Raw genomic sequence first — 143,404 nt, 5'->3', positions numbered from 1 at the left:
TCAGGCTCAATCCCAGTGAGCCATGTCCCAAATAACGTAGTGACAGAATTCGGTGGAGTAATATTAAAAGCAATGTGAACCGTCCGCCAAAGTACTCTGGCAAATGGGCAATCAAAAAAGAGATGTTTGATCGTCTCGTCCCGATCACAGAAGCTACACCTCGCAGGTCCTGTCCAATTACGCTTAATCAAATTATCCTTGGTTAAAATAACCTGTTTATGGACAAACCACATAAACACTTTTATTTTCAAAGGAACTTTGACAGCCCAAACATGCTTGGAGGTAGGAATGGAGCTCGAATTAATTACATCAATATACATTGATTTAACCGTGAATACTCCAAACCTAGTCAGTTTCCAGCGTAATTCATCGGGGTGTTGAGAAAGCTGGACATCCATTAGTCTCCGAACTAAACGAAGCCAATCTTCCCAACGATTGCCCATTAACGACCGTCTGAACTGAATATTAAGGGGGATGGATTGAAACACCGTAGCAACGCACACTTCACGTCGTTGAACAATGCAATATAAAGACGGATATTGAATGGCTAAGGGTGTCTCGCCGAGCCAAGTATCCTCCCAGAAGCGCGTAGTAGCGCCGTTGCCAATAACAACCTTTGTCCTATTAAACAGAGATTGTTTGACTTTCATCAGGCCTTTCCAGAAAGGCGAGTCAGTTGGCCTGACTGTGACCTGGGACAAGGACTTTGTTTGTAGGTACTTGCTGCGAAGGATCTGGGCCCACATGGCATCAGTCTCAAAAGAAAGCTTCCACAGCCACTTGCTAAGAAGGCATCTGTTCTTAACTTCAAGATTCTCAATACCAAGACCCCCTTGGTCTTTCGGTCGATAGATGATATCCCATTTTGCAAGTCGGTATTTTCTTTTGAGATCATCACCTTGCCAAAAGAAACGCGATCGATAAAAGTCCAGTCTTTTCCTAACACCAACTGGGACTTGAAAGAACGATAAGAGAAACATAGGCATACTCGTGAGCACCGAATTAATCACAATTAACCGGCCTCCATATGACATGAGCTTGCCCTTCCAGCAACTCAGTTTCTTCTCAAACCGGTCTTCGATGCATTTCCATTCTCTATTGGTCAGCTTTCTATGGTGGATTGGAATACCTAGATACGAGAAAGGTAAATCCCCCAAGTCGCACCCAAACAATTGCCGATAAGCCTCCTGTTCGTCTTTGGCTCTACCAAAGCAGAACAGCTCGCTCTTATGAAAGTTAATCTTTAACCCGGTCAATTGTTCGAAAAGGCATAACACCAGCTTCATATTTCTCGCCTTGGCTAGGTCATGCTCCATAAAGATGATTGTATCATCAGCGTACTGAAGGATGGATACACCTCCATCAACCAGATGAGGTACCAAGCCACCCACTTGACCATTCTCCTTAGCCCTTCCTATCAAGATTGCTAACATATCAACCACAACGTTAAACAAGATAGGGGACATCGGATCTCCTTGTCTTAGGCCTTTATGTGTCTGGAAGTAATGACCGATATCGTCATTCACTTTAATTCCCACACACCCTTTTTGCGTAAATGATTCAACCTGGCGTCGCCAGACTTCATCAAAACCTTTCATTCGCAATGCCTGTTGGAGAAATGGCCATTTAACCTTATCATACGCTTTCTCGAAATCCACCTTAAAAATGACACCATCTAACTTCTTGGAATGGATTTCATGGAGCGTTTCATGAAGGACGACCACCCCTTCAAGGATGTTTCGGTCCGGCATGAAAGCAGTTTGGGAGTGCTGCACCACAGAATGCGCAATCTGTGTGAGCCTATTAGTCCCGACCTTGGTGAATATTTTAAAACTAACATTGAGAAGGCAGATCGGCCTGAACTGCTCAATTCTCACAGCGTCCGTCTTCTTAGGAAGCAGTGTGATAGTTCCAAAATTCAAGTGAAATAATTGAAGCTGTCCAGAGAACAGATCATGAAACATAGGTAACAAATCCCCCTTAATAATATGCCAGCAATTCTTGTAGAACTCCGCCGGAAATCCATCCGGTCCGGGAGCCTTATTATTTTTCAACTGTGCTATAGCATCAAACACCTCCTTCTCCGAAAACGGGGCAACCAGAATATCATTTTCAGCAGCCGAAAGTTGAGGCACATCCTCAGTTCTGGACTCATCGAGAGATACACAATTATCCTCCGGAGGTCCAAATAACTGCCTATAATACTCGGTTATATATGTTTTTAGGTTATCGTGTCCTACAATAGTGCCCTCATCTTGTTCAAGTTGGAATATTCTCTTCTTTCTGTGCTTACCATTAGCAATCAGATGAAAGAATTGAGTATTCGCGTCCCCTTGGACCACTTTGCGAACCTTGGCCCGCAAAGCCCACTTCAATTCTTCTTCGCGGAGAAGTTCTTTCAACCTCTTCTCTGCTTCAGTTTTAACCTGGAGCTCAGCAGGCATCAAAATCGTGGATTCGGCCTTAACGTCCAGATTCTGTATAAGAGAGAGGAGCCTGTCCTTTTCAATCTTATATACCCCACTAAGGTGCTTAGCCCAACCCCGTAAGAAGCTTCGCAAACTCCTAATCTTATTTTGCCAACGCTCAACCGCGGTCCTACCGCCTACACCCTTCGCCCATTCACTAGCGATCAGGTCTAGGAACCCTTCGCGTTCGAACCAGGCCATCTCAAAAGAAAAGGTGTTTTTGTTTCCCACGTGGTTCGGCTCCCCTGAGTCAACGGACAGGGGTGTGTGATCGGAAAAACCCCGTGAAAGAGCTTGAACCGTCACAAGCGGGAACTTCTGTTCCCACTCCACACTCGCAAGAACGCGATCAAGCTTCTCGTAAGTCGGGTTGGGCAAAGAGTTAGCCCAGGTAAACTTTCTACCAGAAAGCTCTATCTCCCTCAGATCCAAGCTTTCAATAATAGTATTGAACATGAACGACCACCTGCCGTCAAAGCTATCATTATTCTTCTCCTCTCTCCTCCTAATGATGTTGAAATCACCCCCAACTAAGATTGGAAACTGTTCGGACCCACAAATCCGAACAAGATCCGCCAAAAATTCCGGTTTAAGCTCGGGCTGTGCGGCACCATAAACCGCCACCAATGCCCAGTTGAAACCATCAACCTTAGACCTGACTCGAAACTTAACCGCGAAGTCACCCATCACTACACTCCGGACTTCAAGCGAATCGCATCTCACACCCAGCAAGATACCACCCGATCTTCCTCGCGGAGGGAGGCAATGCCAATCAAAATCAACACCACCCGCAAGAGAGGAAAGGAACTGGGGCGCAAAGTTGTCTCTACCAGTTTCCGATAGAGCAATAAAATCTAAACGATGCTCCAGAGAAGCCTCAGCAAGAAACCTTCTTTTAGCCAAGTCTTTCAGACCTCTGCTATTCCAAAAGATTCCTTTCTTCACTCATCATGAAATTTTTTAGTCGTCCGAATCCTAGCACTCCTACGAACTGCAGAAGCGGGGTAAATTTTACGCTTCCACTTACGCTTGGGTTTACTAAGTCCTGACTCCCGATCCTCATAACCGGGCTCAGCGGAACAAACAACTGCATTCTCTAAGGGCATATCATCGTCCTCCGACTCATGATTGGATGGTGCTAGATCCACACACATATTATCAAGCACTCTAACCCCTAATGCATTAATCTCATTGTCATTCATGGGTTTAACCGCTGCAATATTACGAATAATTTCTAAGGCACGCTCCGCCTCCAAATCTAACAAATCATTCACCGAAATGGAAATCTCACTATCTGTAGCCCCAAGTGAAACTCCTAATTGGTTTGCATTATTTATAATTTCCTTAGGAGAAAAATGCAATAAAGAATTAGATATGTTGACGGACATACCAGTAGAGATCGCAGCATCATGAAGCTTGGCCGCCCTCATAGCGTACCTCTGCTGCATGTCATCAACCTCCGGAAGCTCCTGAATGCGGGCACTCATCCGCCTCCCCGTCGAGGCTGGGTCCGGGATCCCGCCAAAAGCAACGACCTCTTCCCTAGTAACCCCTCGCGCTGAAACCCGCGAAGGGTCAACCAAGGAAACCGGAGGAGGCGATTGCGGGCTCCCATGCCCCTCGGACAAGTGCCCCAAGCCGAGACCCATAACAACAGGTACGCTGGGAGGAGGCTCGGACCTCCTGACCGCCGACGAGGAAGGAGGAGTCAGGGCCGCCTGCCCCACACCCCCCTCCCCCAACACCACCAAAGGCGCGGGCGCCGCCACAGGCGAAGGAGATGCGGTCCTCCTGACCGCCGGCGAGGAAGGAGTCAGGGCCGCCTGCCCCATACCCCCCCAACGCCACCAAAGGCTCGGGCGCCGCCACAGGCGAAGGAGATGCGGTCCTCCTGACCGCCGCCTGCCCCAGATCCCCCTCCCCCGACGCCACAGAAGGCGCGGGCGCCGCCGCCACGCCCGAAGGAGAGAGAGCCGAGGCCGCCTGCCTCGGACCTCCACTCCCAGCACCTGCCGGTCCCGTCATGACCAGCGATGCCGATGTCAGAGAAGTGAAGGGGGAAGTGGGAGTCAGAGCCGCCTGCCCCAAGCCCCCCCTCCCCCAACGCCACAGAAGGCGCGGCCGCCGCCGCCACGCCCGAAGGAGAGAGAGCCTCCGGTGGAGCAACCACCGACTCCCCGTCCCCAGAACCAACCAAAATCCTCACCGACGATGTCCGCACGGAGCATCCAGCCAGTGCCCCACCGGCATCCTCAAACTCCAACAAAGGTAGTGACTGCTCAAACGCCTCATCAAAATCTACCCGGTCACTCCAAAGTCTGGGAGGGGCAGAGGCTGGCTCAAAGGACCCGAACCGCAACGAGGTCATAGGCACCGATGGTGAAGGTGCCGGCTCAACCCCGGTCCCATCCCCGGTCTGAGCCACAGGACGGGAGCCGTTAGTCCCCTCACGGGTCGACTCGTCAGTCGGTGCCCCTTCCGCTCCCGCACTGTCGTCCCCCTCGTGCATGTCAACATCATTCCCAATCATTGCCTCAGCAAACAAGGCAGCGTCCTCAAACTCGATCTCAAGAGGAAACACCTCTCCTCTATAGGTCCAGTTAACCACGTCAGGCACGAACTCAATATCCAAAACGCTCACTAAGATGCGTGCCACTCCATGTGCACGAGTAAAGGCCATATCCACTTTCTCCGTCTTGCCAACCATAATGCCCATACTGGCCACGACTCGAACATCCTGCAAAGGCTTAGATGGAGCCCCCGAAAACCTCAACCAGACCTGCGTAAGCGGCTTTCCTTTAGGTTCCACCTGCTGCCACTCATGGAACTCCAGAATGCACCTAGTGCCAGGAACTCTGCATAAAACAAAACTCAACAGTCGCTGCAGATCGTCCACTGAAGGAAACTCCACCTTAAAAACCTTGGCCTCGAGAGGAACGAGCTCCCAATGGAAGTCTCCCGGTGCCAGTTCCTGAAGCCTCTGCACAATCTGAGCCTCCGAAACCTCACCCTGAGTAGCTTTGACAACCCCGGTGGTCAAGCTCAAAGTCTTCTCCGGAATCTCTCTCGCAGCCGGGGACTCAAAGAACATAAGTTCAGCACAATAAACTCCATACATAGTCAAAGATGGAGCCTGGTCACGCAACAATGGGCAGTCCCCCGAGGCATGTGCTGGCTTACCACAGGACTCACACAGCTCTGCCACGCAATCAGCAATGAAGTGGCCCTTCTCACCACAACGGTAGAAAAGCATCCTTTCCTTCTTACGCGCCCACTTGGACGCCCTCTCAGCCTCAGACCTGTCTGTAGCCTCAGTCACACTCCCAGTCGCCGGAGCCTCAACATTGGCTAAAGCCGCTACCACCTCCATTGCCTGGGGAGGGAGCTCCGCGGTAGCGCTATCGGTCTTCCGTACTGACTCCGCTTGGTCAACAACTGCTGAAGGCGGAGGCGGTCTGCGATGATACCTCCCGCGTCCACCGCCCCGACCACCGCGATGTCCACGGTGACCCCCCTCTCTGGCGGTGATCCGGACCGGAAGCACCCTCAACAAAACCTCCTGGAGGCCCGAGAAACGGTCTCTCAGCGGACCCGTCACTCTGCCAGGCATAACCACGACCTCCACCCGTGGATGAGGAACCACGATGTTGTCCATCTCCAAACGCATCATAACCATCGTCCCCCCACTGGCCTCGTGGCGGATCATAGGAGTCTCTAGTGTTCGAATTCTGCCTCGTCTGCGACTGTCCCGAACGTTTGTGAGCAGGCCTCGCGACGAAGTGAGGCGGAGGCGCGGCACGAGGCTGACCGGCTGTCGGCGTTGGCACAACCCCAAGGGCCGCACCACCCCGGCCTGCAGTAGCCACAGCAGCCACGCCCGGCGCCTGAGGGCGAGGCCCATCCCGACCCGCGGCCGGCTGCGCCACGGAAGCCAGACCCGGCGCCGGCGGCCTCAGCCCGCCCCTTCCGGCCATAGCTTGCAAAGGAACTTGCCCCGGCGGCCGAGCGCCCAAGCGGCCATTACCATGACCCTGGGTGGCCTGAGTCCCACCACTGCCCGCCGGCGGTCTCTGGCCGGGCGGCACCAGGACACCACGCTCAGCACCCGCCACCGGCGGCGGAGTAGCCCCGCCCCGACCTGCTGGAGCAGAGGCGGCTTGCGTCTTGGCTGGCGGCGCCGCAGCCCCGCGGCCGGCCATGGCCAGCAAAGGTCGAATCCTCCTAGCCCGACCCGAACCACACGTCGGGAAGCCGCGAGTCCCGCACCTAGGAACCCTAGCACCAACAGAGTACGGCGCACGTGGGGGAGAAGGATCGATCGCGATCGTGCATGGGAGACTGCTACGAGTAGGATTCAGGTCCGGTACAGACTGGGCCACATACCCATCTGACCCTGGCCCATCCACTCGCGAACTCGGCTCCCTCCGATCCGGCCCAACGCAGCCCAGCAAGTGATTCAAACGCTGCGATCGCATCTGGGAGATCCCGATCGCCGGAACGGCCATCACGGGCGCCGCCGACACCGGACGAACGTCCCTCCGTTTCGCATTCTTCCTTTTCTTGACAGAAATCCACGACTCCGGCCTAATCATATCGAAAAGCGTAAGATTTGGAAGACTCACCTTAGGTAGGGGACCCTTCCAAGGTCTGAGCGCCGTCGCCGCCGTTCTCCGATGAACTACGCGTCGGATCATCTCTTTCTTCTCACTTGCGTGAAGTCCGATTCGTGCCGGATCGTCCGAAGGCAGAACACGTTCGATCGTCGTTGCCACTTCGTCTTCGTTGTAACCTGAAGTAAAAAACTCACAAATGATATCTGAAGGCGTCGGTGACGGCAGAGAATCCGCCGGGGCCGCATCCCCATCGTCGTCCGCGTCGTCCTCGTCGGAGTCGGCAAGAGCCCAAAACCGGCCGCCGACGCGCCGGCGATCTCCGGCGGCAATGGACGGCGTCGGCGCGGTCGCGTGCGCCTTCGCCCGCCCTGTCGCCCGCATCCTGTATGCGCTGCGATGACAGAATAAAAATGGTCGATGGCTGGGATGCCGCTGACAGAATCACATTTGGTTGGGTACACCTCATTCCCAATTGTAATTCCGGCAAACATTCCAGCTGATCAATAAAAGCCTAGCAAGCTTTGCTCCAAAAATAAATAAATCAACACAGACCTTCCCACGCAAAGTCGCATGAATTAATATATAGGAAAACAAAAGAAGACTGAAGATCGACCACGTGACCGGGGGTACACGTCCTCTGTCAGGGTAAAAGCACATCCCCAAGTTCCTCTCCGTGTATGTCTGAACCTCCAAGTGCCCAAGTTGCTGAACACTTGCACCTTCCGTCAGTTATCGCCTGAGACCATGGCAATGGCGTCGAAGAGGCACCTGTAAAAGTTGCCCTTAACAGCGTCCCTCACCGTGTTGCCCGGCCAGAATGTCGCATTACGCAAAGTAGGGGTACAAGTCGGTCAGGAACGGCGCCCCAGGAAATGATGATGACCAGAGAACAATTAGACCTTGAGTTCAGTCAGCATCACTACATGGTGAGTTGTTATGAAATAACACACCATGTCAACAGGAAATACCTACCGACTCTGAGCATATAGCAGTTCAACATGCATCCCATGCTCATCAGTTCGAATTCAAAACCGAACTTGGAGCTGAAACATCAAGAAATAACTGATTTCTTTTGCACATTACTACATTTTGAGGCGTCAGAGTCGTGCCTAACTATAGTGCAGGAAGCAACGATTGCATATCGGAAGTCAACACAACATCGTAAAACATGGCGGTAGAACTCAACACTAGTAGAAAAAGGGTCATCTGTCCCGGTTGGTAAGGGCCTTTTGTCCCGGTTGTTGAACCGGGACTAAAGGGTCGTTACTAATGCCCTAGCCTTTTAGTCCCGGTTCTTACACGAACCGGGACAGATGGGCCTCCACGTGGCCGGTGCGGCGAGCCCAGGCAGGAGGGCCTTTGGTCCCGGTTGGTGGCACTAACCGGGACCAATAGGCATCCATGCGTCAGCATTTCAGGAGCTGGGGTTTTTCTTTTTTTTAAGGGGGGTTGGGGGTTTTGGGGGGTTAATTTAGGTGTTTCATATATTGTGGTAGCTAGCTAATTAATAGAGAGAAGTGTCCTCTCTTATCTCCGTGCTTGGTCGACGCTACGTACTATATACGTATAGAGAGGACTAGACACGCTAGCTAGTAAGCAAATGAAGGAAACAAAAGATCGTCATGAACATATGCATACAGAGAGAAGTAATATCGACCACCTCTCCTTCTCCGAGAGATTGGTCGAACAACAAGTTCTCTATATCTATCCGACACTACCGGCTACATATATACAATAATTATCTCTTACAATATAATCTCCTAATTATATATGAACACAGGGTCCACATAGTATTCTCCGTTTTCAGCGATCACGTGGTTAAGGAAGAATGCCGCCAATTCCTCTTGAATTGCTCGCATACGACCTGGTGGTAGGAGTTCATCCCGCATCCGAAAGATCTAATTTGAAGAAGGGGGTCAATACATATATATATATATATATATATATATATATATATATATATATATATATATATATATATATATATATATATATACACACACATATATATATATGAATAAATGAAACTCAACACAAATGATGGTAATAAAATAAAATTGTGAATATTATTGCTTACGCACTTCATATTGTTCGTCAGAGTAGCCCCGCTCACAGGTCGTGTGGCGGATGGACTCGCAAACGTAGTATCCACAGAAATCATTCCCTTGTTCCTGCCACAACCACTTTACAAGAAATAGAGGTCAATCAAACTGATAAGCAAGCATGCTAAATGGTATTGATGCTTGAATCACTAGGAGATGCGCGGAACATGCTACTATAGTACTTACTTTCGGGTGTCTAAATTGCAGCTTCTTCGGCAGTCCCGGAGCTTTTTTGGTGAATTTTCTCCAAACCCTGCCAGACAAAGAAAACAATTACTTGATATCAGGAAATGAACAAAGTTGCTGATATGGTGGATAATGATCGATTTAACTTACTTCTCGAGCATTTGAGTCATGTCCGCATAGTCCTGGGGATCTTTTCGTCTCGAGTCTAAGACGGTTACTAGTCTCTGCTCAAGCTTAATCTCTAGGAGAATATAGTGGAAGCTGCGCACGCATGCATAAGTCATCAATTACATTACTATAACCTGGACTAATCAGGGAAACCGAATATGCATAAGACAGTAACACTCACTTGAAGTTGTAAGGAAAGAGTATTATATCTTAGTTTTCATTTATTACCAACGATCGTAGCAAGTTGGCCTCGGTATTTTTGGCATGATATTTAACCTCAGTTGCATCTATGAGATTTGTGTTAATGAACCCAATATCACCGATTTGTCTTTTCTTCAATTCGGCGATCTTCAATCTGCATAATATAGTGAGGATACTTATAAATACATGCAATGAAAGAGCTGACCTATATAGAGAGACTTAATGATAGAAGTAGTACTACTTACAGACAATAGCAAGTGACCGTTGATTTATCGAGGGCCTTTTGATTGAAAAACTGGAAGAACTCCTCAAAATGGAACATTCAACAATTCAATTCCAACGAGGTCATGCTCCTCTTTAACTCTCAGCGTCAAAGTATTCCTCCCCCCCAGACTCTCTGCAGGTTTTCATGTACCAATCATGGAATCTTCGCATCATCGTTGTTAGAGTTCTTTCATCTTTGACGAGAGACTTCCCGTACTCGTATCTGTGTTCCTCCACCTCCAAGAAATCATAATGTACATCGTCGGACAAGTAATCTCCAAGATTGCTATAACCGGGCACTATCCTCGGATCATTAGCGACGATGTCGCTAGACACCTTGAGCGGGGGGCACGATTGGTTCGCTTGTTCGCCGAGCTGGGCTATTTTTTCCCAGCTCGTCGTTCTTTTAACCTTTGATCACTGACAGTACTTCCCGACCGCTCCGCTTCGACAAATGTCTTTGCAATAATGCGCTCATAGTTGCCTTTCGGCGGAGACTTTGGTGGTTTTGTCAGGGCAGCCAGAGTGCGCTTCGCTTTCACCGGATCTACCTTCTCCTCCGGAGGTGGATGTTTCTTTGCTTTCACACCTTGAAAGAAGTTCGTCACTTCGGCTCGCACGATCTTCGGGTTCTCCTCCGGGGTCCTCTCGTATGGTAACTTCTCTGGAGTCTTCAGAGAAGGACCGAATCTGTATTGCCTCCCGCCTCTGGCTATACTGCTAGACGCCGGCAGAGCAGACGGAGCGGCTGCGGCTGTCTTCTTTCCTTGCTTACGAGGCGGAGGAGAAGGACTACAACGTGCCGGAGCGGCGGCGGGTCTCTTCCGCCCTTGCTGACGACGCGGAGAAGGAGGAGGCTGGCTGCTCGGGCGCGCCGGCGCAGGCGGAGAAGGAGGCGGAGTGCCGCCACGCGCCGAAGAAGGAGGCTGAGTGCCCTGATCACTCGCCGGAGGAGGAGGCGGAGGAGGAGGCGGAGTGCCCTTACTCGCCGGAGAAGGAGGAGGAGGCGGAGGCGTCCACTTTGGAAGGTTGATGAGCTCCTTCCGCCATAGGCATGGAGTCTTCATAGCAGAACCCAGCCGAGTCTCCCCTTCACCGGTAGGGTGGTCAAGCTGGAGGTCCTCAAATCCCTCCGTTATTTCCTCCACCGTCACCCTAGCATATCCTTCTGGAATCGGACGATAGTGAAAAGTTGCGCCAGGTTCAGGAGGTCGAACAGAGCCGACAGCCGCCTTGACTTTGAAGTTCTGCCATTGCGTCATAAGGTGGCAATGTTGTGACTCCGTGATAGCATCCATGGGGTAGCTAGAAGGAGCCGTCAAGACATGCTTCGGCTGAAGCAGCTCGGTGGAAGCCACACTGCTTCTCCGCTGAGATGGCGGGGTAGCTTCGGGGGTAGTTTCGGCAGATCGCTTGCTGCGAGCTACGTCTCGTTCCTCTAGCTCTTGAACCCTTTCGTGCAGCTTCTGAATTTGGGTCTACTCCACTTTTTTCCACCTCTCCTGGCATTTGTAACCGCCTGGGTCCGGAAAACCAGCCTTCCACGGAATGGAGCCTGGCGTGCCTCGTGTCCGTCCAGGGTGCTCAGAATTCCCGAGGGCCATTGTGAGCTCGTCGTTCTCTCTGTCTGGAACGAACGTCCCTTGCTGCGCTGCATCGATATAGTGCTGAAGCCTCTTGACTAGTATTCTCATTTGCTCGCCCGTCCAAACGCACTTCCCTGATACAAGGTCCAAGGTCCCGCCAGCCCCGAAGAACCAAGTCCGGCAACGGTCTGACCAGTTCATTGTCTCTGGTTCGATCCCTTTATCAAGCAGATCATTCTCAGCCTTGGCCCACTTAGGCCGGGCTTTGAGGTAGCCACCTGACCCCGTGCGATGGTGAAGCTTCTTCTTCGCAGCATTTTTCTTGTTTGTCGCTGACATCTTCTTACTCTTTTTCGATGTCTTGTGGGCCACAAATACGAGCCAGTGATCTCTGATCTTCTCATATTTGCCGATGAATTCTGGTGTCTCTTCTTTGTCGACAAACGTTTTCAGCTCATTCTTCCACCTCCTGAATAGGTCTGCCATCTTCTTAAGAGCATGAGACTTGATTAATTGCTCTTTAACTGGCTTCTCCGGATCCTCCTTTGGCGGTAGGGTGAAATTTGCCTTCAGCTCAGTCCAAAGATCATCTTTCTGCATATCATTGACATAAGACACCTCAGGGTCTTCCTTCTTAGGCTTATACCATTGGTGGATGCTGATCGGGATCTTGTCCCTAACAAGAACCCCGCACTGAGCAGCAAATGCTTCCTTTGTCCGGATGGGTTCAATCGGTTGGCCGTCGCGCGCGATTGCTGTGATCTCAAACCTTTCATCGGAGCGCAACTTTTTCTTCGGGCCTCGTCTCTTTACCGAAGTTGTGCTCGATCCGGAGGGCTAGAAAAAAGAAGAAAGACGAGAGTTAATTAATATGTGTACATACCAAAACAATGAATGCATCAATTATCTAGTCAGCACAGGCTTAACTAATATATTTACCTGGCCGGACTCTGTTCGGTCACCGGAGCCGTCACCACGGGCTCCTTCTTGCACCAGCATTGGGTCACCGGAGCCATCATAATCATGTCTTTCCTCCTCCACTCTTCGATCACCGTAGCCTACTTCTTCACCCTGTTCTTCCAGACCATCATTGTCGTTAAGATACGACAAGACATCACCTCCGGCTAAGATTATGTCCCCCAACACCTCTTCTGCTTCCTCGTCTCGTCCGTCCTCCATTGTTTCTGCAAATATTACAACATGGCAATTATTACACAAACATGACAGCAGGTGGATATATTAGTGCAAACGTAGACCTAGCTTATTCCGGGTTTGGGCTGGCCTCGGCAACGCTTCAAGGGTAGGGGCGCGGCGGGAAGGGGTAGGAGACCGACATCATTTTTTCTAGGGTTTGGGTGTCCTCGAGAGTTTTGGTCGAGCGAGAGGGCCGGGGGGTGGGGGGTGCTCCCGTGGTATAAGTTATCATGGCCGAAGTTATCCGGGAGGGGGTTATATCGACAACGACGACATACATACATGGGAAAATAATGTTATCGGGGAGGGGGTAGGTCGAACCCCGCCCCGCCCCTCGTGTTGAAGTTATCGGGACACGGGGTATATCGACAATGACATATCCGATAAAAAATAAGAAGACGAAGAAGAAATAAAAAGAGGAGAAGAAGATATTAAGAAGATTGAAGAAAAAAAAGAAGAAGAAAAAAGAGGAGAAGAAGAAAGGATTCTATTTTCTCTTCTTCTCCTCTATTCCTTTCTTCTTCTCCTCTTCTTTTTCTTCTTTTTTCTTCTTCTTATTTATTTCTCCTCTTCTTCCTCTCCTCTTCTTCTCCTTTCTTCCTCTTCTTATTTTCCTTTTTCCTCTCATTCTTTTTCTTCTTCTTCCTTTCCTAGCTAGATATATAAAACTTTTCTAAAAATGTACCTTTTGCATATATACATGGAGAAAATGTTATCGGGGAGGGGGTATATCGACCACCCTCGACCCTCTTTTCCTTCTTCTTCCTTCTTCCTTCTTCCTCTTTTCTTCTCCAACACAAAACACATCTCATCTCATCTCATTTCATCCAAAAATAATTCTTTGCATATGAACATACATACATTTACTTTTTTTCTTAAATGTTACATATGAACATTTTCTTAAATGAGCATATGAACATTTTCTTAAATATTAATGAGCATATGAACATACATATCACCAAAAAATAGACCTTTTTCTTGGTAACAAAAAAATGCAAAAACGAGCATTATACAGCATATACAGAGCATTATACAGTGAACATACATACATACATACATCGTAACAAAAAATGAAAAATAGGCCGGTGGTTGGCGACGGCGACGATGGTTGGCAGTGGCGCGCGCTTACGGATGGCGTGCGGGGACGACAATGAGAAGGAAAGGGGAGGAGGGAGGGGCTCACAGCGCGGGGAGGGGTCGAGGTCGCCGGCCGGAATCAGTGCGGCGGCGGACGAACGGCCTCGGGGATGAACGGGTCGCGGGAGCCGGCATGGTGCTTCCCCGCAGCGACGGCGACGACGGGCGCGGGTGACGGCGACGGCGTCGGCGGGGGCGGGCGACGACGACGGCGCCGGCGGGGGCGGCTGGCGGCGTCGGGGCAGCCTGGCGGCGATGGGGCAGGGGCGACGACGGGGCGCGCGGACGGCGTCGGGGCGGCACGCGGACGGCGTCAGGGCAGCGGACGGCGTCGATCTGGGCAGCCTGGCGGCGTCAATGAGCTCGGCGTCGTCGGGCGGGCCGGGGGGCAACTGGCGATGAGTTCGTCAAATTTTCCTAAGTGCTACTTATATACCCAGGCCTTTGGTCCTGGTTCATAGCAGCAAGCGGGACCAAAGACACCCTTTAGGCCCAGTTGGTGCCACCTACTGGGACCAAAGGCCTTTTTTCAGCAGCCCAAAGGGCGGGAAGCGGCGGCCTTTGGTCCCGGTTGGTAGCACCAACCGGGACTAAAGGGGGGGCATTGGTCCCGGTTGTTGCCACGAACCGGGACCAAAGGGTGGCATTGGTCCCGGTTCGTGCCACCAACCGGGACCAATGGCCTTGCACAGCGGCGTGGTGATGGGCGTTTAGTCCCACCTCGCTAGTTGAGAGCGTCGACTACCTGTTTATAAGCACTGCTGCCTCCTCTCTCTCGAACTCCTCTGAACTGCAGGCCTATGGGCCTAATTTGACACTGCTTTGCCTGTGGGCCTGCTGGGCCTTCTGCGGGCCTGAATCCTGGCCCAACTAGCTAGGTTTCTAGTCGTATTCACGCCGTGGTGGCCCAGGAGGTGGCATTTTTTTATTTTTTTTCCAGTTTTTTTGTTTTCTTTGTTGCTTTATTTTTTTATTTTGTTTCCACTTACAACAAAATACTTACTGTTGCTATATAATTTATTTTATTAAGGTTTATTTATTTTGTTTTATTTTATTTATTTTATTTTGTTTCTACTTATTTATTTTATAAAAGTTTATTTTATTTTGTTTCTACTTATTTATTTTATTTTATTTTATTTTGTTTCTACTTATTTATTAAAGTTTATTTTGTTTATACTAGTTTATTTTATTTTATTTTTTGCTTTTTGTATTTATTTTATGAAAATTCTTTTTTGCTTTTAATGTTTTGAACAGAAAATACTTCGATAATTTTAGTTGCATAAATTCTATATAATTTTAGTTTCAATAATACTAGAGGTTTATAAAAGCTTTTTAGTTGATTCCTTTAGTACCGGTTCTTTCAGCCCTTTCTGACTTCATTTGTTATTTTTCATGTATTTATTGATTATTTTGAGCTATAAGACCCTGAAATTGAAAAGCATTTCAAATGAACTCTGAAAAGGTTGAAAGTTGGCAAGGTATCATCATTTCATTCACATAGCATGTGCAAGAAAGTTGAGAGGGTTACGGCAAAAACTGGATGCACTTCGTGTACAAAACGGACAATGGTATCATACTCGTCTGTTACAAAGTTGGCATGGTATCATCATAATAGTTGCGGGAGAAAGTCTTCACTTTTTCTTCGCTTGTGTCATTTGCTTATTGCACCGTAATCATGGATAATCTTCATCGTTTATTAGGATGCTTGGGTCAGCCTTGACTTTGAAGGGAGGAATTTCATGAAACTTTTCATAATCTTCAGACATGACTGTCTTGCCCTCCATTCCCATGATGTCCCTTTTTCCTGAAAGAACTATGTGGCGCTTTGGCTCATCGTATGATGTATTCGCTTCCTTATCTTTTCTTTTTCTCGGTTTGGTAGACATGTCCTTCACATAGATAACATGTGCCACATCATTGATTAGGACGAACGGTTCGTCAGTGTACCCAAGATTTTTTAGATCCACTGTTGTCATTCCGTACTGTGGGTCTACCTGTACCCCGCCTCCTGACAGATTGACCCATTTGCACTTAAACAAAGGGACCTTAAAATCATGTCCGTAGTCAAGTTCCCATATGTCCACTATGTAACCATAATATGTGTCCTTTCCCCTCTCGGTTGCTGCATCAAAGCGGACACCGCTGTTTTGGTTGGTGCTCTTTTGATCTTGGGCGATCATGTAAAATGTATTCTCATTTATCTCGTATCCTTTGTAAGTCAATACAGTCAAAGATGGTCCCCTGGATAACGAGTACATCTCATAACAAACAGTGTTGTCACCTCTAAGACGTGTTTCCAACCAACTGCTGAAAGTCCTGATGTGTTCACATGTAATCCAGTCGTCGCACTGCTCCGGGTGTTTGGAGCGCAGACTGTTCTTGTGTTCATCGACATACGGGGTCACCAAGGTAGAGTTCTGTAGAACTGTGTAGTGTGCTTGAGACCAAGAATATCCGTTCCTGCATATTATTGAGTCCCCTCCAAGCGTGCCTTTTCTAGTCAATCTCCCCTCATACCGCGATTTAGGGAGACCTATCTTCTTAAGGCCAGGAATGAAGTCAACACAAAATCCAATGACATCCTCTGTTTGATGGCCCATGGAGATGCTTCCTTCTGTCCTAGCGCGGTTACGGACATATTTCTTTAGGACTCCCATGAACCTCTCAAAGGGAAACATATTGTGTAGAAATACGGGCCCCAGAATGACAATCTCGTCGACTAGATGAACTAGGACGTGCGTCATGATATTGAAGAAGGATGGTGGGAACACCAGCTCGAAACTGACAAGACATTGCGCCACATCACTCCTTAGCCTTGGTATGATTTCTGGATCGATCACCTTCTGAGAGATTGCATTGAGGAATGCACATAGCTTCACAATGGCTAATCGGACGTTTTCCGGTAGAAGCCCCCTTAATGCAACCGGAAGCAGTTGCGTCATAATCACGTGGCAGTCATGAGACTTTAGGTTCTGGAACTTTTTCTCTGGCATATTTATTATTCCCTTTATATTCAACGAGAAGCCAGTCGGGACCTTCATACTGAGCAGGCATTCAAAGAAGATTTCTTTCTCTTCTTTCGTAAGAGCGTAGCTGGCAGGACCTTCATACTGCTTCGGAGGCATGCCGTCTTTTTCGTGCAAACGTTGCAGGTCCTCCCGTGCCTCAGGTGTATCTTTTGTCTTCCCATACACGCCCAAGAAGCCTAGCAGGTTCACGCAAAGGTTCTTCGTCACGTGCATCACGTCGATTGAAGAGCGGACCTCTAGGTCTTTCCAGTAGGGTAGGTCCCAAAATATAGATTTCTTCTTCCACATGGGTGCGTGTCCCTCAGCGTCATTCGGAACAGCTAGTCCGCCGGGACCCTTTCCAAAGATTACGTGTAAATCATTGACCATAGCAAGTACGTGATCACCGGTACGCATGGCGGGCTTCTTCCGGTGATCTGCCTCGCCTTTGAAATGCTTGCCTTTCTTTCGACATTGATGGTTGGTCGGAAGAAATCGACGATGGCCCAGGTACACATTCTTCCTGTATTTGTCCAGGTATATACTTTCAGTGTCATCTAAACAGTGCGTGCATGCGTGGTATCCCTTGTTTGTCTGTCCTGAAAGGTTACTGAGAGCGGGCCAATCGTTGATGGTTACAAACAGCAACGCGTGCAGGTTAAATTCCTCCTGTTTGTGCTCATCCCACGTACGTACATCGTTTCCATTCCACAGCTGTAAAAGTTCTTCAACAAATGGCCTTAGGTACACATCAATGTCGTTGCCGGGTTGCTTAGGGCCTTGGATGAGAACTGGCATCATAATGAACTTCCGCTTCATGCACATCCAAGGAGGAAGGTTATACATACATAGAGTCACGGGCCAGGTGTTGTGATTGCTGCTCTGATCCCCGAAAGGATTAATACCATCCGCGCTTAAACCAAACCATACGTTCCTTGGGTCACCTGCAAACTCAGCCCAGTACTTTCTCTCGATTTTTCTCCACTGCGACCCGTCAGCGGGTGCTCTCAACTTCCCGTCTTTCTTACGGTCCTCACTGTGCCATCGCATCAACTTGGCATGCTCTTCGTTTCTGAACAGACATTTCAACCGTGGTATTATAGGAGCATACCACATCACCTTCGCAGGAACCCTCTTCCTGGGGGGCTCGCCGTCAACATCACCAGGGTCATCTCGTCTGATCTTATACCGCAATGCACCGCATACCGGGCATGCGTTCAGATCCTTGTACGCACCGCGGTAGAGGATGCAGTCATTAGGGCATGCATGTATCTTCTGCACCTCCAATCCTAGAGGGCATACGACCTACTTTGCTGCGTATGTACTGTTAGGCACAACATTCTCTGCCTTCCACTGCAGCAATTCCAGTATGGTACCGAGCTTTGTGTTGCCATCTTCGCAATTGGGGTACAACCCTTTTTTGTGATCCTCTAACATGCGATCGAACTTCAGCTTCTCCTTTTGACTTTCGCATTGCGTCCTTGCGTCGACAATGACCCGGCGGAGATCATCATCATCGGGCACATCGTCTGGTTCCTCTTGATCTTCAGCAGCTTCCCCCGTTGCAGCATCATTGGGCACATCGTCTGGTTCCTCTTGATCTTCAGCAGCTTCCCCCGTTGCAGCATCACCGTATTTAGGGGGCACATAGTTGTCATCGTCCGCTTCTTCTTCGTCGTCTTCCATCATAACCCCTATTTCTCCGTGCCTCGTCCAAACATTATAGTGTGGCATGAAACCCTTGTAAAGTAGGTGGGTGTGAAGGATTTTCCGGTCAGAGTAAGACTTTGTATTCCCACATTTAGGGCATGGACAACACATAAAACCATTCTGCTTGTTTGCCTCAGCCACTTCGAGAAAATCATGCACGCCCTTAATGTACTCGGAGGTGTGTCTGTCACCGTACATCCATTGCCGGTTCATCTGCGTGCATTATATATAATTAAGTGTGTCAAAAACCATTACAGAACATCATGAATAGATAATTAAGTGACCAAATTAATAGAAGTTCATCATCACATTAAAACCAAAGTACATACATAGTTCTCATCTAACAACATATAGCTCTCCAGAGCATCTAATTAATTAAACCATACATCTAAAGTAAGAACTTTTTTCTTTCAGAAAGAAGATAAGAACAAGAGCCTCACCACGGTGGTGCCGGCGACGAGATCGGTGCGGGCGATCGACGGCGGTGAAGACGGGAATGGGACGTGACGGGCCACTAAACCTAGACAAATCTCGAGGAAAATGGAGCTTTGAGGTCGAGCTTCGAGAGGAGAAAGCTTAACTAGCGTGGCTCGAGCATTTCATCGAACACCTCATGTGCATAGGAGGTGAGCTAGAGCACCCCCCGGCCCTCTCGCTCGACCAAAACTCTCGAGGACACCCAAACCCTAGAAAAAAATGATGTCGGTCTCCTACCCCCTCCCGCCGCGCCCCTACCCTTGAAGCGTTGCCGAGGCCACCCCAAACCCGGAATAAGCTAGGTCTACGTTTGCACTAATATATCCACCTGTTGTCATGTTTGTGTAATAATTGCCATGTTGTAATATTTGCAGAAACAATGGAGCACGGACGAGACGAGCAAGCAGAAGAGTTGTTGGGGGACATAATCTTAGCCGGAGGTGATAACTTGTCGTATCTTAACGACAATGATGGTCTGGAAGAACAGGGTGAAGAAGCAGGCTACGGTGATCGAAGAGTGGAGGAGGAAAGACATGATTATGATGCCTCCGGTGACCCAATGCTGGTGCAAGAAGGAGCCCGTGGTGACAGCTCCGGTGACCCAACAGAGTCCGGCCAGGTAAATATATTAGTTAAGCCTGTGTTGACTAGCTAATTGATGCATTCATTGTTTCGGTATGTACACATATTAATTAACTCTCGTCTTACTTCTTTTTTCTAGCCCTCCGGATCGAGCACAACTTCGGTAAAGAGACGAGGCCCGAAGAAAAAGTTGCGCTCCGATGAAAGGTTTGAGATCACAGCAATCGCGCACGACAGCCAACCGATTGAACCCATCCGGACAAAGGAAGCATTTGCTGCTCAGAGCGGGGTTCTTGTTAGGGACAAGATCCCGATCAGCATCCACCAATGGTATAAGCCTAAGAAGGAAGACCCTGAAGTGTCTTATGTCAATGATATACAGAAAGATGATCTTTGGACTGAGCTGAAGGCAAATTTCACCCTACCGCCAGAGGAGGATCCGGAGAAGCCAGTTAAGGAGCAATTAATCAAGTCTCATGCTCTTAAGAAGATGGCAGACCTATTCAGGAGGTGGAAGAATGAGCTGAAAACGTTTGTCGACAAAGAAGAGACACCAGAATTCATCGGCCGGTATGAGAAGATCAGAGATCACTGGCCCGCATTTGTGGGCCACAAGACATCAGAAAAGAGTAAGAAGACGTTAGCGACAAACAAGAAGAATGCTGCGAAGAAGAAGCTTCACCATCGCACGGGGTCAGGTGGCTACCTCAAAGCCCGGCCTAAGTGGGCCATGAAGGAAATATGCCCTAGAGGCAATAATAAAGTATTATTTATTTCCTTATATGATGATAAATGTTTATTATTCATGCTAGAATTGTATTAACCGGAAACATAATACATGTGTGAATACATAGACAAACAGAGTGTCACTAGTATGCCTCTACTTGACTAGCTCGTTGATCAAAGATGGTTATGTTTCCTAGCCATATACATGAGTTGTCATTTGATTAATGGGATCACTTCATTGGGAGAATGACGTGATTGACTTGACCCATTCCGTTAGCTTAGCACTCGATCGTTTAGTATGTTGCTATTGCTTTCTTCATGACTTATACATGTTCCTATGACTATGAGATTATGCAACTCCCGTTTACCGGAGGAACACTTTGTGTGCTACCAAACGTCACAACGTAACTGGGTGATTATAAAGGTGCTCTACAGGTGTCTCCAAAGGTACTTGTTGGGTTGGCGTATTTCGAGATTAGGATTTGTCACTCCGATTGTCGGAGAGGTATCTCTGGGCCCACTCGGTAATGCACATCACTATAAGCCTTGCAAGCATTGTAACTAATGAGTTAGTTGCGGGATGATGTATTACGGAACGAGTAAAGAGACTTGCTGGTAACGAGATTGAACTAGGTATCGAGATACCGACGATCGAATCTCGGGCAAGTAACATACCGATGACAAAGGGAACAACGTATGTTGTTATGCGGTCTGACCGATAAAGATCTTCGTAGAATATGTAGGAACCAATATGAGCATCCAGGTTCCGCTATTGGTTATTGACCGGAGAGGTGTCTCGGTCATGTCTACATAGTTCTCGAACCCGTAGGGTCCGCACGCTTAACGTTACGATGACAGTTATATTATGAGTTTATATGTTTTGATGTACCGAAGGTTGTTCGGAGTCCCGGATGTGATCACGGACATGACAAGGAGTCTCGAAATGGTCGAGACATAAAGATTGATATATTGGAAGCCTATGTTTGGACATCGGAAGTGTTCCGGTCGGATCGTGAAGACGTACGACTACATCAACCGCGTTGTGTTAACGCTTCCGCTTTCGGTCTACGAGGGTACGTGGACAACACTCTCCCCTCTCGTTGCTATGCATCACCATTATCTTGCGTGTGCGTAGAATTTTTTTGAAATTACTACGTTCCCCAACAGTGGCATCCGAGCCTGGTTTTATGCGTTGATGTTATGCACGAGTAGAACACAAGTGAGTTGTGGGCGATATAAGTCATACTGCTTACCAGCATGTCATACTTTGGTTCAGCGGTATTGTGAGATGAAGCGGCCCGGACCGACATTACGCATACGCTTACGCGAGACTGGTTTCACCGTTGCGAGCACTCGTTGCTTAAAGGTGACTGGCGGGTGTCTGTCTCTCTCACTTTAGTTGAACCGAGTGTGGCTACGCCTGGTCCTTGCGAAATTTAAAACAGCACCAACTTGACAAACTATCGTTGTGGTTTTGATGCGTATGTAAGAACGGTTCTTGCTAAGCCCGTAGCAGCCACGTAAAACTTGCAACAACAAAGTAGAGGACGTCTAACTTGTTTTTGCAGGGCATGTTGTGATGTGATATGGTCAAGACATGATGCTATATTTTATTGTATGAGATGATCATGTTTTGTAACCGAGTTATCGGCAACTGGCAGGAGCCATATGGTTGTCGCTTTATTGTATGCAATGCAATCGCCATGTAATTGTTTTACTTTATCACTAAGCGGTAGCGATAGTCGTAAAAGCAATAGTTGGCGAGACGACAACGATACTACGATGGAGATCAAGGTGTTGCGCCGGTGACGATGGTGATCATGACGGTGCTTCGGAGATGGAGATCACAAGCACAAGATGATGATGGCCATATCATATCACTTATATTGATTGCATGTGATGTTAATCTTTTATGCATCTTATCTTGCTTTGATTGACGGTAGCATTATAAGATGATCTCTCACTAAAATTTCAAGATAAAAGTGTTCTCCCTGAGTATGCACCGTTGCAAAAGTTCTTCGTGCTGAGACACCACGTGATGATCGGGTGTGATAGGCTCTACGTTCAAATACAACGGGTGCAAAACAGTTGCACACGCGGAATGCTCAGGTTAAACTTGACGAGCCTAGCATATGCAGATATGGCCTCGGAACACGGAGACCGAAAGTTCGAGCGTGAATCATATAGTAGATATGATCAACATAGTGATGTCCACCATTGAAACTACTCCATCTCACGTGATGATCGGACATGGTTTAGTTGATTTGGATCACGTAATCACTTAGATGATTAGAGGGATGTCTATCTAAGTGGGAGTTCTTAAGTAATATGATTAATTGAACTTGAATTTATCATGAACTTAGTACCTGATAGTATCTTGCTTGTCTATGTTAATTGTAGATAAATGGCCCGTGTTGTTGTTCCGTTGAATTTTAATGCGTTCCTTGAGAAAGCAAAGTTGAAAGATGATGGTAGCAATTACACGGACTGGGTCCGTAACTTGAGTATTATCCTCATTGCTGCACAGAAGAATTACGTCCTGGAAGCACCGCTAGGTGCTAGGCCTCCTGCAAGAGCAACACCAGAAGTTATGAACGTCTGGCAGAGCAAAGCTGATGACTACTCGATAGTTCAGTGTGCCATGCTTTACGGCTTAGAACCGGGTCTTCAACGACGTTTTTAACGTCATGGAGCATATGAGATGTTCTAGGAGTTGAAGTTAATATTTCAAGCAAATGCCCGGATTGAGAGATATGAAGTCTCCAATAAGTTCTACAGCTGCAAGATGGAAGAGAATAGTTCTGTCAGTGAGCATATACTCAAAATGTCTGGGTATAATAATCACTTGATTCAACTGGGAGTTAATCTTCCAGATGATAGCGTCATTGATAGAATTCTTCAATCACTGCCACCAAGCTACAAGAGCTTCGTGATGAACTATAACATGCAAGGGATGAATAAGACAATTCCCGAGCTCTTCGCAATGCTAAAGGCAGCGGAGGTAGAAATCAAAAAGGAGCATCAAGTGTTGATGGTCAGTAAGACCACTAGTTTCAAGAAAAAGGGCAAAGGGAAGAAGAAGGGGAACTTCAAGATGAACAGCAAGCAAGTTGCTGTTCAGGAGAAGAAACCCAAGTCTGGACCTAAGCCTGAAACTGAGTGCTTCTACTGCAAGCAGACTGGTCACTGGAAGCGAAACTGCCCCAAGTATTTGGCGGATAAGAAGGATGGCAAGGTTAACAAAGGTATATGTGATATACATGTTATTGATGTGTACCTTACTAATGCTCACAGTAGCACCTGGGTATTTGATACTGGTTCTGTTGCTAATATTTGCAACTCGAAACAGGGGCTACGGATTAAGCGAAGATTGGCTAAGGACGAGGTGACGATGCGCGTGGGAAATGGTTCCAAAGTCGATGTGATCGCGGTCGGCACGCTACCTCTACATCTACCTTCGGGATTAGTTTTAGACCTAAATAATTGTTATTTGGTGCCAGCGTTGAGCGTGAACATTATATCTGGATCTTGTTTAATGCGAGACGGTTATTCATTTAAATCAGAGAATAATGGTTGTTCTATTTATATGAATAATATCTCATGCACCCTTGAAGAGTGGTCTATTTTTAATGAATCTCGATAGTAGTGATACACATATTCATAATGTCGAAGCCAAAAGATGCAGAGTTGATAATGACAGTGCAACTTATTTGTGGCACTGCCGTTTAGGTCATATCGGTATAAAGCGCATGAAGAAACTCCATACTGATGGACTTTTGGAATCACTTGATTATGAATCACTTGGTACTTGCAAACCGTGCCTCATGGGCAAGATGACTAAAACACTGTTCTCCGGAACTATGGAGAGAGCAACAGATTTATTGGAAATCATACATACAGATGTATGTGGTCCGATGAATACTGAGGCTCGTGGCGGATATCGTTATTTTCTCACCTTCACAGACGATTTGAGCAGATATGGGTATATCTACTTAATGAAACATAAGTCTGAAACATTTGAAAAATTCAAAGAATTTTAGAGTGAAGTTGAAAATCATCGTAACAAGAAAATAAAATTTCTACGATCTGATCGTGGAGGAGAATATTTGAGTTATGAGTTTGGTCTTCATTTCAAACAATGCGGAATAGTTTCGCAACTCACGCCACTCGGAACACCACAGCGTAATGGTGTGTCCGAACGTCGTAATCGTACTTTACTAGATATGGTGCGATCTATGATGTCTCTTACTGATTTACCGCTGTCGTTTTGGGGTTATGCTTTAGAGACGGCTGCATTCACTCTAAATAGGGCACCATCAAAATCCGTTGAAACGACACCTTATGAACTATGGTTTGGCAAGAAACCAAAGTTGTCGTATCTTAAAGTTTGGGGTTGCGATGCTTATGTGAAGAAACTTCAACCTGATAAGCTCGAACCTAAATCGGAGAAATGTGTCTTCATAGGATACCCAAAGGAGACTGTTGGGTACACCTTCTATAACAGATCCGAAGGCAAGACATTCGTTGCTAAGAATGGATCCTTTCTAGAGAAGGAGTTTCTCTCGAAAGGAGTGGGAGGAAAGTAGAACTTGATGAGGTAACTGTACCTGCTCCCTTATTGGAAAGTAGATCATCACAGAAACCAGTTTCTGCGACACCTACGCCAATTAGTGGGGAAGTTAATGATAATGATCATGAAACTTCAGATCAAGTTATTACCGAACCTCGTAGGTCAACCAGATTAAGATCCGCACCACAGTGGTACGGTAATCCTGTTCTAGAGGTTATGTTACTAGACCATGACGAACCTACGAACTATGAAGAAGCGATGGTGAGCCCAGATTCCGCAAAATGGCTTGAAGCCATGAAATCCGAGATGGGATCCATGTATGAGAACAAAGTATGGACTTTGGTTGACTTGCCCGATGATCGGCAAGCCATTGAAAATAGATGGATCTTCAAGAAGAAGACTGACGCTGACGGTAATGTTACTGTCTATAAAGCTCGACTTGTTGCGAAAGGTTTTCGACAAGTTCAAGGGATTGACTACGATGAGACCTTCTCACCCGTAGTGATGCTTAAGTCTGTCCGAATCATGTTAGGAATTGCCGCATTTTATGATTATGAAATTTGGCAAATGGATGTCAAAACTGCATTCCTGAATGGATTTCTGGAAGAAGAGTTGTATATGATGCAACCGGAAGGTTTTGTCGATCCAAAGGGAGCTAACAAAGTGTGCAAGCTCCAGCGATCCATTTATGGACTGGTGCAAGCCTCTCGGAGTTGGAATAAACGCTTTGATAGTGTGATCAAAGCATTTGGTTTTATACAGACTTTTGGAGAAGTCTGTATTTACAAGAAAGTGAGTGGGAGCTCAGTAGCATTTCTGATATTATATGTGGATGACATATTGCTGATTGGAAATGATATAGAATTTCTGGATAGCATAAAGGGATACTTGAATAAGAGTTTTTCAATGAAAGACCTCGGTGAAGCTGCATATATATTAGGCATCCAGATCTATAGAGATAGATCAAAACGCTTAATTGGACTTTCACAAAGCACATACCTTGACAAAGTTTTGAAGAAGTTCAAAATGGATCAAGCAAAGAAAGGGTTCTTGCCTATACTACAAGGTGTGAGATTGAGTAAGACTCAATGTCCGACCACTGCAGAAGATAGAGAGAAGATGAAAGATGTTCCCTATGCTTCAGCCATAGGCTCTATCATGTATGCAATGCTGGGTACCAGACCTGATGTGTGCCTTGCTATAAGTTTAGCAGGGAGGTACCAAAGTAATCCAGGAGTGGATCACTGGACAGCGGTCAAGAACATCCTCAAATACCTGAAAAGGACTAAGGATATGTTTCTCGTTTATGGAGGTGACAAAGAGCTCATCGTAAATGGTTACGTTGATGCAAGCTTTGACACTGATCCGGACGATTCTAAATCGCAAACCGGATACGTATTTACATTGAACGGTGGAGCTGTCAGTTGGTGCAGTTCTAAGCAAAGTGTCGTGGCGGGATCTACGTGTGAAGCGGAGTACATAGTTGCTTCGGAAGCAGCAAATGAAGGAGCCTGGATGAAGGAGTTCATATCCGATCTAGGTGTCATACCTAGTGCATCGGGACCAATGAAAATCTTTTGTGACAATACTGGTGCAATTGCCTTGGCAAAGGAATCCAGATTTCACAAGAGAACCAAGCACATCAAAAGACGCTTCAATTCCATCCGGGATTTAGTCCAGGTGGGAGACATAGAAATTTGCAAGATACATACGGATCTAAATGTTGCAGACCCGTTGACTAAGCCTCTTCCACGAGCAAAACATGATCAACAACAAGACTCCATGGGTGTAAGAATCATTACTGTGTAATCTAGATTATTGACTCTAGTGCAAGTGGGAGACTGAAGGAAATATGCCCTAGAGGCAATAATAAAGTATTATTTATTTCCTTATATCATGATAAATGTTTATTATTCATGCTAGAATTGTATTAACCGGAAACATAATACATGTGTGAATACATAGACAAACAGAGTGTCACTAGTATGCCTCTACTTGACTAGCTTGTTGATCAAACATGGTTATGTTTCCTAGCCATAGACATGAGTTGTCATTTGATTAACGGGATCACTTCATTGGGAGAATGACGTGATTGACTTGACCCATTCCGTTAGCTTAGCACTCGATCGTTTAGTATGTTGCTATTGCTTTCTTCATGACTTATACATGTTCCTATGACTATGAGATTATGCAACTCCCGTTTACCGGAGGAACACTTTGTGTGCTACCAAATGTCACAACGTAACTGGGTGATTATAAAGGTGCTCTACAGGTGTCTCCAAAGGTACTTGTTGGGTTGGCGTATTTCGAGATTAGGATTTGTCACTCCGATTGTCGGAGAGGTATCTCTGGGCCCACTCGGTAATGCACATCACTATAAGCCTTGCAAGCATTGTAACTAATGAGTTAGTTGCGGGATGATGTATTATGGAACGAGTAAAGAGACTTGCCGGTAACGAGATTGAACTAGGTATCGAGATACCGACGATCGAATCTCGGGCAAGTAACATACCGATGACAAAGGGAACAACGTATGTTGTTATGCGGTCTGACCTATAAAGATCTTCGTAGAATATGTGGGAACCAATATGAGCATCCAGGTTCCGCTATTGGTTATTGACCGGAGAGGTGTCTCGGTCATGTCTACATAGTTCTCGAACCTGTAGGGTCCGCACGCTTAACGTTACGATGACAGTTATATTATGAGTTTATATGTTTTGATGTACCGAAGGTTGTTCGGAGTCTCGGATGTGATCACGAACATGACGAGGAGTCTCGAAATGGTCGAGACATAAGGATTGATATATTGGAAGCCTATGTTTGGACATCGGAAGTGTTCCGGGTGAAATCGGGATTTTTCCGGAGTACCGGGAGGTTACCGGAACCCCCCGGTAACTTAATGGGCCTTATTGGGCCTAGGTGGAAGAGAGGAGAGGAGGCTAGGGCAGGGCCGCGCCCCCCTTCCCCCCCGGTCCGAATAGGACAAGGAGAAGGGGGCGGCGCCCCCTTCCTTCCTCCCCTCCACCTCTTCCCCCCTTCCTCTCCTAGTCCAACATGGAAAGGGGGGGAGTCCTACTCCCGGTAGGAGTAGGACTCCTCCTGGCGCGCCACACCTCTTAGGCCGGCGGCCTCCCCCTTGCACCTTTATATACGGGGGCAGGGGGCACCTCTAGACACACAATTGATCAACGATCTTTTAGCCGTGTGCGGTGCCCCCCTCCACCATATTACACCTCGATAATATCGTAGCGGAGCTTAGGCGAAGCCCTGCGTCGGTAGAACATCATCATCGTCACCACGCCGTCGTGCTGACGAAACTCTCCCTCAACACTCGGCTGGATCGGAGTTCGAGGGACGTCATCGAGCTGAACGTGTGCTGAACTCGGAGGTGCCGTGCGTTCGGTACTTGATCGGTCGGATCGTGAAGACGTACGACTACATCAACCGCGTTGTGTTAACGCTTCCGCTTTCGGTCTACGAGGGTACGTGGACAACACTCTCCCCTCTCGTTGCTATGCATCACCATGATCTTGCGTGTGCGTAGAATTTTTTTGAAATTACTACGTTCCCCAACAGGCCAAGGCTGAGAATGATCTGCTTGATAAAGGGATCGAACCACAGACAATGAACTGGCCAGACCGTTGCCAGACTTGGTTCTTCGGGGCTGGCGGAAAATTGGACCCTGTATCAGGGAGGTGCGTTTGGACGGACGAGCTTTTGAGAATACCAATCAAGAGGCTTCAGCACTATATCGATGCAGCGCAGGAAGGGACGTTCGTTCCAGACAGAGAGAACGACGAGCTCACAATGGCCCTCGGGAATCCTGAGCACCCTGGACTGACACGAGGCACGCCAGGCTCCGTTCCGTGGAAGGCTGGTTTTCCGGACGCGGGCGGTTACAAAAGCCAGGAGAGGAGGAAAAAAGTGGAGCAGATCCAAATTCAGAAGCTGCACGAAAGGGTTCAAGCGCTAGAGGAACGAGACGGCAATAGACATGCCGAAACTACCCCCGAAGCTACACCGCCATCTCAGCGGAGAAGCAGTGTGACTTCCACCGAGCTGCTTCAGCCAGAGCATGTCTTGACGGCTCCTGCTAGCTACCCCGTGGATGCTATCACGGAGTCTCAACATTGCCACCTTATGGCGCAATGGCAGAACTTCAAAGTCAAGGCGGCTGTTGGCTCTGTTTTACCTCCTGAACCCGGCGCAACCTACCACTGCCGGTCGATTCCATAAGGATATGCTAGGGTGATGGTGGATGAAATAACGGAGGGATTTGAGGACCTCCAGCTTGACCACCCTACCGGTGAAGGGGAGACTCGGCTGGGTTCTGCTCTGAAGTCTCCATACCTATGGCGGAAGGAGCTCATCAACCTTCCGAACTGGACGGCTCCGGCGAGTAAGGGCACTCCGCCTCCTCCTCCGCCTCCTCCTCCAGCGAGTGATCAGGGCACTCAGCCTCCTTCTCCGGCGCGTGGCGGCACTCCGCCTCCTCCTCCGCCTCCTCCTCCGGCGAGTGATCAGGGCACTCAGCCTCCTTCTCCGGCGCGTGGCGGCACTCCGCCTCCTTCTCCGCCTGCGCCGGCGCGCCAGAGCAGCCAGCCTCCTCCTTCTCCGCCTCGTCAGCAAGGGCAGAAGAGACCCGCCGCCGCTCCGGCTGCTCCGGCGCGTCGTAGTCCTTCTCCTCCGCCTCGTAAGCAAGGAAAGAAGACAGCCGCAGCCGCTCCGTCTGCTCTGTCGGCGTCTAGCAGTACAGCTGCCAGAGGCGGGAGGCAATACAGATTCAGTCCTTCTCTGAAGACTCCAGAGAAGTTACCATACGAGAGGACCGAGGAGGAAACCAGGAAGATCGTGCGAGCCGAAGTGACAAACTTCTTTGAAGGGGTGAAAGCAAAGAAACATCCACCTCCAGAGGAGAAGGTAGATCCGGTGAAAGCAAAGCGCACTCTGGCTGCCCTGACAAAACCACCAAAGTCTCCGCCGAGAGGCAACTATGAGCGCATTCTTGCAAAGACATATGCCGAAGCGGAGCGGTCGGGAAGTACTGTCAGTGATCAAAGGTTAAAAGAACGACGAGCTGGAAAAAAATTGCCCAGCTCGGCGAACAAGCGAACCAATCGTGCCCCCCGCTCAAGGTGTCAAAAGACATCGTCGCTAATGATCCGAGTATGGTGGCCGGTTATAGCAATCTTGGAGATTACCTGCCTGACGATGTACATTATGAAATCATGGAGGTGGACGAACACAAATACCATTACGGGAAGCCTCTCGTCAAAGATGAAAGATCTCTAACAACGATGATGTGAAGATTACATGATTGGTACATGAAAACCTGCAGAGAATCTGATGGGATGAATACTTTGACGCTGAGAGTTAAACCGGAGCATGACCTCGTTGGAATTGAATGCTGAATGTTCCATTTGAGGAGTTCTTCCAGTTTTTCAATCAAAAGGCCCTCGATAAATCAATGATCACTTGCTACTGTCTGTAAGTAGTACTACTTCTGTCATTAAGTCTCTCTATATAGGTCAGCTCTTTCATTGCATGTATTTATAATTATCCTCACTATATTATGCAGATTGAAGATCGCCGAATTGAAGAAAAGACAAATCGGTGATATTGGGTTCATTAACACAAATCTCATAGATGCATATACGGTTGAAAAACATGCCAAAGAAGCCGAGGCCAACTTGCTACGATCGTTGGTATTAAATCAAAACAAAGATATAATACTCTTTCCTTACAACTTCAAGTGAGTGTTACTGTCTTGTGCATATTCGGTTTCCCTTATTAGTCCAGGTTATGGTAATGTAATTAATGACTTATGCATGCATGCGCAGCTTCCACTATATTCTCCTAGAGATTAAGCTTGAGCAGGGAGTAGTAACTGTCTTAGACTCGAGACGAAAAGATCCCCAGGACTATGCGGACATGACTCAAATGCTCGAGAAGTAAGTTAAATCGATCATTATCCACCATATCAGCAACTTTGTTCATTTCCTGATATCAAGTAATTGTTTTCTTTGTCTGGCAGGGTTTGGAGAAAATTCACCACAAAAGCTCCGGGACTGCCGAAGAAGCTGCAATTTAGACACCCGAAAGTAAGTACTATAGTAGCATGTTCCGCACATCTCCTAGTGATTCAAGCGCTAGTTTCATCAATACCATTTAGCATGCTTGCTTATCAGTTAGATTGACCTCTATTTCTTGTAAAGTGGTTGTGGCAGGAACAAGGGAATGATTTCTGTGGATACTACGTTTGCGAGTCTATCCGCCACACGACTGTGAGCGGGGCTACTCTGACGAACAATATGAAGTGCGTAAGCAATAATATTCACAATTTTATTTTATTACCATCATTTGTGTCGAGTTTCATTTATTCATATATATATATATATATATATGTATTGACCCCCTTCTTCAAATTAGATCTTTCGGATGCGTGATGAACTCCTAGCACCAGATCGTATGCGAGTAATTCAAGAGGAATTGGCGGCATTCTTCCTTGACCACGTGATCGCTGAAAACGGAGAATACTATGTGGACCCTGTGTTCTTACAATTTAATTAGGAGATTATATTGTAAGAGATAATTATTGTATATATGTAGCCGGTAGTGTCAGATAGATATACGAGAACTTGTTGTTCGACCAATCTCTCGGAGAAGGAGAGGTGGTCGATATCACTTCTCTCTGTATGCATATGTTCATGACGATCTTCTGTTTCCTTCATTTGCTTACTAGCTAGCATGTCTAGTCCTCTCCATACGTATATAGTACGTAGCGTCGACCAAGCACGGAGATAAGAGAGGACACTTCTCTCTATTAATTAGCTAGCTAACACAATATATGAAACACCTAAATTAACCCCCCAAAACCCCCCAACCTCCCCCCTTTAAAACAAACAAAAACCCCAGCCCCTGAAATGCTGACGCGTGGATGCCTATTGGTCCCGGTTGGTGTCACCAACCGGGACAAAAGGCCCTGCCTATTGGTCCCGGTTGGTGTCACCAACCGGGACCAAAGGCCCCCTGCCTGGGTTGGCAGCAGCGGCCACGTGGAGGACCTTCTGTCCCGGTTCGTGTAAGAACCGGGACTAAAGGGTTAGGGCTTTAGTAACGACCCTTTAGTCCCGGTTCGTAAACCGGGACAAAAGGCCCTTTCCAACCGGGGTAAAAGTCCCACTGGTAGAAAAAAGCCCTTTAGTCCCGGTTCGCAACAGCCTTTAGTCCCGGCTGTGCAACCGGGACTAAATATGCGCGACTAAAGACCCCCCCCCCCTTTAGTCGCGCCTCTTACGGACCGTGACTAAAGGCTTTAGTCCCGGTTCTTGTGGCTGACCGGGACTAAAGGCCCGTCCACGTGGGCGCCCGTGGTCCGTCGGGGCGGAGGACCTTTAGTCCCGGTTCTCGTGGCCAACCGGGACTAAAGGGCTCCTCCGCAGGTTTAGGGTTTTAGCCCCCCTAAACCTGGTTTCTTTTTAGTTTGGAGTGTTTTATTTCTTTTATATTATATTTTGTGTTTTATTTTAATTTTGATAAAGTTTCAGTACACATATTTTACGCTACTATATACATGCATATGAAATTTCAAACAAGAAGAATTCAAGAGGAATATATAATATATATTCAATCTTGGGTGACCATATACAACTTCGAACAAGTTTCCATACACAATTAGGATGGATGACCATATACAACTTCGTACAAGTTTCAATCTCGGGTATGCATATAAATTTCTTCGTCCTCGGTATAGTGTTCTCCTTTAGGATTGATGACTTCCCTCATGAAAAATCCTGCTAATTCTTCTTGAATTGGTCGGAAGCGAGCTTCTGGACTAAGCCTCCTCCGCAAGTTACCCGTCGCGTTCCGCACGCTATCCGATGCCTTCCGCTCCGTGGTGTGTCTCCGGATGTTCTCACAAACATATTATCCACATAGATTGGTCCCCGGTGGCTGCTTATCCACATTAACTAACCTTCTGAAATCTAGCTCATGTTTGAATTCACCGACAATTTCTTCTGAGAACCGTCTCCAAACCCTACAGGGCAAAGAAAATTAAATGAATAAGGAAGTTATTAGTTACTTGATATTAGGAAATGAACGAAAGAGACCGATCGATATAGAGCTCAAATGATTGAAAATAATTACTTTTGCAGCATTTTTCTCATGTCGGCCCAACGCTTTGGATCCGAATCCATAGAGTCCATGATTAGAACTCTGGAGGTGTGAAGTTCAATATTTAGCAGAATCCAGTGGAACCTGCGGACACGTTACATGCACAGTCATGCATAACTCATCGATTAGACATACCATGCATGGAGTAAACAAAAGAGAATGGGCACAAGAGAGAAACACTCGCCCAAAATGGTAAGGAAATAGAATATGACTTTTGAGTTGATGCTTTCTAAGAAACTTGTACAGGTCTTTCTCCACGTCTTCGGGGTGATGTTGTAACACATGTCCATTAACGATATGTGGGTCAATGAACCCAACATCATGGATGTTTCTTATTTTGCATTCCCAAATCTTCAATCTGCATAATAGCGTACGCAACAATATAGTTAGGACAATATATATATATATATATATATATATATATATATAGTGCAGGCAATGAAGAACGAGATGAGGTAGAAATAAATCACTTACAGAACGTAGCAACTCAGCATAGATTTGTCGAGGTCACGCAGATTGAACAGCTGGAACAATTCACTCATATGAATTTCTACAGAGTACCGTTTGGTGTGATGCTCATCTGTAACATCCGCATAAACATATTCTTTGTCGGCCCATGTTATGAATTGCTTGTACCAACGTAGCAGATTTCGCATTTGTGGTGGTAGACTCTTTTCCCGCGCAGGCTCGACGAGAGGCCCATTCCGCACATATTGTAATGCTATCTCACATACTGGCGCATCCTCAAGGCCTAAGAAGGCACGAAGAGTCAAACCAATCTCGGACGCTTGTTTCATGGCACCCGGTACAGTCAATCCAAGTGCTGCCGCAGCTGCTATGATCTCGGGGTCCTCTTCCGGACCGGCTTTCACTATGAGCAGGGGGATCGATTGTTTCTTCTGCATCCCGAGCTGGTCAACTTGTTTCCCGCTTTTTTACTTTCTTCTTTCTCCTCCTTCAATATTTTTGCTTGCCTACGAAGTTCATGTCCATAGTCGTCAGGCATATTCAGCTCGGCTTGGGATGGTGTCGTCAAAAAATCCTTAGCCCACTTCTTTTGCTTCTCAGTGAATACTTGCTTGGGCTCAGGCTCTTTTTTCGCCTTCATATCCGCCTTCCATTTCTCATAATCAGCAGACGCGGCCAATTTGGTTTCAGCTTCACTAAGTTCCCCAGGCCTTGGGAGGAGAGGCTTCAGTGATGGCTCCGGTACCCTTGTGGTCTTAGGTACATAAGGGTCCGGGTTAATAGTCCAGGAGCGGGTTTCCTTGCTGTCCGCCTGCTTCCGCTTCTTCGCTGGAGGTGGATTGGGGGGCGTCGTACCCGCCGGAGGAGGATTGGGGGGCGTCGTACCCGCCGGAGGTTGTGGATCGGGGGACGGCGTCGAATGGCGTGAAGGAGGTGTAGGTGAACCACCACGACCACCACCACTGCCACCACCGCCACCACCACCACCACCACCATCGGAGGGGGGGTGGACTTGCTAGCCTTGGCGCCTCGCCTGGAAACACTATGTACTTCTTTTTCCATAGAATGAACTGGCGCTTGACATCTCCAAGTCTTCTCTCCCCTTCGGGTGTAGGTTTTTCAATCTCCAGGTCCTCAAACCCTTGGACTATGTCTTCCACCGTGACACGAGCATAGCCATATGCAATTGGGTTGTTGTGGTGGAGTGCTCCAGGTGTACAGGGTAAAGCACTGCCGCTAGCTACCTTCGTGGAAACGTTCCCCACGGGATAATGCAGATCACATTCTTTCATCTCCTTTACATCATCCACGGGGTAGTGAGGCTCCGGTGCACGAATCTCGATCATCGGTGCACTAGCACCAGGCGGGGCATCCGTGGAAGCCACGCTGCTTCTCCGCTGCTGGCTTCCGCGATCCGCTTCATGATCTTCATGCGGCCCTGCAGCCGATTTTTCTTTCACTAGTTCATGCACGGTCTGCTTCAACTCATGGAGTTCCGATGCAAACTTCGTCATAAGATCTGCATCCCGGTCCGCCTTTCTCTTACGGCTTCTGTAACAGTACGGGTCATTGTCCTGGGAAAACCCTACTTTCCACGGAACTTTGCCTTTGCCTCGTACACGTCCTCCGTGTTCATCATTCCCGAGGGCTGTTGTCAGTGCGTCTTTCTCTCTGTTGAACTTGATCAAGCCCTCTTGAGCTTGGGTCATTGCGTCAATAAGGGCTTGGGTGGGAGCAAACTATCTCTGCCGGTGAACACACACCCCTGTCTCCGGGTCTAGCGATCCCCCATGCCCGTACCACCAGCTTTTGGCCCTTGGGTCCCATCCCTCTGTACCTAGAGGGATTCCTCGCACCCTCAGGTCCTCCTCCATCTTCTGCCACCTAGGCTCCGAAAGGCGGTATCCTCCTGGCCCCATAATATGATGGAACTTTTTCTTACTCGCATTATCCTTATTTTTTTTTTGATATTTCCTTGAAATGCTCCGATTGCTTTTGCCTCACAAATTCTGGCCAATCATCTTTCAGTTTCTCATGTTGTCCATTGAAATCCGGAGTCTTGCCCTTGTTGACATAGTCACGGGTTAAATTTTTCTTGAAGTTCCGAAATGCTTCGCCCATCTTCTGAAGAGCGAACTCTTTAACTAGCCTCCTCCTCTAACGTCCACCCGGAACCTCGTTACCGAATTCATCGACTTTGTTGTATTCCGGAGGTAGAATGAAATGTTCCATAAGCTTTCTCCAGCAATCCTTTTTCGTTCTCTTGTCGACAAAACTGAAACCAAGACGTGCCTTCTTTGGCTCCTTCCATTCCTGGACGGTGATCGGGACGTTGTCTCTAACAACGACTCCGCATTGGTTGATAAACTTTCAGGTGTGCTGTAGGGGCTTGCCGAGTTCACTGACAAACTCAATGGCATATGTTTCTCCTGTTTTCATCGCCTTGGATTTGCCACGCTTTGTCGTACTCGATCCGGAGGGCTAAAAAAAGAAAGAGAGTCGCGCGCGTTAATACATATGTATTCACATTTCAGTAAGTTTGTATCACGAGAGGCTCAATGTATATATATACCTCGCCGGAGGTGGTTGCTACTTGCAATTCGAGATCGTCGGTTGTTGACGGTTGACCTCCGTCGACAATGTCCGTTCCTTCACCTTCTTGATCATCGACAATCTCTGTTCCACCATCAAGGTTCAGATAAGAAGAGACTACATCCTCTTGTTGCTCATATTCTGAGCCCGGCACATAAGGAATCTCGTTGTTGATGATGCCCATTAAATAACGTTCAGCCTCCTGATCCCTAAGCGGCTCGGTTCTATCTTCCGCCATATGTCACTCCTGCATGTAGTAAAAATTCTTTAAGTATAAAGGAATTAAAAAATAAGATTAAGGGGACATAGAGGAGGAGGAATTAAAAAATAAGATTCTTTAAGTAAAAATTCTTTTTTTCTTCTTCTTCCTTTCTTCTTCCTCTTTCTTCTTTGTTTCTTCTTCTTCCTTTCTTCTTCCTCTTTCTTCTTCTTCCTTTCTTCTTCTTCCTTTTTCCTTTCTTCTTCTTTCTTTCTTCTTCTTCCTTTCTTCTTCTTCCTTTCTTCTTTCTTTCTTCTTCTTCCTTTTTCTTTTTTCTTTCTTTCTTCTTCTTCCTTTCTTCTTCCTTTCTTCTTCTTTTTTTCTTCTTCCTTTTTCTTTCTTCTTTCTTTTGGTTTTCATTTGGTTTTCATTTTTTTCTTCTTCCTTTTTCTTCTTCCTTTTTTTCTTCTTCCTTCTTCTTCTTTCTTTCTTCTTTCATTTTTTCTTCTTCCTTTTTTTTTCTTCTTTCTTTTTTTCTTCTTCCTTTGTTTTTCTTCTTCCTTTGTTTTTCTTCTTCCTTTTTTTTCTTCCTCCTTTGTTTTTCTTCTTTCTTTTTTTCTTCTTTCTTTTTTTCTTCCTTTTTCCTTTTTTCTTCCTTTTTCTTGTTTTTCTTCTGTTTTTCTTTTGTTTTCTTCTTCCTTCTTTCTTCTTCTTCCTTTTTCCTTTTTCTTTCTGCTTCTTCTTCTTCCTTTTTCTTCTTCCTTCTTCTTCTTCTGCCGACGCGCGGAGGACGGCAGGCAGGGCCAGCGGGCGGCGGGCGGCAAGGCGTCGGGCGGCGGGCGGCAGGGCGGCGGGCGGCGGGCAGCGGGCGGCAGGCAAGGGCACAGGGCACGGGCGGCGGGCAAGGGCAGGGCACGGGCGGAGGCGGCGCTCACTAGGGACGGTGGCGGCGGCGCGCAGGGCGTCGGCGTCGGCGTCGGGGCAGGGCTTCGGCGTCGATCGGCGTCGGGGCAGCGCTTCGGCGTCGAGAGAGAGGAGAATGGGAAGTGGCGAAACTGCTAAGTGCAGTATTTATAGACGCACCTTTAGTCGCGGTTGGGGAGGCGGACCGCGACTAAAGGTACCCTTTAGTCGCGGCTGGCCACACCAACCGCGACTAAAGGGTACCCTTTAGTCGCGGTCCGCCTCCCCAACCGGGACTAAAGGGTTTTGGCGCCGCTTTAGTTCCCGCGCAGAAAGACCCTTTAGTCGCGGTTGGGGACAACAACCGCGACTAAAGGGTACCCTTTAGTCGCGGTCCTCCTCCCCAACCGGGACTAAAGGGTCTGTGCTGGAACTGGCGCGGTGCGGTGGGATGTTTAGTCCCACCTCGCTAGCCGAGAGGCTTCGACAGTGGTTTATAAGCGCGGCTGCGCTCACCACTTCGAGCTCCTCTCAAATGCAGGCTTACGGGCCTATTCTGTCACTATGTGCCTGTGGGCCTACTGGGCCTTCTGCGGGCCTGAATCCTGGCCCATTAATGGGTTTCTAGTCGTATTCAGGCCGTGGTGGCCCAGTAGGTGGCATATTTTTTATTTTTTGCCTTTTTTTGTTTTCTTTTTTGCTTTATTTATTTTGTTTTGTTTTTCTTCTTTTTTTTCTTCCATTTTTCTTCTGTTTTTTCTTCTGTTTGTTTTTTTCTTCTGTTTTTTTCTTATGTTTTTCTTCTGTTTTTCCTTTTTTCTTCTGTTTTTTTCTTCCTTTTTTCCTTTTTCCTTTTTTCTTCTGTTTTTTTCTTCTGTTTGTTTTTTTCTTCTGTTTTTTTCTTATGTTTTTCTTCTGTTTGTTTTTTTCTTCTGTTTTTCCTTTTTTCTTCTGTTTTTTCTTCCTTTTTCCTTCTTTCTTCTTCTTCCTTTTTCCTTTTAAAATCAGAAAAATAAAACTAATTCATTTTAAAATCTTAAAAATACAATTATATATCAAAAAAATCAGAAAAATAAAACTAATTCATTTTAAAATCCCTTGAAGGTTTGATAAAAGGTTTGATACATCATTCAGTTCATCGACCAAATACAAAGTTTGGTACAATAAATTATTACACATCAATTCTTCCCTTGTGTCCCTGCTTGCTTACGATTGTGCCGTATCCATGGAGCATCCTCATCATTTAACTTAATGCTTGGGTCAGCGTTCACTTTGAAGGGCGGAATTTCACCAAACATATTATAATCTTCTGACATGTCTGTCTTGTCCTCCACTCCCACCATGTTTCTTTTCCCTGAAAGAACAATGTGGCGCTTTGGATCATCGCATGATGTACTGATCGTTTTCTTATCTTTCCGTTTCCTCGGTTTGCTACTCATGTCCTTCAAATAAAAAACCTGAGCGACATCTTTGGCAAGGACGAATGGTTCGTCAAGGTAACCAAGATTGTTGAAATCCACCATTGTCATTCCGTATTGCTCGTCCACCTTTACCCCACCTCCTGTTAGCTTGAACCATTTGCACCGGAACAAAGGGACCTTAAAGGAGGGTCCATAGTCAAGTTCCCATATCTCCTCTATGTAACCATAATATGTGACCTTTTGCCCATTCTCGGTTGCTGCATCAAAGCGGACACCACTGTTTTGGTTGGTGCTCTTTTTATCTTGGGCGATGGTGTAAAATGTATTCCCATTTATCTCGTACCCTTGGAAAGTCGTTATAGTCGAAGATGGTTTCTTGGCCAACATGTACAGCTGATCTCCAACATCATTGTCATTCATTAAATGTTTTCGCAACCAACTGCCGAAAGTCTCCATGTGGGCCTTTCTAATCCAGGATTCAGGCTTCCCCGGGTTGTCCGAGGGTAAAATATTCTTGTGTTGCTCGAAGTACGGAGCCACCAAGCTGGAATTTTGCAGAACTGTGTGGTGTGCTTCAGTCATAGAATGACCGTCCATACATATCGTGGATTCCCTTCCGATCTTGCCTTTTCCACTTAGTCTCCCCTCGTGCCGCGATTGAGGAATACCAATCGGCTTAAGGTCAGGAACATAGTCAATACAGAACTCAATTACCTCCTCATTTCCATAGCCCTTGACGATGCTTCCTTCTGGCCTAGCACGGTTACGAACATATTTCTTTAATACTCCCATGAACCTCTCAAAGGGGAACATATTGTGTAGAAATACAGGACCGAGAATGGAAATCTCTTCGACTAGGTGGACCAGGAGGTGCGTCATAATATCAAAGAAGGATGGTGGGAACACCAACTCGAAACTGACAAGGCATTGGACCACATCGTTCTGTAACCGGGGTAGATCTTCTGGATTGATTACCTTCTGAGAGATTGCATTGAGGAATGCACATAGCTTCACAATGGCTACTCGAACATTTTCCGGTAGGAGCCCCCTCAAAGCAATCGGAAGCAATTGCGTCATAATCACGTGGCAGTCGTGAGACTTCAGGTTTTGGAACTTTTTCTCCGCCATGTTTATTATTCCCTTTATATTCGACGAGAAGCCAGACGGGACCTTCATACTGCTCAGGCATTCAAAAAAAATGACCTTCTCTTCTTTGGTAAGAGCGTAGCTGGCACGACCTTGAAACCATTCTGGATGCCGGTCATCTGGGTCTTTCAAAAGTTGCTGGTCCTGCCGTGCTTCCTTTGTATCATTTGTCTTCCCATACACGCCCAAGAAGCTTAGCAGGTTCACGCAAATATTCTTCGTAACATGCATCACGTCGATTGCAGAGCGGACATCTAGGACTTTCCAATATTCTAGCTCCCAAAATATAGATTTCTTCTTCCACATGGGTGCGTGCCCGTCAACTCCCCGCGGAACTGATTGTCCGCCAGGACCCTTTCCAAAGATGACTTTCAAATCCTTGACCATATCAAATATCTCAGCACCAGTACGTTCCACAGGCTTCGGCCGGTGATCTGCCTTGCCGTTGAAATGCTTGCCTTTCTTTCTTACGTTATGATTTCGGGGAAGAAACCGACGATGACCCAGGTACACGTTCTTCTTACAATTAACCAAACGTACACTTTCAGTCTGATGTAAGCAGTGCGTGCATGCATTGTATCCCTTATTTGTCTGTCCCGAAAGGTTACTGAGAGCAGGCCAATCGTTGATGGTTACAAAAAGCAACGCTCGTAGGTCAAATTCCTCTCCTTTGTGCTCATCCCAGACACGTACACCAGGTCTGGCCCACAACTGTAAAAGTTCTTCAACTAATGGCCTTAGGTACACATCGATGTCGTTGCCGGGTTGCTTAGGGCCTTGGATGAGAATTGGCATCATAATGAACTTCCGCTTCATGCACAACCAAGGAGGAAGGTTGTAGATGCATAGAGTCACGGGCCAGGTGCTATGGCTGGAGCTGTGCTCGCCAAAAGGATTCATGCCATCAGTACTTAGACCAAATCTTATGTTCCTTGCGTCAGCTGCAAAATCTTTGAACACTCTGTCGATCTTTCTCCATTGTGTTCCATCAGCGGGGTGTCTCAACTCCCCGTCGGACTTACGGTCCTCTTTGTGCCATCGCAACGACTTGGCATGCTTTTTGTTCATGAACAGACGTTTCAACCGTGGTATTATAGGAGCATACCACATCACCTTGGCGGGAACTCTCTTCCTGGGTTTCTCGCCCTCAACATCGTCACCAGGGTCATCGCCTCTGATCTTATAACGCAATGCAGTGCATACAGGGCATTCATTCAAATTCTCGTATTCACCGCGGTAGAGGATGCAGTCGTTAATGCATGCATGTATCTTCAGAACCTCTAAACCTAGAGGGCAGACAACCTTCTTTGCTTCGTACGTACTGGCGGGCAACTCGTTATTCTTCGGAAACATATTCTTCAACATTTTCAGCAAATTTTCAAATGATGAGTCACCTACACCTTCCTGTGCCTTCCATTTTAGCAAATCCAGTGTGCAGCCCAGCTTTTCAGACTATTATCGCATCCTGGATACAACGACTTTTTGTGATCCTCTAACATGCGATCCAAATTCTCCCTCTCCTTGTCGGTTTCGCAGCGTCTCCGTGCATCAGCAATGGTCCGACCAAGATCATCAGCGGGCTCATCATGTGCCTCTTCTTCACCTTCACCTAACCCTTCCCCACCTTCAGCATCATCCTCCATGAAAGTATCACCGAAATGATCATGATAGTTGTCATCGATATCATCCCCTTCTTCATCTTCTTCCATTCTAACCCCTCTTTCTCCATGCTTGGTCCAACAATTATAGCTTGGCATGAAACCGTGCCGAAGCAGGTGCATGTGAATGTCTCTTGAGGAGGAGTAACCCTTCTGATTCTTACAGACAGCACATGGACAAATAATAAAACCTTGCTGCTTGTTCGCATTTGCAACTACGAGGAAATCTTTCAAACCCGTAGTGAACTCGCCGGAGAGTCGGGGACCGTACATCCATTGCCGATTCATCTGCATTATTATTATATAAAGTATATAATTAACCATCATGCATTTGTTAAACTAACTAGCTAGAAATAATACAAATTAAACAATGAACTACACACATGCATATTTTATCAATGACACATGAAAGGTTCAAGTTGCTAACCGCGATCGCGGAGGAATAATAAATGAGAAAGCTCAAGTGTGGCTCGGACACTTCATATCATGTTTGTTTCAGGCTCTCGGGCATTTCATCAAACACCTTGTGTGCATAGGAGGAACCAAAAGCAAACCCACCACCCCCTTCTGAAAATTGTGAAGTGAGCTGAGTGAAGTGAAGTGAGCTGAGTCCTATATATAGGGATGGGCCTTTAGTCCCGGTTGGCCTGGCCAACCGCAACTAAAGGCCTTCGGGGACCTTTAGTCGCGGTTGGCCAGGCCAACCGGGACTAAAGCCCCTCCCGTCCGCCAGCTGGATGGGCCTTTAGTCCCGGTTGGCCTGGCCAACCGCGACTAAAGGCCTTCGGGGACCTTTAGTCCCGGTTGGCCAGGCCAACCGGGACTAAAGCCCCTCCCGTCCGCCAGCTGTCGACCGAGCGCGCTGGGCCCAGATAGTTGGTCGCGGGTCTCCTCCCGAACCGCGACTAAAGACCCCTTTGGTCGCGGTTCGATTGTTTTGGGGACTAATGGGGGCGTATGGAAGCCTCTTTTTCTACAGTGTCCCTTTTTCTACTAGTGCAGAGAAAAACAGAGCACTGGAGTGCTTTGCTCGCGGGCGAGGGGTATATATAGGCACCTCATTGGTCCCGGTTCGTGGCATGAACCGGGACTAAAGGGCAGCCTGTGGTCCCGGTTCAAGCCACCAACCGGGACCAATGGTGGTGGGCCAGGAGCGAGGCCCATTGGTCCCGGTTCGTCCCACCAACCGGGACCAAAGGGGCCAGACGAACCGGGACCAATGCCCCCACGAGGCCCGGCAGGCCCCTGGCCTCACGAACCGGGACTAATGGGCTGACCCGGCCTGAACCAAAGCCCTCTTTTCTACTAGTGCAAGGATCCTAAATCTTACAAGCTACAATAAGAAACTCACTTAACTTGACCCATAAAAAAATTGAACCATCATTTGAACTTTGCATGGAATGGAAAGAGGCAAGACTGTACTTTTATATTGTAACAAAAGTGCATGAATTTGCTCTCTACAGAAAATAAGCATAGTTTCGCATGCCATTAGGATAACTTTAGTAACATGCCAGGGCAAAACAACTATTGAGAAAATGTAAAAGCAACTATTAAGAAAATGTAAAAGCCGCCAAATACAATTACCAGTGTATAGACGTGTCCTTGAAAAAACATCAGTGTCTGCACGGCTACCTTAATTCAGAACACACCTACATCAGACACACTAACATAAAATAGCGTCCACTGGTCATTAACACCCCATAATCTATTGTTGTTTCTCCGACTACGACATAGATACCTCTGCCAAACCGCAGTCCGTAGATGTAGAAAATATACTTTTGAAAAATACTAGTATGTGGGGAACATAAAAAAAGAGCAGATAATAGCGAAAAGAAGCACCGCAGTATCAAAGCACAAGCATTCAACTACCATAACTTACTAACAGGAAGATAATAGCAGCGAAAATGCAAGCAAATATCCCAAACATCCAATATGCTTTTGCGCAGCAGCGTTCATCATCGACTGTCCGAATTTGTTGAATTTTCCCTCTGCCATAGCAAACTCAACACACTTGTTCTTTAGCTCCGGGCAGTTGTATGTTTCGGCAAAGTCTATCATAGTGGTAAGAATATCCATGGACACATTGTCCAACAGCTTTTGGGCACATAGAAGCTTGAGGCGGTCCAAGGCATAGCGATCTGCCGCAACGAGCAAAGATCGGAACATCTCGGTGGTGCCGACATCTCCGGCTGTCAAATTATCTGTGTACATGAACACGAGCATGGCCTTGAAAGTCTCGGGGTCGATATCGTGCACAACAACGGACGATGCTTTAGCTTCCATCATGAGGCCAAAGAGCTCCGCCTTGAAGACCGGGGAGCGGGCGGCCAGGAGGACGCGCTGAGCTCGGAACGTCTCGCCCCTGTCCACGACGAATGAAACATCCGTGCCAACGGCGCCGTCCAGCAGCAGGCTGCCAAGATGGGTTCCCATGTCGGAGGGCGGCACTGGTATCGTTGGTGCGGGGTTGACGACCACGACCGCCCACATGAGGGTGACGCGGCCGTCGTCCTTGACGAAGCAGTAATCCTCGAGATCCTTCCAGTCGACGAACCGACGGAACCCCCATAACGTGGAGTGGCACCCTGGTGGGTACATGCGCACGCACCTCTTCATGAACAAGGATGACGGCACGCCCTCGCGGCTCATGAGGAAGATATCGAAGATGGCCCTGGCGCGCACGGCTTTGCTCATGAGCTCGAGGTACACGGAGAGGAACTCAGTCTCGGCGTCGTCCTCGTGTTCCCCGTGTGGGTGGCAGGTCATCCTCCACGAGTAACCTCCGGCGACGAGTAGTCGACTCGAGATTGAACTCGACGTAGCCGGAGTGATCCAGCATGGTGTTGGAGATTAATTATCTCGTTGGTTCGATCGGATGGAAGGAGATCGAGGTGTACGTGTTTCTGTTGGAACCAATCGAGGGGCGAGGGAGCTTCGTTCGTGTTGGTGTCTTGACCTTTGAGATTTCTCTGGCTTTTGGCGTTATGTGTACTTTTCTTTTTTGAGGATCACGGTATGTGTGCTTAGTACGTAACTAATTTGGACTCATAAACTGATTTTTTTAACACAAGAACCCTGATGGGCTGAAAATACCACAGTCCCTCTAACCATTCAACCACAGGTTGGTTCGCATAAACTGATTAAACCGTCTGAAAATTGGTTATGCCCGTCTTAATAGAGTTAAATCCATAAAACCACCATAATATAGGAGTCATAAGCAAAAAAAAAAAACCATCACAATAGTTTGGATGGCAAACTGCACCGAACGCAACGTTTGGCGGAAAAAACATTGACGGTAAATGCTAATTGCTTCCATGACGTTTCTAACTGGTTGCACGCGTCCGTCAGGCTGGGTTGGCAAAAAAATAAAAGGTGCCACGAAGGCAGGTTGACTTAGTCGCGGTCGGGCCGAGTAGGCTGCCACGGCCGCCACTCCCCCCCCCCCTCTCTCTCTCTCTCTCTCTCTCTCTCTCTCTCTCTCTCTCTATATATATATATATATATATATATATATATATATATATATATATATATACACTCGAGGAACCCAATTCGCTGCCGCCGGATCTCGCAAGAGCAGCGCCTCCTCGTCTCCGCTTGCGTTGCCGTCCCCGGCTTCCACCAATGGTTTATTAGCAACAATCCGCTTAGGATTGCTCATATTTAGATATGCCTTGAGTGTTACAAATGTGGACAATACACCGCTCACAATAGAATTAAACGACCACAACAGTTTGGGTTGGGTGAAGCAATGATGCTAAATTGAAATAACTATACCACACTCAGTAGAATTAAATGATCACAACAGTTGGCATGTGATGTTTGGTGAAGCAATGATGATGTGATGGCCACATGCATCGTTGGTCACAAGCTGGGGTCCTATAAATAACTAGCTTATTACCCATGTAGCTGGATCACCTTTAGTTGGTAGGGGAGCTAAAATAGGATAACAAAGTGCAAGAAGCGAGCACCAAGTTCGAGTAGGGTGATTGACACTAACTTTCACATCGCGTAATCCAGTGAGGGAATGGGATGTATTGGAAATTCGGTTCATAGGAACGTAACGAAGATTAGCACATAGATGAGAAATGAAATTAGCAACCACTGAACAAAGAGGCACTCTTGATGAGTGGACCATTAAGGCTCTATGTTTTCAACTCCGTGAGATTCAGCCAAGACGAGATTGCCCTAGATTTCACCACACAAGTGGCATATGAGTGGATCTGATTGTCGAACTCTCCTATGCCATACACAAATACCACGCGACAATACATATAGATTTCTTTGGGCGCCTTCACAGCTCCTATAGTATCACCCACCCGCATCACAAATTGACGCACAACTTCTTTATGTGTGTTGGTAATCACTCATGGTTGATGCCCAGTCCTTGAGATGGAACAATCAAGAATACGGTGGCCCTCAAAGGTCTGGCCTTTGGATTGGACTCTGGTGGCATGCTCTTTGCTATGCACTTGGCACCACATTTTAGTACAGAATGTGGCAGTTCTTATAATAATGATCAAGTAAGCTAGCTGGGGTTGTCCCTTCTCATTAGTTTCAGAGCTCTTTCAAATTTCCAATGTACTCGCTCACTGTTCCAATTTGTATGGCATGAAAATTCTTCACACTGTCACAAATAGAACTTTCTGCAAATCTACCTCGTAGATATATGCAGAATCTGTGCCAAGGAAGAGTTTGAGCATTAAAGGTTGTGCCTCTGCACCACTGGACTGCAGTTCCTTTCAGATAAGAGGCATCAAATTCAGTTCTTTGCTCAAGAGGTGTTCTAGCAGTGTCAAAGTATTGTTCAAATGTTTGTATCCAGTGTTGAGTATCTTCTCCAGCAAATTGAGGTATGTTGAGCTTTGTTGGTTTAACACTCAAACATTCTACCGCCGCCCGCGCCACCAATTGTGTCACCGCCCCGGAATCGTGGGTCAAGGTGAGAGGATTGTACCAGCTAGCCGAATTGTACCTTGCCACAATCCAACACATCACCGAGGATAGTTGGCTACTAATACCAATTGATAGGCTCTCACCAACTTAAGAACAACAAACACATAGAATTCAGAGGAAACTAGCCTCGAAATCATAGGGATCTGCAGTGGTGGCTCGGGTTTACAACCCATTTACATCGATACCTCTTCAGAAGGGCTCTGATGCCTATATAAAGGAAAAGTATAACTGGAAGTAAATGAAGGCCACAACAACGACGTGAGCCGATACAATAAAAGGCCGCGAGCAAGTGATTGAATCTCAGCCGACGGATGCAGATCGAACAACATCCAACCTGTGACTTAAGTAGCCACCGTACGGCTTCGCGTCATCATCCCAGCCGCACGATGGAGATCCAAGGGCTCAAGACTGTTTTTGGAAAAGACACAACAACTGAAGAAGAACAGACAGCTAAAACTATGAGCTAATTAATGAACATATCGTGCATTTTAAAAATAGCAGTGAGTTCAACAGGATTAGACGCTCACTGATTCTAATACAAAACTGAACCTGGAGCAGAAACATCAAGAAAGAACAGACTTCTTTTGCATGTTAAAAACAATTTAATGAGTCTAATCCTGCCTAACTTATAGTGCAGGAAGCAAAGATTGCATACAATATCTGAACTCAGCCACGTCCTATAACATCGTGGTGCAAATCGAGGATCCAAAATCTTACAAGCTACAAATAATAGGATACTTGACCCATAAGAAGAATACTGAATCACCATTGTTTCTAATACAAACTAACTAACCCAGCTGTCAAAAAATACTAACCAACCCTGTTTACAGGAAATACATATGAGTGTGGAGATGGATGGCAGCTAGAGGATTACTGCTTATAGCCCGACTCCACTTAGCATAACAGAACAGCTCTGCAGCTAGTGCATTTCAATGGGAACAACAAAACTGAACTTGGAGCTGAAAAATCAAGAAAAAAGAACTGATTTCTTTTGCACATTTACAACAGTTTAAGGTGTCTAGTCGTGCCTAACTCAGCCAGATCCTGGACAAGGTGGTGCAATTTGAGGATCCTAAATCAGTAAATCTTACAAGCTACAATAAGATACACAAGAATTGCTTAACTTGACCGAAAGAAAAATATTGAATCATCATTGCAACTTTGCATGGAATGGAAAGAGGGGAGCCTGTACTTTTTGACCGAGAAGCAAGTGAAAACTACGAGGAACGGCGGACGAAAATAGTAAGTTGTAATTTTGCTTGCATTATGGTGTGGTATTTCAGTTAAATTGCATCACTCTCATGGATAGTAAAAAAAATATGGAACTATTTCTGATCAGGCCGCTCCAGTGATGAAGGTGAACACACTGCTGCAACAGCATGCCAGCACTGTGTATACCAGAGCTATGTTTGAGAAGTTTGGTGAGGTCCTGTATGAAGGTGCACTAGTGGAAGAAGTTGAGAAAGGTGTAAAATACTTGGTACATCAGTATCATCCAGAAAGACATGACAAATGGTGCTGGGTTCTTCTGTATGCTGCTGCTGTCATGGATAAAGGTGCAGAGGTGTCATGTGAGTGTGGTAATTTTGAACATATGGGGCTCCTGTGCTGTCATGTTCTCAAGGTACACTCTGACTACAAACGCACATATATCAGCATTAAAAACAGAATGTTTTAACAGAATTTGTCTAATTTATGGACAGGTACTTGACTTCATGGGTTTCACTAAGATCCCTGCAAAGCATATAATGAAGAGGTGCACAAAGGATGTGAGGGATGTGCTGCCAGAACATCTAACACATCTGCAGAGGGACCAAATATCAGTGAATTCCATAACTTTTCGACACTCAGACCTGTACAAGCACGCTATGGAAGTTGTAAGGCTTGGCGATGCCTAACACGTCAGCATATGAAAAAGCCATGAATGTGTTGAAGTCAGCTATGCAAGAGCTAACACCTATAGCTGTTGTACAAGATGGGATGGGCCTAGAAGACAAGGTAAAAGAAAGCAAGGCAGTGCAGAAAGAACGAGCTCTTTTGAAAGGGCCTGGCTGTGGGTATGGAAGCGACACAGAGGGGAGTGGTGTCGGCAATTTGTTAGATCTGACGGCTCCTGAGCGCAAGCGCAAACCTGGACGACCCTATGATGATTGAGGAGCAAAGTCCAATAAGCATAAAATTATTGCGAAGACAAATGCTGACGGGGGCTGCGGGACAAGTAAGCGAACACGCTTTTGCAGCATATGCCGAGAACCACGACACGAGCACAACTTGTCCGCAACACGGAGACATTCCTCCGAAGCAGAGAAAGGAAGCTAAGTGTACAAGAGAAAACTGGGACGTGATGTTTCTCAGCCTGAGCTCAAATGAGCTCGAGTGAAACAGTAAATTCAGAAAAAAAAAAAATCACAAAATTCTGATTTTTTTTGTAGCAAAAATTTACAAATTTTATGGATGCTTGCAAAATTTCGTCATGAAACAAATGTTATGGATGCTAGAGGATTACTGCTTATAACCCGACTCTACTTAGCATAACAGAACAGCTCTGCAGCTAGTGCATTTCAACGGGAACACACACTCTTTATTTCTAGTACTACAAAACTGAACTTGGTGCTGAAAAATCAAGAAAAAATAACTGATTTCTTTAGCACATTCACAACATTTTAAGGTGTCTCTAGTCGTGCCTAACTTAGCCAGATCCTGGACAAGGTGGTGCAATTCGAGGATCCTAAACCTTACAAGCTACAATAAGGTACACAAGAATGGCTTAACTTGACCGAAAGAAAAATATTGAATCATCATTGCAGCTTTGCATGGAATGGAAAGAGGGAAGCCTGTACTTTTACACAGTAACTGTAAATGCATGAATTTGCTCTCAACGGAATACAGGAAAGAAGGTTCAGATCTGTACCCACAGTTCCAGACCAAACGCGTAAGTGCATGTACTCCTTGGTGGATTTGAGTCAAGGACTGAGATTTATTCGAAACCTGATTTGCAGTAGGCATCCAAAGCATTCAATCAGAGAAATTGCAAGCCTGGTGAATATCAGTCAATATGGCTACTTGATAACAAAGTTATTGCTAAATAATGGGAAAAGAAGCACATAGCAACGCACTAACATAACAGAGGCAAACATCTCAGGCAAACATAAGCATGATAATTGTAAACATGGTCATAATTTTAGAATAGATGTGTGGCAAATAATCCCTCGTGATAGAGGCAACTCCTGATCAGAGATGCACTGATCCATGTTCTTTGATAGATTCTTTCCAGTAGTAAGATAACTACCGAATCACAGATCTATATAATTCATGGACTGCTACCTGATATCCAAGTACTTCCTGATAAATTGATAAAGATTCAGACATGCAATGAAACACCAAAACAGAAACAAAGTGACAATGATATAGTACTAGTTTCCATCTTCTTCGAAAGTTAGGATAGGTAGTCTGATAGTACTAGGAATATAAGATAACTGCGGATAATAAGTCTTCAAACCAAACCAGGGAGCTAACAACCATTCCTAGTACAAGAAAACCATTTCAATCCCTGGAACTATATAATTGCTAACGCAACATTTACCACTAAACGAGGGCCGACATGGCAATCAGATTCTTAATAACTGAAGGGCAGCTCCTGCTGAGATGATCGAAGCCGTCGCTGTCTAACAAAGCCCTAAGATTTGCCGGGGAGCGAAGAAAATTTAAGCATGCCTTCTTTAGGCCCTCACAGTGGTGCTGCTCCGCTAACGTCAGGATGTTCTTTACTGTGCCTGCGTTGATGTACTTGCATAGCCTTTCCTCGCAGATACTCTTCAGCCTCTCCATGTTATACCTGTCGGCTGCAACAAGCAGATGCTGGCACATGACATCTTCATCTTCCTTTTCTGTCACCGGTAAGGAGTCGGTATACGCAAAGCAGAGCAACGACTTGAACACCTCTGCCTCCATTTCATCTATGCGCACCACACCTGCGGTGTCTCCCTCCTTCATGCCGCCAAAGAGCTCCGCACTGAAGACCGGCGACCGGGCAGCGAGAACACAGCGGTGTGCTGCGAACGTGTGACCCCCAACCTCAAAAAGCACATCAGCGCCCTTCTCGGTCTTGAGGAGATCTCCGAGGTGCTGGTGCAGGTCAGATGGGGCCACAGAGACAAATGTCGGAGGGGTGTCTTCGGGCAGATCCTCTGCCCGGTAGTCGCTGATGACAACGACATCGCACCTGATGGTGAAAGAATCGTCCTTGAGATGCTCCGACTTCTCCAAGTCTGCCCTTTTCATGAACATCGCATTCCCCCAGCGCTGCTGAGAATTGTGGTTGTGTACTGCTACTGATGCCAATGAAGGAGCTTGGTCCGTCAACTCATCGGCAAAACTGAATTTGTGTTGCGCCTTCACTGCCGTGGTGACATTTTCATCGAGAACGAGGAACAGGGATATGCAGTCTGCGTACTGTTGTCCGGAGCCGTTGGGATGGTAAACGATGTACCATCGATGTCCTCCAAGGGTGAAAGAGCGGGACTTTATCCTTTCTCCGGTGGGGACGCCCTTGGTGCGGGAGTAGCCATCGATCTTGAGGAGGTGGTACCCGCTCGCTGTGGAGGCAATGATGGCAGAGGCAGATCGGGATGGCTTGCCGGCGGCGGCCGACATGGTAGACCTGCTCCGGGGGATGGGGGAGCTGCGACTCTTTGCGGCTCTGCCGTCTCCGGAAGTGTTACTGATCTGGTAGGGTTTAGGGGACAATGCGGGGAGGCGAAAAGAGGAAGAAGGGGAACGAACATGGAGGCGAGACGCTGGTTTTATTTCGAGAAAGGAAAAAAAAATGAGACGACAGTCCAACTCCCAACGGCCCAAAGTAGTTCTTTTTAGAGCCACGGCCCAAAGTACTACTGACGCCCAACAATATCAAACCCACAGTTTGTATCGGCCCAACAGCAAGAAGGCAACCGAGGCCTACATATAAAGTAAAAGAAAGCCACAACAGTGACGTGAGCTAAGAACAAACCGGTGAAATTACTTATGTGGATCAAATCGATTTCACGGACTGCAAGAATTTCGCCCAGTTGTTTTCACCTATTTCCACTGACATTAAGTTTCGTTGGTTTTGATAAGTGATGTGATCCTTGTGATTATACGCTCAATGCAAGCATCCCTAAATATAAGTGAATAGTGAAGATAACATCTAACCATAGCATTGAACTTAAGGGGTCATCAATTTCTTCTGATGCAATAGTTTCAAAAACTCGGGGCACTACAATATTTGTCTGTCCGGCCATCCATCCCAAGCAAATTTATCACATAAAGCTCTCCTCTAGGCCCATCAAGGTGAAGTAATATGTCACTACTAGAAAAAAAGCTACTAATAGCGCGGGTAAAATGGCTACTAGTAACGCGGGTACCAGGGCTACTAGTATTAGTATCGTGTGTGCTACCCGCGCTACTGCTATTACAGACCTGCGCTACTACTAACGAAATAGTAGTAGCGTGTCTATAGTGCCAACGCTACTAGTATCCCAAATACTAGCAGCGTGCCATTTTTTCCCACGCTACTACTAGATTATTATGAATTAAAAAAATCAGCCAATTCCATTCTATCACACATTTGCCGTATCGACTCACAGTTTCTCATTGTAGCGGCAACTCATGTATAATTCCTATCACACAGTGTTGTGCGTAGCAACTTGGTAAGCAGCTACCTACTTAAGTTGTTATGGTCCGATCCGAAAATTGGATCACTCGCCAATATGCGGCACCTGCCCGGCCTGATCTCGCGGCCTGCAGCTGCGGCGAAACACACGGGGTAGCCTCGACGAGCCACATCTGACCGACGGCAACCGCCGCCACGTCTCCAGCAGGCCCCGGTCGAGGTCGTCCTCGTGCCTCGCCACCAGCGGACGGAGGAAGCCATCGTACAAGTGCCCCGCACCCTGAAACCTGAACATCATTAAGATTCAGATTCAGATTCAGATTTGCCCACACACCAAATCAAGTGTATCTGAATGTTGATCATCTCTCGGGCTCGGGGTGTCTGGTCGACTGCTTACCCGTGTGCTGGGGTGCCAGAGGTAGAGGACGTGCAGCAGCTTTGCTTCTCCGTGCACCGGCTGCCACGACAACGTTGAGTCCACGAACCTTTCGACGACCGTCAGCGTCGCCAACAGAACCCTGCAGCATTACCAACAGAGGTTCAGAAACTTCGGATTCTTCAGAAGAATGACACGAAAAAACAATGCGGTACATGTCGATGTCGTAATGCACAACTGAAGCTATAAGCTATTTCCTAGTAGGATAAAAGTGCAGAGAATAGTTATATAAGAATGCATATAGATTTGACAAGTGCATAGAAAAACATAAGGTCCAAAAGAAACACATAATCAGGCAACCACATAATCGGTGAACTTCTATTTACTCACCAATCAAATAACATCAAAATCAACACATTAGCGTTGGACCTCGACACAACACACAAGGGGTGCAAAAGTGGCTGACTGAGATCATAAAGAAATATATAAGAAGGACCAAGACAATCATATTTCAGTCCAGACATATACGAGGACATATCATAACACACATACAAAGTAGCAACAAACTGATAATATAGTTTCTAGAATCATCTGCAAAGAGAACGACATTGGTACGATGATGAATTTACAATCTTTAGTCTTAGCCAACACAACATACAACCTTTACAACCTTAAAATATAATAATTTAAGCTTTGACCAAAGTTTTATCCAGAAGTAGGTAGTCCAAAAAGCTTCAGGCTATTTTCTGTAACACCATTAATTTCTGGCTACAAATGCAAAGCTAAAGAAGAAGAAAACTAAAACTTGAGTCAACAGATCTGCTGCTTCATTTCGAAATTCAGATAGCAGGTATGGTCTCATTTCTATTTATTTAATAGCATTTAAGCCTTGCCCAAAATTGCATATTGATTATTAGTATATTTCGTACAATCTAGATTATAAGAATTAGGCATAGACCTTTTAAAAATTCAGTGGGAAGCACTGTTCAAATTATAAGAATTGGACCAGCGTTAGCTCATTAATGCTGAGGCGCACACAAGGAGGTCACCCTAGCCCCACGAACACAGGAGCATGGGAACGCTGATGGCGAGGCTGCCGGGACGACGGACAATCAGTTCGTACTAAAGTCCGACTGTCTGACAACCAACATCGATTTTTAAGTTTATATCACTCAGACTGCATATAAAATAGATAAGACATGCTGGATCGGTTTTCCTCAATTAAATATAGTAACTGTTATGGAAGCAATCATAGTGTACATTGTACACTAAAGCAATCGTTTCTTTCAGCTTGAAACAGAGACACCAAAAAAAGGAAGGAGGAAGTACCAAGCACACATTTACCTTGTAAAAAAGATCAGACATTCGGCATTGAAACGAGTGCAAGCAATCTGAATAATTTCCTTATCAATGCCAAGTTCTAGCCCACCAAACTGGTTGCATGGGAAAACAAAGATCTCAAAACCTGTAGTCAGATAAAATTGTTAGCATAACATATCATAACTCAAAATCAAGGGCTAATCATATGCAGATAGATCATACCCTGGTCCTTGTACTTCTCGTAAGTTCCGTGTAGTTGGAATTGGTCAAGCCACTGCAGTAGTTACATGCAACGATTATCTTTGTTATTATAACAGAATGTCCATCCTTTCAGTACTTGACTTACATCTCTCGACATGTGCAAAATTAGATGAAACTAGAAGACTAATCAATGTCACAAAACTTATATGCACAACAATTCTGCTTGTCCAACTTGCCGACGACGGCCCGGCCGGATCTGTCCGCGCCCTGCACGTGGACGACATGGAGCTCCTCGAGGTTGGAGAAGTCATCACCGAGGTCCGGAATGCAGTCGTGCCACTCCTCACGGTCGGCGGGGGAGACGAGGAGCGCCGCACCAGCGTCCACCGCGAAGTCGGACCCTATCACCATCATGGAGAAGTCGCTCCCGCCGCCGCTGCTGGAGACTAATGCGAGCGCCATGGCCGCCCCTCCTACTCCAGAGTCCCTAATAGAGGGGAGGCGCGGAAGCACGGGGAGGTGTTGGATGGCGATGGAGGCTGCCGGAATTGATCGGAATTCGGACGCCTGAGATCCCTGCCTGAGTCAGGCTGCTTTTTGTGGAAGCAAACTAAGCGTGCCCTACTCACAAATTAGAATTTTGGTAGCCATAACCTAGGATTTTTATGAAGTGTTGCATAAAACGAAAACATCACACGAGCTACCAAGTATCTGCTATCATCCTATTGATTATTTCTTCTTAGGCACCTAGGAAAACATCTATGTTATATCTTGCAACATAACTTCAGTGAAACTAAAACATAATCCACAAAGATGGAGGTATCTAGGGAGCATGTGTCTATATGAGTACTTTAATGTTAATGGTAGCTAAAATTTGAACTGCAGTGGACCTCCTTTTCACCCCCCAACTGTTAGCTCCCAAACCACTACTGCTGTCAATCACCCCATAGCTAGCTTGATCTATTAATATGTCGCTGTTCCCATGCCACACCTTCTGAACTACAGCTGACAACCACCGCCGGGACTGTTAACATGAGGCAAAATTGGATATATCAAAATTTTAGGTAATCCTAGGGTGAGCAGATACTCAAGTAGTCTGCGTAATCCCTAGCTCTACTCATTCCTAGTCCTTGTAGTTTACTAGCAATTGGCATAAATCAGTCAATTTGTTAGGCATAAATGGCCCAAAGCAAAGCAGCAGGAGGTCCAACTTACATATAGGTGTTGAGCTGGCGGACGAAGCTAAAGAAGTTGTTGTGCTTGAAGTACCTCGGCAACAGCACGATGCCCAAGAGGTTGGGGTCCAGACGAGCTTTTGTTGGTGGCACTCCAGGAGACGACGGCGTCCATGGCAGGGTCATCGACCATGTCGTAGGTCTCGGCGAGGAACGGCGTGGGCCCGGCGTCGCCCAGCCCGTCCATCGGCCTCGGCGCCCCGCCGCCGCCGGCCGCCGGGGACGGATAGGGGCGGCCCTCCACCTTCACCGGACTCATCATCCGATGGCTCATGGCAGCGAAGCCCACCTACAACAGACGGCGTGGTGGTGGACTGTCTTGCTAGTGCTCGCCGGTGGCGAGTGGGTTGGGACAGGAGAGGAGGTGGAAGGGAGGCCGGCGGTGAGTGGGTTGGGACTTGGGAGATGAGGAGAGGAGGTGGGAGTGGAGACGGGATTGGGGATCTGGATCGGGCGTTGAGTGTTTTCTTTTGAGACATGGCGTGGGATGGTTGGTGGGGTGGGAGTAGATGCAGGTAGCGTGGGGTTTATAACCCGCGCTACTACTATCAACTTAGTAGTAGCGTGGGTTTATAACCCGCGCTACTACTACGGCTGGTCCCGGGAGGCACGGTGGAAATCACTTAGTAGTAGTGAGGGGTAAAAACCCGCGCTGCTACTATCAACTTAGTAGTAGCGGGGGTAAAAACCCGCGCTACTAGTAAGTAGTAGTAGCGAGGGGTATAAACCCGCGCTACTAGTAAGCGTCTGCCTATAAGCTTTTTTTCTCTAGTAGTGTGTAGTCGATGTTCGCATATCACAACTAGAGAATTACAACACAACATAATATCAAAACATTAAACTTTATTCATGCTCACATGGTTACTAGCAACAATATTCCCCCCAAGTCCTCGAGAACATAAAGGGACTACTTATGAAACATCATATAGATCATGATCAGTTTGCTAGTGATATGAGAAGCAAACAAATCTTTACCAACAAATTAGTAAACATCAAGCAATGAGAAGTAATTAACACCAAGAAGTGATCGTAACAACTCATCAGAAAGAATAGTTCATGGATTGAAGTCTAGGATTTGAGAGGATGACGGTGATGAGGGTGCTAGTGATGATGATCCCCACGATGAATGGAGCACTTGTGATGTAGATGGCTTATATTCCCTCCACCATGAGGGGAAGTATCCCGGAGAAACAACCCTTCAGGGAGCAAGAAAGTGCTCCATCCCGTTTCCGCCTTGAGGATGGCGGCAAAAAAACATCTAACATAGGTCTAGGTTTTTGGGGGTAAATAGAACCAGGGGTGCCGAAGCCAGCCAGAAGGTGCACTATGGGCCTCACGCGGCATCAAGCTGGGTTGTGTTGTGGGGCCAGGTGGGCCCAGGGACACTTGGCTCTCTTCCAGCATGAAAGCTCCCAAACTATTTTTATTTTATTTTTTGGTCTTCGGAAAATTGAGTTTTTTTCGCAAATCCTTGTTTTGCTGCTTTCTTGCAGCCTTCTGACATGATTCCGTCCTTCGGTAGAACATGTAAATTAGAGAAAAAAGACATTAGATTGATGTGATAATGTGCAAAATATCATTTATAATGAGCAATTTATACTAATAAATAGTGATGCAAAATGGGCGTATCATTCTGGTTAGGTGTCACCCAAACCACATCTCCATGTCTCTAATTGATCCCACAATTTTTTTGGCGTGTTGGTGGTTACTCGTGGTTGTCCTTGCGATGCAGCGGTCAAGTGAATTGTGGCCTTCTAAGGTCGGGGCTTTGGCATGGACTTTGGTGGCATTCTCTTTCTTATGCGCTTGTCACCTCTGATGCACGCACATAAAATGTTGTTCTAGAGGTGTCATAGTGTATTGGTAGCATGATAAAACTAAAGCAGGGTTGCACTACAACAACATAATACCTTGACTTTAGAAATAACTTCTTTTTCATTGTTTATTAGCAACAATCCTCTTAGGGTTGCTCATATTTGGATATGCCTTGGGTGTTATAAATGTGGACAACTACACCACTCACAGTACAATTAAACGACCACAACATTTTGGGTTTAGTGAAGCAATGATGCTAAATTTCAACAACTACACCACACTTAGTAAAATTAAATGATTACAACAGTTGGCATGTGATGTTTGGTGAAGCAATGATGATGTGATAGCCACATGTATCGTTGGTCACAGGCTGACCTCCTATAAATAACTAGCTTATTGCCCACACTAGTAGAAAACAGGGCTTTGGTCACAGGGCAATATTAACATTAGTCCCGGTTCAGTCACGAACCGGGACTAATGTGAGCATTGGTCCCGGTTCGTGCGGCTAAGGCATTAGTCCCGGTTCACCTGAGCCCTTTAGTCCCGGTTTGAGACACGAACCGGGACTAAAGGGTGCCCTTTAGTCCCGGTTCGTGTCTCAAACCGGTACTAAAGGTCCCATTTTCAAACTCTACCCCCCCCCCCCCCCCGGATCGCCTTTTCGGTTTTGTAAAAAGCAAAAGAAAATGATAAAAACTTCAAAAATTAGAATCCTTCGAGATGTAGTTATGTTACTACATCTACTAGTTAGGAAATTTAAAAACTTGAATTTAGACATGTTTTGCAAAAAGTGTAGGGAAAAATGTAAAACGGCTATAACTTTTGCATACGATGTCTGAAAAAAGTATAATATATCAAAATGTTCAGCACAAAAATCCGCATCCGATTTTGACAGCCTACGACCTGTTTGCAAATTTTTAGAATCCTCAAATTCTAAAAGGAAAAAAGTTATGCTCAAATTTCTTTTTTTTTGAATTTTTGTTAAATATGGTCAAACTATGGCCAAACTACTTATTCAAGAAGTATTAGTGTTACTAAATAATTATTCAAGAATATTAGTGTTACTAAATAATTATTTCAATTTTTTTGAATTTTGGTCAAATCTGATCAAACTGTGGTCAAACTGTGGTCAAACAATGGTCAAACTAATTATTCAAGAAATATTAGTGTTACTAAATAATTATTTCAGTTGTTTTGAATTTTGGTCAAATCTGGTCAAACTGTGGTCAAACTATGGTCAAACTAATTATTCAAGAAATATTAGTGTTACTAAATAATTATTGTTTTTTAGAACAATAGTTTCAAACTCAAACAGTGAAATGTGTGACTTCATGCTCAAGCTAAATTCCTGAGGGTTAATAGGATTGACATCTTACTATTGTCAGGAAAACAACAAGTGCAGACTTGGAAACGAGGGAGAATAGAACCCCGGAAGTTAAGCGTGCTCAGGCTGGAGTAGTGAGAGGATGGGTGACCGTCCGGGAAGTTAGATGATTTGGAATGATGAGGGGTGATTAGAGATTAGGGGTTAAATTGAGCAGTGATGAGGGGTGATTAGAGATTAGAGGTTAAAATAATTCAGAAATTTGAAAATGAAAAAATTCAAAAAAAAATTAAAAAATTTAAAAAAAAATCGAGTAGTGCCATGTAGCTGGATCACCTTTAGTTGGTAGGGAAGCTGAAATAGGATAGCAAAGTGCAAGAAGTGAGCACCAAGTTCGAGTAGGGTGATTGACACTAACTGTCACATAGTGTAATCTAGCGGGGGAATGGGATGTATTGGAAATTCGATTCATAGGAACATAGAGAAGATTAGCCCATAGATGAGAAATGAAACTAGCGACCACTGAACAAAGAGGTACTCTTCATGAGTGGACCATTAAGGCTCTATGTTTTCTACTCTGCGCGATTCAGCCAAGACGACATTGCCCTAGATTTCACCACACAAGTGGCATATGAGTGGATCGAATTGTCCAACTCTCCTATGCCCTACACGAATACCATGTGACAATACATATAGGTTTCTTCGGTGCCCTCACGGCTCCTATAGACTATAGTATCATCCCACCCACATCACAAATTGACGCACAACTTCTTTATGTGTGTTGCTAATCACTCATGGTTGATGCCTAGTCCTTGAGATGGAACAATCAAGAAGACGGTGGCCCTCAAAGGTCTGGTCTTTGGATTAGACTCGGGTGGCATGCTCTTTGATATGCACTTGGCGCCACATTTTAGTACAGAATGTGGCAGTTCTTATAATAATGATCAAGTAAGTTGGGGTTGTCCCTTCTCATTAGTTTCAGAGCTCTTTCAAATTTCCAATGTACTCGCTCACTGTTCCAATTTGCATGGCATGAAAATTCTTCACACTGTCACAAATATTACTTTCTGCAAATCTATCTCGTACATATCTGCAGAAGCTGTGCCAAGGAAGAGTTTGAGCATTAAAGGTTGTGCCTCTGCACCACTGGACTATAGTGCCTTTCAGATAAGAGGCATCAAATTCAGTTCTTTGCTCAAGAGGTGTTCTAGCAGTGTCAAAATATTGTTCAAATGTTTGTATCCAGTGTTGAGTATTTTCTCCAGCAAATTGAGGTATGTTGAGCTTTGTTGGTTTAACACTCAAACATTGTGCCGCCGCCCGCGCCACTAATTGTGTCACCGCCCCGGAATCGTGGGTCAAGGTACGAGGATTGTACCAGCTAGCCGAATTGCACCTTGCCACAATCCAACACGCCACCGAGGACAGTTGGCTACTAATACCAATTGATAGGTTCTCATTAACTTAAGAACAACAAACACATGGAATTCAGAGGAAACTAGCCACAAATTTAGAGGGATCTGCAGTGGTGGCTCGGGTTTACAACCCATTTACATTCAATGCCTCTCCAGAAGGGATCCGAATTGCACCTTGCCACAATCCAACACGCCACCGACGACAGTTGCCTACTAATACCAATTGATAGGCTCTCACTAACTTAAGAACAACAAACACATAGAATTCAGAGGAAACTAGCGTCGAATTCATAGGGATCTGCAGTGGTGGCTCGGGTTTACAATCCATTTACATTCGATGCCGCTTCAGAAGGGATACGATGCCTATATAAAGGAAAAGTTTAACTGGAAGTAAATGAAGGCCACAACAACGAAGTGAGCTGATACAATAAAAGGCCGCCAGCGAGTGATTGAATATCAGCCGACGGATGCAGGTCGAACAACATGCAACCTGTGACTTAAGTAGCCACCGTACGACTTCGCATCATCATCCCAGCCGCACGATGGAGATCCAAGGGCTCGAGGCTGTCGTCGGAATAGACACAACAACTGAAGAAGAACAGACAGCTAAAACTATGAGCTAATTAACGAACATATCGTGCATTTTAAAATAGCAGCGAATTCAACAGGATTAGACGCTCACTGATTCTAATACAAAACTGAACCTGGAGCAGAAACATCAAGAAAGAACCGGCTTCTTTTGCATGTTTACAACAATTTAATGAGTCTAATCCTGCCTAACTTATAGTGCAGGAAGCAACGATTGCATACAATATCTGAACTCAGCCACGTCCTATAACATCGTGGTGCAAATCGAGGATCCAAAATCTTACAAGCTACATACAATAGGATGCTTGACCCATAAGAAGAATCTTATATTTACTAGAAGCACCATACGAGCGTCCACGTTAACTCTCAGAAACTAATAAAATCATCCGTTAAATTTCTGGATTAAGTATCTACAGCCGTACGATGAGGTCCCTCATATAGAGTCCTCTCATGTTGTCCCACGTACCAAATTAAAAAAAAGCAGCCAACCTCTCCCACGATGTGGACCCTCATGGAGTCGGATCCGGCTTGCCTGCTCCCTCTCCATGCTCCCATCCGTGCTTCCACTTCATCCTACGGCTGTTCTTTTCCCTTTTTCTTTTCTAATCTAATCATCTCCCCCCCTGATTTTCAGGGGGTGGGGCCGGGCCTTATTTTCTTCCAATCAAATCAAGCCATGTATGCGGGAGCACGGATGGGAGCATGGGAAGGGAGCAGGCAAGTCTCGTCCCATGGAGTCGTGGTATGTAGTATCACGTATCAAATCTTCAAAAGGAAAAAAAACAATCCAGCCAACCTCTCGACGATCCCGTTCCTTCTAATGTCAGCCCTAACCAGGAAAGACAATCCAACGAGCCCCTCACCGACCCTCTTCCTTCCGATCTCAGCCGTATCCAAGAAAAACTAATCCAGCCAACCTCTCCGAAATCCCCATCCTTCGAATCTCAGCGCTAACCAGGATGCATGGGGTGCAATCGGTCTTGGTTGATGGGGGTGAGTAGGAGATCGTTTCAATCTCCTCATCTTTTATGCCTTGACAAAACTGCAAACCACGATGGATGATGCGGCGGAGAAGGACGTTCAACATCCGATTGGGCAGCCACCACTATTGTTGAGGTTGTAGAGTGGAGGGAGTATGACAGCCTGTTGATGACGCCACGGTCGTCCAAGAATTGACGCCACGTCCAAGAATTAAGTCGAACTCTTCCAACTATTCTCCTGACGTTCTCAAATCTGTGCAGAGAAACCACATGAATAGCAGCAGGGTCCACCCCGGAGAGCACACCAATTAAATCCATCTGAAGATTGTCTCCTACAGGAAGCTGATTGCCTCTGCAATTTCATATGAATTAGTATTACAGCAAGGATATCATCATGTCTAAGCTGCTGTCGAGAATCACCTCACCTGGTGTTGAGTAGTAATAATCGAGTAGTGGTAGTCAACTACATATTTGTATATTTTCAGCATGGGTAATAGTTGCTCCAATATTTATTTTCATGTTCCTTTTGTTTAGATTTTATGATTTCTATGGAGTACCAATGTGATGCATGATACATTCGGTTGTGGGATTAAATTTGCATACATGAAAAAAATACGGCCAGATTAAGTATTCTATTTTTTTAAGTTCTACTTATAATGAGTACACAAGTTCGGTTTTTCATTTATCTGATATACACACACGCCGTTTCTTTGATCATGTATATCTTATATCTTATGCTAATCCTAGCTACACTGCAGCGTCCTTGCATCAGTATCACACGGCATCGTTGCCGGTTCTACGATTATACGACAAGCACGTCTCATAGTGGACTATTGCATGATTTACAACAAGAAAAAGATGACCCAGGCTGCTGAAAATAAATCTTTGATCTCCCCAGAAGACTTTGTTTCGCCAATACAACAGAGAGGAACATCATCGAGAACATTCCCTGCTGCTGCATCCATGTTAGAAACAATCTAAATACAGGGTCCGATCTAACCAGCCTCTCTGTCTCCCACAGTGAGCATGTTCCTGCCCAAGCACGGAAATCCTGACTCCCATCAGCTTTCAAGTTCTGTCGATGTAGTAACCCGGCGGTATCTATTTTTATTCCAGAAGATGAATTCATCACATTATGGTTAATGCATCAGAGGCGAAGGTGTACTACGACTGTTTGAAGCAGTTTAGACAGTCGTCCCTGCTGACGAGGATGCCAAGACAAAAAATATGTGCTAATTTGCATGCACGTACACTGTTACATGAAGATGCAAAACAGAAAAGGCTGTCATAGTTTTTTATTTATCCTGGGCGTATATTTGCTTGGAGGATTTCAACTTCTCCACAAATTATTCTCATGCAGTAATGCCATTCCGTATCCGGCAACAACTTCTTGCGACATTATGATGGGACCAATTTGCAGACAGGAGACTCTCACCAGATCATGTGACGGGCTGACGGTCATATCAACAGAACGCTCTGAAGTTTGGATGAAAGAAAACCGATCGACGGACAAGAAAGGAATGAGATAAGCATCCGCATGCAATTTCTGCAGTTACTCTCTTTTATCTTCTCTTTATCCCGACGTCTCCATTCAGTCATCAAGTATGCGTAATCATTCAGCACTAGGACGGTAAATGAGTTCATACTATCAAGGTAAGACACTTTGGAATGAATAATGCTCCGTAGAGATAAAATCTATAGTGTTTGGGGCATGAACTGTATTGGTCAAGAGGTCTAATGATTCTCCAGTTGTAATTACATATATTTTCGTTGTAATAATATACATATTTTTGGTGTGTTATCTGTGCATTTAATTATGAAAAAGGAGTATTCAGAACCTCGAATAAAGATTCAGTGGGCAAATGTGTATATAACTACAACTGTCAGAGCTATGCCAGTTGCCAACTTTGTACATAAATATAAGTATATATATAGTTATCTCAAAAAGAACACAATATATATAGGATATAGGGGAATATAGTTATCTCTTGGGAATGTTATTAGTAAAAAAATTTACGCCCCTATTTTGCAGCATGCACATATAAAATATTGCCCTATTTATCCATTGGACCTACTTAGGAAGTACACGTACATGGGGGCGTGGCATGATGTGAACAAATAAATTCATTTTTACTTTGTAGTAATCTGTGATATTGTGTGATGCGGAGCAAGTCAAAACAAACTTCTATTACTATGTAAATAATTATCATATAGATCATATATGCTATCAAATAATGTCTTTGTTCTCTCATATCGATTAAATAAATGTATCATCTGAATTATTAGTGTGCACATGCAATGTCTTAGTTCTCTCATGTCGATTATATAAATTTATCATCCGAATTAGCACAGGCTATTCCATGAAAGTATTCTTACTATTATGGGACAAATGTCAAGAACTCAAAGATTAGATTAAGATCTTTGCATGAAGTTCAGAATTACTATGAAATAATTCACTTATGTGTATTGATCTCTGTAGTTTGTTGTCCGAATACGACCGATATGGATTTCAACACTGTGTTACCTCTCCTTTGCTACTCTGATACATGTAATACCTTATACTAAATAGTAGAGACAATGAAAATTTTGTCTTTCACCAGATGTATACATTTAAATTCCATATTATAGTCACAAATCTGAAGTTGTTGATAGTAACACAAGTAAACGTTGATAAATACATTTGTAACGACCATTGAACATAAAAATATTCTAATCAAGTAAGCAGGTAAGAAATATATACATTTTTAACCTGTAAATTATATGTTGAAATATTACTTAGAGGTGCACCCTTTAGGGTATTCTCTGAACATCTTTAGTTCAATTCAATTAACTAAATGTTTTCATGTCACACCAATTCTGAAAATTAATTTCATTGGTTAACTAAGGTCTAAGGAGGGTCAGAGGATATCATGCGAGTCACAAGCGTGCATCCCTAACTATCATAGAGGAGTTATCTTTCAAAAGAGTAAGTGTCATTTAAGTTTACATATATGATGTTTGAAAAATACTAGCCCGTGCAGGAGCACGGGTTCATGACTAGTACACTGAATCATCATTGTTTCTAATACAAACTGACTAACCCAGCTGTCAAAAAAAAACAAAAGAAAAACTAACCAACCCTGTGAACAGGAAATACATGAGCGTTGAGATAGATGGCAGCTAGAGGATTACTGCTTATAGCTCTACTCCACTTAGCATAACAGAACAGCTCTGCGGCTAGTGCATTTCAACGGGAGCACACACTCTTTGTCTCTAATATAAAACTGAACTTGGAGCTGAAAAATCCAGGAAGAAATGATTTCTTTTGCATATTTACAACATTTTATTTAAGGTGTCTAGTCATGCCTAACTGTAGTGTAGGTAGCAATGAGTGCATATGTGAACTCAACCACCTCCGAAAACATGGTGATGCAATTCAAGGATCCTAAATCTTACAAACTACAGGAACATACTAAAGAATCGATTAACTTAAACAATAAGAGTTCCGTCAAAAAAGAAAAGAAAAATACTAAATCATCGTTGCAAGGAAAGGAAAGAGGGCTTTTTACATTTCAACAGCAAATGCATGAATTTCTGCTCTACAGGACGCAAGAAAGAAAATTTAGATCTGCGCCCCCAGTTCCAGATCAAACGCCAAAGTGCATGAGTAACTGGAAGCACCTCAGTGCATTTGAGTCAAGGTCTGAGATTTATTCTAAACCAGCAGCTCTTTCCCTGATTTGCAGTAGGCATCCAAAGCATTCATTGAAAAGAAAAAAAAACAGTAGCCAGACAACTTGCGAGTATCAGTCAACGTACATGACTACTTGATAACAAAGCTATTACTAAATAAAAGGAAAAAAAGCACATAGCAACGAACTAGCATAACAGAGACCAAAATAAGCATATATAGTTCTGCATGCCATTAGTATAAATTTACTAATATGCCAGGACACATTTCCTAATAAGAAAATGTAAAAGCTGTCAAATACCATTACTAGCAGAATGACCATCGTGAATTCAAAATAATTGCAAACATGGGAATAGTAGGGGGGCAGCATGATAATAATTTCAGAATAGATGTGTGGCAAACAACTCCTCGTGAAAGAGGGGCTGCTCCTAATCAGAGATGCATCGCTCCATGTTCTTTGGAAAGAAGCTTTCGTGTACCAAGATAGCTACCCAATTACAGAGCTATAGAATTCATGAACCTGATAGTACTTCTGATAAACTTAAGAATGCAGACATGCATTCGAAACACCAAAACTAAAACAAAGTGACAGTGCGATAATACCACTTCCCATCTCAAAGTTAGGATACGAAGTCTGACAGTCATTTACTAAGAATCCAAGATAGCTAGCAGATAACAAGTCTTGAAACCAAACCAGGGAGCTAAGCACCATTACTAGTACAAGAAAACCACTTCAAACCCTGGAACTATATAATTTCTAAAGAAACAATAACGACTAAACGAGGGACGACATGGCAATCAGATTCTTAATAACTGAAGGGCAGCTCCTGCTCAGATGATCGAAGCCGTCGCTGTCCAACAGAGCCCTAAGATTTGCCGGGGAGCCAAGAAAACTTAAGCATGCCTTCTTTAAGCCGTCACACTGGTGCTGCTCCGCTAACGTCAGGATGGTCGTTACTGTGCCTATGTTGATGTATTTGCATAGCCTTTCCTCGCAAATACTCTTCAGCCTCTCCATGTTATACCTGTCGGCCGCGACAAGCAGATGCTGGCACATGACATCTTCATCTTCCTTTTCTGTCACCGGTAAGGAGTCGGTATACGCAAAACAGAGCAACGACTTGAACACCTCTGCCTCCATTTCATCTATGCGCACCACACCTGCGGTGTCGCCCTCCTTCATACCGCCAAAGAGCTCCGCACTGAAGACTGGCAATCGGGCAGCAAGCACACACCGGTGTGCAGCAAAAGTGTTACCACCAACCTCGAAAACCACATCGGCACCCTTCTCTGTCTTGAAGAGACCGCCGAGATGCCGGTGCAGGTCAGATGGGGCCACAGTGACAAATGCTGGAGGAGTCTCTTCGGGTAAATCCTCTGCACGGTAGTCGCCGATGACAACGATGTCGCACCTGATGGTGAAGGAATCGTCCTTCAGATGCTCTGACTTCTCCAGGTCTGCCCTCTTGATGAATGTCGCGATTCCCCAGCCCTGCTGAGAAGTGTAGCTGTCTACTGTTGTTGATACCAGCGAAGGAGCTTGGTTCGTTTCCTCATCCGCAAAACAGAATTTCTGTTGCGCCTTCACCGCCGTGCTGACGTTGTCATCAAGAACAAGGAAAAGGGATATATGTAGTCTGCGTACTCTGGTTTCTGGCCGTTGGGATGGTAATCGATGTGCCATCGATGTCCTCCAAGGGTGAAAGGGCGGGACTTTATCCTCTCTCCGGAGGGGACGCCCTTGGTGCGGGAGTAGCCATCGATCTTGAGGAGGTGGTACCCGCTCGCGGTGGAGGCAGTGATGGCGGAGGCGGACCGGGACGGCTTGCCGGCGGCGGCCGACATGGTAGAGCTACTCCTGGAAATGGGGAGTTGAAAACTCTCCTCCGCCTTGCTCGGAAAAACTCTCCTCCGCTACCAATCTGATGGGTCATTGCTCTGGAGGTGCTACCAATCTGCTAGGGTTTAGGGCACAATGGGGGCGGATGGAGAACGAAATAAGGAGACGAAACAGTGGTGATTTTTCGAGAGAGTGGAGAAAAAGAGCTACAGCCCAAAGTAGCAAGACCACCAAACCCACAGTTCCTATTTGTACCGGACCAGCAAGAACAAAAGCTGGAACTTATCTGATTTTTTTTACCTCTAAAAATAATCTGATTTTGTTTTCCCCCTTTTTTTTACCCCTAACAAAAGCTACTCTAAAAAAAAGAACAAAAGCTGGAACTTATCTGATTTTGTTAACCCTCAAAAAAAAATTCTGAACCCCCCCCCCCCCCCCCCCCCTTTTCTTGTTAGTTTATTTTTTCATTTTATCCACTTTTCCTTTCTTTTACTTTTCATAGTTTTTCATTTTTGGGGGGTTTCGAAATTATTTTATGTTTTTTATACTTCTATTTCTGTTTTTTCTTGTTTTAATTTGTTCCCAATTTTTATGCCTTTGTCTAGACTCTCTCTCGAGCGGTGAACATTGCATCTTACACAAGAGTGGTGCTTTCCTAGGAGTATTTTCATACAACTCTCACTTTTATAAAATATGTTCGTGCACCATACATTATTATTCACCCTAAAAACACACACTTTATTATTCACACTAGCTCGTTATACTTTTCTTGTTTTAATAGTTCTTTTTTTTGTTTAAAAGAGAGAAGAAGAATGCATGTACTTGTGAATAAGGTGAACATTTCTAAGAACACACATTTTTTTATCCATGGCAACATTTTTCATGATTAGTATAACCATTTTACTACCTCAGAGCCAAAAGAAGCGAAGTTATGTGTTTGTCCCAAGTCAAACATGTTTCAATTTGACAAAGTCTATAGAAAATACATCCACATCCAAAACACCAAATTAGTCTCACAAGATTCTTTATGAACTTTTTTGGTACTATGTGTATTTGGTGTTGTAGAACTTAGCACATTTTTCTACAGGGTTGGTCAAATTAAGCTTGTTTGACTTTTGATAAACATAAGATACAAATTTCAAAGACACTATTGGTTTCATACATGCCGGGATAATTTCAAGGACAAGCGAAGCATTTATAGTTTCCACTACAAATTTATTGTCCACATTCGTTTGTTAAATTTTATTTATAAGTTTGTATCTTATGATTATATGCTTTAAATGCATAATAAACTGGATGGCAGCCCACGCGTTGCCATGGAATTGGATATGTAGTTTCTAAATATTGTGTAGAAATTTAATTCGGTTCTTACAATTCAACCTATGTGAGAGATTTCTGCATCAGCAAAAAAATCTTAACACGAAAAGTTGTGCATGTCACAATCAAATGCAATGTGATTTGAAACCCACTTAGAATGCACTAATGCATGTTGCATTGTACGGACTCACATGAGTAGATAGGATGAATGCTAGTGGATCCTGTTAGTAATCTAACATCTGCGGCAATCTGGATGATGTGAAAGTACGAATGTTAAGATAATTAGAAGTAGTGGGGATCACTCCGAATTTCCAATTCTGAGCCCAGGCTCATCTACACCTGATGAACAGTAAAATCAAAACAAGTACTATAAAAATTCAAAATATTCCAAAGATTTTTTGCGTGGAAGATATTTTAGTGCGTGAGGCGCATGCCAAATTTCAAAATATTTGGACATCTTAGTAGCTCTCAGCAAAAAAACAAAATCGGATCCAAACAGTGCACAAAGAATAACCTTTTTCATAGACCCCAAATTTGTCTTTTTTACTGAGAGCTACTCAGACATTCAAATATTCTGAAATTTGGCACGGATATCACGCACTCGGTCATATTTCTCCACCCAGGAAAATTTGGATTTTCTTGAATTTATTTAGTATTTTTTAACAATTTTTTTGTTCACTCCCGGGCTCAACTGAGCATGGGAGCCAAAACGCCCCTCTCAGATCACCCTCTTATGTTTATATATTAAATGGGCTGTAAAACTTACCTCAGGAAATTATGTTATCACAATGAAATTCCAGATTTTTTTAAGAAGCCCCCCACCCACCCACCCTTCGCTCTCACTGATAGAATCATACCTTATGGAACGTAACCACCTCACATTAACCACCAAAGTTTCTAGGCCTAGAGCAGAGCAAAAGCTATAAGGGCATCCTCAGCACAGACACGGATGCGGGCGCCGGCCATCCAAATCCAGCCACATATGTCTGTTATATTTCAAATGAAATTCAAAAAAATTGAACAAATTTGATTCAAACTCAAATAAACCGAACATTTTTTTTACATAAAACCCGATGCTTTTCATCTAAACCGGAGAAAATTCATTACATTTAGACATTTTTCAACTAGACTGGACTCTAAACCAAGTCTAAAATGACCGCCGACGCTCGTTCCCCGTTTCCAGCCGGCCATGAGCCCTGGAAAATGAAGCCCCCCCCCCTCCCCCGCTCCTCTGACATGCCTTCCCCATGTCCGGCACCACGCTCGTCGGGCTGTCGGATGCCCTGGAGGGATATGCTTCACCGAGAAGGGAAGATTAGCCTTTGCTTCCCCCGTACCTTCCCTATGTCCGGCTGCCTCGCTCATCGGAATGGCCTCTTCTTCCGAGAAGCACGACTCGAGGTTGGTTTTTGGGGCGGGAGACAACGATGGCCTGCGAAGAGGGCAAGACACCGGCTGTGCACGCCGGCGGTGGCCTTCGTGGGACCCAAGCGGCGGCAATCTCCCGTGATCTACTTTTCCTCGCTGTGGGCGGTAGACGCAGACGTGCTGGCCGCCTCATTGATCTCCATGGCATCGACTTCTTTTCCATGGGCAGGGCATGGTTCCGCGCACGTTCACAGCGGATGTCGTGGGAGGAGCGGTACCACACTGCCTCGTCCACGCCAACAACTTTGCCCATGTCGCCATGCTCCTCTGCAAGCTAGCTCAGAGCGATGACTTGTTGAAACACGCGCCAGCTTATAACGGCCAATTGCTCCTCCATGCGCCAGCCCACTGCCTCACCCATGGTAATGATGGCCTCAAGCGGCGAGGGAGATCGAGCCGCAGCGAGTTGCCTAGCTCATATCCGACAGGCTTGGCGGGCCACCTAGCCGCCGGCTTTTATGCGGGAGACCCCCTCTTCCTGCTCGCCGGATGCCATGGACAGTGTGAGGAATATGGTGCAAGGAGGAGATGGAGAGTGGAGGTGTGGCGCGGTTCTTGCCCGGTGTCTGGCCTTGTTTAAATAGTCGATGGACGCGAGGAACCAACCGGCGTGTGTTTAATGTCGGTGAAGTCTTCACCGACATGTTGCCGGAGTAGGTTTCTCGGCGCACACATGGCTCTAATGGATGCAGGCGAGGAGGCGTGTTCAGCCAGTTGTGCAGCGGGCGTCGTTCCCTCGGTCGACGCGTCGCTTCAATGCCGACGCCAGTGAGAGTTCGCATCCTCTCTGGACTGACGTCAATGCAGAGTGGCCGCTCATAGCGACATGAATGCGGGCAGATGACGCTGGGCCGGAACGCACGCGGGCGAGATAGAAGGATTTTGGGTGGGCCAGGGCAGACAGAAGTGTAGGTGGCAGCGGTCAAGGTGCCCGTAACGCCCCTAGTTTGTTTCGGTTTGCGGAAAAAAATGCGTTCGAACCGCCGAGCGAACCGATACAGACCCACATCTTACATTCTTAAGAAGTTCCTCTCCACTATAAGGTATTCTCTCAACATGCAGATTATCCACATCAGCACATTGACATGTCACCGTTGTGGTCTACTGCATGCATGCTCCCAGGTCATTAATTATTAATATTTTGACCAGCGTACAAAAACTTGCAACATCACCTTCTCTTCTTTAAGTTCGGTGAACCATAGCTTCAAAAGAAAATCAGTGAACCAGCTAGCCAACCGGTACGTATAACATCGCATTAACTTGCTGCTGATCGTCTTATGTTCCGGCACCAACGGACGCTTCCGATCACAAATAAAGCCACAAATGCACGGAAACTGACTGAGGCATTAACCCATCCGTTTCCATCGATTGGTTTCCCTTGGGTTCATCTTTTTAACTTGAGCAGGCCAATGCCACAGCTTACATGTCCAAACAGTGGAGGCCTACCGACGCTTTGTACAGCAGCACATCTTAGCTCAAGCAGGTCACTGTCGTTTCAATCAAGTGCCCCCTCCAAAACAATGTGGGCGTTGGCAGGTGCTCCCACCTGCGGCTTCACGTGTAATCATAGTTTTCCGCCCTAGTTTCCTTATTTTCTTTTTCTCTTAGCCTTCGTTCATCCCTGTAACTTGCCTCTGTACAGTGTGTTCTTCTTCTATCAATGATAACCAGCAGCTCTCCGGCTGGACTTAAAAAAAAAAGAATCTTGCCAAGACATGGCTTGAGCTTCAGGAATTTATATGTTCATCTCCTTGATGGCAGGTCTCAATGGGCGTTGGTCTGACGCCATAATTGGGGCGTACTTCTGCTCACGCTATATTCTGAAGCCGACTGTTGTTCCACATCTATGTAAGGACCAGGTTTCACATTCTTTCTTCTACTGATTTGTTCACCTTAGTCTGGAGTTAGATTTCAGAATACAGTTTTCACTAAGTATTGAAACAATACGTCAACTTCCCTTTCATGATGTCTACCGGGAGACATCGTGTGGCCTCCTCTGCAACATGGTGGCCGCCTTCGAAGTGCTGCTACGCATGACACACCGTTTTGAGTACACCATCGCCGGTATAGGGAGCCTCCCCTATGGTGCCGCTAAGCGGGACACGCCTGTACGGCGTCGCCAGTGCACGGGAGAAGGCACAATACACACGTACATGGCATTTTTATCACAATTCTATATATAAAATTGCAATCTTATATTACTAATTTATTTAGTTTTTTCTATTGAGGGCAATAGACAAATGTGGAAATAAAAAGCACTATAACTGATTCTCGCAAAAGAGAAGTACTACGACTGAAACATAGCTGCTTCATTACTGCATCTTTACATTTATAAGTATTTTCGCATTTTTTACTAATAATTGGGTTACTTTATTCTTGATTTGTCAAAATATTATACAAATGATGTCCAAGATTCGGTGAAGCTAACCCTAACATTCATGGAAGTACAATTAGTGAGTCAACATACCGCCAAGAACTGCCTTGGTGATATGTAGATATACTGTAAATACCCCCATGCATGTATTTATCCAGTTCGTGGTTGTATATATATGTAACATGGTTGATTTGTAGCTTACCAATATCTAATGAGAAAAAAAAACATGCAAATAATTCTCTATCCTGTTATTCTACATTGTGACAACTAAAAGTCCATCCGTTGTTGCCCCCAACCCCTACAAGTCCCGCAACAACGTGCGGGGTATCATCTAGTTGGATGAAAAAACACGTCCAAACGTATGGATGATTTAAGGATCCGCGTCGGACATGACTTACACCCTGATCTGCATTCTAGAAGAAGTTCACTGTACTGGGAGGCCTTGACATTTCATTCCCCCGATGTGCCATATATACTAACTGACATGCACGCCAAATCTTTGCGCAAAAAAAAAGTCATGGGCGCCATATCGCACTACTTAATTAGTGATCATGTTATCACAATTATAGAATCGATGCGTATCTCTCCATCCTTACTTACTAGTGATCTCCATTTACACGGCATAAATTGACCCCAGAAAGAAAAGAGGAGATTTGCGCCAAATTTAGAGTCTTGCCATTTGTTTTTTGAGAATAAGAATTTAGAGCCTTGCCTGCTTTTTTTTATCTTGATGTTTTTTTTTTTTTGAGCCTTTTGTGCCTTCACAGCTGCCCCGATCGGGCCCGATCGAGCAGGCCATCTCGGCGGGCTACGCGTGTTGGGCCGAGTAGGGAAATGTAACAAGTACCAGCGGTTGTGGTGGTTGGAAAGAAACGCAGCCGCATCTTCTTGTCGGGTGGCTGAGCCTTGACTTCATCGGAGGAAGGAGGAAGGGGAGACTTCATCGGGGAAATGGGGGAGGAGATAAATCTGGCCGGCGCCGGCGGAGGGGAGGTGAAGCAGGAGGTGGGGGAGGAGGAGGAGATCGAGTTCGAGCCGACGGAGGACGAGCTGGTGCTGCACTTCCTCCGGCCGCAGCTGCGCGGGTTCGCGCCGCGCGTGGCGGGCGCGGTGGTGGAGGCGGACCCGTGCGCCGCGCCGCCGTGGGAGCTGCTGGAGCGGCACGGGCTGCTGCGGCGCGGGCACGGCTACTTCTTCGCGGCGCGGCGGCGCGGGAAGGGCGCCCAGGCGCGGCGCACCCCGGAGGGCGGCGGCGGCACGTGGATGCACAGCGGCAACAGGGAGGACCGGCGGTCCGTGACGGAGCTGGGCGTGGTGGCGCGCTGGTCCATGACGCGGTACTGCTTCTACGCACGCGACGGGGCGCAGGGGCGGCGGAGCACCGGGTGGGTGATGTCCGAGTACGAGATCACGGACCCGCGGTGCTACCGCCGCGCCGACGACGGCGAGGAGGACCACTACTGGGTGCTCTGCCACGTCCGCCGGAGCACCAGGAAGAACGTCAAGCCGCGCTCCCGGAGGCGGTAGGCTGCCGCGCCTCGGCTCGGTCGCCGACCGGCCGGCGCAAGGCGGAGAGGGTCACCGAGGAATCTCGTTCTGCGTTTCTTGTGTTCGTCGCCCCGCTGTGTGATCTGTCGTGTCGTGTCGGTCGGTCCGCGTGCGCCGCGTGCAGTGTAGAGAAGGAAATAAATGTGCGCGCTGTTGCGATCTTGGGCCTCTCCCTTCCCTTGGTTTCTCCGCAACGGAATTTTGGGGAAAGGATCGGATGTCACGTAGCTACAGTGTAATCCCAGTGCAAAACAAAGAAATGATGTCACGTGCACTTTAGCAAAGACACTGTGCGCAATTACTGTTCATAGAAAATAAAATCCGAAATTAATTTTATTGCATCATAATTTTGTTTGTATGTAATTTTTGTAAATGTATACAATAGATTTGTAATTTGCAAATTAATTCAAGTCATTTTAGGCTTAATCATATGGATGTGAAGAAGGGATGTTAGGGTACTGTAGCTTCTCTAACATCCCTTCGTGATGTTAGAGGATCTCGTTCTGGATTTTTGTGCGTGTTGTGTTGCTCGCCTTTCTCGTGTCCTGCTCCGCGCATGTGTTGCGTTGCGCCCGAGCTGATGTGCATTTGTGTCCAGATTTTTTTGGAAAGAAGTTCAAAACAAACCTTGAATCTGTAGACCAAAGGTAAATCAAAAACCGAACTTTCTGACCACGGCCTATTTTGAACCTTCAGGGCGTTTAGTTGGTATTCGCTGACGTGGCAAGTCAAATACTAGGATTATTGACCGGCTGGCTGGACATTAGCAGGAATCGGACCGGTCCTTTAGCGCAGTCGCTCGCGCTGTTCTGATTTTATTTTTTTATTTTTCCTTTTCTTTTTTGTTTCATTTTCATAATGATCATAATTCATTTTTATTTTGTAATGACATTTTTTTGAAATACACAAAGCCACTTGTCTTTTATAACGAGCGACGAAATATTACAGAGCGGCAAAAGAATATGCTAACCAGAGTGCTTTATAGGATTCAATCTCGGGATCTCGCACAGAGAGCGCCCGCAACTAGCCACCCACTCTGAAGGCTGCTCATGACATAGATAGCGCGACCTCGATAAGAAATCTAAACATTTCTTGAAAAAACATGTGAACAATTTTGAAATGCCAATTTTTTTAAACGCATATAATTTACGAAATTCCATAAATATATTTTTTGGAAAATGTGACACAATTTTTGAAAATCCAAACATTTTTTAAAACATTTGAAACTTTTGGAATTCCAAACATCTTTTGAAAAATGTGAAAAAAAAACTCAAAATGTAAACGGAACTTGAATTTAATTCTAAACACTTTTTGAAAACACGAAACATTTTTCAATTTTTGACCAAAAGTAGGAAACATGAACATTTCTTAAACTTTTGAACAAATTATGAAATGCGCGAACATTATTTAAAATTCCCGAATATTTTTGAATTTATGGAAAAAAAGTAAAAAAAAAAACAATTTTTGTTTGAAAGTCTGTGCAAATATTTTTCAGGATTAAAAAGTTCTTCACCTTTTCATAAAATGTTTATGTATCAAAAAGTGTTCGCTTTTTAAAAACTGATTGTGTTTTCAAAAGAATTGTTCTTTCTTCCAAAAGTATTCGGAATTCCATAAAGTGTTCACACTTTAGAAAATGTTTGGGGATTTCAATTTTTTTTACGTTTTCAAAGTTTGCTCTTAAAAACGTTTTCAAATCTCGACGCTGTGGTCTCTATAAACTATGGTTGGGCTTCTAATTATATCAGTGACAGATCATTTTGACACATCGGCAGCTCCTAGTCGCAGGTACGATTCCCTGCCTCCCCAGTTTATCTCTTTTATTTTGGGTATTTTTACGTTGCGCCTTATGGAAAAGTAAAAAAAAACTTTGCTTCACGCCTGATGGGCCGGCCGAATCGCGTCCGCAGCCAACAATCTCGAGATTTGGCTCTGCCAGGTCGAAAATCCCTGTTTGGAAGGCCCTCAAGGTTCAAAATAGACCGGGATCAAAGAGTTCGGTGTGCCGATTTCCAGAATTACAAGTTTAGGGTTCGGTTTAGCTTTCGTCTACAAGTTCAAGGTTTATTTTGGAATTTTTCCAATGTTTTTTCTAACAAATTGGTACAAGTTCAGTCTTATAAGATGCTTTTCTTTATATTAAGATTGTCAATAGAGCTTAGATTTACTCCTGAGGTTGCTCGAATGCCCTTCCGTCAAGATTCCGTCCAGTCAAAGGCGTTGGACCATTACTTTGGATCAAAATACAATACCCCTTAGAAGTGGCAGAGGGGTTATGCCCAATGAAAAAAATAGCGCGCTACAGAAAATAGCGTGGCCCCTGAAAATGTGCTATTAGCATGCTATAGCACGCTATAGTGTGCTATTAGCGAGGCATTGCACATTGATTTATTTAGCAAGACAATTTTCTATATGCTATAGCGTGCTATTAGCGGTGTTATAGCGCGCTATTTTTTTCAGTGGTTATGCCCCTTCCACATGAAAAAAAAATGAAAGAAATAAACAGATGCCCCCCTCCCACTCTTTTGTAGAAGGAATCACAAATTGGTATGCTCCAAACTTCAGAGAGTGAAACCCCAGAGGTATTAGTAGCATGCCACAAAACTGAAATAAATATTTGTAAATGAAGACTCCAGTGCGTGTGATTCCAGTGGCAGCTCAATACTTTAGCAAGTTTTTTTAGGCAATGGGCGGCGCTTCATTGATTAAATCACAACAAGTTCATTACAAAGTACCGCTCCGATGAAATCCGGAGCTTCGACATACCAAGCACCTACGACAACATGCTCCGCAGATCACGTGATAGCATGAGCCGCCCTATTAATATGCTCGACTAACATGAATAAAGGAAACTGAAACAAACTTCAACAACGGTAATAACTTGATGTCATGGGCGACAGCACCAGTAGCCAATCGTTCAGCTTCAGAGGCATTCAGCTTGGACACCAGAGATGAACAATCACAAGCTAAGATATTCCTCTGAATACCATCAACAAGAGAACAGGATAAAAGAACATCGAGTGGCCATTACTTCAGCGGGTTCAGGATCGCAAACATTCTCATAGAAGTGATCACGGGACACAAAAGTACAACACCAGCACCAATATATTCAGATTGTAAGAAGATGGCAGTATCAAGGTTGACCATAACCTTGTCCTCCCACGGTAGATTCCATCTTTGAACTGAGGGGGTGAAATCACACCTTTTGGAAGCTTTGGCTTTGAAAGAGTGCTGCAAAATCATCTCAATGCAAGCGTGGGAGAACAGGAAACAGTGCACGGGTGGAACTTGAAAACTTCGAGACCCTATCGCTCCTCCAGTACTGTAAGGGCTTCCATATCCACAGAGTCCTGACCGTAGTCTGCTCTCTTTGCTACCTTATTCCTCTGAGAAAAATACAGTGGCTTATCAGGCGTTGCAACTGGTGTGCTTCTACTCTCCAACGTTGATACAACAGTTGACATGAGTGGTCTGGCATCCGGATCATCCTGAACACACAAGAGCCCAACATGAATGCAACATAAAGCCTCTTCATTCGAGCAGCTCTCTGAAACTGATGGATCCACCAAATCCATTGCTAGCCCTTCCCTCCATAGACTCCATGCCTGAATAAATCAAATAAAAAATTAGGTCACGTGGTCAAAGGAATTGCAGACATTGGCAATGACAAATCGTAATCTTACATATATTATAAGGTTGGGGAACTCCTTGATGTTCTCGGTTGAGCTAATCCTTATCCCACTTACAGTTTCCAAGAGCAAGACCCCAAAGCTATAGACATCGGACTTGACAGAAAAGAGGCCTTCCATTGCATATTCCGGAGACATATAACCGCTGGATAAATCATATCATCAGCAAGACTTGTGCATTTCGAGTTGAGTTTAAATATGAATGACTTTAATGAACAACCAGACGCAAGTTAGTACTTACTATGTTCCGACAACTCGGTTAGTGTTCGCTTGTTGCTCATCTCCACCAAAGATTCTTGCCATGCCAAAATCAGATATCTTGGGATTCATATCTCCATCTAGCAAAATGTTGCTTGTTTTCAGATCCCTATGAATTATCATCAGCCTTGAGTCTCGATGGAGATAGAGTAGCCCTCTAGCCACTCCTTTTATTATACTGAATCGTGTTGGCCAATGAAGCATTGGCTTCTTTTGAGAATCTGCAAAAATAGTACGGATTATGATTTAAGATGTGGCAACAGATGATTTTAACTGATTAATTTGTGATCAGAACATACTGAAAAGGAAGGTGTCCAGGCTTCTGTTTGGTAGATACTCATAAATAAGTAGCTTTTCATCGCCCTGCACACAATAACAGACAAGCCTTACAAGGTTTTTGTGTTGCAGTTTAGCAATCACGACTACTTCATTCCTAAACTCTATTGCTCCCTGTCCAGAACCTCTACCGAGCCTTTTAACAGCAACTTCTTTGTTGCCATGTAAGAGCCCCTGCATTATACCAACGAGGAGAAAATTAAGGATACGAAATAGTATGGTTCAGTTTCGAATCACAGCAAAAAGGGACAAAATTGTCATATTTCAGTGCAATTAGGGACACGCTGTTGTGTCTACGTTTACCTTGTAAACTTTACCAAAGCCGCCTTGTCCTAACAAATTGGACACAGAGAAGTTGTTTGTTGCAGTGACTATTTCCTTAAAGCTAATAAATGGAAGTTCATGAGTTTCCTTTCCGAGTCCATCACTAATGCGCAAATCCCCCATTATCAGTCTCTTTGGTCTTCCTTTCTTGTCATGTTTGCCTAAGAGAAGTATCATCTTTGTTGTCTTAGAAAGGCCGCAATATGTGTCTTCCAAACAGCTTAAAAAATAAAATCAATGGACTACCTTTAAACTTGCAGAACCATACAAGGCACGCCAATAGAAGTATCAGCAACACACTTGCTGAAATTGCTGGTATAACTTCTATCACGATGTTCTTTCGCCCTTTCCCTGAAAAGGAACAATGTTGAGGTTCAATTTATTGTAAATCTTTACTCTCTCCGTTCCAGAATATAAGGTGTATCGATTTTTGTGCAAGTCAAATTTGTGTATGTTTGACCAAGATTATATAATAAAATATCAACATACACAATAGAGAATAAATAAAATATGAAAATACTTTTTACGATGGATCTAATCGATATTCATATTTTTTTCTAAAAACTTGGTGAAAAGTGCACATGTTTGACTTTTGGAAAAACTAATACACCTTAGATTTTGGAACAGAGGGAGTAGTACTTTTTGTCTGAGTATCACGAGTAACCTACAGTTTAGTTAATTGCATCAGGAATGTTTTAGAAGTGCACTTGGGCTCAATGCATTTTAACAGTGTTGTCTGTACCATCATTTTGGCATGCTAAATGCATTGACATATATACATAGTACAAACACCAAGCAAATGGCAACGGCAAGTAGTGATTTTGCTTTGCTGCGTGTAGTGGTGGAGCCAAAGTGTCAGCAACTGACAATTTATTAGCAAGTTAAAGCAGCAAGTTGTCATGCTCTGCTTCTTATGTTACACACAAATTCTTAAACTGAAACATTCATGAACGTAAACAAGAGCAGTAGAAAGAGGAACGTACTTGACAAGGCAGCAAGGCGGAGATACAGGTTCTCATAGCCGATGGTGCGACCCTTCTCCACGTCAATCAGCTCCCCGGTCCACATCAGGCACCTTGTTGCATCCCCATCAATGTAGCTGGTGCTTAGATTAGTATAAGCATATGCTACACATGAGCAATTTTTGCTGCACTCCACTTTGCAGTCATCATAGCTTTTGTTCCACAGGCGTACAAATTTGTCTGGTGCCTTCATTGCTGGCAAGGTCAGGAAATTGTCCTCTCCACCACACTGTAATTCCTCCTTTCGCAGGCAACCATGAGAAAAATTGCCGCTAACCCACTCTGTTTTGTTACTAGGGTCAAATCCATCAAGGCACTTGCATGTAGGAATTTCCTCTGTGTTGTCGCAGTAGCCATATGCACCACAGTATCCATAGAGATTACACCGATAAGCTGGCCACAGTGGTGCAACCGGGGCCCAATCTGTCAAGCTGGTATTCCATCTCCATAGCGTGGTCTTTCCAGAGTAGTCAACCTTGTAAAATATCCTGGAGGAGCCATCTGATAGTCCAAATGTTGAATAGGTCTCACCATCGGTCCCCATGTAAATCGTCAAATACATGAGTGGACTAACGGCCTGGAGGCCCGCGTTGGAGGATACATAGCCGTTCCACACAGCACCACGGAAGTATGGCACTGACCCATTCCAGACGAAGGTCATTCCCAACAGAGAACCTGCCTTTTGACGGATCTTCAGGGCCCTTCCAAGAGATGATCCGCCATGGTGGGTGTGTCTTGTGGGTCGCCCGCATAGGCATGCCAGGAAGGATGGTGTCGCTTGGGTTTTTGAAGCTCTGCCATAACATGGCACCGTCTGATGATAGGACTACAAGATTTCCATTGTTGAGAAGTTTGGCCGAAGAGTTGCCGCCAGTGATTGTTTTTGCCATCCAAAGTATGTGGTGGCCATTGGTTTCGGACAACACAAGGCTAGAGTTTTCGGTCATACTAAGCACCGCGGATGAAGCATCGGTGATCGGATTATCACGGTTGGCAACCCAGACGACGGTGCGCAACGGGATATTGTTGAACCATATGCCAACATATGTATTTTCAGTTGAATTTGAGGGGGTAAAGAAGCCTAAGGCGAACGAACCTTGGTCCGTGGTGAGAGTTTTGCCAGGAGTGAGTCTCATGCCAGGGACAAGCACACTGACAGGTGCGCACAGAAGCACTGAACTGAAGGGCCAAGGAATCAGGAGCATGATGATGACCAAGTGGAGAAAAGGCAGATGCATGCTTACCCACTTCTTTGAGTTAACAAGTGACGAGGAATCAGGAGCAGAGAAGGGGATAGGACTGGGTGGAGAAGAGAGAGGAAAATTTAGAGTGAACTACGAAAACTAACCTTACAGTTGAAATAGGTGAACTGCTGTTCCATTTCCTTCTTTGTGAATAGTTGATATAGACGGTGAAGTGTGAACGGAGGGCAGTATTTCAATACCATGTGGCTCGACTGGTGGAATGGATTCTAATACATCACTATCTATCAGCCTATCAACTTGAGAGTGGTAAATGCCAGGAAGGTGACTAGGTGACAGCAAGACAAAGAAAGCAGAGACTACACCATACTTTCTCTGTACCATTCAGAATCAGGGACCCACTCATTACTTTCATGGACTACGAGTCGAAGGACTAGTCAAGACTAGTCTATAGAATAGTCTATGAGGCGCAACTCCAGGGCTGACTACACTTCAGTGTCGACTAGTCTATGAATCGCAACTTTAGTGTCGACTTGTCACGATTAGTCTATGAGTCTCAACATCGGTACAACTCGTTGACTCATAAACCTTGATTACTTCACACAAGTGCAGTGTGCTATCACTAGGGGCCTCTGCATTAGACCTTATAAAGCAGTTGCAACTGACCCTAATGCATAAATGAAGTAAATCAGATGCAGTTAACCAAAAAAGGCATTTGATTAACGATGTTTGGCTCAACAGTAACCACAGAAAGAAACACAGAGCATAAGATCCTCCAAGGCAAACCTCAAGCAGAAGGTAGTGGCAAATCATAACATTCCTTGGCCATGTGAACGCACTGTAACCAATGTAGAACCTCCACATTAGGGTCCTCCTCTAGGACCACGTCTCTAGCAGCAATCTGAATTGTTCCATGGTACATGACAATCCTCCCACGAACCCTCAACAGGGTGCCCAGGCGTACCACCTCCGACATTTTCGATGCCATCTCTCCAGTTGGATCAGAATCGGATGAGCTGTTCGCATTTAGGTACTGGTGGTTCAGCCACAGGACACATGGTACACAGCCAGTGCCATCATCAACCAGGAAGCGCAGAAACTTCTCCCTGCGGTCACGTGAAACAACGACCCCGACAACCTCGGCACGAGCAACCGTACGGCCACAGCGAACAAAGGAAGCCGGCGATGTATGTCGGGGAGTTAGCGTGAGGAGGTCGGAAGCCAGAAGCTTGACGTGCACAAGATGAAGGGTGTCCATGTTGAGTCTGCATACAACCCATGAGGCAATGAAGTTCAGACAAGAGATCTAACTAGAGCCTCACATTTTTATCATACATGATGAAAAGTTAAGCAAAAAAGCTATATATATTATTGGTGGAGCCAGGATTCAAGCAAGCCTGGACTAAAAGTTCAGAGCTTATAACTTTTTTTTGCAGGGTATTTAGTGCTTATAACTAACCAGAAAAGTATCCATATCACGGCATAAACAACTATAGCTCAATTGCACAGCTATGGTAGAACTAGAAATCAACATTTAACGATCCAACAAAATAGATAAACATGAGCTAAATTACCAATAACAAAAGATAATATTATTCGGACTGAACTGAACACGAGGTTTCAGATTCTGTAGTTAATTGGTTGGTTTGAGATTCTGCAGCAAACCATGGCGGTGCTTGAAGTGTACTGAATCCTGTATCGTGGGCTAATCTAACAGTACAAGACTCAAGACACTCAAGACGCACTTGTTCTTCAATTTTTACAGTGGACAAAAAAAAAATGCAGTACACGAATTCGAATGAATGAAAAACATTCACCTTGCTCTTGCTCTGGATTTCAATTGACGCGGACATCAATTGGTGCCCTTCGATGAGCAGATGCCTGGACAGCCCGAGGACGATTGGACGAGTTCCTGAGGTCGGGGCCCGGAGCAGTGAGCACCAGATGGTACGGGAATGCGGCGGCGCCGTTCGCGGTAGGGTTCAGAGCCGAAGGCTGGCTCCTGATGCATCAGTAGGAGCCGGCCGACTGGCCGAGTGTCTGGGCCAGTTGAAGGCTTCAGCCCACGCCCAGGTTTGGCCCTGCCCGTTTAAGCCCAGTTCAATCAAATCCACAAGAGAGCATAGCAAAACCTACCTCTCTGCTCCCCTCGACGCCGCCGTCACTCACTGCCGCCACAAGCAGTCCACCACTCAGTTCACTCCTCTTGCTGGACGCCGCCGGCGACCATGGCAAGAGCAACGGCGCCGCCTCACCACGGCAGCCTCCCGGACGAGATCACCATCTGGGAGATCGTCGTCCGGCTGCCCCCGAAATCGCTCCTCCGCTGCCGCGCCGTCTGCCGCGCCTGGCGCAGCGCCACCTCCGCCCGCCGCTTCCTCCTCGCCCACCACGCCCTCCAGCCCACCCTCCCCCTCCTCTGCGGCTACAACTTCGTCGGCGACAAGGTCGAGTCCCTGTACATCATCCCCTTCGACCACCGGGCAGCCGGCCAGATCCAGCACCAGCTCCAGCCCGTCGCGCGGCTTGAGCAAGCCTCCGACTTCCACCTTCTGGAGGCCTGCTGTGACGGCCTCCTCGTCCTCTCCTTCCGCAACACCAGCACCTCTGACTGGCGCTTCTCCGTCTGCAACCCTGCCACTCGTCAGTATGCTCTCCTCCCGTTGGCTTATGGCTCTAACGTCCAGGACTCGCTCCTGGGAATGTACCCACACATCCCCACCGGCGACTACCGACTGTTGACGTACCGGATGCATGATGGACGGCTACCTGAAGCCGCCACTCAAGACGGCTGCTACATCTTCACATTAGGCTTCGGCCAGCCACCGACGCACATAGGGTTCCTTGATGCGGAGCTACTGACATACATCATTGGATTTCTCCTGTTTCGTGGTAGCCTGCATTGGCACCCACTAGGCGGCATGATAATGGTATTCGACACCACCACTGAGTTGTTCTGGTAGATGCGCCCGCCAGTTGTTCCTCGCCATGCTAAGTTGTTTGAGATGGATGAAATGCTTGGCATATCCGGCTTAAATTATACAGCGACAACCATTGATATCTGGATGGCACAGGACTACGAGAACGGGGTCTGGGCATGCAAATATCGGGTACAATTCTCAGTTGCAGAGCCCACTGTGCGGTTTGGAAAGTTTGACGAAAGTTCTTGGGTGGTGGTCATGCCTTTGGATGGTAACGTGTTCCTACTGGTCAATTTTGGTGAGTGGCTACTTCAGGTTGACATTGGTGGCAAGTTGGTCGCTACTTCCCATCGCAGAGGCCTTGGTCCTGTAAATCTTCGGCTCAAGCAAACTCTTGTTCAACATACCTTCTTTCCGACACTCGAGGGTTATGTTGCCAACTCTCCGCCTTTCATCTGACGGATGTTATGTCAAGTGGTGATTCTAGCCCAACTGCCAGTATCCTCATGAGCTGCAGTGTGTATGTATTCGGTCCACTATGAGCCTGCTAGTTTCATTTTGATGCATAGACAAGTTATGATCAAGAAGCTTGACTGTTTCATGGTTATGTTATATTTCTCTGAATATTCTTCTGGCTGAAGTGGCTGTCGTGAGTCTTGATGCTAAAATTGCAAGTCTTCGTTTACTTAACTGAAGAATTAACTTCTCCTTTTATCGAGGTCTTCTTTTTATAGATTACCAGTGCTCTTTTAATACTAAATAATTAGCAAATGTATATTTGATTTATGTTTCTCTGCTTTGTTTTAGCTGACAAGAAATTAGGCAGATTATCCTGTTTTAATTATAGTCAATTTTTCAATGAAATGTTGTGCTGCAGTTCATTTCTTTTTCATGATTCCATTGCATTTGGTTAGGTATTGAGACATGCTGTTTTAATTCTTCCTTTACGCTGTATCATTTGGAGTTATATTTATCACTTCACTTTATCTTTAACCATTTTAAAGAATCAATGATTCATGTGATGTTTGATCTTAACATAAGCTCAAGAAATGGAACCTTTATATTGATAAGTAGTAGAAAGGTTATCGTGGTCAGATTCTAGATTGTGCTCCACTTTAAATTCTGTAAGTGTCAGCCATGTTCTTTTGTCCTGTGATTGGCGCAATGCGTATGAATTGGTCCACTATGAACCGGCTAGTTTCCTTTAAAGTACTGACCGTTTAATAGTTGCATGAAATTTATACTTGTGTGAACTGTGAAAATCCATTTGGGCTGAAGTGGTTAGCATGTTGATTCTGAAAATTATGAAATTTTTTTGGCCAGCTTTTTAAAATAGTTGCCATTGATCTGTGTCGTGTTTCTATTTTCCTTTGAACTGAAGAATTGGCTTGGTTTTTAATTGAGATTTTCTTCTTTCAGTTATTCTCAAAAGGTCATCCAGTGGTTTCATGATATTAAATATTTAGCCAATGTACACTGGTTTCCCGTTTCCATGTTTTGTTGTAGCTGATGATCAAGTTTGAGTAACTTAGTATCCTCATGAGTCCTGAGCTGCTATATCAAGTTTGAGCCTGCGGGCTTCTCTGTCGATGCATATAAAGCTGTGATCAGGAAGCTCTTGTAAGAAGTCTTGGTTTGAATAGAAAAGCTGGCTGATGATACCAATCTGTGGTAATGCTGAGTTTGATTGATCAAGTTACTGCCAAAAAGTCATTGCAATGTTGCTGGTGCTGTGAAGAATACTTGTCGGAATAATTTGGTTGGTAGGAACATACGGAGTAATAATTAGTCAGGCATCCATGGTCTAGTATTTCCTGAAATGGCCTTGTTCCTATCTTTTTTATGCCAGCCGGTTGTGGCTTTCCTGTATTTTGCTTGCTCTTTGTGAGCCTTTTTCCGTTCTTTTTTAGAGACCTGAAGACTTATGTTGAACCTTTTGCGTATTAATACTCTATTAATAATATGGTCGTATGCATCGTTCTGATGCATAGGCCGGGAATCAACCCCCTTTTCGAAGAAAAAAAAGTCCTAATCTTGGGAGCAAAAGTAAATATGGTGGGTGGATCCAACCAGGATTGCTATCATGGATTCATGGGTGCTCTTATTTCATATCTTAGGTTTCGTGTGAATCATGGATAAGGTGAAGAGTTGGTGTTCACAGTTACTTGTGCATTCTAGATGTTGCTGTTGTCGCTGACCAGGCACCCTGTGCATTCTAGATGCGTTTCTTTGTTCCTGCATGCAGCAAGAAGAAACAGGTGATGGGGAACAAGAAAAAATGTGAGAAGTTGCTCGCTGGAACCTACCTTGCAGCCGGTACGTTCAAAATTCAGACAAATTCCGACTGCATGACGACGAACGTATAACAACAGCAAGATCCCACTAGCCCTGAGCAAGCATATCTTCAAATCTAAGGAATACATCTTGACTCCTTGACCATGGATCGCCTATTTTCTGAGCGACATGCGTGCAGAAAATAGTTATGTAGTCAATACTGTCCGGCAGCTCCGACGATTGTCACCAGGGGGATGATGCCTCAGGCAGCAATACAACAGTAATCTGACAAGCAGAATTCGGGCAGAGTTGGTGATCACTGTGTGATGAAAGTCTGGGACAGGACTGTCACCGTCTCCGACCAACACCAGGAAGCGCTTCTGCTGGCGGCACGCACACACTCGGCATAGGTCAATTTCTTGAACTGAAAATGGACTTTGCCTTTTATCCAGGTCTTCTTTTTATTCTTGAGTGTTTATCTAGTTTTGTTCTAGTTGAGGATTAAATGTGGCAGATTATCCTCTTAATTCGGTCTCTTGCTATACTTTCAAATAGAATGATTGCATTATAGTCCACTTTTTCAGTAAAATGTTCTGTTGCAATTCATTCCATCTAGTCCGGTGCTGAAATGATCTGTCGTAATTCCTTCTTTCTGTTGCATTGTTTGGAATTGTGTCTCACTTTAGCTGCCAAACACTTTATGGAACTAATGCTTCATATGATGTTCGGTTTTAGCATAAGCTGAAGAAATAATACTTGTACTGACAAGCAGAAGAAAGGACTGGGCTCTGGATCCAAATTATGTTTGTGTTGGAGCACTGTAACTGCCAACCATGTTCATTTTTCTCTCCGAGTATCATTGGTTGAAAGCAGATTATCCCAAGCAGGATCACACCATGATTTGTGTGGCAATACAATTGTAGAAATAAGTTAAAAACAAACACTCTGGTCATTTGTTGCTGGATGTAATTGCTCTGCTCCTCACATCATTTGGCCCACGGTGAGTTTTCTGTTGCATGCATGTGTGAGATAAATGTACATATTGGCGACAAAACATTTTAACTGTGTGGTTACAGTTTACACTATCAAGCGGCCGACACGGTATTGAGGTCGGGGCCCGGAGGAGTGAGCACCAGACGGTATGGAATTGCGGAAGATGGTGCCTGGCGGCGGCGCCGAAGAGCCGGCGAGGTTACGCTCCGGCCGGCCGGCGCTGTGCTGGCTGCAGAAGCCAGAAGGAGGGAGGAGGACTGGAGGAGGAGGAGGAGGAGCTACTGGGCGCCCTGTGCTGGCCTCGGCTACATCAGTGCGCCAGTCTCTGGACCAGTTGAATGGCAAGGAGGAAGCCCAAGTTCAGGTTTGGCCCAGGTGGGCAAAGAGAGGACGGAGAGATAAGTCTACTAAGGGAGCTCCTAACCGGCGCTCTGAGCGCGTTTCCGCGAAATTACTAATTGGGAAGTACTTCCTCCAAAGATCACTCTCACCTTCTTAGTTTGTGACAAGTGGCATGCTGCATGTGCGCTACTTATCGCAATCTGAAGTTTTTCATTTTTTTGTAGATCCGTTTATTAAAACGTTTTATTTCTTAAACCGTGTGTCCAAATCTCGAACTTTTCATCATTGGATTCCTCACGGAGAGATCTTCAAAACTAGATCCCATGTTAATAGGTTTTGAAGAACTTTTTTTTACGAAAAAACAAGACGAAAAAACGAACTGCGGGAGCATTTTTTTTCCTTTCCGGAAACCGTTTCCGAGGGGTACGGCCGTTCCTCTAACGGAAGCAAATCCATGCCTCTCGCGGAAGCAAAATCGTGCCTCTCGCGGAAGAAAAAAAAGAAGAGAAATCGCGTTTTTTCGTTCGCCCGTGCCTCTCGCCGAAATAAAACCGTACCTCTCGCGGAAGTAAAAACGTGCCTCTCGAGAAAGGGAAAAAAAATGTGTTTTTTTCATTTTCGCGAGGCACGACCGTGCCTCTCACGGAAGTAAAACCAGGCCTCTCGCAGAAGCAAAAACGTGCCTCTCGCGAAAAAAAGAGAAAAATATGTTTTTTCTTTTTCATTTCCGAGAGGCACGGCTGTGTCTCTGGCGGAAGTGAAACCGTGCCTCTTGCGGAAGCAAAAACGTGCCTCTTAGGGAAAAAAGAAGAAGAGAAAACACTTTTTTCCGTTTCTGAGAGGCACGGCCGTGCCTCTCATGGAAGCAACACCGTGCCTCTCATGGAAATAAAAGCGTGCCTCCTGTGAAAAAAAAAATGCATTTTTTTCGTTTCCGAGAGGCGGGGCCGTGTCTCTGGCGGAAGCAAAACTGTGCCTCTCACGGAAGTAAAACCGTGCTTCTCACAGAAAGAAACAAAAAAATAGTGAAAACACGTTTTTTTCTGCCCCTCGCGGAAGCAAAACCGTGCCTCTTAAAGAAGCAAAAAACACATTTTTCGCGCAATTTTTTTAATTTTTTTGTCTAAAAGCTAAGAAAGACCGAAAAGTAAAAAAAAAACCATCTAAAACGGAAAAAGCGTGCGGAAAAAAAAACATCCGGAGGGAATGCCCAGGATGCGACACGTGGCGGCGGCTGAGAGCATGCCAAATGGCGCGCTCGCCCACCCGCAAGTGATCGTTACGAGGCTCCCAAAAAAGCGCTCGTCAACTAGTTGCTCTCGCGTTTCTGAAGCTCGAAGGGACACGCTACTGGACCGGCCCAACTAACCTTCGATCGACCGCATGGACCATGACGCGAGAAATTCACTCGCTCGCTTCGAGCAGGTCTGGTTGACTCCTGTTGAAAATTTTGGTTTGGTTGGCTGGTTGACCGGTCTATCTTGGACTTTTAAACAAAATAAAAAAAATCTAAAAAAGAACAAAACCACAAAAATCCAAAAAAAGTTCATTAATTAAAAAATGTTTAATGGATTTTCAAAAAAGTTTAAGAACTTAAAAAAAAGTTCATAGATTTGAAAAAGGTTCAACAAATTTGAAAAAGTTCATTAATTTCAGAAGAAGTTCATCGAATTAAACTTCATTGAATTTTTAAAAAAGTTCAACAATTTTGAAAAAAGTTATCGATTTTGAAAAAAGTTCAAAGAATTTGAAAAGGAGTTCATCAATTTTGAAAAAAGTTCACAAATTGATAAAAATGTACATCAGTTTTGAAAAAATTCACAAATTTGAAACAGAAGTTCATCGATTTTGGAAAAAAATCATGGAATTCGGAAAAAGTCCATCGATTTTGACGGAAAACTGCATGCATTAGTTCATCAATTTTGAAAACAAATCATGGATTTGAAAAATTTAAAGAAAAAAGAAAATGAATATCCATGATCTAAAAAAGAATAATAAGAAAAGAAGTGGGGAGTCACAAGCCTTCAGTTTTACTACTGCTTACAGTTGGCCTTTCTTCATCGAGACGTCGAGGGTTCGAACCCGCTTCGTGCACCATTTTTTGTTTTTCTGACGGTCGAACGAAACTAAACGGGCCGGCCCAATGAGGAGTGTTTGTGTGCGCCCGATTGCGAAAACAGTAAAAAACGGGCGCTTAAGGCAATGTTTAGGATTCACCGTCCACCCGTTCCTAAAAAAAGAGATAAGTCCACCTGGGGTCAGCAATTTGGAGCCCAAACTGGTTGGAAAAAAAAATGCAAAGCTATTTAAGTTTTGAACTAAGCGTCACAGTTTTGAACAAAGCTTAGTTCAACCTTAGTTCAAAACTATGGGACTTATTATCGATGAGAGGGAGTAACTTTTTCACAGTAAACATGTGTATTCTAACTACGTGCAGATTTGTATAGACAAACGACTTTTGTAGTGCCCTGCACAAAAGAAAAAAAAAGTGTTCTAGAATGCTATTTTTGAAGCAAGTTAGAGCACTGGTTTTGTTTTTCTCGCACATGCCACTATGGATTTCGCTTGTTGATCAACATGTTCATGCGGTTAGACACAATTTACCTGTGAAAAAGGACTTTTATTTTTTTGTTATTCTTTGCCAACCAGATGGGAGAGCTTTCGTTCAACAACTATGAATACCCCTGAATTGCTTTCTCCCGACCTCTCTCTCTCTCTCTGTGGCCACTCTGCATGTTGGTCGTCATGGCTTGATACTCTCATATCATATGTATGCCTTTGAACATTATTCCTACATAAAGTTTGACTACAAAAATTGCATTCTCCCTTAACATATTTCCACTACAATAAAACAGCTAGTTAGGTACAATTAACCTGATATACAATCGAACTGGTCTTTTTATCTTCCCTAACCATGCTTAGTCAACCGATGTAGGCCCTGGTTCGTTTGGGACAAGAATATTGTGTTACTGCAAGTACATGAACCAGATTCATGTTTACATGGATCAACAATGTCCCAGTTTTCACACGGAAGTTCTCTGCTAGATGTAAAAAAAAAATCATGGAGGTGGGTGTAGATGTTTTTATTCTTTTGGTCATGCTAGGAATTTCATGTTGTAAGTTTCATGAAGTATCAGGTTGGGACAAAAAGAGAGGTAAGAGGTTGCTCCATCCCAGTTAGCCCACACTAGCAGAAAACGGCCCATTGGCCCCAGTTCCAGGGGCCCTTTAGCCCGGTTCTGGAACCGGGACTAAAGGGTCGGGACTAAAACCCAAAACCTTTAGTCCCGGCTCAACGTGGCCGACGCGGGGCGCCCAGGCAGGAGGACCTTTAGTTCCGGTTGGTAACACCAACCGGGACCAAAAGGCATCCACGCGTCAGCATCTAGCAGGAGCTGGGGTTTTTGGTTTGTTTTTTGAGGGGGGGGGGGGGGGGGGGGGGTTAGGGGGTTTTGGAGGGTTAATTTAGGGGTTTCATATTTTGTTAGCAACCTATAGAGAGAAGTGTCCTCTCTTTCTCCGTGCTTGGTCGACGGTAGGTACTATACATATAGAGAGAACTCGACACACTAGCTAGTAAGCAAACGAAGGAACCATTAATTACACAAGATCGTCATGAACATATACATAAAGGAGTGGCCTCTCTTTCTCCGAGAGATTGGTCGAACAACAAGTTTTCGTATATCTATCCAACGCTACTAGCTACATATATACAATATAAGATCTCTTACAATCCCTAACATCTCATGTCTATATCAATTTCCACATGGTATTTTCCGGCTTTATGTATGACGTGGTCAAGAAAGAATCCCGTCAATTCCTCTTGAATTGCCCGTATGCGATCATGTGGTAGGAGTTCATCCCACATCTGCCAGATCTAATTTGAAGAAGGGGCACTAGTAGAAAAAGGGTCAAATGTGAGACACATTAGTGCCGGTTTGCATTTGAGCCGGCACTAATGTGTCCATTAGTGCCGGTTCAAACGGCTAGGCGGGAGGAGATCTTTAGTACCGGTTCGGGGCGAACCTTTAGTACCGGTTCATGCCACGAACCGGTACTAAAGAGGATGGGGCCCGACCAGCACCCTGGTAGTAAAGAGGTTGTGGCGGGCTGTTTTTAGTCCCACCTCGCTCCCCTAGCAAGATTTTTACCACCTTAAATATGTTACTTCTCAAACTATCACAAGCACTTGGTCTTCATTGAACTCTATGTGTATAATTTGTGGTCGCAATATGAGTCTTCACTGGTTTCTAAACCGTTGAGGACTCATATTGACAATTCAAATTGTACACAAAAAGATCATTGATAATCAATGTATTTTTTTATGATAATCAATGTTTTTTAAACTTATTTGAACTCCAGCCTATTTTTGCGTTCAGTATGCATCATTCAAAGCGACGTCATCAATTTCCAACACGTTCTGACATCATTTGTTGTTTTTCAGTCATTTACCGATTTGTTTAGAGAGCTAAATAACGGTGAAATTGAAAATCACTACAAAATGAACTCTGAAAATGTTGGAACTTGGCATGGTATCATCATTTCACCCGCATAGCATGTGCAAAAGAGTAGAGAGGGTCACGGCGAAAACTGGACGCACCTCGTGTACAAACTGGACAATCTCTTTCGGAGTATCAGGGTTTCGGACAAGAACTCATCTGTTACACGGGCACTTCAATGTTTTTTAAACTTTTTTAAACTCCAGCCTATTTTTGCGTTCAGTATGCATCATTCAAAGCGACGTCATCAATTTCCAACACATTCTGACATTATTTGCTGTTTTTCAGTCATTTACCGATTTGTTTAGAGAGCTAAATGACGGTGAAATTGAAAATCACTACAAAATGAACTCTGAAAATGTTGGAACTTGGCATGGTATCATCATTTCACCCGCATAGCATGTGCAAAAGAGTAGAGAGGGTCACGGCGAAAACTGGACGCACCTCGTGTACAAACTGGACAATCTCTTTCGGAGTATCAGGGTTTCGGACGAGAACTAATCTGTTACACGGGCACTTCAATGTTTTTAAATTTTTTTTGAACTCCAGCCTATTTTTGCGTTCAGTATGCATCATTCAAAGCGACGTCATCAATTTCCAACACATTCTGACATCATTTGCTGTTTTTCGGTCATTTACCGATTTGTTTAGAGAGCTAAATGACGGTGAAATTGAAAATCACTACAAAATGAACTCTGAAAATGTTGGAACTTGGCATGGTATCATCATTTCACCCGCATAGCATGTGCAAAAGAGTAGAGAGGGTCACGGCGAAAACTGGACGCACCTCGTGTACAAACTGGACAATCTCTTTCGGAGTATCGGGGTTTCGGACAAGAACTCATCTGTTACACGGGCACTTCAATGTTTTTTAAACTTTTTTAAACTCCAGCCTATTTTTGCGTTCAGTATGCATCATTCAAAGCGACGTCATCAATTTCCAACACATTCTGACATCATTTGCTGTTTTTCAGTCATTTACCGATTTGATTAGAGAGCTAAATGACGGTGAAATTGAAAATCACTACAAAATGAACTCTGAAAATGTTGGAACTTGGCATGGTATCATCATTTCACCCGCATAGCATGTGCAAAAGAGTAGAGAGGGTCACGGCGAAAACTGGACGCACCTCGTGTACAGACTGGACAATCTCTTTCGGAGTATCAGGGTTTCGGACGATAACTAATCTGTTACACGGGCACTTCATTGTTTTTAATTTTTTTTTGAACTCCAGCCTATTTTTGCGTTCAGTATGCATCATTCAAAGCGACGTCATCAATTTCCAACACATTCTGACATCATTTGCTGTTTTTCAGTCATTTACCGATTTGTTTAGAGAGCTAAAGGACGGTGAAATTGAAAATCACTACAAAATGAACTCTGAAAATGTTGGAACTTGGCATGGTATCATCATTTCACCCGCATAGCATGTGCAAAAGAGTAGAGAGGGTCACGGCGAAAACTGGACGCACCTCGTGTACAAACTGGACAATCTCTTTCGGAGTATCAGGGTTTCGGACGAGAACTCATCTGTTACACGGGCACTTCAATGTTTTTGAAACTTATTTGAACTCCAGCCTATTTTTGCGTTCAGTATGCATCATTCAAAGCGACATCATCAATTTCCAACACGTTCTGACATCATTTGCTGTTTTTCAGTCATTTACTGATTTGTTTAGAGAGCTAAATGACGGTGAAATTGAAAATCACTATAAAATGAACTCTGAAAATGTTGGAACTTGGCATGGTATCATCATTTCACCCGCATAGCATGTGCAAAAGAGTAGAGAGGGTCACGGCAAAAACTGGACGCACCTCGTGTACAAACTGGACAATCTCTTTCGGAGTATCAGGGTTTCGGACGAGAACTCATCTGTTACACGGGCACTTCAATGTTTTTAAAACTTTTTTGAACTCCAGCCTATTTTTGCGTTCAGTATGCATCATTCAAAGCGACGTCATCAATTTCCAACACGTTCTAACATCATTTGCTGTTTTTCAGTCATTTACCGATTTGTTTAGCGAGCTAAATGACGGTGAAATTGAAAATCACTACAAAATGAACTCTGAAAATGTTGGAACTTGGCATGGTATCATCATTTTCACCCGCATAGCATGTGCAAAAGAGTAGAGAGGGTCACGGCGAAAACTGGACACACCTCGTGTACAAACTAGACAATCTTTTTCGGAGTATCAGGGTTTCGGACGAGAACTAATCTGTTACACGGGCACTTCAATGTTTTTAAAACTTATTTGAACTCCAGCCTATTTTTGCGTTCAGTATGCATCATTCAAACCGACGTCATCAATTTTCAACACGTTCTGACATCATTTGCTGTTTTTCAGTCATTTACCGATTTGTTTAGAGAGCTAAATAACAGTGAAATTGAAAATCACTACAAAATGAACTCTGAAAATGTTGGAACTTGGCATGGTATCATCATTTCACCTGCATAGCATGTGCAAAAGAGTAGAAAGGGTCACGGCGAAAACTGGACGCACCTCGTGTACAAACTGGACAATCTCTTTCGGAGTATCAGGGTTTCGGACGAGGACTCATCTGTTACACGGGCACTTCAATGTTTTTAAAACTTTTTTGAACTCCAGCCTATTTTTGCGTTCAGTATGCATCATTCAAATCGACGTCATCAATTTCCAACACGTTCTGGCATCATTTGCTGTTTTTCAGTCATTTACCGATTTGTTTAGAGAGCTAAATGACGGTGAAATTGAAAATCACTACAAAATGAACTCTGAAAATGTTGGAACTTGGCATGGTATCATCATTTTCACCCGCATAGCATGTGCAAAAGAGTAGAGAGGGTCACGGCGAAAACTGGACACACCTCGTGTACAAACTAGACAATCTCTTTCGGAGTATCAGGGTTTCGGACGAGAACTCATCTGTTACACGGGCACTTCAATGTTTTTTAAACTTATTTGAACTCCAACCTATTTTTGCGTTCAGTATGCATCATTCAAACTGACGTCATCAATTTCCAACACGTTCTGACATCATTTGCTGTTTTTCAGTCATTTACCGATTTGTTTAGAGAGCTAAATGACGGTGAAATTGAAAATCACTATAAAATGAACTCTGAAAATGTTGGAACTTGGCGTGGTATCATCATTTCACCCGCATAGCATGTGCAAAAGAGTAGAGAGGGTCAAGGCGAAAACTGGACGCACTTCGTGTACAAACTGGACAATCTCTTTCGGAGTATCAGGGTTTCGGACGAGAACTCATCTGTTACACGGGCACTTCAATGTTTTTTAAACTTTTTTGAACTCCAGCCTATTTTTGCGTTCATTATGCATCATAATAAAACAGAAAAGACAAAAACTATATAAAAAATTACTCAAAAATAAATAGCAGAAAAGAAAAAAACTACATAAAAAATTGTTATATTCACAAAGAAACTAAATACAGCAAAAAAAACTACTCAGAAATAAATAAAAGAAAATTATATAAAAAATTGTTGGGGCGCTGCCTAGTGGGCCTGCCAGACCTAGGGTTTGCAAATAAAGGCCCAGAAGGGCCAGCAGGCTCACAAGGCAGCGCGCCGAAGTTAGGCCGAGAAGCCTGCTATATAGAGAAGTTCGAAGGAGCAGCCGCGACTGGGTTTATAAACCAGTGCGGCTGCCCTTCGCTCGGCGAGGTGGGACTAAACATTGTGCACCGCTGGTGGCAGCGCACAACCATTAGTACCGGTTGGTGGCTCCAACCAGTACTAATGCGTGGGCCTTTAGTACCGGTTCAAGCCACGAACCGGTACTAAAGGGGGCCGTTTCCCGCCGCTTGACCTGGCGAAAATTGGCCTTTAGTACCGGTTGGTGGCTCCAACCGGTACTAAAGGCCCCTCCTATATATATGGCACTTACGAAAAAATCAGTTTCATCGACCCACTTCTTCTCCAACTTCTTCGCGCCACATCGCCGCCGCCGCGCCGTCGCCCATCGCGCGCCACCCTCGCCGGCCTTGCCGCCCTCGCCGCCCCCGCCGCGCGCCCTCACCCCCGCCGCCCGTCGTCGCCGTCACCGCCGTCGCCCCCGCCGCCCGTCGTACGGCGTCACCGCCGTCGCCCGTCGCCGCCGCCCCATACTACGTCGCCGTCTCGATCGCGCCGTCGCCTCCGGCCCGCCGCCCGTCGTCGCGCCATCCCCGTCGCATCGCCGTCTCGCGCCGCCGCCTGTACGCCGCCGCCCCCCGCTCGTACACACATACACACACACATATTAGATTTTCTGTTTTCTGTTGTTTAGATTAATGTTAGATGAATTACGTAGATAAGAATGTTAGAATGTTAATGTTAGATGAATTATATGGAAAAGATGTTAAATATTAATGTCAATTTTAGATGAATTAGCTAGATATTAATTAGGTATATATATGAGATTTGAACTAGTTGAATTAATATAACTAGTTTATTTTTAGTATGAAAATTAATAGAACAAGTTTATTTTTAGTAAGAAAATTTAGGTATATGAGATTATTTGAACTAGTTGAATTAATATAACTAGTTTATTTTTAGTAAATGCTTAGTTGAACTAGTTGAATTAGTAGAACTAGTTTATTTTTAGTAAGAAAATTTAGGTATATGAGATTTGATGATCTAATTAAAATATTACTATATATAGCTACTTTATATATTTTAGCAAGAAAATTAATAGAACTAGTTTATTTTTAGTAAATTCTTAGTTGAATTAGTTGAATTAATAGAACTAGTTTATTTTTAGTAAGAAAATTTAGATATCTGAGATTTGATGATCTAATTAAAATATTACTATATAGAACTAGCTACTTTATTTTAGTAAGAAAATTAATAGAACAAGTTTATTTTTATTAAATGCTTAGTTGAATTAGTTGAATTAATAGAACTAGTTGAACTAATAGAAGTAGTTGAATTAGTTGAATTAATAGAACTAGTAAGTGTTTAATGTTTCACCTATATGAACATAGGAAATGTCGTCTGACGACGAAAAAGATTTCATTAAGTGCGAATACTGTGAAGACCAGCGCGGCCTGTGCGACAAAAATTTCCTTGTTGATGATGGGCACTTCAGCATCAAGCTGGATGAGACCTTCGAAGTGGATACAGTAAGTCACAACGACAAGTCTTTTTTCGTAATTAAGTATGACTTATATATGCTTCATTTGCTTCAACTTATAATTTTAAATTTTCACTATTCTACTAGCGTATCCCCTGCCATGCAAGAATTTTTGTCTTGGATAAGATAGGTTTCAGTGCTATGGAAACTATGGAGGTAAAGAGAGTTTACCTAAAGACCGAGCATGGTTATACTTTCAACGTCAAATTATACAATGCAGACACGTACTCCTATTTTGAATGCAAAACTTGGCAAGCACTATGCAAGGCTTATGCATTTGAGCCTGATATGGTTATCGCCTTTGATATTCGTCCGGAAGATGATATTGAAGGTAATAGAGACATCTGGGTCGATGTGCAGACGCCTCCAGTTCTACCATTATGTGAGTTTCTCAACCATATTTATGTCTTTGATATTGTTTATTCAAAAATAGTTGACAACTAATTTCTATTGACAGCTTATTTCCATTCAAGAAAACATGTCCGGCGCTTGGTAGACAGGACCTACTACTGTCCCGGAGCTGGACTAAACTGCGAGGAGATAAGTCATTATGTTTCATGGCTTGAGGATCTTCATACTGTTAAGACAAATTTTCTTCCTACACTTAAAAAAGTTAGTACTCAAAACATGCGACCAATAGTGATCGTATTGAACTACGGTCACATCTATTTACGAAAGATGGTAAGATTTTTACTATTTGTCCTCAGTGCATCTTTTGCATACATTATTTTTTTACTAAACTTTCATTGCTAAGTATATTAATTACTATACGATGTTCTTCAACAGGGGCTCCCGATGACAGTTGTGCCTCAATGGATCGAGACTAAAGGTCACATGTCAATGGTTAGCTTACGGCCAAGATATCCTACATTGCACATGAGTGCATTCAGGATTTCTAAAAGCGATGAATGCTTAATAGTGAAAGATTGGAGCAAAATTGTTAACGATCCCAGAGAAGTACTAGGGGGCAGCAATGAGAAGCGCAGCCCACGATTAGGAGACAGGTTCATCTGCATGCTCTAGTATGATGAATCAGGAGAGCTATACATGTTCTATGCTATTTTACCTGAGAGAGAGCAGCAGGAGTGATTTAGCCAGTTCATGCTCTTAGTACTTTTGTCCTCTCATGTCCGTGTTCTTCGTCCTGAACTTAATCTCAAAGGGTGATTTGCTTTTGTGGTGTTATGAACGCTTATAATATGATGACCATGTTGAACTCGATTATATCTTTGCTTCTGGTACAAGTGAATGTTTTTTCTTTAAGCCAGTGTTGGTGCTGATTAGATAGCGGTAATGACTATGATGATTAAACAGTGGTAATGACGACTATGATGATTTTTAGCTAGCTAGTTTACTGTTGTTGATGATATGATGCAAGAGTTTTTATATTAATATGATGATGATGATGAGTTATTATATCATTTATAAAAGAAACCGCAGATTAGTTTCAGCTGGATGGATCCTAGCTAAGTGATCAAGTATATGCCATATCCATATTATACTTGATCACTTAATTATAGGTGATCAAGTATAATATGGATATGGCATATACTTGATCACTTAGCTAGGATCCACATGCATCCAGTCGAAACTAATCTGTGGTACTTTCACCTAATGATTTAACAACTAAAATAATCACTAAATTAAATTGAAAACATAAAATTAAAGAAAAATTAAAAATAATACCAAAACACCCCCAAACATTTAGTACCGGTTGGTGTTACCAACCGGTACTAATGTCCTGCACGCACCCGGGCCTGGCTCGTGCCACATGGTGGCACTTTAGCGCCGGTTCGTGATGAACCGGTACTAAAGGGGGGGACCTTTAGTCCCCACTCTTTAGTGCCGGTTGTGGAATCGCCACTAAAGGCCCTTACGAACCGGCGCTAAAGCCCGGTTCTGCACTAGTGGGGGTCAATACATATATATGAATGAAACTCAACACAAATGATATACTAAAATAAAATTGTGAATATTATTGCTCACACACTTCATATTGTTTTTCGGAGTAGCCCCGCTTAGAGGCCGTCGTGTTGTAGATGAACTCGCAAACGTAGTATCCACAAAAATCATTCCCGACTTCCTGCCACAAGCACTTTACGAGAAATAGAGGTCAATCAAATTGATAAGCAAGCATGCTAAATGGTATTGATGAAACTAGCTAGAATCAATGGGAGATGCGCGAAACTAGGTAGTAGTACTTACTTTCGGGTGTGTAAATCGCAGCTCCCTCGGCAGTCCCGGAACAATTACGGTGAACTCTTTCCAAACCCTGCCAGACAAAGAAAATAATTACTTGATATCAGGAAATGAACAAAGTTGCCGATATGGTGCGATAATGATCAATTGAACTTACTCCTGAAGCATTTCAGTCATGTCCGCATAGTCCTGGGGATCTTTTCGTCTCGAGTCTAAGACGGTTACTACTCCTCGGTCAAGCTTAATCTCTAGCAAAATAAAGTGGAACCTATGCACGCATGCATAACTCATCAATTACATTACTATAACCTCGAGTAATAAGGAAAACCGAATATGTAGAAGACAGTAACACTCACTTGAAGTTATAAGGAAAGAGTATTTTATCTTTGTTTTGATTTTAGGCAACGATTGTAGCAAGTTGTCTTCGGTTTCTGTGACATTCTTTTGAACCGTCCATTCATGTATGATATTTAGGTTAATGAACCCAATGTCATAGATTTGTGTTTTCTGCATTCGACGATCTTCAATCTGCATAATATAGTGAGGATAATTATATATACATGCAATGAAAGAACTGAGCTATATAGAGAGACTTAATTATAGAAGTAGTACTCACAGACAGTAGCAAGTCACGAGTGTTTTGTCGAGGGCCTTTTGATTGTATAACTGGAATAACTCGTCAAATTCAACAGACAACAGATCAGTTTCAACGAGGTCGTGCTCCTCTTTAATTCTCAGCGTCAAAGTATCCTTCACAGACTCGCTGCAGGTTTCCATGTACCATTCATGGAATTTTCGCATCATCGCTGTTAGAGGAGGATGATCAGGTTTGACGAGAGGCTGCTCGTACTGGCATCTGAATTAGCGACGATATCGCTAGACACCTTGAGCGCGGGGCACGATTGGTTCGCGTGTTCACCGAGCTGGGGAATTTTTTCCCACTTCTTCGTTGTGCTAACCTTGCATCACTGGAAGTAGTTCCCGAGTCCCGCGCATCTTGATATGTCTTTTTAAGACATCGAACATAGTTGGAATCTGGCGGAGGCGGTGGTGGTCGTTTCAGGGCATCGATAGTGCGCTTTGCTTTCACCGAATCTATCGTCTCCTTCGGAGGTGGAGGCTTCTTTGCAAAAAAAGTCCCTCACTTGGGCACGACAGATGTCCTTGTTTTCCTTGTCGGTCCTCTCATATAGTAACTTTTCCGGAGCCTTGAGAGATGGACCGTATCTGAATTGCCTCCTGCCTCTGCTTGTACTGCTAGCCGCCGGAGCGGCGACGTCTCTCTTCCGTCGTTGCTGACGAGGCGGAGTGCTCCGACGCGCCGGAGGAGCCGGAGCGGCGGCGGCTGTCTTCCGCCGTTGCTGACGAGGCGGAGTGCTCCGACACGCCGGAGGAGGCGGAGGAGGAGCCGGAGTGCCCTCACGCGCCGGAGGAGGCGGAGAAGGAGGCGGAGTGCCCTGATCACCCGCCGGAGGAGGAGGAGGAGGAGGAGGAGGCGGAGTGCCTTGACTCGTCGGAGGAGGAGGAGGCGTCCAGTTTGGAAGCTTGATGTACTCCTTCCTCCTTAGACATGTACTCCTTAAAGCATTAACCATCTGATTCTCCCCTTCACCTGTAGGGTGGTCAAGCTCCAGCTCCTCAAATCCTTTCATTATTTCATCCACCGTCACAATAGCATAGCCATGTGAAATCGGACAACAATGAAAAGTTCACAAGTATAAATTTCATGCAACCATGAAACAGTCGGTACATAAAAAGAAACCAACCGGCCCATAGTGGATCCAATTCATACGCATTACGCAGCACAAACTTGTAAAATACGTGTTTCTGTTCATCAAACTTGCGCGGACGTGCAAATACGGTCACATTTTTTATATGCGGGTGTGTTCACTGCCTACGTGGCATGCCAGTGTGGCCAGGGCTCAATGTTAGTGGCTGGTAGCGGCCGAAGTGCAGTGCACGTGATGTTTTTCATGCGAGTGTTCGAACTTTTTTATAGCAATAGCACATCATACTAGCATAGCCCGCGCGACGGCACGCTGCGCCCATTGATACAGTGTGGTCGTATGGATTGTATTTACTATTTATAACTAATGTTATCAGTTTAAGATAGCAGATCATTACGTAAAATTGTCGACTTAGGAAAATAAGTAGGAAGAAGTGAATTTATTGTCATGCATGTTGGATGTTGCTATTCTCATTGTTACAAAAGTAATCACCTTTTAATTGTCAGCAAAACATCACTTGCAAGCTACTATACCAGGCAAGTACTACTACTAGGCGACGTGACGAGGGAGAAAGAAAAGAACGCATGCAGCATGCAGCCTCGGAACGGACAGATTAGAAATGACAAGTAGACTAGCTTAGTATGTGTTGTTACAAAGTTCTGCCACGGATAGTAGGATCCTTCGACTGCATGAACCGAAGCACGAACATCACGCACAGGCACAGACAGCCAAAACGCAGGCGACACACCGCGAACTCCGCAAGGCCGCACAGCGCCGCAATCACATGTGAGCTGTGCCGACGCCCACTGGAACAGGCCACGTGCACCGCTGCGACACACTATGTGAGCCCCTCCATGGCCTCGTGCTCCCGCCACAGTGTCGCCCGTGCGGCCGTGTCCCGCGCTGGCCGTCGCCCTAGCCGAGGAGCGCGAGCTCTGGTGCCACGCCGCGCGCCACCGGGAGCTCACCGACCGCTGTCCACCAGCGCCACCACTTCAGACCACACAGGCCGGAGGGCTCCCGCAACTGCAGCCTCCATTCCCTGTTGCGCCTGCTAGCGACGTGTCTCCTACCCCAGATCGACGCCCAGGCAGAGAAGAAGACACACACAATAGAAAGGAGGGAAGAGGGCCTCGCCGGTGAAACTCATCTCGCATAGACCTCCGCTCCGAAGGCCTCCCCGAGAAGACGGGCGAGAATGTGAGACCGGAACACCTTCCGGAGGTACACGCCGGTCTGGCAGAACACCGGAAGCAACAGCACAGCCCGAACCACCGCGCCGGCCAACTACAACCCACCGCGAGCGAGGAGGCCGACCGGGACGACGCGGTCGATTACGACCGGACGAAGAGGCGACCATCTCTACTCCTAATGGAGCAGTTGGTGAATAGTCTGCGCGGTTTATTTTTGCTGGTTTTTTTCGTCATCCTCCCACCTTCGGTTTTTTTCGTCATCCTCCCACCTCCGTTAACTCGCAACCCTCCCGCAAAATAAACCCGTGCCAAAAAAAAAACCTACGATCGATGCCTCCTGCCCACAGCAGCAGATTGTTCTCCGCCGCCAACCATCCCTTCGCACGCCCGATCCATCCCTTCGCCCCCGCCGGACATCCATCCCTGTGCCGCGGCCGATCCTAACCTTCGCCGTCGCCCACTCCCGTCGATCCCATCTATCGTTGCCGCTGCAGCCGGCGCAAAAAAAAAATCCATCGACCCCTCCCATCGATCGTTGCCGCCGCCGCCGTCCGAGGGGCAGACGCCGCCGCCGCCGCCACCGCGCAGTACAAGGGGGAGACGCCGCCGCCGCTGCTGCAAGGCATGGCGGTTTGAATCCCGCCCCCGCCTCTGCAAGGCAGGGCGGTTTGAATCCCGCCCCCGCCGCTGCAAGGCATGCTCACCAAGATGTTCGGCCAGGCCGGCGACTAGGACGGCATCCAGTTCGTCTTCAAGAAGATGCGGGAGGTCGGCATCAAGCCCTAAATCCTCGTCTACAACGCTTTGCTCGAGGCGATCGGCAAGACCGGCAAGTTGGGGCTGGCCCGCAGCCTGTTCGAGGAAATGTCCGCCGAGGGGGTCGAGCCCAACGAGCGCACGCGCACCGCGGTGGCCAAGATCTGTTGCCGGGCACGCTGGGGACGCGACGTGCTCCAGCTCTGGGACAAGATGCGCGACAAGAAGATCCCCGCCCACAACATCCTCTGCAACACGCATGTGCGCCGACGTGGGGCTGGTGGCTGAGGCCGAGCAGTTCTTCGAGGAGATGAAGCTGGACAAGTGGAGCTACACAGCCATCATCAACATCTATGGGAGCATCAAGGACGCCAACCGCGCACTCCAGTTGTTTGTGGAAATGCTACAGAGCGGCATAGAGGCCAACATAATGAGCTACACCATCGTGATCCAGTGCCTCGGCAAGGCGAACAGGATAGATGACGCCGTTCTTTGTAACCGCATCTGGGTCATAGACGTACATTCTCACGTGCACACGCGTCACTGCCTACCGCTACCTTCCTTGCCGGCGGTGGACGGCGCCGCGTTTCCGGATTAGGGGGGACTGGCCGAACCGCGACCGCGCCTTCGCCACGGCTGAGGGGAGCGAAAGCCACACCGCCGCACTCCCGGCCACGGGCCACAACCTGCGGGTCTTCGTCCGTCAGGGCCTGGACGCTTCTGCTACTCCACTCCTTGTGCGAACACATCGACACATATTAGTGCCCGACTGTGCCACCAAGCTCAAATCAGGGGCTGCAAGATTCCATCAAGAGTCTTCGTGTGGCTGTCTTGGTCTTGGATTGTAAAGCCCGGTTTGGGATTTTGCTACAACTGCTCATTCAGTGAGGATTCTGATCGAAGACGATCACAAGGAGAAAGGACTTTGCCCAAGTAACTCCAGCTGGTTATATTGACACACTATATTAATGTAACGCCATACAGAGGCATGTTTCATGTGTGGCAGAGGTAAGGTTCTATTAGTGTTCTCCTGATCTTTAGCCTCGCAGTCTGCACTTCTCCAAGAATGAAACTGATTCATGTCTTCTTATATTCTTCCGTAAAGCACTTACATAAAAACAATGTGATGTCCCTTTCAAATGAGGAAAAAATAAGACAAAAAGTGTAAATGACCCTTTTAGATGATTGTCAGGTTTATTTTACTTTGTTATGTTTCCACTCTTTTTGCAACTGCATTTCGGAATATGTGGTTCTTCTATTCCAGACTTTCTTAGTCCCTTAATTTGGAGGTATAACAAAATGAGTGAAGTTTTCCCTCGAAAAAATGAGTGAAGTTTTTGTTACTCCCTCAACATTTCATTGAGGCTTTAAATTATTTTCATTCTTTTATTCCAGGACTAGAGGTAATTAAAACTTCATCTGAGGAAGCAATCTACAAAGTCAAGTGGAGCAATAGCGTCCAAGCAGTCTTGTTGCTATGTTCTTGCTTTTGCTGTACACAAAGAGGCCGGGATTGAGCAAGGGCGCTGGAGATATTGTGTCAATAGTGGGCATCTTGATGCAGTTGCGCTTGTCGAGGTTGAGGTCAGAAAAATGATTATATCTTTTCCATGTGCATTATTACTGAAAAATATTTCATACACAGAAATATACTGCATTTCTGGACATCTAGAAATCTTATTGCTGGTAGATATCATTGCCGTCTGAAATTAAAATTTCCTAGAACATGTGGCTAATTTTTTTTAAATAATACATTTTTTGTTTAAAATTACAGAAATAATACGCAGAATAAAGATTTTTCAAAAATAATACACCGTCGGCCCACTGCAGGCTGACTGAGCCCAGTCGGCCCACAGCAGGCCGATCGGCTATCAGGAGGCCGACTGCAGGCCGGCCAGCCACGCGGCGGCCTGTGGTTGGTCGTGCCACGTCGCGAGGGGGGAGGCAGCGGCCTGTCGGCGTGGTGCGCCCCTGTCGGCGTCCCGCAGGCCGATCGGCCACCTGTTGGCCGACAGGGTGCGGCCGACCTGACGCACGCAGGCCAGCCCGCCCTTATCCTCTCCTTCCCTCTTTCTTTTTTCTTTGTTTTTCTCCTTCCCTGCCCATATCCTCTCCTTCCTCCATTCTTCTTCTCCCGTTGCTGCATTCTTCTGTGTTCTTCCTTCTCCTCTCTCTACAGAAAAATGGCACCCATTTGTGCACCTAAATGAGCTACATTTTCGCGATTTTGGCACCGTGAATGGGTTCAACTCATTTAGGGCAGCGAAAAGAGGTGTCGATCTACTGACGGGGTAGCTCGTGGTGGTCGTGGTGAGCATTTTGGTGGAGGTGGTGGTGGTGAAGTTGGGGCAGTGTTCGTCGTTGGGGCAGTTGGGGTGGTGAGGTGGTGGAGGTGGTGGAGGTGGTGGTGGTGGAGGTCGTTCGTCGTTCGTCGTTCGTCGTTCTTCGTTCGTGGTTCTTCGTTCTTCGTTCTTCGTTCGCACGCACGCTTCAAGGGTATACCTCAGCCCTCATCTTATTTTTCGTAGGTGGTCCGGGATTATACGTAAATATTGTTATTTGCCGCGGTAGTATACGTAAATATTTGTGTGCGATTATTGTTTTTTGGCCCGGTAGTATGCGGAAATATTGTTATTTGCCCCGGTAGTATACGTAAATATTATTCGTTCGCACGCACGCTTCGTTTGATGTGAAAATAAATTTATGTGCGATTATCCGTAATATAGTTGTAGGTGTGTGAATTGTATTAGTTGTTAGTGGGATAATAAGTTGTTGCTTAATACTTGACACGTACACAGTTGCGGGATAAGAAGTCGGAAACATGAATAAAAACTTGGAAAGAAGAGACAAGTTTTTTTTTGAAGAGTTGGGGTCGGCATGTGCATAGCAAAACGAATAATATTACATGTTAAAAAACGATGTTAAAAAATAGAGTTGGAAACATAATAAAAATTTAAAAAACAATGTTAAAAAAAAGAGTTTGAAGAGTTGGGGTCGGCGGCATGTGCATAGCAAAACGAATAATCTTACATGTTAAAAAACGATGTTAAAAAACGTTGTTAAAAAACGAATAAGAAGTTTTTTTTTGAAGAGTTGGAAACATAATAAAAATTTAATAAGCAAGCAAAAAATAGGAAAAGTAGAACTACATGTTAAAAAACGTTTCAGTCCGTACCCGATGCGAATATGAAGCGGATTACCCGCTAACCTTTATTATGCGTATTTTCTAAAGTTTAACCCATAAGAAGCAATGCCTTTTTCTAAATTATTTTAACATAGATTAAAATAAAAAATACATCAACATGGCCATATAATTCAAATAAACTGAATTATCATATTTGTCGGTTATATTTTTATTATTATTTGAGGCCTATTTATTATTAGTAAACATGGGCCTATTTATTATATTATTTACTATGGTCCTGGTAATATATATATAGACATGTCTAATACTTGTATTTCGATGTTGAAAAAAATAGGTGAGTCGAGATGTCCGATGTAGTGAAGTTGAGATTTTACTATGGTCCTGGTACTGTCCAAACAAATGAGTTGGGAGCAGATCTGAGTGAATTTACTCACATAGAGGTTGCAATCAGCGCACCACAAACATGGTCTGTTAGTCAGTTGAAAGAATGGATTGCGGCAAGTTTAGGTCTTGATACTGAAACAAACACCGTCGGTGTTCATGCATTGTGGACACGGTCAAGTTCAAAAATTTACTTTTATTTGAGGCCAATAGAGGGAGACTCCGATTGGGTGCGGTGGTTACAAGGTTGTGAACGAAGGGGATGCAATCCTGTTGCTTTAGTGCTTCCCGTCGTGAAGGAGGTCACTGCACATGAAGGGGAGGGTGGCTACGAAGGACAGAGCAGTCATGTAGAAGGAGGAAATGCTTATGGTTACGACCAAGGACAGAGCAGTCAGGTAGAAGGAGGAAATGCTTATGGTTATGAACCAGGGCAGAGTAGTCAGGTAGAAGGAGGAAATGCCGATGGTGATTACAATGGCGAGGTGGACGCTGACGAGGTAGATGGGCACATGCAGAACCAGATGGAAGAAGAAGACACCGATGTTGAAAGGGGTCATGCCGATGATTCTGACGAGTCAGATGAAGAAGAAAATGCAGAGGAGGTCCCGAATCCTGCATGGTGGAATCATGACTTATCATCTGCAATGACCGTGAATGATGGACATGATTCAGCCTGGCAATATCACCAGAACAATATTGCGACGGGTGCTATGTATCCGAACAAGCAAGCCCTGAAGGATGCAATAATTAATTGGGCAATGTCCACGCAAAGGGTTTTCAAAGCTGAGGTGTCCAGTCAGAAATTCCTCACAATGGTATGCAAGAATGCAGATTGTCCCGCAAGGGTGCACGGCTTTCTCCCTAAGTATGGCACAAGTTGGGTGATAAGTGACTTAGTTAATCACACTTGTCTTATTCCCTGCATCCCTCAAGATCATGCCAACCTTTCATCCACGCTTATTGCTCGACTGTTTTACGATGAGATAGTGCAAGGCAAAGCTATGGAAGTGAAGGCAGTGCAGACAAAAGTGTTCGCCAGGTTGAAGTACAGAATTTCTTATGGCAAGGCTTGGAGGGCTAAGCATGCAGCGCTTGAGAGGAGATTTGGTTCTTATTTTGATGCATATGACTCTGTTGTCCACCTCCTCCACACCCTGCAGCAGCGGAATCCAGGCACCTATATCGATATCCAAGACATGTTCATGCCAGAGTTCCCAACTGTGAGGGTTTTGCATCGTCTCTTCTTCTCTTTCGGTGTATGCATCGAAGCTTTCAGGCATTGCCGACCGGTGATATGTGTTGACGGTACTTTTCTCACAGGCAAGTACAAGGGTCAGATACTGACAGCCATAGGTCAAGACGGCCAAAATCAAGTCGTCCCACTGGCATTTGCTTTTGTGGAGAGTGAGAACATTGAAAGTTGGACATGGTTCTTCAGGCAGTTGAAAATATCAGTTGTCAAGGAGAAGCCGAATGTGTGCATCCTTCATGACAGGCATGCAGGTATACTCAGTGCGATAAGGACACTGACAAACCCAGGCCCTGAGGAACAAGTTCCATGGCAGGACTTGCAGAGCCGTTGGTGCATGCGCCATCTCGGGGCTAATTTCTTCTCGCAGTTTAGAAATAAGAACCTGATGAATCTGTTCAAAAAACTCTGCAAGCAGAACCAGTTATGGAAGTACAATTTGATACGCGACAGACTTAATGTGTGCACACAGAGACACGTGAGGGACAGGAAAGCTGCAAGAGATGCAGCGGTGAGGGCACATGTTGAAGCAGTAGCTGCACAGTTGGCAACAGGAACAGCGGCCGTGGAGGAGGAGGCTGTTGGGCTATGTGACCTGCCAGGCTTTGACCCACCTGGTACTAGGAGAAGGCTCGGGAGGTCGATTAAAACCTTCGAGCAGTGGATAGAGCATGAGCCTCTGGAGAGGTGGTCTTTGCTACATGACACACATGGAGCAAGGTACGGTGTCATGACAACGAACCTCGCGGAAACATACAACTTTGTCCTCAGAGGAAACCGGGCATTGCCACTTACAGCCATCGTTGAGGGTATTTTCTATGGCACCGTCAAGTATTTCAGAGACAGACGTCAAATAGCAGAGCAGCATATCTTGAACAACCCAAATACACGGTATTGTGAAAGAGTCACGAAGTACATGGACAACAAGATGCAAAAAGCTAGGTCACACACTGTAGTCGCCATCGGTAATCAAGAAAGAAGGTTTGAGGTCCGCTTAGCCAACAACAAATTCGGATGTGCAAATGAGTTGAGGACGCATGAGGTGAAAATTGGCAATGAAGCCTGGCCAACGTGTGAGTGCACATGCAATAAACCGAAATTGCTTCACCTACCTTGCTCACATGTACTTGCTGCTTGCGGGCAGCTTGGAATGGACGCAATATCGTTTGTGTCTCCATATTTTCTGAAAGAGGCTGTCCTCAATACCTGGACAAGTGAGCTGATGGGTTTTCGAGCAATGGGTAATTTCAACAGCGTCAACCCCGCCGATAGGCGTTACATTCCAAACCCAGAGCATATGCGTACAAGTAGAGGCAGACGGCAGTGTCAGCGCATCCGAAATGATATGGATGAATCTGAAGCAGGAGGTCCGACTAGGCAATGCATTCTATGCAATGAATTTGGCCATAGGGACACTAATTGTCCCACTTTCGTCACTGGGCGTGGACGAGGCAACCGGGGAAGAAGAGGAGGTAGAGGTAGTAGAGGAGTAAGGGCGAGAGGAAGAAGCTAAGCTAGCACTAGTTTGTTCTGAATTTATAATAAGTGTGCTGTGGCACTATGTTCTGAAATTTGTATTAAGTGTGGCACTATGTTCTGAATTTTTATTAAGTGTGACACTATGTTCTGAATTTTTATTAAGTGTGGGACTATGTTTTGAAATTTTTATTAAGTGTGCCACTATGTTCTGAATTTTTATTAAGTGTGACACTATGTTCTGAATTTTTATTAAGAGTGGCACTATGTTATGAATTTTAATTAAGTGTGCCACTACGTTATGAATTTTTATTAAGTGTGGCACTATGTTCTGAATTTTTATTAAGTGTGGCACTTTGTTCTGAATTTTGTAAGTGCAGGAATGTCGGGATTGTGGTTGCTGAATGGGGACATTGATAAGGGTCATCGTGGTGCGATATGGTATGAGCGCAAGCTTGAGCCTCTCGTCACTCGCACTCCTAAGGAAAACTGGAAGATACACTCAGGATGGCTTCAGCGGTACGTGCTTTATTAATTTGCACACTGACATGCATATTAATGGTTGAAATGGGAGACAGTAACTGAAAAGTTCTCTGATGAAGGTTGAAATGGGCCGGCCTTTTACCTTTCGCGCGTCTGGTTGAGTCTATCCCGGGTGAGAAACGCGTCGCCATCGATGGGTCTTTGCTGAGCTGCTTAGTGGACCATTGGAGGCCAGAGACCCACACGTTTCACTTCAGATGGGGAGAGATGGCTCCTACTCTGGAGGATGTGTCACTTTTGCTGGGACTACCGTTGGCAGGTCATGCCGTAGGACCGTTGGACGCACCGGCTGGTTGGGAGCGAGCTCTCACAGAACGTTTTCACGGTGTTTTTCCGGATGCTCCCGATCCGGTATGGGAGCATCACGGACCTAAGTAATGAGTGGTTGCTAAATTTCCGGGTAATTTCCCCTACCTATTCTCTTCAAGTTATCGCGCATAAAGTTGTAGAGAAAATAATTGCGGCTTACTAAAACTTTCTCTTCGCTTAATGCAGATCCAGAACTTCCGGAAGCCCTTGACTGCGGAACAGATCACTCGGAGCCTCGAGGCCTACTTACTGTGGCTTTTCGGCAAGGTGATGTTCACGGAGAACCATGTCACCACTATCAGCGCCCTCTACATCCCTATGGCACTCGAGATAGCGAGCGCTCAGACGGCGGATCAGATCAGACAGAGGAGTTGGGGTTCGGCAGTGTTAGCGGGTACATACCGAGGTATGTGCAACGGTTGCCAGCTTACATCGAGAAAGCCAGCCCTTCTTGGATGCCCTCTATTCCTACAGCTGTGGTCGTGGGAGAGGTTCTCTATAGGGCGACCAGATGTACGGGTTCATGAGCCTATAGACGCCATGTTTGATGTTGAGGGCATCGACATGCCTACTTTCGGTCTGTGTTGGACTCGTCGCAAGGTATGCACCGTGTTGTAGTTTAATGCAACTTTTTCTGCACAAGAGATCGATCGATGCGAGCGGCTACTAACTTTTATTCTCTGCAGAGACGCTTTGCTAGTGATCAGACCAGGAAGGTGTACACAACATTGAACGAGCAGTTCGATGCGTACACCGGGGTAATCTGGCAGCCCTACACGGCAGCAGCCATACAAGCGAGATACCCTGCTGGTATGTCTGTGCTATACACAAGGGACCGAGATTACTGGATGACAAAATCGAAGATCATCTTCGATGTCTTCGTCGAGGAGATGGCACAACAGAGGGTTATGAGGCAATTTGGTCTTCTGCAGTTGGAGCTACCTCCCCCTATAGAGAACCCGGTGCCAGCACACATCCACAGGTATTAACCAGTTTTTCAATGTTGCATTTTCTTTCATAGTACTCCATTCAAAGCTTTAGGTAATTGTTGAACACACACCACAATTTTAGGACGACAAGGAAGGGCATGAACAGGACAACTGCTGAATGGCTAGTTAGACTAGAGCCGTATGTTATAGAATGGGAGACAGCAAACACAAATCTATGGCACGCGAATCACAATTTCGATCTCGATGAATTCAATCTCTATTTGCGGCGCTACATGACCGGAACACGGTTACGCATTGTTGAGTACTCCCACCCAGAGGAGTTACCGGATCCTACTCCGTCGGATATGTACCTGAGCTATGATACTTCGGGCTCTAGGCAGTACGCGGTAAGATATTTTTTCTTTACGTAATGTTGCCACATACTTTGACGTGCAAGAGACAGACATTATTAATCGTCATGGAAATTTGCAGGCTACCTTGACACGCGAACTGTACGACGACGTGACCACCTTTGGACGATCACTATCGTCTGGACCTCTTCTTCAACATCGTCCAGTGGTACAGCCCTTCTTGGAAAGAATTCAGAATAAGATACGGACTGTGTACGAGGCTATCACGTGCACCCGGAGAACCGATGTTGTTCAGCACGAGCAGGAGCAGCCGCGTCACTCCATGCAACGACATCAACCACGTCCACGCCTAGCACAGCAGCCGACAACCAGGCCACCCCGTCCTGACCAACCTGGCAGTTCTACGTGGCACCCGCAGCACTATGGTCCCACGTCGAGCTTCGTGTTTTCTCCACAGCCACAGCAACACGGTCCCTCGTCGAGCTTCGTGTTTTCTCCACAGCCACAACAGCATGGTCCCTCCAGTTTCGTGTTTCAGCCAGAGCAGACGTCACACCCAGCAGGTATGTGTCTTCATATTTATTGTTTTCAATATTAATTGACGCGACCTCATTCTTCATGATGAACCGTTCCATCGCGTAGGGGCCTATGGATATCAGGCGTCTATGTCGGCATCACATGATACGTGGGGGAGTGATCAACATCCCGAGGACAACATACAGGCTCAGATGTCGCAGCACACCCAGTGGATGAACATGTTTTCGACTCCTCCACCAGGCCCCACACAGGATACACAGCATGACCAGGGAGAGTCTGAGATTCCTCCTCGTCACGTTAGGGCACCCGACAGGTTGGGATGGTCCCCGATTCCAGATCCGCCTCCCCGCCAGGCCAGACGTCGTCACTGACGCTTCTATGTATCTGTATCAGTAGAGACATTACCATCTATTTCTGTGGAAGACTTATGTCTATTCTATGTATGAGACAAATGACTATGTACTTATGTACGAGACATATGCCTACTCTATTTTAGTACTCTGTTATCGGAACTACAAGATCATATGTAGATAGAACATAATATTCATACAACGAGACATTGCAAGCAAATAGATAGAACTATATCTAAATTAAATGGTACGTAACTGAACTCACAACATACAGCATAAAAACTACATGAAGTCATCATCGTCATATGTTCGCGCCAACTTTTTCCCGCCATATGTTCGCGCCAACTTTTTCCCGCCACCCGTTTCCCGCCACCCGTTTCCCTCCACCCTTTTCCCGCCACCCGTTTCCCGCCACCCGTTTCCCGCCACCCGTTTCCCGCCAACCCTTTCCCTCCTTATCGCAGCCGTTCTTTCCCGCCATTTTCTCCTCTCTACCTATAAAACCCCCTTCAGACGGAGCTGCATAAGCATTGCAGTGTGCTGGTGGTAAATTGGAGCACTATGGTGGAGGTGAAGCTGTTGTTCGTCATTCTTCGTTCGAGCCGGAGCACCGGCAGTTTGGTGGCCGCCGTTCGTCCTTCATCCTTCGCACGCACGCTTCAAGGGTATATTTAAGCCCACATTTTATTTTTCGTACGTGCTCCGGTAGTTTTTGTTAATATTTTTAGATGTCAACTAATTAATCTGTCAATATTTGTAGTTGCTACGGCAAATATTCGTAATATAATTGTAGGAGGGTGAATTGTATTAGTTGCTCCGTTAATATTCTGTAATATATAGCTTCGTAATATATAGACATGTCTAATATTTGTTAGTGGGGATATTAAGGGGTAGGGTAGGTACTCAATGCGATTTGTGTGTTGCAGATGGCTGAGAGTACTCAGTGGGTGCTTAGCCCTATTGTTCATGTCCAAGGCTTGTCTCCAAGTGTTGTGCAAGTTAGTGAAGTGGACCTCACTTTTGATTGGTTGAAGACTAAATTCATGTTGAAGCAAGGGTTGAAGGAAGACGATTTTGTGTACTACGTCAGCAGCAAGCATTCGGATGGCCCTGGGGAAAGAAAATTGATTGACATAACTGATGATGGCAAGATTCAAGAAATGCTGAGCGAATGGGAATGGAAAAGGGTTGTTCAGTTGCATTGCTACAGGAAACCGAGTTATATGTGATGCATTTGTCATTCGAGATCCGCCTCCCCGGCAGGCCAGACGTCGTCATTGCCGCTCCTATGTATCAGTAGAGACATTACCATCTATTTCTGTGTGAGAACTTATGTCTATTCTATGTATGAGACAAATGACTATGTACTTCTCTACGAGACATATGACTACTCTACAAGATCATATTTAGATAGAACATAATATTCATACAACGAGACATTACAAACAACTAGATAGAACTACATCCAAATTAAATGGCACGTAACTGAACTCACAACATACAGCATAAAAACTACATGAAGTCATCATCGTCATCCTCGATCGATGCAGAACTCTTGCCCTTCGACGATGAAGAACTCTTGCCCTTCGACGATGCAGAAACCTTGCCCTTCGATGATGAAGAACTCTTGCCCTTCGACGATGCAGAACCCGGAAGCGGCGGCATGAAGATATCATCTTCGTCCTCGCTCTCCTCAGTCCATAAACATGGATTATTTGCTGCAATCCTTCTGAAAGTTTCACTCTTCGGCACCACTACCTTCTTCCACCTGTCATGCAACCTAAGAAGTTCTTTACGTACCTCCTCATAGGTCCTTTCAGGCCACCCAGAACTACGTAATTGGTGAGCCAACTCATTCATTATGGTGTCACTACCGGTGAGTTCGTCCCATGGAACTATCCTATTATCCATCCTGAAATCGGTAGCTAGCCTCAGAAGAGTCCTGCTCATCCCAGGGTGAAAACTACGATCGAAAGGATAATGGGACATCTCAACTACACTACACTGCAATGCTTATCCAGCTCCGTCTGAAGGGGGTTTTATAGATAGAGACGAGAAAATGGCGGGAAAGAACGACTGCGGTATGGCGGGAAATGTTGGCGGGAAATGGGAGGAGGGAAACGGGTGGCGGGAAACGGGTGGCGTGAAATGGGTGGCGGGAAATGGGTGGCGGGAAATGGATGGCGGGAAATGGGTGGCGGGAAATGGGTGGCGGGAAATGGATGGCGCGAAAAGCGCAGTTTGGAAATGTCGATAACTTTCAAAACAAATGTTCATCACAATGGAAAAAGTTCCCGCCTTTCAAAAAATGCATGCAATTTTTTTGGAAAATATGATAAGAAATGGTTCGTGCCACTAAATGAATGTACGTCACCTTTGCTGGAAATATTCTCGTGTTTCCAAAAAATATCCATGACATTCTACAAAATGGTACTCCCTTCATCCCATAATATAAGATGATATTACAATCAATATACTCACATATCACGTGGGTTAACAAATGTTTAGATGGATCATGACATTTTAAGAAAATATTCGCGTGTTTCTAAAAAAAGTTTGTGAAATTTTCAGAAAAGCATTTTAAAAAATGTTGTGTGGTTTTAAAAAAATGGTATTTCCATTAAAAATGTATTTGAAGAAATGTTACCATGTATTCATAACGTGTTAAAATATATACTTTAAAAAAATATTCGCGGTAATATTAAAAATAGGCATGCACCAGTCGGCCCACAGCATGCCAACTGAGCCTAGTCGGCCCACTGCAGGCCTATCGGCCAACTGCAAGCCGACTGGGCCCTGTCGGCCAACTGGAGGCCGACTGGGCTTGAATCTGCTGGCCGACAGCCCAATCGGCCAGCAGCACACTGATGGGCCTCCAGTCGGCCTGCTGTGGGCCGACTGGGCTCTGTCGGCCTGCAGTAGGCCGATGGTGTATTATTTTTGAAAAATCTTTTTTTTGCGTATTATTTCTGTAATTTTTTTTAAAAAATGTATTATTAAAAAAAAATTAGTGAACATGTGACCATGAGGCTCCAAGATAAAAATAAAATGAAAGTGAATGTTATTATATTATTCAAGGCGGATGATATTAAAAATTTCCTGTTTTATTAGTTGTCGAAGGTGAAGCTGCATGGGTGATGTAGCCGGTTGGCTGTAGTGCGGAGTTATAATATATGTTGTATATTACTTTTCTTCTTCTAGGATTACTGGTCTATTTTGACAAATGAAATTAGTTATCATAAATCTATTTTGATCAATGAAATGAATATATGTTTGTGTACAGCTTGTTCCCACGCACGACTTGTAGTTGTAAACTTATGCATTTGGGGCTATTAAAGGGAGGCAATTGACGTGCATGTCAAGAGGAGTTATTCTGCGGCAACCCACAGGTATTTAGCTAGATCATCTTAGTCGGATACTAATATCTATTATTGTTGTCTTCACCCAGTTCTTGTTTTGGTGCCTTAAAAAATCATCTTAATCGGATACTGATATCACTTATGCAAGAGTCATGTTTGATCATTAAAAGAAATGGCCACGGATCCCCACGGACGCCGCCACTGCCGCGGATCCCCACGGATGATGCAGACGCCGCCGAACAGAGCAGGATGTGGTCGCGTTGCACTGATTGGAGGAGACCGTGCCGGCCGTGCGCTGTTTGGAGGACGAACACAGGTATTAATCTGTTCGAGTATGCATGGGCCTCGAAGAACCGAGCAAAGCATCCCATTCATTTTCAATCATTGCATGTGTTTGCTCTGCAGGTTCACCGCCATGGCTATGAGAGGACGCATTTGTGTTCAGTTGTTCGGGCAGAGGAGGCACTTTGTTGAAGCATCAAGTGAATTGAAATGTGCAAATGCTCTTGGTGCCCATTAGTTCTTTGTGTGAGTAAGAAATCGTTTTCTTCTCCATAGCTGAGAAACCAGTAAAGAAATTATGTGTCAGGAGCAAGAATCTTTTTCGATGAAAGCCGCTACCTTTCATATATAAATTGTGTTCCTTTTCAAGAAAGAAATCCATAGCCTTGAATCAATAGATATACATAAGTTTTATGTTGATGTTATCTACAATAAGAGTACTTGAAATTGATAGAGTTGCCATTAGATTTTCCAAGAAGAGGCAGACATTATATCACCTGTCCGTTTAATCTTTCTCTGTTTATTATGTTGCTTCTTTTTTTTGTCTTATTCTTATTCCAATCATTGCATTAGGATTCATTGCCAATTTATTCGGTCCTTATTTAATTTGGATGGTGCTGAACTATTTTTGTGGTACCTGGTACCTTTCATGATCAAGAAGAGCTCACATGTGACTAAATAGACATGGTGTATTGTTTAAGCATGCATACTTGGCCTCTTTGGACTATTAATAGAAGCTTGTGTCCCCTTTGGACTAGGGAAGATATGTTAAATTGTACCAACCATGTCATTAGACTATAACAGAAGAAAAAAATGTATCAAATTATATGTTTTTATTTACTTCGATCGGTATGAAGGGCAGGTGACATTCATACTAAAATTTTGGCTATAATCTATTCAACCTGGTTGTAAATCATTGCATGGTAATGTTTCTATGTGCATATTCTGGATTGCTCTATGCAAATGCATAAGACAGGGAAGGACCATGCCGTGAGCCTATTGATAAATCTGAGCAGCTAGCTAGGCTCTGTAGTAACATCTTAACTGCCTGCTTAGATTACTTATCTGTTTGGTCATTCCTTCTTTTTGCCTGCTTAGTATAAACTGTATGTTCTATTCTGCAGCTCCTGCTGCTTCTATATTGACCTCTACTTGAAGTCAGGAGCCAAATTGAAGATCAAATTCAGGTTAGTAAAAAAGGGTAGTCTTTTTGTTATTGGTGTACCATTTTGTATATTGTCAACTGTACGCTCCTTGCGATACTAAAAGCTATATGTAATGTAGGGATTTGTTTCACCATCATCATAAAAACTCGTAGATATGCCTCCTAAAAAACATGTCTCTTATCATAGTTCTGGATCTGAATGAGACCCTTTTATACTCAGATTGGAAGGTGAACTTCTGTTTTCTGCGAAGTTTAGAATCTCGTTGTTTGCTATGCCTGCCGGCTGCCGCTCATGTACTGCACATGCAGTGTGAGTAAATCTCTTAATAAATCACACATTTGCACTTCAAATTTACTAAAACAACCTGTATAACTGAAACTCAAAAGTGCTCGTGCTTAAAATATGCACATCCAGTGGGGACAGATGCCGAATTTTGTTTCCATATAAGCCTTCCTATTCGTTTTATAGCATGTAGGCTTTATTTATTGGCCCAGCTCCCCAGGTGCTGAATATTGGTTGATCAGAATTTATAATAAAAAATTCCATATATCTCTACTATTAAAGGGGAGTACATTGTCGTTTCGTGTCGTTAGCCTCCCTCACCCCATCGATCGACAGGGCATCGCATGCCCAGCATGGCGTCTCCCGTAAATCACGGAAGTGAGGAGCCACCGCGCGCATCCGTGCCAGATCCGGCAGGCGGTGCATGCATTCATGCTCGATCCGGGCGCCACGGTTGAGGCTTGGTGGACGAGCATGTGACAGTTGCTTGGTTGTGGAAGAGGGGAAGGGAGTACGGGATGGCCCCGTTCTTTTTTTTTCTGCCCGTTTTGGATGGTAGGAGGATGGAACATGGGCGGATGGAGGTCTACGGAGCATGGGGCGGCAGCTTCACCCTTGCCACGGTCAGGGAAGAGGAAGGGAGCCTGAGCTCTCTATGCGGCTTCATAAGTGTGTCTGGAGCATGGGCCTCGCGACGAGGGTGCGGGTGGAGCACGGCCATCCGTTGATAGGAGGGAGCTGGGGGAGGGGTGATGCAAGCCACTTGTGGGCGATGGATGTAGAAGAGGAGGAGGAGCACTGGATGGCAGTGGCGGAGCGTGGCAAGCAATCAAGGGGGGGGGGCAAATTTTGAACTAAAAGCAAATTTTTAGTTCAAAAAAGCCTAGAAGTAAAATTACATTGTAATCGAACATATCTTGCTCCTTCCATCCTTTGGCAGCTTGGCTCATCAACGGTCGTCGGCTCATGGTCTTGGCGATTGCGCGCATAGCACGAGATGGTCTGTGTAGGTGCAGCAGCAAGCAGGGGGCAAATCGATCTAATGCCAACATATGCAGCAGGCAGCCACCAGCCGGGTGAATCCATCTAACGTAGCAGTAAGCAAGCATTCTGTGCACATGCAGCATGAAGCTGCTCGTACAACATTCAATCAAGTTGCATGGAGTAGCTAGCCAGCTTCACACATGAATATGCATGTGTGCATCCTTCGAGGGTATTCATCTAATAATAATGGGGTTGGGAGGACTATTATTCACTGATGGGTTGGACAAAACACTTAGTATGCATAGTAGTAATTTTTTGTTTGCAGTTTTGGAAGGCGGGGTTACGATTGTTTGGCCTCTATGAGGCTCCGCCAGTGCTGGATGGTGAGGAGTGGTGATGTGTAGAGAAGGGGCACCTTGCTTGAGATATCTCGATGGGGATTGGGTGCTGTTGCTACTGCTTTTTTTTCTGAACGAGATGTGGCGGCACCGAGATGGTCTGAGCAGGGGAGCATGACAAAAATGCTAATTCCTCCCTGACTCTTTCATTTGATTGCAGAATATTGTGCTTACTCCTATCTCTCGCCCTCTTGCAGGCTTTCAAAAGTGAGGCTAGGGCGCGGAGGTGAGGCCAAATTGGCGTGTGAATGTAAGGATTGAAATGAGATAGTTATCTTCTTTCAGTTGTTTGCTTCTGCTTATTGATAGAGATAATTAGTAGAGATGCTGTCACATATTAATATTGGGAATTATCTATAGTTCATTTGATGTTCATATCTCCATCCTAGCGACCGCTTTGTCCATGGCGTTTTTATCGCATCCACCCAGGTCAGTATGAAACGAGAACGCACATCTATGTTGTATTTGCTTTATAGTAATACAGGTTTAGGTGGTCGGTCGTCCTATGTTGTTTGCATCAAAAATGTTCTTTGCATGGTGAGCACGGCAGCAATTCATTGTTCGAAGCAGTGAAGCGATGTAAAAAAATGTGCATCGACGGTTGTGAATAGCATCCATCATTTTTCGTAGTCCTCTTAGTTATGTACTAGCGCAGATGTTGCGTACCGAAAGTAGGAGCAATCAAGTTGTTTTTTCTCTGACAAGGAGGCAAGCTGGCCTTGTTGTGCTATGCTCATCTCAAATTGTATGCTGAGTCTACTTATTTTAGCTTAACGTAGGTTTTGGCAGCAAGAAACACTTGCAAATGTATGTCTTTTGGATATAAGTATCTGCTCTAGAAGATATATATAGATAGCCATCACAATAACTGGGGATATAAATATTTGCACTAGAAGATAAATATTTATAGCGGTCACAATAACTGAATCTGTTGTGTACTACAATATTTTTATTCAGAAGAAGACATGATTATATGTTTTATTATGTAGTTTTAGTATCTGAGTCGAACTTTCTTAATTTGTAAATAGATAGTTGTAATTGATTGAAGAAGCATGTTAGCTGAGAACCGAGGATCTGAGATGTGTGGTAGCTGAGACATGCATTGTTCTCGGTTATTTAAGCACCGTCAGTAGCATTCTTTTTCTTCAAAAGCCCGTGCGTTACCACGGGCGTTCTACTAGTGGAATTAATGTATCAGACACCGATGAAGACCTGACGCAGTAATATGACAAGGAAGGCAACCTATTTATAGCCCCGCGCCGTAGCATGGTACGTAGAAGTCTAACATGGGAAGGACGACAGCAGTAGGCGGCAAGTATTCCAGAACACGCGACAATAGCGGCACCGACAAGGAAGAATGGCAGGCTCTCGAATCAACCATAAAAGCGGCAGCGACGGAACCCAGCAGTAACTCTAGACAGGACGATCGAAACGACACCGCTGTTGCTCGGAATAGGACGGCACCGCGTAGACAGAGAACACCGACCAAGCCAATAAAGACACGTACGCAGAACAGAAGCCAATGGAAACCCGCAGAAGCACCGGACCACAGACAAAATCTTAGGCTGCAAAGTCAAGCAAACTGACTGGCCCACATACAACATAAAACGCTAGCCTAACCAATGAAAGAGCTACACACGTTGAGAAAATTTTAAACGAAAACGTAGGGACACCAGACGACTGTACACGATAATTTTCTAAAAAAATACACGTGCCCTGTACCGGATTACCAGGGGTCATTTTTAGCCAAGTGATTAAACCTGGAAGCGAAAACATCCCCGGATATAGGGGTTTGGGTATTCAACGGGCAGGAGAGGAGGCATATTTTTTTTTTTGCTATAGCCGGCTGACACCTAGCGCTGGCCTAGCATATCATCACAATGCACTCCATAAATTCGTTAGCGACACGTACTAATAAGCAATAAAAAATTAAACGTGATTGAGGGAATGAGGGTGACCGGCTGGGCCACACAGATGCATGTGCGAAATGATCAACGACACTACACACGACTAGCTACAACAAAAAGACACGTACCAACGAGCATGTGAGCAGACGATCGGGTCTTGTATTATTCAGCGAGCTTATAAGAGCATCTCCAGCCGTTCGCCCTCCCGGGCTTGAAATAGCGTCCCCGAGTCGCGCCGGCTGAAAAAAGGGAGTGGAGCCGATCTAGATCCCAGCCGCCGCCCCTAGGTCACCCTCAGGCGCCGTTTTGTAAAGGTTTTTAAAAACATACTTGGCCAAAAATCGGCCAAACACGATACAGATTTGGCGAAATTCAGGCATTCCATCGTTTTTACATAGGGATAATTAGATTTATGCTTCTAGTTGTGTCCCACTCGTCTGTTTTACCCCTAATTTTCAAAAATCACCGATTCTGTCCAAGTCACTTTGCTCCACTTATACTTTTTCCCTTTGACCGTTTGACCGCCTGTTTGAAAACTTCATAACTAATTCATACTAAATCAGAAAATGCAAATAACTGTTGGGGAACGTAGTATTTCAAAAAAAATCATACGATCACGCAATATCTATCTAGGAGAAGCATAGCAATGAGCGGGGAGAGTGTGTCCACGTACACTCGTAGACCGAAAGCGGAAGCGTTTAGTAACGCGGTTGTTGTAGTCGAACGTCTTCGCGATCCAACCGATCAAGTACAAGAACGCACGGCACCTCCGCGATCTGCACACGTTCAGCTCAGTGATGTCCCTCGAACTCTTGATCCAGTTGAGGCCGAGGGAGAGTTTCGTCAGCACGACGGCGTGGTGACAGTGATGATGAAGTTACCGGCGCAGGGCTTCGCCTAAGCACTACGACGATATGACCGAGGTGTTGAACTGTGGAGGGGGGCACTGCACACGACTAAGAGATTGTCTGTTGTGTCTTTGGGGTGCCCCCTGCCCCCGTATATAAAGGAGGGGAGGAGGAGGCCGGCCAACAAGGGGCGCGCCAGGGAGAGGGGAGTCCTACTAGGACTCCAGTCCTAGTTGGATTCGGCCCCACCCTTTTTTCCTTCTACCGGAAGGGGAAAAGGGGAAGGAGAGGGAGTAGGAGAAGGAAAGGGGGGTGGCGCCCCCTTCCCAAGTCCAATTCGGCCTCCTCCTTTGTGGGGGGCGCACCAGCCCCTTGTGGGCTGGTTAGCCTCGTTCCTATGGCCCATAAGGCCCATATCTTTCCCCGGGGGGTTCTGGTAACCTCCCGGTACTCCGGAAAAAAATGCCAGAATCACTCGGAACCATTCCGATGTCCGAATGCACCCTTCCAATATATGAACCTTTACCTCTCAACCATTTCGAGACTCCTCGTCATGTCCGTGATCTCATCTGGGACTCCGAACAAACTTCGGTCATCAAATCACATAACTCATAATACAAATAGTCATCGAACGTTAAGCGTGCGGACCCTACGGGTTCGAGAACTATGTAGACATGACCGAGACACATCTCCGGTCAATAACCAATAGCGGAACCTGGATGCTCACATTGGCTACTACATATTCTACGAAGATCTTTATCGGTCAAACCGCATAACAACATACATTGTTTCCTTTGTCATCAGTATGTTACTTGCCCGAGATTCGATCGTCGGTATCATCATACCTAGTTCAATCTCGTTACCGGCAAGTCTCTTTACTTGTTCCGTAATGCATCATCCTGCAACTAACTCATTAGTCACATTGCTTGCAAGGCTTATAGTGATGTGCATTACCGAGAGTGTCCAGAGATACCTCTCCGATACACGGAGTGACAAATCCTAATCTCGATGTATGCCAACCCAACAAACACCTTCGGAGACACCTGTAGAGCATCTTTATAATCACCCAGTTACGTTGTGACGTTTGATAGCACACAAGGTGTTCCTCCGGTATTCTGGAGTTGCATAATCTCGTAGTCAGAGGAATATGTATAAGTCATGAAGAAAGCAATAGCAATAAAACTCAACGATCAGAATGCTAAGCTAACAGATGGGTCTTGTCCATCACATCATTATCTAATGATGTGATCCCGTTCATCAAATGACAAGACATGTCTATGGTCAGTAAACATAACCATCTTTGATTAACGAGCTAGTCAAGTAGAGGCATACTAGGGACACTCTGTTTTGTCTATGTATTCACACATGTACTAAGTTTCCGGTTAATACAATTCTAGCATGAATAATAAACTTTTATCATGATATAAGGAAATATAAATAACAACTTTATTATTGCCTCTAGGGCATATTTCCTTCAGTCTCCCACTGGCACTAGAGTCAATAATCTAGTTCACATCGCCATGTGATTTAACACCAATAGTTCACATCTTTATGTGATTAACATCCATAGTTCACATCGCCATGTGACCAACACTCAAAAGGTTTACTAGAGTCAATAATCTAGTTCACATCGCTATGTGATTAACACCTAAGAGTAATAAGGTATGATCATGTTTTGCCTGTGAGAGAAATTTTAGTCTACAGGTCTGCAACATTCAGATCCGTATGTATTTTGCAAATTTCTATGTCTACAATACTCTGCGTGGAGCTACTCTAGCTAATTGCTCCCACTTTCAATATGTATCTAGATCGAGACTTAGAGTCATCCAGATCGGTGTCAAAGCTTGCATCGACGTAACTATTTACGACGAACTCTTTGTCACCTCCATAACCGAGAAACATTTCCTTATTCCACTAAGGATAATTTTGACCGCTGTCCAGTGATCCACTCCTGGATCACTATTGTACCCTCTTGCCAAAATCATAGTGAGGTACACAATAGGTCTGGTACACAACATATCATACTTTATAGAACCTATGACTGATGCATAGGGAATGACTTTTCATTCTATTTCTATTTTCTGCCATGGTCGGGTTTTGAGTCTTTACTCAACTTCACACCTTGCAAATACAGGCAAGAACTCCTTCTTTGACTGTTCCATTTTGAACTACTTCAAAAACTTGTCAAGGTATGTACTCACTGAAAAAATTTATCAAGCGTCTTGATCTATCTCTATAGATCTTGATGCCCAATATGCAAGCAGCTTCACCGAGGTCTTTCTTTGAAAAACTCCTTTCAAACACTCCTTTATGATTTCTGGAAAATTCTACATCATTTCCGATCAACAATATGTCATTCACATATACTTATCAGAAAGGCTATAGTGCTCCCACTCACTTTCTTCTAAAGACAGGCTTCACCGCAAGCCTGTATAAAACTATATGCTTTGATCAACTCATCAAAGCGTATATTCCAACTCCGAGATGCTTGCACCAGTCCATAGATGGATCGCTGGAGCTTGCATGCTTTTTTAGCACCTTTAGGATTGACAAACCCTTCTTGTTATATCATATACAACTTTTTTTAAGAAATCCATTAAGGAATGCAGTTTTGACATCCATTTGCCAAATTTCATAAAATGCGCAATTGCTAACATGATTCGGACGGACTTAAGCATCGCTACGGGTGAGAAGATCTCATCGTAGTCAACTCCTTGAACTTGTCAAAAACCTTTCACAACAAGTCGAGCTTTGTAGACAGTAACATTACCGTCAGCGTCAGTCTTCTTCTTGAAGATCCATTTATTCTCTATGGCTTGCCGATCATCGGGCAAGTCAACCAAAGTCCACACTTTGTTCTCATACATGGATCCCATCTCAGATTTCATGGCCTCAAGCCAGTTCACGGAATCTGGGCTCATCATCACATCCTCATAGTTCGTAGGTTCGTCATGGTCAAGTAACATGACTTCTAGAACAGGATTACCGTACCACTCTGGTGCGGATCTTACTCTGGTTGACCTACGAGGTTCGGTAGTAACTTGATCAGAAGTTTCATGATCATCATCATTAGCTCCCTCACTAATTGGTGTAGGAATCACTGGAACTGATTTATGTGATGAACTACTTTCCAATAAGGGAGCAGGTACAATTACCTCATCAAGTTCTACTTTCCTCCCACTCACTTCTTTCGAGAGAAACTCCTTCTCTAGAAAGGATCCATTCTTAGCAACGAATATTTTGCCTTCGGATATGTGATAGAAGGTGTACCCAACCGTTTCTTTTTGGATATCCTATGAAGATGCATTTCTCCGATTTGGGTTCGAGCTTATCAGGTTGAAGCTTTTTCACATAAGCATCGCAGCCCCAAACTTTAAGAAACGACAGCTTTGGTTTCTTGGCAAACCATAGTTTATACGGTGTCGTCTCAACGTGAATGCAGCTGTCTCTAATGCATAACCCCAAAACGATAGTGGTAAATCGGTAAGAGACATCATAGATCTCACCATATCTAATAAAGTATGGTTTCAACGTTCGGACACACCATTATGCTGTGGGGTTCCAGGTGGCGTGAGTTGCGAAACTATTCCACATCGTTTCAAATGAAGACCAAACTCGTAACTTAAATATTCGTCTCTGCGGTCAGATCGTAGAAACTTTATTTTCTTGTTACGATGATTTTCCACTTCACTCTGAAATTCTTTGAACTTTTCAAATGTTTCAGACTTATGTTTCATCAAGTAGATATACCCATATCTGCTCAAATCATCTGTGAAGGTCAGAAAATAATGATACCCGCCACGAGCCTCAACACTCATCGGATCGCATACATTAGTATGCATTATTTCCAATAAGTCAGTTGCTCGCTCCATTGTTCTGGAGAACGGAGTCTTAGTCATTGTCGGTGTCAAAACCGGCGGATCTCGGGTAGGGGGTCCCGAACTGTGCGTCTAAGGCGGATGGTACCAGGAGGCGGGGGACACAATGTTTACCCAGGCTCGGGCCCTCTCGATGGAGGTAATACCCTACTTCCTGCTTGATTGATCTTGATGATATGAGTATTACAAGAGTTGATCTACCACGAGATCGTAGAGGCTAAACCCTAGAAGCTAGCCTATGATTGTCATTGTTGTTGTCTTACGGACTAAACCCTCCGGTTTATATAGACACCGGAGGGGGCTAGGGTTACACAGAGTCGGTTACAAGGGAGGAGATCTACATATCCGAATTGCCAAGCTTGCCTTCCACGCAAAGGAGAGTCCCACCCGGACACGGGACAAAGTCTTCAATCTTGTATCTTCATAGTCCAACAGTCCGGCCAAAGTATATAGTCTAGCTGTCCGAGGACCCCCTAATCCAGGACTCCCTCAGTAGCCCCTGAACCAGGCTTCAATGACGATGAGTCTGGCACGCAGATTGTCTTCGGCATTGCAAGGCGGGTTCCTCCTCCGAACACTCCATAGAAGATTTTGAACACAAGGATCGTGTCCGGCTCTGCAAAACAAACTCCACATACCACCGTAGAGAGTATAATATTCCACAAATCTAATCTGCTGACAACTTTTCATAATGTGACATCCTGCCGTGGTTCAGTCATTACGAACCGTTTTTCCCAGCCTGCCACTACACGTGTTGCGAGGCGGTTTTATTGGCACGTCTTGTCGAAGCAGAGATCGTGTTCCCCTTATCACGGGATTCTCATCAATACGGGTGTGGGTAACCCAATCGTGCTTGTTAGTATGACTCCTCGATTTTAGCCAAGTTCCAAACGGCCACGCGGAGGACGCTTGATATTCGCCCTCTTTATAAAGGGGCCAAGGCCTGTCCTTTTCTTCTCGCGCTCGATCCTTCCCTTCCCCCACCTCGAGTTCCAACACCTAAGGCTCAGGCTAAGTGCTTCGGACCTTCAATCATGTCCGGATCCAACCTTCAAGGCCGGTGGATGGCCTCCTCTGTCACAGAGGAGGACATCAAGAAGATAAGAGAAGCCAGGTATCTGACCACAGAAATCTCGCACAGGCTGCCTGCTCAAGGGCAGGTCATCCCCACTTCCGAACCCAACGAGAGTGTCGTATTTGTTTCCCACTTCCTCCGAGGGCTAGGCTTTAGTCTTGATCCCTTTGTTAGAGGGCTTATGTTCTATTACGGGCTCGATTTCCATGATCTAGCTCCAGATTCCATCCTTCACATCTCGTCGTTTATCGTCGTGTGTGAGGCCTTCCTCCGCATCACCCCACACTTCGGCTTATGGCTCAAGACCTTCAATGTGAAGCCGAAGATGACCGATGGGCGACACGCATAATGCGGAGGTTCCATAATAAGCAAAGGCGCCGATGTTCCATGGCCAAAGGGTTGCTTCCCGGAGATGTCCAACTTATGGCAGCAGGAGTGGTTTTACATCACAGCTCCCCGAAGTACTAAGTGGGTAGCTGCCCCCGCCCTCCATTCGGGCCCCCCGCCATAGCTGGCATCATGGGTCAACAAGGGGATGGACTGGGGGCCAGTTAATGACGTGCCGACATTGCAAAGTCGCATCCGAGATCTCCTCAAGAGAGATGTCAGTCTTGTCAAGGTAATGCAAGTTATGCTAGTTCGTCGGGTCCTGCCATGCCAACGTCGATCTCTCCGTATGCGGGAGTTCAACCCGGAAGGACCGCGAACTATTCAGCAATTCTTCGGCGTGACGCTCGAAGAGATGTATGGATTGTTCTTCGGATCACGAATAAAGTGTCCGGACACCACCGAGGATGCGGGTCTCAACTACAACCGTCCAGATACCCACGTAAGTAATTCTGTGGCCGAACATGCTGTCTTTTTATTTGTCACAGCATCATTCTGAAAAAATCGCTCTTGGCCAGGACTGGATAAGAAAGGCGAAGATGATCAGGTGTTCGGCCCCCCTTCCCGAAGGCTCACCGGATCCTGTACTAGCCAGGATGCTTGAGCACGAACCTTATCAAGTGCCATCAGGGGAAGATAAAGGGAGGAATAAAGAAGCCGAAAGCGGGCCTCACGCATTACTCATCCAAACCGGGGGAATTAGTGTCTCCGCGAAGGAGGATAATCGGGGAGAAGAATCTAGAATCCCTCTCCCCAAGGAAGGAAAAGGACCGCCTCTGAAGACTTGGAAACGAGGGTTTCCAAATGAGGGAAGAAACCTTCGCCAGGGGGCCCTGCCCCGGAGGGCATCCTTACCGCACAGTGCCCGCAAGGGGGTCAGCCCTACACCGAGCTGTAAGTGAACAAGAGTACTTTCGGTAAATATATCCTGCTTTATCTTCGAGGACAATAACCGAGACATATGTCTTGCAGTACGGATCGTAGCCCTTCTCGACAGAGTTCGTCTTCGAGGGATCTTCTTCCGGAGATGATGGAGAGCGAAACGCCTCCCCCTGTCTCCCCGCCTCATGGGGCGGACAACCCTGAGGTGTCGTCACAGAGGATTTCTCCTGATCCGCCAAGGCCAGAAGGTAACCCTTCGACCACCCGAAGTCCGGAGTATTCGGCTCCTAAGGAGAGCAACAAAAAGAGTCCGGGACTGTCCGGTGCACAACTGGACGCACTGATGGGTCTTCTGGAGCAAGCGGCTATCTCAGAGGCGCATCGTACTTTAATGGGTACGGTGGTTGAGAGGATTTCATCCGCCAAAATTGGGTTGCATGAAGCTTTTACGAGCCTGCTAAGAGGCTTTGAGGTACGCAAAGTAACATATATATTTTTTAATGGTACCGCACACGCTAAGTGTGCTCTATACAGATAGTAGCCCCTGAGACTCTGGTTGCTGTCCAAAGGCGGCAAACAGAGGATCATAGTCCCAGGTAATGATTGCGCTGCTTACATGTGCAGGCGGCTGAGGGTCCGGTGGCTGGCCGGACTGCTGAGTTTGCCGAACTGAGGCGGCAGCTTGCCGCGGCAGATGCTGACATCGCGCGTGTGAACAAGCGGCTTGACGAGGCACAGGGTATGTATTTTCGGGTGGTCAACAAATATTAAGAGGAGCATGATGCTGGTATCTATAATATGTTGTGACTGCAGATGGAGCTGCCGCCGTGGAGACCCTTCGGGCGGAACTTGCCCGAGCCAAGGAACAAGCCAGGAGAAGTGATGCGGCCGCCCTAAAGGCGACCAAAGAGTTAAGAGCCGAACAGGCTGCTCATCGCTAGAGCGAAGATAAAATAGCCAAGATGGATGTTGAGCTGAAAGATGCCGCCGGCCGATATGAGCTTCTTGAAAAGGAAAGCCAAGCGAAAGCGGATGACCTGAAGAAAGCCATGGAAGCAGCCAAGGAAACCCGCTCTAAAATCAGAGCGGCGAAGGAGGAGCTCCGTCAAGCCGGAGATATCACGGCTGGGAAGCCCTTTTTGTTGCGGACAAAGTTCGAAGATCCAAATTATGCCCCTCTGGATCAATTATGGAGTGCCGCAGACGCGTACTTGGACTTGGCAATGAGTGCTACTGATGCGACTGAGTTTTTCAAAGATCAGAAAGATCATGAAGTGGAAAGGTTGTTCTGGTCGTAGTTCAGTGCTCCAACGCGTCCGCTGCTGTTAAATGAACAAATGGCTGAGTGGGCCAAGCTCCATAGGTTGTCCGGACTTGCCATGAGGTCTGTCGTGGATCATCTTTGGCCGGAGGGACCAAGGCCGAATAGTTATTTTGGTTTAGTGCAACGATTCCTTGGTGCTGTGCCGCATATCGATGCTGTAAAGAGGTCGGCGTGCATAGAGGGTGCACGGATGGCTCTTGCCCGTGCTAAGACATACTGGGCAGAGATGGAGGCCACCGCTATTGCAACACGGGGTCCGGCCGTAGGCCAGGTCCCGGCTGAGCACTATTTTGAAGAAGTCCTAGAAGGCGCTCGTTTAATAGAAGCTCGGTGCTCGAAGAGTATCATGTTTGAGTGACATGTGTTCCAATTGTAAAAACAATGCTATTTGGATTATAAAGGCTGTGTTTATACTTTTGCCTGAAAGTATTATGATGCCTCCTGTGCGGCCGTTTATGTATGTAGATAACCTGAAAGTTTGCAGTCGTCGGCTTCAGCCCCCACGCACATAATGCGGGGTGTTCGGAAAAGCGCGTATTCACACTTGATCCAACGTCTTGGTCTGTTAAGGAGGTGATAGCGCGGCGAACAAGGCAATCAGACTATATAGCTTTAACACTTTCACTTAGCCATAGGAGTTTGACGGCGGGGCTACTATATAGCCCCTGGTACTTCCGCGCTCATCCGAATACGGTGCACGTACATACATGACCGGGAAACCGGCCCTTTGTTAATGCGGAGGAATCACGAAGATTCCGCTCAGTCATCGAGTGGTTGAACAGTCTCGCGCTTTACCATGACAGTCAATTTTTGGCTTTCTCTACTGAGGTGCTCATCCAGATGAATCAGGGCACAATCGCAGTAGTTCTCCCGGTGCCACTGATGTCTACTACGCAACCTTCTTCTTGTAGACGTTGTTGGGCCTCCAAGTGCAGAGGTTTGTAGGACAGTAGCAAATTTCCCTCAAGTGGATGACCTAAGGTTTATCAATCCGTGGGAGGCGTAGGATGAAGATGGTCTCTCTCAAGCAACCCTGCAACCAAATAAGAAAGAGTCTCTTGTGTCCCCAACACACCCAATACAATGGTAAATTGTATAGGTGCACTAGTTCGGCGAAGAGATGGTGATACAAGTGCAATATGGATGGTAGATATAGGTTTTTGTAATCTGAAAATATAAAAACAGCAAGGTACCTAATGATAAAAGTGAGCGTAAACGGCATTGCAATGCTAGGAAACAAGGCCTAGGGTTCATACTTTCACTAATGCAAGTTCTCTCAACAATAATAACATAATTGGATCATATAAATATCCCTCAACATGCAACAAAGAGTCACTCCAAAGTCACTAATAGCGGAGAACAAACGAAGAGATTATGGTAGGGTACGAAACCACCTCAAAGTTATTCTTTCCGATCAATCCATTGGGCTATTCCTATAAGTGTCACAAACAGCCCTAGAGTTCGTAGTAAAATAACACCTTAAGACACACATCAACCAAAACCCTAATGTCACCTAGATACTCCAATCTCACCTCAAGTATCCGTGGGTATGATTATACGATATGCATCACACAATCTCAGATTCATCTATTCAATCCAACACAAAGTACTTCAAAGAGTGCCCCAAAGTTTCTACCGGAGAATCAAGACGAAAACGTGTGCCATCCCCTATGCATAGGTTCATGGGCAGAACCCGCAAGTTGATCACCAAAACATACATCAAGTGAATCACGTGATATCCCATTGTCACCACAGATACGCACGGCAAGACATACATCAAGTGTTCTCAAATCACTAAAAGACTCAATCCGATAAGATAACTTCAAAGGGGAAACTCAATCCATTACAAGAGAGTAGAGTGGGAGAAACATCATAAGATCCAACTATAGTAGCAAAGCTCGCGATACATCAAGATCGTACCACCTCAAGAACATGAGAGAGAGAGAGATCAAACACATAGCTACTGGTACATACCCTCAGCCCCGAGGGTGAACTACTCCGTCCACGTCATGGAGATCGCCGGGATGATGAAGATGGCCACCGGTGAGGGATCCCCCCCTCCGGCAGGGTGCCGGAACAGGGTCCCGATTGGTTTTTGGTGGCTACAGAGGCTTGCGGCGGCGGAACTCCCGATCTATTCTGTTCTCCGAAGGTTTTAGGGTATATGGATATATATAGGCGGAAGAAATATGTCAGGGGAGCCATGAGGGGCCCACGAGGGTGGAGGGCGCGCCCCCTGCCTCGTGCCTCCCTCGTTTCTTTCCTGACGTGCACTCCAAGTCTCCCGTATTGCTTTCTTTCCAAAAATAACTTTTCCGAAGGTTTCATTCCGTTTGGACTCCGTTTGATATTCCTTTTCCGCGAAACACTGAAACAAGGGAAAAACAAAAACTGGCACTGGGCTCTGGGTTAATAGGTTAGTCCCAAAAGTAATATAAAAGTGCATAGTAATGCCCAATAAACATCCAAGATGGATAATATAATAGCATGAATACTTCATAAATTATAGATACGTTGGAGACGTATCAACATCCCCAAGCTTAATTCCATCTCGTCCTCGAGTAGGTAAATGATAAAAGAAATAATTTATGAAGTGTGAATGCTAGCAGGTGCACAAGTTTGAGCAATGATAATTTCAATCACCTTTTCTAGTATCATCATATGTCATAACAGTAGCTCATCTCATAAAAATTTGCATGATCAAATAACAAACTATTCACATGTTAAAGCATAGATCATAAACTTTCTAACAAACCGTGCTATTAGTCATCAAACAATTACAATTCATCTTATTTTCAGGAAGAGTCTATGTCAGAGCTTTGATTCAGCAAACTTCACATACTCAACTATCATTTAGTCTTCCATGATTGCTACCACTCAAAGCATATTTTTAGAACAAATAGTATTCATCGAACACAGAGAAAGATAGGGGCTTAATGTTTCGCCTCCCAACCTTTTACCTCAAGGGTAATGTCAACAGTAATAATTCATGCTCAAATATATTTGAATGGCCATATATGCCTAGATCTTTCCATCACATGATGCTTGCCAACTAAAGAGTAGGTTGGAATGAGAAGGATTACTACTGACTCTTTGCATAAAAGTAAAAGATAGGCCCTTCGCAGACGGAAGCAGGGATTTGCAGAGGTGCCAGAGCTCGAAGCAAAAACAGAGATGAAAATAATTTTGAGAGGTATGCTTTCATCGTCAACATAACGACCAAGAGTTCCCAATATCTTCCATACTAGATAAATCATAGGCGGTTCCCACGCAGAAAGGTAAAGATTTTACTCCCCCTCCACCAACGATCACACTCCACGGCTTGTCCGAAACAACGGGTGCCGTCCAACTTTCAACAATCCTGGGGGAGTTTTGTTTAAATTATTTGCGAATTTGTTTTTGATCTTTTGATCATAGGACTGGGCATCCCAGTTACCAGCCATTTTCTCGTGAATGATGAGCGGAGTCCACTCATCGTGAGAATAACCCACCTAGCATGGAAGATACTGCTAGCCGCTAGCCTCTACATGAGCGATTCGGGCATACAAAATAGATTATTATTTGAAGGTTTAGAGTTTGGCACATGCAAATTTACTTGGAACGGCAGGTAAATACCGCATATAGGTAGATATGGTGGACACTCATGGAAGAAACTTGCTTCAAGGGATTTGGATGCACAAGCAGTATTCCCGCTTAGTACAGATATTTTGGCTAGCAAAAGATTCTAAATAGCAAGCACCACATGTTAGAGGATCCATAACAATATAACTTCTATACAAATATACCCAAGCATAACTCATTATGTTGTCTTCCTTGTCCAACTTCAACTAATTTGCTCAGGTTTGAAAATAATTAATGGGGCTCACAATCATAGAAGATGTCCAAGATAGTGTATTTATATGTGAAATCTCTCTTCCTTCAATATTGTTTCATGAATTGTTCAAGTGACCAATACAATGTTTGCTAACCTTCAATAAATTTACCACCTCTACTTCTTATACGTGAAGTCATTACTCCCCATGGGGTAAGCATATGAAACATATATAATTTCAGATTTATGACATTCAAATCATTCAACCATTTACTCATAGGATATAAGTGAAGCACACGAGTAAATGACAAACTACTCCAAAAAGATATAAGTGAAGATCAATGAGTAGTTAAATAATTATTTAGCTATGTGAGGACTCTCTCTAATTTAAGAATTTCAGATCTTGGTATTTTATTCAAACAGCAATCAAAGCTAAAGAAAATAAAATGACGCTCCAAGCAAAACACATATCATGTGGTGAATAAAAATATAGCTCCAAGTAAAGTTACCGATGAACGAAGACGAAAGAGGGGATGCCATCCGGGGCATCCCCAAGCTTGGTTTTGGTTGTCCTTGGATATTACCTTGGGGTGCCTTGGGCATCCCCAAGCTTAGGCTCTTGCCACTCCTTATTCCATAGTCCATCGAATCTTTACCCAAAACTTGAAAACTTCACAACAGAAAACTCAACAGAAAACTCGTAAGCTCCGTTAGCGAAAGAAAACAAAACACCACTTCAAGGTACTGTATTGAACTCATTCTTTATTTGTATTGGTGTTAAATCTACTGTATTCCAACTTCTCTATGGTTTATAAACTATTTTACTAGCCATAGAGTCATCAAAATAAGCAAACAACACACGAAAAACAGAATCTGTCAAAAACAGAACAATCTGTAGTAATCTGTAACTAATGCAAACTTCTGGAACTCAAACAATTCAGCCATAATAGGAAGGCCTAGATAATTTGATTATTGATCTGCTGCAATTTGAATCAATATTTTATCACGTTCTGGTGATTTTAAATAATTGTTTTCATGAACAGAAAGTTTCTGGAATTTTCAGCAGGATCAAATAACTATCATCCAAGAAGATCCTATAGGTCTTACTTGGCACAAACACTAATTAAAACATAAAACCACATCTTAACAGAAGCTAGATGGGTTATTTATTACTAAACAGAACCAAAAGGCAAGAAACTAAAATAAAGTTGGGTTGCCTCCCAACAAGCGCTATCGTTTAACGCCCCTAGCTAGGCATGATGATTTCAATGATGCTCACATAAGACATAAGAATTGAAACATAAAGAGAGCATCATGAAGAATATGACTAGCACATTTAAGTCTAACCCACTTCCTATGCATAGGGATTTTGTGAGCAAACAACTTATGGGAACAATAATCAACTAGCATAGGAAGGCAAAACAAGCATAACTTCAAAACTTTAAGCACATAGAGAGGAAACTTGATATTATTGCAATTCTTACGAGCATATATTCCTCCCTCATAATAATTTTCAGTAGCATCATGAATAAACTCAACAATATAACTATCACATAAAGCACTATTTTCATGATGCACAAGCATAGAATTTTTACTACTCTCCACATAAGCAAATTTGTTCTCATCAATAGTAGTGGGAGCAAACTCAACAAAATAACTATCATCTAAAGCATAATCCAATTGAAAATTAAAGTCATGATGACAAGTTTCATGGTTATATTTATTCTTTATGGCATAAGTGTCATCACAATAATCATCATAAATAGGAGGCATGCTTTCATCATAATAAATTTGCTCATCAAAACTTGGGGCACAAAAACATCATCTTCATCAAACATAGCATCCCCAAGCTTGTGGCTTTGCATATCATTAGCATCATGGGTATTCAAAGAATTCATACTAACAACATTGCAATCATGCTCATCATTCAAATATTTAGTGCCAAACATTTTAATGCATTCTTCTTCTAACACTTTGAAACAATTTTCTTTTCCATCATACTCACGAAAGATATTAAAAAGATGAAGCGTAAGAGACAAACTTAATTCCATTTTTTTGTACTTTTCTTTTATAAACTAAACTAGTGCTAAAACAAGAAACAAAAAGATTCGATTGCAAGATCTAAAGATATACCTTCAAGCACTCACCTCCCCGGCAACGGCGCCAGAAAAGAGCTTAGTTGACGGGGTGTGAGTGCCGCTTACCTAGCCTCCCCGGCAACGGCGCCAGGTAAGAGCTTGATGTCTACTACGCAACCTTCTTCTTGTAGACGTTGTTGGGCCTCCAAGTGCAGAGGTTTGTAGGACAGTAGCAAATTTCCCTCAAGTGGATGACCTAAGGTTTATCAATCCGTGGGAGGTGTAGGATGAAGATGGTCTCTCTCAAGCAACCCTGCAACCAAATAACAAAGAGTCTCTTGTGTCCCCAACACACCCAATACAATGGTAAATTGTACAGGTGCACTAGTTCGGCGAAGAGATGGTGATACAAGTGCAATATGGATGGTAGATATAGGATTTTGTAATCTGAAAATATAAAAACAGCAAGGTAACTAATGATAAAAGTGAGTGTAAATGGTATTGCAATGCTAGGAAACAAGGCCTAGGGTTCATACTTTCACTATTGCAAGTTCTCTCAACAATAATAACATAAAAATTGGATCATATAAATATCCCTCAACATGCAACAAAGAGTCACTCCAAAGTCACTAATAGCGGAGAACAAACGAAGAGATTATGGTAGGGTACGAAACCACCTCAAAGTTATTCTTTCCGATCAATCCATTGGGCTATTCCTATAAGTGTCACAAACAGCCCTAGAGTTCGTAGTAAAATAACACCTTAATACACACATCAACCAAAACTCTAATGTCACCTAGATACTCCAATGCCACCTCAAGTATCCGTGGGTATGATTATACGATATGCATCACACAATCTCAGATTCATCTATTCAATCCAACACAAAGTACTTCAAAGAGTGCCCCAAAGTTTCTACCGGAGAATCAAGACGAAAATGTGTGCCATCCCCTATGCATAGGTTCATGGGCGGAACCCGCAAGTTGATCACCAAAACATACATCAAGTGAATCACGTGATATCCCATTGTCACCACAGATACGCACGGCAAGACATACATCAAGTGTTCTCAAATCATTAAAAGACTCAATCCGATAAGATAACTTCAAAGGGGAAACTCAATCCATTACAAGAGAGTAGAGGGGGAGAAACATCATAAGATCCAACTATAGTAGCAAAGCTCGCGATACATCAAGATCGTACCACCTCAAGAACACGAGAGAGAGAGATCAAACACATAGCTACTGGTACATACCCTCAGCCCCGAGGGTGAACTACTCCGTCCTCGTCATGGAGATCGTTGGGATGATGAAGATGGCCACCGGTGAGGGATCCCCCCCTCCGGCAGGGTGCCGGAACAGGGTCCCGATTGGTTTTTGGTGGCTACAGAGGCTTGCGGCGGCGGAACTCCCGATCTATTCTGTTCCCCGAAGGTTTTAGGGTATATGGATATATATAGGCGGAAGAAATACATCAGGGGAGCCACGAGGGGCCCACGAGGGTGGAGGGCGCGCCCAGGGGAGTGGGCGCCCCCCCTGCCTCGTGCCTCCCTCGTTTCTTTCCTGACGTGCACTCCAAGTCTCCTGTATTGCTTTCTTTCCAAAAATAACTTTTCCGAAGGTTTCAATCCGTTTGGACTCCGTTGATATTCCTTTTCCGCGAAACACTGAAACAAGGGAAAAAACAGAAACTGGCACTGGGCTCTGGGTCAATAGGTTAGTTGCAAAAGTAATATAAAAGTGCATAGTAAAGCCCAATAAACATCCAAGATGGATAATATAATAGCATGAATACTTCATAAATTATAGATACGTTGGAGACGTATCAGCCACCTTAGCCGATAGAGCGGAATGTAAGGTAGCAAAACATGGGAGCCGGGCAAACCCAACTATTGACCAAAGACATGATTCGGAGCTGATGCATATAAGGCCAAACTCGCGACGCCGAACACTCCCTAAGGTATTCGAACTTTACAACATATACTGGGCTGAGTAACGCCCTCCATAATGAGCCCTGAATTTCCAGGTACATGCATTAGTCTCACGTGACGAAATGCCAATAACGCGAGCATCCCTCTCGGTTGCGTTGAGTATCCGGAGGGTGTGAAGCAACAAGAGACAGTAAAAAAGGTTTACACAAGGTCTTAATCTAAAAAGAAACCTTTGAGCGGGGCCCTGCTGCACGTCTGCGCCTGTGTCTCCGTTGTGCCGTATCCTGGAAGGGTGTAGCACGATGATCATCTGTAAAAGAGAAAAACCCATGTGAAAGTCTTCGTGCGAAAAATTGGTTATTCTTAATGAACCATTAAAATGCAATCTAAATAGGGTCAAGCCGAACTGTAGCCCTTTTTTCATGCGGGAAGCCCCTAGCGCCACCTATGGGGGTATATCCATCGACCCCATCTCAGGTTTATCTGAGCTGTTACAGCTAGTGGTGCGCCGAACTCGTCTAACCGTGTCCGCGGTCTTGACGACCGATCATTTATTCTGGTTGGAGAGGCCGTTCAGTGTTCGGCTGCTAGAGCCGCCACACATTCCTCCGTACGTAAGGAGCGCACTGTGTTTCTGCTAATTATGATGATGCCACATGGACCGAGCATCTTAAGCTTAAGATAAGCGTAATGCGGTACTGCATTAAAACGAGCGAAGGCCGTTCTTCCGAGTAGTGCGTGATAGCCGCTTCGGAATGGAGCGATGTCGGAGGTTAATTCTTCGCTTCGGAAGTTGTCGGGAGAACCGAATACAACCTCTAGTACTAGAGAGCCCGTGCAGCAGGCCTCTGGGCCTGGTATTACTCCTTTAAAGGTAGTATTGCTTTGGCTGATTCTTGTCGGGTCTATCCCCATTTTGCGGACAGTGTCCTGATATATCAGATTAAGACTACTGCCGCCGTCCATAAGGACTCGGGTGAGATGGTATCCTTCAATTATTGGGTCTAGCACCAAGGTAGCCGATCCTCCGTGCCGGATACTATTCGGGTGATCCCTGCGATCAAAAGTGATCGGACAGGCCGACCAAGGGTTAAACTTGGGGATGATGGGCTCCATGGCGTATACGTCCCGGAGTGCGCGTTTGCGCCTCCTCTTTGGTATGTGAGTTGCGTAAATCATGTTCACTGTTTTGACCTCTGGTGGGAATTTTTCTGTCCCCCAGTGTTCGGCTGGGAAGGCTCATCCTCGTCTTCACTTGGTGTCTCCCTCCCCTTGTGTTCGGTGTTTAGCTTGCCGGCCTGCTTGAAGACCCAGCATTCTCTGTTGGTGTGATTTGCAGGTTTGTCCGAGGTGCCATGGATCTGACATAATCTGTCTAGAATCTTGTTTAGGCTGGACGGTCCATCCCTGCTGCCTTTAAATGTCTTTTTCCATTGACCGGGTCGAGAGCCCCTGAATCCAGCGTTTACCGCCGTGTTGTCTGGGCTGTCTTCGTTGTTTCGACGCTTGCTTTTATTGCGTCGCTGTTTCCCGTTGCCATCCCTGACTTCCGATGTGCCTGGGTTGCTGGTGCCGCTACGGGCCAGCCAGCTGTCTTCGCCCGCGCAAAAGCGGGTCATAAGGCTTGTTAGGGCTGCCATTGTCCTTGGTTTTTCTTGGCCGAGGTGTCTGGCGAGCCATTCGTCCTGCACACTGTGTTTGAAAGCCGCTAAAGCTTCGGCATCCGGGCAGTCGACGATTTGATTCTTCTTCGTGAGAAATATGTTCCAAAGCTTTCGGGCTGACTCTCCGGGCTGTTGAATTATGTGACTTAAATCGTCAGCGTCCGGAGGTCGGACATAGGTCCCTTGAAAATTGGCCCTAAAAGCGTCCTCAAGCTCTTCCCAGCTTCCAATTGAGTTTTCGGGGAGGCTTTTCAGCCAGTGCCGAGCTGGTCCTTTCAACTTGAGGGGCAGGTATTTGATGGCATGGAGATCATCTCCGCGAGCCATGTGGATGTGAAGGATAAAGTCCTCAATCCAGACCCCAGGGTCTATCATTCCGTCGTATGCCTCTATGTTCACGGGTTTGAATCCCTCTGGAAATTCATGATCCAGCACCTCATCGGTGAAGCATAGGGGGTGCACGGCACCCCTGTGTTTGGATGTGTCATGGCATTCTTCTGACGGTTGTAGTGTTCGGTTTTGATTCTGAGCTGTTATTCGGCCAGTATAGTCGTTTGGGCGGCCATGATTCTGTGCCGGAGCGCGCTTCCTAGATCCGTAGATGGACCTGGTCATACCGGCTTTTTTGTGTAGGTCCTCATGTAAATCGTGTGCTGACTTGTGTGCGACATCGTTAGCCGCCCTGTCGCGGCCACGGGGTGGTCGGTCCGGCTGATCGGCCGTTTTATTTTTCGGCTGAATGGGCTCTAAAGCCTCATTGTCGAATTTAGGCAGCAGCTTGCGCTTTGGATAGCTCTTTGTGTGGCGACTGCCGCCGTACTTTTCTTCAGTGTCAAGCACTTTATTCCATCTGCTGTTGAGCGTATTCTGCGCGGCCTTAAGCCTTTGCTTCTGCTTCTTCAGGCTCCTTGCCGTGGCAATAAGCCTTCTATGGAGGTTCTCTTGTTCCAAGTGCCTTTCCTGGATGATGTGTGCATCGTCGCCCGGACTATTCTCCTCTCCGGAGACAGGTTGATGAGCTTTACCCTCGGCGTCGCCGTGATCGGACAGCGGTTCTGTACTATGTTCGCCGTCCGCTGGCTCATCCTGCTCCATCGCTGGGTCCATGTGGTCGTCGTTTCCTTTGGAGTCGACCGGGGTATTATTCTTTCTTTCGTTGTTATCGCTGTTTTTGCTGAGGCAGGATTTGGAGCGGCGCCTACGTCGTCGCTTTGGTTGCTTCTCGAGGGGATTATCCTTCACTGCATCCTTCCGTTCCTCATCATTGTTTTCTTTGGGTGTATCCACCATGTATATATCGTGTGATGAAGTGGCTATCCAGCGCCCTGTGGGCGGTGGTTCCTATTCCTCTCCTGCAACGTCGTCCATACCGTCGGTGTCTTCGGAGTCGAAATCAAGCATGTCGGTTAAGTCGTCGACAGTGGCTATTAAGTGGGTGGTGGGTGGGGAACGAATTTCTTCGTCGTCCGCTTCCCACTCGAGCCGGACATAGTTCGGCCGAGGGTCTCCTGACAAGGAGAGAGACCTCAATGAATCTAACACGTCGCCCAAGGGCGAGTGCTGAAAAATATCCGCGGAGGTAAAACTCCATGATCCGTGCCCAATCAGATTGGATAGGCACGGACGCAAACGGTTTGGAGCCTGTGGCCGGGGACGAATCCAAGGGTCCGGTAAGAAAGGTCTCATAGGAGGTGAAGTCAGTATTCGACTCTATCGCCGCTGAGTGTGCGGCCTTCGTGGCGGGGTCTATCCACCCGTCCTCGGACGGCATGATCTGCTCCGGATTGAAGGCCGGAGTAGCCACAGGTGTGATCTCCCGAACACCGTCCGACAGCAGAGCTAAGTCGTGCTCGTCGTGACTGCGCGGCGCACCTGACATGAGCTCGAATCCGTCGAAGATCAAGTCTCCGTGGATGTCGGCAGTATAGTTCAAGCTTCCAAACCTGACCTGATGGCCAGGGGCGTAGCTCTCGATCTGCTCCAGATGGCCAAGCGAGTTGGCCCGCAGTACGAAGCCGCCGAATACGAAGATCTGTCCGGGGAGAAAAACCTCACCCTGGATCGCATCGTTGCCGATGATCGAAGGAGCCATCAAGCCTTTATCGTGACGGCATAGTGGAACTCTCAATGAAAGCACCAATGTCGGTGTCAAAACCGGCGGATCTTGGGTAGGGGGTCCCGAACTGTGCGTCTAAGGCGGATGGTAACAGGAGGCGGGGGACACAATGTTTACCCAGGTTCGGGCCCTCTCGATGGAGGTAATACCCTACTTCCTGCTTGATTGATCTTGATGATATGAGTATTACAAGAGTTGATCTACCACGAGATCGTAGAGGCTAAACCCTAGAAGCTAGCCTATGATTATCATTGTTGTTGTCCTACGGACTAAACCCTCCGGTTTATATAGACACCGGAGGGGGCTAGGGTTACACAAAGTCGGTTACAAGGGAGGAGATCTACATATCCGAATTGCCAAGCTTGCCTTCCACGCAAGGGAGAGTCCCACCCGGACACGGGACGAAGTCTTCAATCTTGTATCTTCATAGTCCAACAGTCCGGCCAAAGTATATAGTCCGGCTGTCCGAGGACCCCCTAATCCAGGACTCCCTCAGTCATCTTGCCCATGAGGCATGGTTCGCAAACATCAAGTGATTCCAAAAGCCATCAGCATGGAGTTTCTTCATGCGCTTTACACCAATATGATCTAAACGGCAGTGCCACAAATAAGTTGCACTATCATTATTAATTTTGAATCTTTTGGCTTCAATATTATGAATATGTGTATCACTACGATCGAGATTCAATAAACCATTTATATTGAGTGTATGACCATAGAAGGTTTTATTCATGTAAATAGAACAACAATTATTCTTTGACTTTAAATGAATAGCCGTTTTGCAATAAACATGATCCAATCATATTCATGCTCAACGCAAACACCAAATAACATTTATTTTAGGTTCAAGACTAATCCCGAAGGTAAAGGGAGTGTGCGATGGTGATCTTATCAACCTTGGAATCACTTCCAACACACATCATCACCTCGCCCTTAACTAGTCTCTGTTTATTTTGCAACTCCCGTTTCGAGTTACTACTCTTAGCAACTGAACCAGTATCAAATACCGAGGTGTTGCTATAAACACTAGTAAAGTACACATCAATAACATGTATATCCAATATACCTTTGTTCACTTTGCCATCCTTCTTATCCGCCAAATATCTAGGGCAGTTCCACTTCCAGTGATCATTTCCTTTGCAGTTAGAAGCACTCAGTTTCAGCATTGGGTCTAGCTTTGGGCTTCTTCATGTGAGTAGCAACTTGCTTGCCATTCGTCTTGAAGTTCCCTTTATTTCCCTAGCCCTTTTACTTGAAACTAGTGGTCTTGTCAACCATCAACATTTGATGCTTTTCTTGATTTCTACCTTCGTCAATTTCAGCATCACAAAGAGCTCGGGAATCATTTTCGTCATCCCTTGCACATTATAGTTCATCACAAAGTTCCAGTAACATGGTGATAGTGACTAGAGAACTCTGTCAATCACTATTTTGTCTGGAAGATTAACACCCACTTGATTCAAGCGATTGTAGTACTCAGACAATCTGAGCACATGCTCACTGGTTGAGCTATTCTCCTCCATCTTGTAGGCAAAGTACTTGTCAGAGGTCTCATACCTATTGACTCGGGCATGAGTCTGAAATACCAATTTCAGCTCTTGGAACATCTTATATGCTCCGTGGCGTTCAAAACGTTTTTGAAGTCCTGGTTCTAAGCCGTAAAGCATGGCGCACTAAACTATCAAGTAGTTATCATACCGAGCTTGCCAAACGTTCATAACGTCTGCATCTGCTCCTGCAATAGGTCCATCACCTAGCGGTGCATCAAGGACATAATACTTCTGTGCAGCCATGAGGATAATCCTCAGATCATGGACCTAGTCCGCATCATTGCTACTATCATCTTTCAACATAGTTTTTCTCTAGGAACATATCAAAAATAAACAGGGAGCTACATCGCGAGCTATTGATCTACAACATAGTTATGCAAATACTATCAGGACTAAGTTCATGATAAATTAAAGTTTCAATTAATCATATTACTTAAGAACCCCCACTTAGATAGACATCCCTCTAATCATCTAAGTGATCACGTGATCCATATCAACAAAACCATGTCCGATCATCACGTGAGATGGAGTAGTTTTCAATGGTGAACATTACTATGTTGATCATATCTACTATATGATTCACGCTCGACCTTTTGGAATCAGTGTTCCAAGGCCATATCTGCATATGCTAGGCTCGTCAAGTTTAACCCGAGTATTCTGCGTGTGCAAAACTGGCTTGCACCCGTTGTATGTGAACGTAGAGCTTATCACACCCGATCATCACGTGGTGTCTCAGCACGACGAACTATCGCAACGGTGCATACTCAGGGAGAACACTTACACCTTGAAATTTTAGTATGGGATCATCTCATAATGCTACCGCCGTACTAAGCAAAATAAGATGCATAAAAGATAAAGATCACATGCAATCAAAAAAGTGATATGATATGGCCATCATCATCTTGTGCCTTTGATCTCCATCTCCAAAGCATCGTCATGATCACCATCGTCACTGGCTTGACACCTTGATCTTCATCAAAGCATCGTTGTCGTCTCGCCAACTATTGCTTCTACGACTATCGCTACCGCTTAGTGATAAAGTAAAGCAATTACATGGCGATTGCATTTCATACAATAAAGCGACAACCATAAGGCTCCTTGATACGTCCATTTTGCATCATGCTTTTATATCGATATTTATTGCATTATGGGCTGTTACTACACATTATATCACAATACTTATGCCTATTCTCTCTTATTTTATAAGGTTTACATGAAGAGGGGGAATGCCGGCAGCTGGAATTCTGGGCTGGAAAAGGAGCGAATATTAGAGACCTATTCTGCACAGCTCCAAAAGTCCCGAAACTTCCCGGAGGCAGTTTTTGGAATTAATAAAAAATGCTGAGCGAAGAAAGTACCAGAGGGGGGCCACCCACCATCCACGAGGGTGGGGGGCGCGCCCTACCCCCCTGGGCGCGCCCCCTGCCTTGTGGCCCCCCTGGCAGGCCTCCGGTGTCCATCTTCTGCTATATGAAGTCTTTTACCTTGTAAAAAATCATAAGCAAGCTTTCGGGATGAAACACTGCCGCCACAAGGCGGAACCAATCTAGGGCTCCGGCGGAGCTGTTCTGCCAGGGAAACATCCCTCCGGGAGGGGGAAATCATCGCCATCGTCATCACCAACGATCCTCTCATCGGGAGGGGGTCAATCTTCATCAACATCTTCACCAACACTATCTCATCTCAAACCCTAGTTTATCTCTTGCATCCAATCTTTGTCTCAAAACCTCAGATTGGTACCTGTAGGTTGCTAG

At 45.3% G+C, this 143,404-nt stretch overlaps 8 protein-coding genes, 1 long non-coding RNA gene and 1 pseudogene across 11 annotated transcripts; 5 read left to right on the top strand and 5 right to left on the bottom strand.

Annotated features, from left to right (window-relative positions):
• Positions 1–43,345: 43,345 nt before the first annotated feature.
• On the bottom strand, positions 43,346–44,320 carry LOC109735651 (BTB/POZ and MATH domain-containing protein 1-like). Its single transcript, XM_020294864.2, has one exon. The coding sequence runs from the start codon at positions 44,318–44,320 to the stop codon at positions 43,433–43,435; it is 888 nt and encodes a 295-aa protein (XP_020150453.1). The 3' UTR covers positions 43,346–43,432.
• Positions 44,321–47,861: 3,541 nt separating this feature from the next.
• LOC141020762 (protein FAR1-RELATED SEQUENCE 1-like) lies at positions 47,862–48,408 on the top strand. The gene is made up of 2 exons (XM_073495705.1): positions 47,862–48,134; positions 48,214–48,408. The coding sequence occupies exons 1-2, from the start codon at positions 47,862–47,864 to the stop codon at positions 48,406–48,408; spliced, it is 468 nt and encodes a 155-aa protein (XP_073351806.1).
• A 1,223-nt stretch (positions 48,409–49,631) lies between these two features.
• LOC109735654 (BTB/POZ and MATH domain-containing protein 1-like) lies at positions 49,632–51,163 on the bottom strand. The gene has a single exon (XM_020294866.3). The coding sequence runs from the start codon at positions 51,161–51,163 to the stop codon at positions 50,096–50,098; it is 1,068 nt and encodes a 355-aa protein (XP_020150455.1). The 3' UTR covers positions 49,632–50,095.
• A 14,696-nt stretch (positions 51,164–65,859) lies between these two features.
• On the bottom strand, positions 65,860–67,131 carry LOC109735655 (BTB/POZ and MATH domain-containing protein 1-like; annotated as a pseudogene).
• A 5,648-nt stretch (positions 67,132–72,779) lies between these two features.
• Positions 72,780–73,927, top strand: LOC109735656 (NAC domain-containing protein 48-like). Its single transcript, XM_020294867.4, has one exon. It carries the CDS (start codon positions 72,995–72,997, stop codon positions 73,568–73,570), a length of 576 nt encoding a protein of 191 aa, XP_020150456.1. The 5' UTR covers positions 72,780–72,994; the 3' UTR covers positions 73,571–73,927.
• Positions 73,928–76,454: 2,527 nt separating this feature from the next.
• Positions 76,455–80,707, bottom strand: LOC109735649 (G-type lectin S-receptor-like serine/threonine-protein kinase At4g27290). Its single transcript, XM_020294861.4, is given in 8 exon segments — positions 76,455–77,196; positions 77,275–77,425; positions 77,522–77,759; positions 77,838–78,048; positions 78,178–78,359; positions 78,445–78,549; positions 79,182–79,876; positions 79,878–80,707. Coding segments are annotated over 8 exon segments (2,463 nt in total). The 5' UTR covers positions 80,459–80,707; the 3' UTR covers positions 76,455–76,896.
• A 399-nt stretch (positions 80,708–81,106) lies between these two features.
• LOC109735657 (CST complex subunit STN1) lies at positions 81,107–82,459 on the bottom strand. The gene is made up of 2 exons (XM_020294868.2): positions 82,240–82,459; positions 81,107–81,687 (listed from the first exon to the last, which is right to left on the bottom strand). Exon 2 carries the CDS (start codon positions 81,678–81,680, stop codon positions 81,210–81,212), a length of 471 nt encoding a protein of 156 aa, XP_020150457.1. The 5' UTR covers positions 81,681–81,687; positions 82,240–82,459; the 3' UTR covers positions 81,107–81,209.
• Positions 82,460–82,509: 50 nt separating this feature from the next.
• On the top strand, positions 82,510–83,983 carry LOC109735652 (putative F-box/kelch-repeat protein At1g15680). The gene has a single exon (XM_073511226.1). The coding sequence runs from the start codon at positions 82,651–82,653 to the stop codon at positions 83,383–83,385; it is 735 nt and encodes a 244-aa protein (XP_073367327.1). The 5' UTR covers positions 82,510–82,650; the 3' UTR covers positions 83,386–83,983.
• An 18,002-nt stretch (positions 83,984–101,985) lies between these two features.
• LOC109748666 (uncharacterized) lies at positions 101,986–116,756 on the top strand. Of its 2 annotated transcripts, none has more exons than XR_012205701.1 (6): positions 101,986–103,444; positions 103,832–104,020; positions 115,013–115,118; positions 115,237–115,404; positions 115,494–115,616; positions 116,495–116,756. It is a non-coding gene; the product is annotated as an uncharacterized lncRNA (long non-coding RNA). The 2 variants fall into 2 exon arrangements; XR_002229416.4 differs by having other exon boundaries at positions 115,494–115,620.
• LOC141021074 (uncharacterized) lies at positions 110,384–112,059 on the top strand. 2 transcript variants are annotated; one of them, XM_073496011.1, is made up of 4 exons: positions 110,384–110,524; positions 110,614–110,878; positions 110,964–111,405; positions 111,485–112,059. In XM_073496011.1, exons 1-4 carry the CDS (start codon positions 110,391–110,393, stop codon positions 111,748–111,750), a joined length of 1,107 nt encoding a protein of 368 aa, XP_073352112.1. In that variant the 5' UTR covers positions 110,384–110,390; the 3' UTR covers positions 111,751–112,059. The 2 variants fall into 2 exon arrangements, 1 of the variants encoding a protein (XP_073352112.1); XR_012181080.1 differs by lacking the exon at positions 110,614–110,878 and having other exon boundaries at positions 110,385–110,524; positions 111,485–112,058.
• Positions 116,757–143,404: the final 26,648 nt, after the last annotated feature.

The sequence above is a fragment of the Aegilops tauschii genome, chromosome 3 (genome assembly GCF_002575655.3).
Source record: "Aegilops tauschii subsp. strangulata cultivar AL8/78 chromosome 3, Aet v6.0, whole genome shotgun sequence".
NCBI classification, from domain to species: Eukaryota; Viridiplantae; Streptophyta; class Magnoliopsida; order Poales; family Poaceae; genus Aegilops; species Aegilops tauschii.
Note: the sequence above shows the minus strand (reverse complement) of the source record. Positions and strands in the feature narration are given on the sequence as shown.

Excerpts from the sequence above, each read along its gene's own strand:
- LOC109735651 (XM_020294864.2), bottom strand. The coding sequence starts at position 44,320 with ATGACCTGCCACCCACACGGGGAACACGAGGACGACGCCGAGACTGAG.
- LOC141020762 (XM_073495705.1), top strand. The coding sequence starts at position 47,862 with ATGAAGGTGAACACACTGCTGCAACAGCATGCCAGCACTGTGTATACC. Across the intron at positions 48,135-48,213 it reads TGTGCTGTCATGTTCTCAAG|GTACTTGACTTCATGGGTTT; the intron begins GTACACTCTGAC and ends ATTTATGGACAG.
- LOC109735654 (XM_020294866.3), bottom strand. The coding sequence starts at position 51,163 with ATGTCGGCCGCCGCCGGCAAGCCATCCCGATCTGCCTCTGCCATCATT.
- LOC109735656 (XM_020294867.4), top strand. The coding sequence starts at position 72,995 with ATGGGGGAGGAGATAAATCTGGCCGGCGCCGGCGGAGGGGAGGTGAAG.
- LOC109735657 (XM_020294868.2), bottom strand. The coding sequence starts at position 81,680 with ATGGACACCCTTCATCTTGTGCACGTCAAGCTTCTGGCTTCCGACCTC.
- LOC109735652 (XM_073511226.1), top strand. The coding sequence starts at position 82,651 with ATGGCAAGAGCAACGGCGCCGCCTCACCACGGCAGCCTCCCGGACGAG.
- LOC141021074 (XM_073496011.1), top strand. The coding sequence starts at position 110,391 with ATGACAAAATCGAAGATCATCTTCGATGTCTTCGTCGAGGAGATGGCA. Across the intron at positions 110,879-110,963 it reads CGGGCTCTAGGCAGTACGCG|GCTACCTTGACACGCGAACT; the intron begins GTAAGATATTTT and ends GGAAATTTGCAG. Across the intron at positions 111,406-111,484 it reads GCAGACGTCACACCCAGCAG|GGGCCTATGGATATCAGGCG; the intron begins GTATGTGTCTTC and ends TCCATCGCGTAG.